Source organism: Mauremys mutica, chromosome 17, assembly GCF_020497125.1.
Source record: "Mauremys mutica isolate MM-2020 ecotype Southern chromosome 17, ASM2049712v1, whole genome shotgun sequence".
Lineage (NCBI taxonomy): Eukaryota > Metazoa > Chordata > Testudines > Geoemydidae > Mauremys > Mauremys mutica.
In genome coordinates, this window is record NC_059088.1 from 10,531,175 (window position 1) to 10,670,751 (window position 139,577).

The following is a 139,577-nucleotide window of genomic DNA, read 5'->3' on the forward strand; positions in this document are numbered from 1 at the left end:
TGGGTGACCTTGGCCAAGTCACTTTCCCACTCTGTGCCTCAATTTCCCCATTTGTATAAAAATGGAAGACCGCTACTGACCCCCTTGGTAAAGATCTTTGAGATCTACTGATGACAAATACAAGAGAAGAGGTAGATATCGCTATTACAATACACACACTCTTTTGTAATATGCTACACCGAATGGATTTTAAACCATTTGGCAATCTAGAACCATGATGAAAGTTATAGCAAACAAACAATCTGGAACCTGTTGGATTCTTTGTAGTTTGAAAACACTCTAGAACCCAGTGATGCCCTAGATACAGTCAGGGACCTAGACTCAATAGACGTTGAGTTTGAACACTTTGAAAGACTTACAATAAATGAGATTCCAGAGCCAGATAGAGATGTAGAATCCAAGAGAGTGAACTAGATAAGAACACATTGAGAGACCAAAAACCAACAAGATTCTGGAGCTGGCTATCATTCTGGTGCCACTGATGACCCATTGAGTTTCAAAAAATTGAGAGACCTAGAATGTGCAGGATTCTGGAGACAGCAGGGAATCTAGAATCCAGGAACACTGAGGGGTTAATAAACATTGAGATACCTGGAACCCATTAGGCTTCAGAACCAGCAGGAATCTAAGAACAAAGGGATGCCAAGTTTTCAACTCTCCCTAAGTTTGGGCACCTTCAGACCATCTCCTGTTTTGTGTTCTCGACTTCTAACCTATGTCTTCCACTAGAAGCAGGGGCACTGCTGCTGAGATCGTCAACAAAAGCCACTTTGACCAAAGTGAGAAGAGACGTCCTGAAAACCTGCCAGAACTTCTCCCCCACAAAGAGGTAGAGAATGGGGGTGAAGGAGGCATTGAAGCAGGACGTGAAGGTGTAAATGACCAAGAGGGCTCCCATCACTGACTCTGGCATCTCCTCCTTGTAGAAGTTCAAGCCGTGGTAGAGGTGGTAGGGCAGCCAGCCGAGGAAGAAGGAAATCACCGCAGCCACCATGACTTTGAAGGGCTTTCCAGCCCACGCTAGCTTCTTCTCCTTTAACTTCAGCCCCACGCGGACATAGCATCCCATGATGGTGCAGAAGGGTATCAGGAAACCCAGCAGGAGCCGGACCACAAAGATGGCCAGGTGCACCCTTCTGCCCAGGTCCTCTGTCTTGGCTTCATTCCAGTCTCCTGAGATGTTGTAATTATTGATGCAGACAATCCTGCCCCCGTCCACCACCCGGGTCTCCCGGAAAGCCAGGTAGGGAGTGCTGAGACCGAAGGAGGCCAGCCACACACCCACAATCAGCTTCCAAGCCTGTGGCACGGTGCGGTGATTCCGGGACCAAATGGGATGGTGAGTGAGTGTGTAGCGGTCCAGGCTGATGAGTGTGAGAAGAAAGATGGAGGAGAACATGCCCATGGAAATGAAGGCATTGAGAAGCTTGCAGGCAGCCATACCAAAGACCCAATGGAAATCCAGGAGGATGTAGATGGCGAAGAAGGGGATCAGCAGGGTGAAGAGGAGGTAGCAGGAAACCAGGTGGAGGAACCAGAGTGTGGTCACCGTCCTCCTCATCTTCAGCCCCAGCACCCACAGGTACAGCCCATTCCCCGCCACACCCACTAGGAAGGTGATGAAGAGCAACACAGCAGAGGCCAGGTGAGGGATCTTCATGGTCTCTGGGGTCTTGCTGAAATTTGCCACTGTGGTTGGTGGGAGTGTCATCATATCTTGTTCCATGGTACCCTGGGAAGAGACAGGAGAGGGGTTGGAAGGGACAACAGTGGAGGTGAAAAGGGAGAGTGGAAAAGGAGAGGGGAGAAGTACCAGAGGGCGTTAGGAAGGTAACTTTTGAGAGGAACTTGCTGGATAACGCTATTATAATACACAGACTCTTCTATAATATACTACACCTAATGGATTCTGGTCCTCCAGAATATTGAGGCTGGATATTCTCAGAAACTGGGCTATAGCCGTTGGAACTCACTGCTACAGAATAGAGCTGTGAGCATTAGGGGAGGACAAGGGGGTAGCAGACGTGGGAGGAGTGGGAAGGGGACACTCTAGTAGATCAAATATACAGCTATGCAGAGAATACCATGTAGATGTGATCTGGACGTCTGGCTGGCTCAGGGGAGCAGAGAATGGGCCATGGGGCCTTTCCCTTCCAGGGTGGCCAGCTCCAATCTGGCCCCAGGGAAGGAGATCAGGCTACTCAGTTAGGTGAGGATCAGTGCTGTTGACCCGTAGCATACTGGTGCCAGTGGAACTCGCTGCTACAAGGAAGACAAAACCTCCCCTCCCTCACCCCATCTCTTGTGCTCATCTGCCAGTCACAGGAATTGCTGCTACCCCCTGAATTGTGAGAGCGTGCAGGGTCCTTCTCACCTACATTGTAACACAGGAAGCCTCAATCCACCAAGCTGCTTCTCCGACGAAAGCAGTGCTGCCAGCAGGGACCCCTGTCTCTGTCCGGGATTTCCCCCCTCACAGCCTTATTAGCTCCGTAGAAAGGCCTAATGGTTAGGGAATTGTGGAGGGGCTGGGAGGCAAGACTCTTGGGCACTGGGAGGGATGTGGGATCCTGTTTCTTAGACTCTTCAAGTGGGGAACCCCTCACCTGATTACCCTGAAACAAGAGCGAAAAATTCACCCACATTACAGATCTCACCTTCTGCCTCTGTGTATTAAGTGCCCCCAGTGCTACCCAGTGGCAGGGAGTTTCACAGGGTAACACCACTGATACCCAGTGGCAAGAAGTCCCACTGGTTTGCCTTTACAATAGCAAATTTCTGTGGTTTCTAGGTGCCCTTACAAGGAAATTCCCCTTCAGATCCAACGAGGGGGCCTCTGCCTATCACCTTGACTCACCTGGTCAGCCAGTGGTGGAAACATACCCAGTGCAGAGACTCTGATGATGTGCGTTTGCGCAGCAAAGTGTCTGTTTGTCTGTCCCTGCCTCGGTGCTCTCCTGTGTGTTGAGTTCACTCCCCTTAACTCTGTGTCTGCTACATTCTCCACCCCCACTTGCTCTCTAAATAGAAAAGCTGCAAACCATAAATGGAAATGAGCATTCAGATACTATCTTAGCAGAGCCACAACCTAAGAAACAGAACCCAGTAGTCATGTCCCTAAACCTCAGTGTGCTGTGTGCTGTATAAAGAGAGAGCTTACTGACTAAGGAGTCAGGGTCGATAGAGACCTGGACAAGGTCTCAGGAGGCCTTGACACTATTCCTGGCTCTGCCACTGGCAGACTGAGTGCCCTGGGCCAAGTCACTTCCGCACTCTGTGCCTCAGTTTCCCCATTTGTAAAATCCAGGAGACTGCTACTGACCTTCTTGGCAAAGTTCTTTGAGATCTACTGAGATAACTGGCTCTGTGGACATGGGGAAAGCTGTGGACGTGATATTTCTTGACTTTAGCAAAGATTTTGATACGGTCTCCCACAGTATTCTTGCCAGCAAGTTAAAGAAGTATGGGCTGGGTGAATGGACTATAAGGTGGATAGAAAGCTGGCTAGGATGTTGGGCTCAAGGGAGTGATCAACAGCTCCATGTCTAGTTGGCAGCCGGTACCAAGTGGCCCAAGGGTCGGTCCTGGGGCTGGTTTTGTTCAATATCTTCATTAATGATCTGGATGGTGGGATGAATTGCATTCTCAGCAAGCTCGCAGATGACGCTAAGCTGGCGGGAGAGGTAGATACGCTGGAGGGTAGGGAGAGGGTCCAGAGGGACCTAGACAAATTGGAGGATTGGGCCAAAAGAAACCTGATGAGGTTCATCAAGGACAAGTGCAGAGTCCAGTCCCTGGGCCAGCAGCAGCAGCAGCAGTTTGGGTGTGGGAGGGGGCTCAGGGCTGGGGCAGGTGGTTGGGGTGTGGGGTGGTGCTTACATTGGGGGGGGTGAGATCCCCGGCTCCCACCGGCATGTCCCTGCAGCTGCTAGGCTGAGGGGCCGGGAGGCTCAGTGTGCTGCCCACGCCTGCAGGCACTGCCCCTGCAGCTCCCATTGGCTGTGGTTCCCAGCCAATGGGAGGTGCGGCATCAGCGCTTGTGGTGGGAGCAGCGTGCGGAGCCCCCCTGGCCACCCCTCTCACTAGGAGCTGCACACACATGCTGGTCGGAGCGGGGACCTTGCCAACCCCACCCCCCAACACTCATGGCAGTCCTGGGCTGTGTACCGCCGCCCCAACCTTCCCAACACCAGTGGTGGTACTGGGCCACTCCCTGAGCACCCGTGGCACCCCCAGACCGCCCCCCAGAGCACTCCATCCCCAGGTTTTAGGTATATAGTAAAAATCATGGACAGGTCACAGGCCCAGAATTTTTGTTTACTGACCGTAACCTGTCCATAACATTTACTAAAAATACCTGTGACTAAAATGTAGCCTCGCCTATGAGTAATGAGGACAAGTGGAGCCTTTCTAGCCAGGAGTTAAAACTCAGCGCAAGATCCTTGGAAAGAGGTTAGACCCACGTGTTTAGAGCAGGAACAGGGACCCCTAGGCATAAGGGGCTAGCAGTGAATTTCCCCCACAGGGAGATGATTCCATTCTCATCCACTAGAGGGTGTCTTGTGCCTTCCTTGGAAGCAGCTGGGCTTTGCTAGAGACAGGACGCCGGGGTAGATGGGCTTGTTGAGCAGTTTTTCTGTCCTTGGGCATTTAAGCTTTAGCCACTAGAACCCATCCCCTGAGGCAGGAATAGAACCCAGCTACCCTGATTCCCAGCCCCCACCGCTCTAACCACTAGACCCCCTCCCCAAGGCAGGAATAGAACCCAGGTGTCCTGAGTCCCAGCCCTTAAAAAGGCCCAAGGCTGCCAGGTGGAAAGCCCCATCCAGGCACAGAAGCTTGGCACTTTCTCCTGCTGGGTTAGGCGTGTGCATTTGAGAAACCACTTCAGCTTTTGAGGTTTTCCTGCATCAGCCAGATGGCAGTTCCCCTTCCCGTTGCCTGCCCCCAGCCTGCTGAGCCTCACATGTGCCGGTGACGCTCAGGTCTGTGCCGGGGATCTGGCTGGCCAGATGTCAAACGCATTTATCCCCAGCGAGAAGGGAACCCAGTGGAGAGGACTCTGATGTGAGGGCAAAGTTGCTCTGAATTCTCAGACTCCTGCTGCTGCTAATTCATAAATCTGTCCGTCTGGAACCCAGACGGGCCCCTAAATCGTTCCAGTCTTGTCTCTGGCACAGCCCAGGCGAGGGGCTCTCAATTAATCCCCCCGTACTGAGCCCAATCCCTTGTGTTTGCCAAGAGCATCTTCCGGAAAAGCCACCAGGTGTTTGTCCGGCTGTTCTTAAATCCCTCCAGTGATGGGGATCCCAAAACCACCCCTGGAAGCCAATTCCAGAGCGTCTCCCCCTTGAGAGTTAGAAAGTGTTTCCTAACCTCTGACTTAAAATGTACAAACTTTTAAATTTGGGGGTAAAAGTGTTGAGTTTGCAGTTTAAAAAAAATCAGTTTTTAATAAACTTTGAACTTTTTTTTTTAACCAAAAAACCAGCCTGACAACTGGATTATTTAAAACTGAAAAATGAGTGTTTTTCCCCAAAAAAACAGTTTTCAAAAATCAAAGCTTAGGCTAAATGCTGTTTTCTGAAAACTCAAGACTTTTACGAAGCCTCCGAATGGTTTTCATCAAAACTGACGGTTTTGAATCAAACCCCAAAGACAGTTACTGAAACCTGATTGGGTTTTTTTCCCTTACCAAAAATCCGTTTTCAAAACCTGAGCATTTGGGCTTGAAACAGTTTATAAAAACTGAACATTTGACTCAAACCCCATGTTGTTTCTTACCAAACCTGCCATTTTTTACCCATCCCCCAAAACATTTATTGAAACTTCCAGATCTTTTACTCCAGTCAGTTTCCAAAACCTGAAACAAATCCAGTTTCCACTTCTTTCATTAACAAAAAATTGCATTAAAGTTTTGAAAAGGAACCAGACCTGGTTTGAAATTCCTGGTGATAAATCGCTGACGTATCCATCTGGTTCCATCCATTTCCCTATTACTGCAGAATCCTTGCTCTCACTTAAGAAGGAAAGGATCATACAAGGGTTCTGATGCAAACCCTCCAAAAATCCTGGGCACAGAATGCTCAGATCAAGAGGTGACCCGTAGCTCTGTCTTGTAGCAGTGAGTTCCACTGGCCATATCCCAGTTGATCTGAGAATACCTAGCCTGGATAGTCTGGAGGACGAGAGGGTGCCCAGAGAGGTCCTCTCCAATGGTGCATTCCTGACCCTCTGGTATTTCTCCCTTCCTTGTTTCCATTCTCTGTTTTCCCCTCCTCTGTGGTCATTTTTAACCCCTCTTTTGTCTCTCCCCAGGGCACCATGGACCAAGGCAACACGACCATCCAAACAACCACTGGGGAGAATTCCAGTCAGACCTCAGCTGCTGTGAGCACCACTCACCTCGCCGCAGCTCTGTTGCTCTTCTCCACCTTCCTGGTGCGTGTGGTGGGGAACGCGCTGTACCTCTGTGTGTTGGGGCTGAAGATGAAGCAGACGGTGACCATGCTGTGGTTCCTCTACCTGGTCACCTGCTACCTCATCTTCACCCTGCTGATCCCCTTCTTCACCATCTACATTCTCCTGGGTTTCCACTGGGTCTTCAGCATGGCCATGTGCAAACTCCTCTGTGCATGCCTCTCTCTGAACATGTTCATCTCCATCTTAGTTCTCGCGCTCATCAGCCTGGACTTTGACACCCTTATTCACATTCCCATCTGATTTCGGAATCACCACTCCCTGCCCTGGACTGGAAAGCTGGCCGTGCGTGCTTGGCTGGCCTCCTTTGCTCTCAATGATCCCTACCTGGCTTTCCAGGAGACCCACATGGTGGAAGGGGGCAGGATCACGTGCATCAATAATTGCAACATCTCTGGAGGCTGGAACGGAGCCAAGACACAGGACCTGGGCAGACAGGTCCACCTGGCTGTCTTCATGGTCTGGTTACTGCTGGCTTCCTGCTGCCTTTCTGCACCATCACGGGATGCCACAGCCGCATGGGGCTGAAGATGAAGGAGAAGAAACGGGCATGCACTGGGAAGCCCCTGAAAGTAATGGTGGCCCTGGTGGTTTCCTTCTTCCTTGGCTGGCTCCCCTGCCACCACTACCATGGCTTGAAGCTCAACAAGAAGGAGGTGCCAGAGTCAGTGACAGGCTCCCTTTTGGTCATTTATACCTTCACATCATGCGTCAATTCCTCCTTCTCCCCCATCCTCTAGCTCTTCATGGGGGAGAAGTTCTGGCAAGTGTTCAGGATGTTTCTTCTCACTGTGGTCAAAGAAGCTTTTGTTGACGATCTTGGCAGCAGTGCCCTGAGTCTAACGCAGTGGTCCCCAACCTTTTTGGCTGGCGGGCGCCAGCCGAAGACCACTACGGCGGTGGAGCACCCGCCGAAATGCCGCCAAATTTCGGCAGCATTTCGGCGGCAACGCCTCTCGCTGATGCCGCTTGCCGTCGACAAGTGATGTCATCAAGAGGTGTCCCCACCGAAATTTGGGAGCGACGCCTCTCGATGACGTCACTTGTCGATGGCAAGCAGTGTCAGCGAGAGGTGTCGCCGCCGAAATTCAGGAGTGATGCCTCTCGATGATGTTACTTGTCGACGGCAAGCGGCGTCAGCGAGAGGCATCCCCGCCGAAATGCCGCTGAAATTCGGCGACATTTTGGCAGGTGCTCTCCCAGGGGCCAGGATGCAGGCACATTAAGATGCCCCCGCGGGCGCATTGGGGACCATTGGTCTAACGGAAGACAGGGGTCAGAAGTTGAGAACACAAAACAGGAAATGGCCTGAAGGTGCCCAAACTTAGGGAGAGTTGAAAACTTGACATCCCCTTTGTTCCTAGATCCCATATGGTTCTAAATCCTGATGGGTTCCACATATATCAATGTTTATAAACCGTGCAGTGTCCCTGGATTCTAGATTCCCTACTCTCTCCAGAATCCCATGTGTTCTAGGTATCTCATTTTTTTCAATCTCAGTGGGTCATCAATAGAACCAGATTAGTAGTCAGCTCCAGAATCTTGTTTGTTTTAGATCACACAATGTGTTTTCACCTCATTGAATCTCTTGGATTCTGCATCACTAGATGGCTCTGGAATCTCATTTCTTGTAAGTCTCTCAATGTGTTCAAATTCAGAGTCAATGGGTTCTAGATTCCCGACTAGATCCAGGACATCACAGGATTCTAGAGTCTTTCCAAACCACATAGAATCCAGCAGGTTCCAGATCGTTTGCTAAAACTTTCATTGTGGTTCTAGATTTCCAGGTGGTTTTTAATCCCTTAGGTGTAGTATATCATAGAAGACTCTGAGTATTATAGGAGAGCTATCTAGCTCTTCTCTAGTGCTAGTCATCAGTAGATCTCAAAGAACTTTAGGAAGGAGGTCAGTAGCAGTCTTCCAGTTTTTACAAATGGGGAAACTGAGGCACAGTTGGGGGGAAGTGATTTGGCCAAGGTCACCCAGTAGAACCTTCAGTCCGTTCTGTGGCAGAACCGGGAACAAACTCAGGTCTCCTGCATCCCTGCCCAGGTCTCGATCCATTGCATCCCCTTAGATTTTGAGATCTCTGGGACACGGACTCTCTCTTTCCTCTGTTTGTACAGCATCTAGCACAGCGAGGTCCTGGGCCAGGACTGGGGCTCCCAGAACTACTTCAAATAATAAATAATAATAATTCCTGGGTGTTACTTGAACTACTTAGATTCCATAAAGTTTGTGGGATGGCTCTGAAATACTTTACAATGACCACATGACCCGGTCACTGGGATATTTAGTTTTCAAACCCCTTGTATGTTTCAAAAGCCAATAAGATCCTATGAGTTCTAGATATTTGGCTGGTTCTTGAACCTTTGGGTTCTAGGTCAGTCATGATTTTAAAACTCAATAGGTGCTATGTGGTCCAGAACATCCTAGTTTCCAACCTCATATATGATGTCCTAGCTGACATAGGACAAGTTTGGGTTTTAAAAAACTTGTCAGACTTAGATCTCAAGAGGTTCCAGAGCTACTCAAATATCTAGAACTGATGGGGCACTATTGGGTTTATATGTGTATATATCTATATCAAGCTATATCTATCTATACAAAGAAAGAGAGAGAGCAGTATAATGAGTTCTTGATATTTGGCTAGTTCTGAAACCTCTTGAGTTCTAGGTGTGATGGGGAGGGGAATAGAGTGTGGCACAGCCAGGGGGAAGTGTCACTGAAGGAGGATGTTGTGGTCCTGGGAGTGATGTGGGCCCAAGAACAGAGGTGACAGCAGGCAAGACACCACCAGAAGAGGGCACAGTGCTAATTCCCTGGACTGCCAGCAGGAGGCACCGCAGTGGTGAGTCATGCCCCGTCACAGTGTTCATCTGCGAAACCCCCCCAAAATAGAAGCATAACAAATAATCACCAATTATTTTGGAATATTAAGCCCGTAAGGCAGTAGGGCATGGAGTGAACTGGGCAGATCCTCAGCCAGTGTAAATCAGTGGAGCTCTGTTGACTTCGCTTCAGAGTTCTCAGGTTCTTCTGCCTCTGGGAGGGGAGTGGAGTCTAGGAGCAAGGAATCCTTGGTTCAATCCCCAGCTCTGGGAGGGCAGTGGTCTCTAGCAGTTGGAGCAAATTTAGTAACACCAAAACATATAGTGAATTAGTATCAAATTTGCCAAATTGTTTCAGGCAATCACCAAAAATCTGACATTTTCAAATGAAACATTTTGATTTTCTTTTTCGAAAGGGCTTTGTCTTGAAGTGTACTTCAGTTTTATTTAAAATGTGTAAAATCTAAGCTCACAACAAAAAAAAAACATTTTGTACAGACTGACCCCCCACTTTTCATTTGCTAAAAATTTTGCTAAAAAAAATTCACAACCTCCCAATTTTTTGGAAGAATCAGAGACATGAAGAATAGGTTAAAGGCAGAGGACTTACATGCCACCAGTGGTCCCAATTCAATGCCGTTGTAGCTGAAGACACCAAGTCAAAGGTGATAATAGGCACGAGAACACAAACATCTCCTTTTCTAGATCAAAAGAGCTGTGTCTCTAGGCCCCCTTGTGTCAGCTCAGCGTGGCTGTTACTCACCCTCAGTTTCTGGTGGAAGCCGAACCTCGCAGAGGTGTGAACTGCTATTAAACGCAAGTGTGAACAGCTTGAGGAGCAGACTCACTTTTACAGTACAGCCCTCGTTCCCATTCCATAGCTGAGCTCCGGGGCCGTCCGGGCTCGATGTTTACTGAAATTCAGCCTCTTTGCTTTTTCGCCTCACTCTGCACCGAGAGTATTATAACCATCTGAAAATTTTCAATCAGCACATGCAAGCGGTGGGAGGGGGAGTCTGTATCACAGGAAACAAATGACCCTAAATTTGCATTACAACCCCCTCCACCCCCGCCTCCGTTGCAGAGTGACTTTTTCAAGGCAGTTGCACCATCCACGGGGGCGTCAGTGCAATTTGTGAATATTAACAGCAGCTCATCATCAGGGGGTTGCATCTTGTGGAGTCCCCAATCAAATGACCACCCTTTGCTCCAGCAGAGCCCCTGCGGCTTGGTGCCACTTTCCAGGCACTGGGATCTGGATGACGGACTGGCTGAGAAGGGTGGGGAATGGGCCATGAGGCCTTTCCTCCCAGCAGATGCCAGCTCCAATCTGTCTCCAGGGCAGGGATTGTCTAGCTCAGGGACATGGGGATTGGTGCTATATGCGGGACCTGCGGCTAGTGGAAGTCACTGCTAGAAGGTGGAAAAAGCCACCCCACCCCTACCCCATCTCTTGTACTCATCTGCCTGTCACAGGAACTGCTGCTACACCCTGACTCGAGAGCTTGCAGGGTCCTTATCACCTCATTGTAACACAGGAAGCCTCAATGCACCGAGCTGCTTCTCTCCCCCATGGTAATGCTGCCAGCTCTGCACCAGGGACCTCTCAGCTACTGTCTCTCTCAGGGACTGTGCCTGCCCCCAACCAGCACCCCCACGTCCTTGTCAGCAAGGTGTCCTCTGTGCTCTGCAGACTGGTCTAATGGTCACAGCAGGGGAGACTGGGAGCCAGGACTCCTGGGTTCTATTTCTTCCTCTGGCAAGTGAATCACATCTAGTGGGTTAGAGCTGCAGGGGTTGGGCTGTGGGAGGAACGTGGGGTCCTGTGGTTTAGAGCTTCATAAATGGGGAACACCTCATCTGATTAACATGAACCAAGAGAGGAAAAATTCACCCATGTCACAAACCCCACCTACTACCTCTGTCTATTGATTCCCCATGTTAACCCCACTAATACCCAGTGGCAGGGAATCCCACAGGCTAATCCCACTAATACCCAGTGGCAGAGAGTCCCAGTGGTTTGCTTTGTTAATAGCAAATGTCTGTGCCTCCTACGTAGGATTAATGAGGAAATTCCCCCTCAGACCCAACGAGGGGCCTCGGCCCATCATCTTGACTCACCTGGGCAGCGCAGGACCCAGCGCAGAAAGAGACTCATATGGTCTGTGTTTCCCCAGCAAAGCGTCCATGAGTCTGTGCTGCCCTGTGTGATGAGGTCTCTCCCCTTAACTCTGTGTCTTCTACACGCTCCGCCTCCACCTGCTCTGTGAGCTGGAGAAGCTGCAAACCATAAATGGAAACGATCATTCGGACGCTGTCTTAGCAAAGAGACCACCTAAGACACAGCCATTGCTTTAAAACTAGCCCCACTCCCCTGCCAGAGCTGGGGCTAGAACCCAGATGTCCTGGGTCATCCCTCCCCTCCTCTAACCACTGAGGCCTTGGCAGGGAGAAAAATCCCTCCAATCCCAGGGCTGCAATTGTTTAATCCTTGGGGGGCAGCCGGTTTAGGCAGAAATCACTTGAGGCCAGACAGCAGACAGTTAACAAAACCACCATTTTATTTACAGACACAGAGCTCACCCAACCGGCCGAAACCGGCTGGGCTATCCCCTAATAATCTAACTCAGTTGCCATAGGAACAAAAACCATGACAACCAAATACACAACATATTCCTCCCCCCCCAATAAGAACATCCCCTAAATAAAACACACACTAGACTAGAGAAGGAGGGTAGACTGCCTCCATTCCCGGCTAAACCCTGGGGATTATTTTGCCCCATAACCATGGGTTTGCCCTAGCTAAAGATCCAGCCGATGAGGAGGCCTTCTGTCTCTAGGTGGATTACGGCGAACTTCTGGTGGTGTTGGACCTGAAAGTACCATGGGCTCTGGGTCCGCAGCATGAACAGGTGAGGAGGTGGTATCAGCTCGTGCTGGGCAAAGGGGTATCTCAGCCGCCGGCAGTAATGGAGGAGAACAGTCAGAAACAGGTGATTTGTGATTCGGTGTCTCACCAGAAGTGGTGAAGTCAGACCCCTCAACTGCAGATGTGTCCTGAGGACTGGCATGACCTGGCAACAGCTGATCTACATGTCGCCGCCAGGTAAGATTCTCTGCAGTCCGGATTGTGTAGGAAACAGGTCCTGTTTGAGTGATGATAGTGGCAGGGACCCATTTAGCTCTGGAAGTATAATTCTGAGCCAAAACTGGCTGTCCCGGGCTAAAGGTTCGCTCTTTTGCTCTGGGTGCTTGTCTGATAACTTGATTTTGCTGCTGATGTTGCACAATTTGTCGGGATTCAGAAGGTTTCAGCAGATCAAAGCAAGTGCGCAGCTGTCGTCCCATCATTAGAAAGGCCGGAGATGCGTGGGTCGTAGCATGAGGTGTGTTTCTGTGGGAAAGTAAGAAGGTATCCAGACGCTTTTGAATGGAGTGTTGTCCCCTTGCTGATTTCAAAGCGTGTTTCATTGTCTGCACAAATCTTTCAGCTAATCCGTTGGTGGATGGATGATATGGTGCTGACGTGATGTGGTGTATCCCATTTGCCTTCATAAAATTTTGAAACTCCTGAGAGATGAACTGCAGTCCGTTGTCGCTCACAAGTTGTTCTGGCAGACCAAAATGACTAAAGAGTCCTCGTTGTTTTTGGATAGTACTCTCTGCAGTAGTGGACTGCATTATAGAGACTTCTGGCCATTTAGAATGGGCATCTACTGCCACCAAGAACATGCTTCCTTCAAGGGGGCCAGCGAAGTCAACGTGAATACGCTGCCACGGGTTTTCAGGCCAGTCCCATGGGTGTAGGGGTGCCCACTGGGGTGCATTGCTCACACCATGACATGACATACAAGCTTTTGCCTTCTCTTCAATAGCACTGTCCAATCCAGGCCACCAAAAATAACTTCGTGCAATTTCCTTCATGCGCACTATTCCACAGTGACCGGAATGTAGCTGTTCTAACATCTGTGATCTCAGTGGTGGTGGAATAATGACACATCTCCCCCACAACAAACAACCAGATTGGACCGATAACTCCGTCCTCCTGGACATGTATGTAACAAGGTCGGGTGAGGCCGGAGAGGTTTGTCGAGATTTTCCATGCATCACCAGGTCCATAACTTGGGACAATACTGGGTCAACGCAAGTTGCCTTCTTTATCTGAGTAGCAGTGATGGGTGTATTCTCTACCTGTTCAAAGTAGAAGATTTCCTTTTGGGCACTACCTTGATGTTTGACCAGCAAAGGCAACCTTGAGAGGCCATCTGCATTGCTGTGCAGAGTGGATTTCCGATATTTGATTTCATATGTGTGTGCTGAAAGTAACAATGCCCAACGTTGCATACGACTAGCAGCTAATGGGGGAATGCCTGTGTAGGGTCCAAAAATTGATGTCAGAGGTCGATGGTCTGTGAGAAGAGTAAACTTTCGCCCAAACAGGTACTGATGAAACTTCCGAATTCCAAAAACAATTCCTAATGCCTCACGTTCGATTTGGGCATAGTTCGTTTCTGCTTTGCTTAGAGTGCGTGAAGCAAAAGTAATAGGTCTCTCTTCTCCCGAAGGCATAATGTGTGACACGACTGCTCCCACTCCATAAGGGGAGGCATCGCAGGCCAATTGTAGGGGTAAGGATGGATCAAAGTGCGTTAGAACTTCAGAATTTAGCAATGCATCCTTAGCTTTGTTAAATGCAACATCACAGGCTTCAGTCCACTTCCAGGCCTTGTTCTGCCCAAGGAGCTCATGAAGTGGTTTTAACAGTGTGGCTAACTGTGAGATGAACTTTCCATAATAGTTCAGTAGTCCTAGAAATGAGCACAGCTGGCTTACATTTCGAGGTGGGGGAGCCTCCACAATAGCTTGAACTTTTGCAGGGGCCTTATGAAGACCTGCAGAATCAATGATGTGTCCCAAATATTCAACAGAGGGTTTGAAGAATTCACACTTGTCTTTGCAAACTCGTAGGCCATACTCTTCCAGTCTTTGTAGGGTAGCCTCTAAATTCTTTAAGTGATCCTCTTTATTTCTTCCAGTGACCAGGATATCATCCAGATAGCACTGAACTCCTGACAAGGCACACAAGATCTGGTCCATAGCCCTCTGGAACAGGGCGGGAGCAGATGTTATTCCGAAGGGTAGGCGACAGTATCGATAAAGCCCCTTATGAGTCACAATAGTCAACTTTTCATCGACATGCATCTGTAAATATGCTTGACTCAGATCAATCTTACTAAACTTTTGTCCCCCAGCCAGGCCTACGAACAGGTCATCGATGTGGGGAAGCGGTTATTGCTCTGCACACAACACTGGGTTGACAGTGACTTTAAAATCACCGCAAATCCGGAGAGAGCCATCTTTCTTCACTATTGGAACGATAGGAGTGGCCCATGAGCTATGGGTAACTGGTATTAGGACTCCATTGGTGACCAGGCGCTCCAGGTCCGCTTCGACTTTCGGCCTGATGGCATATGGCACAGTTTGGGCTTTCAGATATTTTGGTGGACTGTCAGGTTTAATGTTCAATGTCACAGTGATTCCCTTCATACTTCCCAAATCATCTCCAAAAACAGCAGCATATTTCCTTAGTATAGGGGTTAGACTGGTTTCTTCTTTAGTCATCCGGTGCACTTCTGCCCAGTTCAGTTGAATCTTCCCAAGCCAAGACCTACCCATTAAGGCTGGGTAGTTACCTCTCACCACAAACAGTGGCAATTTAGCAGCCTGTCCATTGAGCTCCACCTTAACATCAATAGTGCCCAACATGGGCACAGCTTCTCCCGTATACGTCTTCAGAACAGTTTTTGTTGCCTTAAGCGGAAGATGCTGTAGCTTTTCTTTATACACAGTCTCGGAGACCAGCGAGACGGCTGCACCGGTGTCCAGTTCCATGCGTATAGGTTTGCCATCCAACAACGGGGTTACCCAGTATTCATGTGAGCCCATTGCCAAAGACAAAACATGCAGTGGCACTTCCTCTTGTGATGAGGTGTCACTTTGATCATCCTGGGTCTGCTCTAGGGTATGCAGGGTTCCTCTTTTTGTCGGCCAGACCACAGGCCTCTTTTTCTTTTGTTTACAGGCACACTCAATGTGTCCCTTTTTGCCACAGTGTCGACACACCAGGTCCTTACACCAGCATTCTGATGCCTGGTGACCCGACTTACCACAGCGGTAACATTCTTGACTCTGCACAGTTTTGTGGGTCGGTTCTTGTGACCTGGCTGGGATGATTTAGTTGGGTTTGGTCCTGCTTTGAGCAGGGGGTTGGACTAGATGACCTCCTGAGGTCCCTTCCATCCCTGAGATTCTATGATTCTATGATTCTATGACACTTTTTGCACCCTAGGGGATGCACCGATGTATTGCGCCTCCCTTGTAGCCAGTTCCATGGAGACAGCAATATCAACAGCCTTCTGTAAGGTAAGCTGAGCCTCTGTCAGTAGGCGCTTCCGTATAGCTTCACTGTAGAGGCCACACACTAACCTGTCACGCAGGGCATCATTTAACATCTCTTTAAATTCACAGTGTTCTGCTAGCTTTTTTTAAATGGCTACAAATTGTACAACTGTTTCATCTTCCTTTTGGTCTCTTTTGTGGAACCTATATCTTTCAGCAATTACCAGTGGTTTTGGGGAAAAATGGGACCCCAAGATTTCCACAATGTCACTGTAAGATTTAGTTGCTGGCTTAACAGGGTGTAGTAAGCTGCGTAGCAGGTTTTAGCCCCTACAACACTTAAGAATATTGGCACCTTCTTCACTTCTGTAATGTCATTTGCAATACCAAAGAGCTCAAAACGCTCAGTATACACATGCCACTGCTCTATATTCTCATCAAAAGGTTCCAGTGGCCTGGTCAGAGTAGCCATGATTTTAGTTTCACTTTCACAGTCAGTGCAAACAAGCAGCTTTTTTGTTTGTTTGTTCTTTACCTTGACTTCTACTTCCTTCTGTTACTGGAGCAGCACCAGAATCTCACCCTCGTCGCCACTTGTTATATCCTTGGGGGGCAGCCGGTTTAGGCAGAAATCACTTGAGGCCAGACAGCAGACAGCTAACAAAACTACCATTTTATTTACAGACACAGAGCTCACCCAACCGGCTGAAACCGGCTGGGCTATCCCCTAATAATCAACTCAGTTGCCATAGGAACAAAAACCATGACAACCAAATACACAACAGCAATGGGGGTCCGGGACCTGGGGCTTCCCCTAACCTGTCCAGCGCTTCTGCTGGGGAGTGGTGTTGGGGCGCATGGGTTTCCCACACCTTCCCCACCCAGTGCTTCTGCCAGGGCTCTGGGAATTCCTCCTGGATGGGGCATCCATTTTTCCAGGGACCCCAATTGACCAAAGCCCCAAGGCACAGGCCCCGACGGACCATTGGATAATCTGCTATTGCCCAGACAGGCTCCTTGAACTGGTAAGGCACGGTGGGCCAGGGATGCACAGAAATGGGGGTCCAGCTGCACCCCCTGGGCAAATATCAGTGCCACCCGTCGCCCCTCAGAGGAAGCTGCGTGTCCAAAGGGATTAGAGCTTCGACGGGGCTTTCAAAGAGGCACGTGCCGCAGAGATGCAGCTGTGGTGCCTGGCATGAGTGTGGCTGGGCTGATGTCCCGGGGTTGGACGTGAGTGTACAGAGAGGAAAGGGCCGTTGGATTCAGGGGACCGCTTGCAACCAGGTGCTGCAGACGCTGAGCTCAGAACCGCCCAAGGCCTGGGAGACCGAGTCCTCTCACAGCAGGTCTGCTAAGGGCGCCCCTGCAGCCGGGCCTGCGGAGAAACCTCTTCCTTTCGGAACCGATGAGTCAAAGTTCTCTGAAATCCACACACCCACTCGGCTTGGCTTGAAATTGGCCATCTCTGAGCAAGGCCGGGGGCAGAATGAGTGAGGCAGGTTCAGAGGCTTGTGATCCGGGGCCCTCAGTTAAATAAAGCCACATGAAAAGGAGCTGCTCTTAATATTTTCACACCGCTCTGAACACCCGTTGCAGACTCTCATGGACTTGGAAAGTGGCACCAAGCCACAGGGGCTCTACTGGAGTCTGCGAGAGGAAAGGGCGGTTGTTTGATCGGGGATCTGAGGAGATGCAGCCCCCTGAAGATGAGCTGTTCTTAATAGTCACACCTTGCACTGATGCCCCCGTGCCTGAGCAATAGAGGTGGGGATGGGGTTTGTGATGCAAAGTTGGGGACATTTGGTCCGGAGGTTCCCCTGATACAGACCCCTCCCCCACACGCACTGATTGAACATTTTCTAAGGGTTATAATGTTCTCCGGGCAGAGTGAGGGGAAATAGCAAAGAGGCCGAGAGATGGGTCGGATCACAGAAGCCCCTCTGGGAGCTGCCACCTGATGTGCCAAGACTACTTCTGCCCCTGCTTTCCTGCCCTGTCAGCTTAGGATTTCAGTGCCCTGCCTGGTGTGAGCCAGACTCGCTACCCTGCTGCAAACCCAGACCCAGGTCTGAACCACGTCCCCTAACAGCCGTAGGCGTAACTGAAAGCAGCTCACAGAAGTGTTCTTCCCTCAGATGCCCAACACCCAATGGGGTCTAAACCCAAATAAATCCATGTTACCCTGTATAAAGCTTATGCAGGGTAAACTCATGAATTGTTCGCCCTCAATAACACTGATAGAGAGAGATGCATGGCTGTTTGCCCACCCAGGTATTAACACATACTCTGAGTTAATTAATAAGTAAAAAGTGATTTTATTAAATACAGAAAGTAGGATTTACCTGTTTCCAAGTAGTGACAGACAGAACAAAGTAAGTCACCAAGCAAAATAAAATAAAACGCGCAAATCTATGTCTAATCAAACTGAATACAGATAATCTCACCCTCCGAGATGCTTCAATAAGTTTCTTTTCTCAGACCGGACACCTTCCAGGTCTGGGCACAATCCTTTCCCCCAGTACAGCTCTTGTTCCAGCTCAGGTGCTAGCTAAGGGATTCCTCATATTGGCTCCTCGCCTCTTTGTTCTGTTCCACCCACTTACATATCTTTTGCATAAGACAGGAATCCTTTGTCCCTCTCTGAGTTCCCACCCCCTCCTTCTCAATGCAAAGACACCAGGTTAAAGATGGATTCCAGTTCAGGTGACATGATCACATGTCACTACAAGACTTCATTGCCCACTTGCCAGCACACACGTATAAAGAGAGACTTACTGGTAAAACACACCCATCTGCAGTCAATTGTCCTGGTTACTGGGAGTCATCAAGATTCCAAACCACCATTAATTGCCCACACTTTGCATAATTACAATAGGCCCTCAGAGTTATATTTCATATTTCTAGTTTCAAATTCAAGAGTGGTACATTTATATAAATAGGACGACCACACTCAGTAGATTATAAGCTTTGTAATGATACCTTACAAGAGACCTTTTCCATGAAGCATATTCCAGTTACATTATATTCACTTATTACTATATGTAGAGGGGCCGGACTCACCCCTGCGGCGCCTCCTGCTGGTGACTGCAGGAATTAACTCATTCCAGCCCTGGAGTGCCCTCTGCAGGCCAGTGACCTGCCTGTCTGCTACTGGCCCCCCTGTCCCTCCCAGGACCCCGGTGCCCCTTTAACTGGGTCTCCCCCTCCCCGGGGAACCCCCACTCCACTATCCCCACTTTGCCTCAGTATTGGCTACTACCCAGTCTCCATGTCGCCCCGTTCACTGAGGCAGACTGCAGTATCCACCACTCATCATCGGCAAAGGGGTTTAGACTTGCTGCCTTTGCCTACCCCTGGGTTGCCCCCTGCAACCCCCAGTACCTGTTAGCCTTGTGCTAGGCTGCAGCCTGGGGCTTTCCAGACTGGAGCTCCCCAGCCTTTCCCCAGCCCTGCTGCACTCAGGTACCCGGTCTAGCTCCCCGCAGCCAGGCCCTTCTCCCTCTATAGATGGAGAGAGACTGACTGGGCTTCTGGCTTCCCTGGCCATCTTATAAGGCCCTGGTGCTCAGTTTGAGGTGTGGCCCCAGCTGCAGCCACTTCCCCAATCAGCCCAGCCTAAAGCCCCTTCCCAGGGCTGTTTTAAAGCCCCAAAGGGCAGGAGCGGGTAACCACCCCACTACACTATATTTTTATAAAACCATATAGACTGCAACGTCACAGGCTGAACTTTGGGAAACGTCGAGCCTGGATGGCCCCTGAGCTCAGCTACACAATGGGACCGAGGGCCGGTGCAGCTGTACTGCAAAAGTGAGTCCGCTCCTCAAGCTGTTCGCACCTCTGCTAAATAGCAATTCACACCTCTGTGGGTACGGCTTCCACCGGAAATTGAGGGTGAGTAACACTCACGTTGAACTGACATGTGGGGGCTTGGAGACACAGCCACTGCTCTTTTGAATGAAGCATGGAGATGTTTGAGTTCTCGTCCCTGTTATCACCTTTGACCTGGTGTCTTCAGCCACAAGGGGGCTGAATTGGTACCACAGACGGCATGTAAGTCCTGTGCCAATAACCGATTCTCTTGGTCTCTGGTTGTTCTGAACAAATGAGGTGGCAGGGGAAGGGGGAGACAACAACTCATTTGATATGACCCCAAATTATTATTATTAGCTAACGAAAAGGTGGGGGAGGGATTGTTTTAGTCCAAACAACATGGTTTTTTTCCCCCTGAGCTTGGTTTTTACACATTTGAAATGAATAATAATAATAAAAAAACAATTAAAGAATTTCAAGCAAAGCTGTTTTGAATAAGAAAATCAAAATGTTTTATATTGAAAATGTCAGCTTTTTGGTGGTTCAGGGAAACAATTTGGTAAATTTGACACTAATTCATTAAATGTTTTGGTGTCACTCAGTCTACTGTAACTGCTAAACACCATTTCCTCACAGAGCTGAGGTTTAAACCCAGGAGTCCTGGCTCCTTGCCACACCACAGTAACCTGCTAGACCCTACTCATCTCCCAGTGGCAGGAACTCTGAAGTGAGGTCAACAGATCTACACTGATTTACACTGGCTGAGGATCTGACCTGTTTGCTCCATGCCCTACTGCCTTACAGGCTTAATATTCCAAACAATTGGTGATTATTTGTTATGCTTCTACTTTGGGGTGTTTCCCAAATGGACACAATTAAAGAGGCCCAGTTTTCCAGAAGAAGGAGGTGAACCCTTTGTGAACATCAGGCCTGTTGGAAAGTGTTTCAAGTCAGTACGTGATTCCATGTGCTTGGAACCCTTCAGGTACTAGACCATGTCAGATCTCATTGGGTTTCAAGACATTGTCATACCTAGAACTCAAGAGGTTTAAGAACTAGGCTAATATCCAGAATTAATGTGGTACTATTGTTTGTAAATATATATATATATATATATATATATATATATATATATATATATATATATATATATATATATATATATATATATTTACGTATATGAGTATATGTATACACACACATACACACATTTAAAAACACAATAGTACCCCAGGAGTTCTAGACATTTGAGTGACTATTGCAACATTTGGGTTCTTGCTCTGACAAAAAAACAATTAAAACCCAAACTGATCCTATGTGGTCTAGGATATCGTATATGAGGTTGGAAACTAAGATGCTCAAGAGCACATAGGATATTTTTGGATTTTAAAATCTTGGCAGATCTAGAACCCAAGAGGTTCAAAAACCAAGCAAATATCTAGAATGTACAGGATCCTATTGGCTTTGGAAACTTAAAATGGCTTGGAAAACATGATGTCTAAATCTAGCCTACCTCAGATCGGATCGCAGTCAAAACACTGACAGACCTGGAACCAAAGAGGTTAAGAACAGGCCAGGATTCCTGGAATCCATGAGATCCTATTGAATTCTGAATCAGCGAGAGGTGGTATTTGTCATGTTTGGCAGTCTTGTTTCATCTGAACAGTAGCAATGGAAAAAGATTTTTTAAAACAGAGGAGCTATGTGCATGTCTAACTTACCTACAGCCCTCCACCAGGGGGTGGTGGCCCACACAGGCCTGGCTTCCTCAGATACCCCAGTGGGTCCAGCTGATAACTGGTACAGCACCCCAACAACATCTGCCTGACCTCTGGATGGAACCAGAGATTCCAAGGCCAGAAGCAGCATGGTGGTCCTCTAGTCTGACCCACTGCAGAACATCTCTGAATTAATCCTTAGTTGAACTAGAGCAGACCTGGTAGAAATACCATCCAGTCCTGCTTTTAAAATTGCAGTGATAGAGAATCGACCGGGGTGATCTTTTTAACACTTTATCATCTTTTGGATGTGCTGGACCCCAGGCTTGGACAAGGTTTTGTAACTTAGCTGGAGCTGGCAAGTGAGATCTTCACAGTTTCTGTAACCTGGGACCAGAGGTGCACAGGGCAGCCCATGTTGAAAAAGCCTAGATCAGGGTGGGCTGCAAAAAGGAGAGCAGATTGTCCCAAAGCTGGTGATTAACACTGTAGTTAGATTCACCCACCAGGAACAAGCTGTGCTCCAGATCTGCCACACTGCTCATCAAGAAGCAAGAAAGAAAGAAATCCCATAGCCCCTTTTATTGCATTCCAATCTTAGGCTCCCAATCAGCAAATAGGTCCAGTACAGTGAGAAGTTACTTAAAATTCCATTCACTGTACAAAATGTTCTTCTGATCCCCAAAGGGGGTTCGGATCTTACCCAAAATACAACACTGCCAGCCAGTTCTTGATGATCCATCCAACGGGCTGGATAGTGCTGATGTAATCTGTCTGGGGGTGTCACAGCACAGGTTTGAGATATCAATATAACACATATATTTACAACTCATGATACAAAGTGTATGCATACACATAAACAAGATTATCTTATTTATCAAATGATAACTTTTCCACTGATACCTTATATGGCATATCTGGTATATTTCATTGTAATTTCGTTTCCATAATATTATGAATGATCACCCACATTCCATACAACATCATTATTATTAGCTTGGACCTTACCTCTTCACCACCCTGAAGTGTTCATGGGCAGGTGGTTTCTCTGGAGTAGCTCTTTATTCTGCCAGCTTGTTTTCCTTATCAGCCACTCTGAAATTAAGCCAGAGCCTCCCCACACTAAATATCCCAGTGATTGGGTCACACTGTGTTTGTAAATTATGTCAAAGCTGCCACACAATTTTTACAGAAACTATGCAGTTCAAGAAAAACCTGGGAATCATTATTCTTAATTTTTATTTCGTTAGTGCTGGGAGCCCCAGTCCTGGCCCAGGACCCCGCTGTCCTACACACTCGACAAACACATAGCAAAAAAATAGATCCAGTCCCAGAGAGCTAAGTGTGTAAAGATATGAAATGGAAAAAAACCTCAGCTGGGATGTAGGAGACCTGCATTTGTTCCAGTTCTGCGATTGGCCTGCTGGGTGAAGTTGGCCAAGTCACTGCCCCACTCTATGCCTCAGTTTCCCCATTTGTAAAAACTGGAAGACTGTTACAGACCTCCTTGGTAAAGTTCTTTGAGATCTACTGATGACAAGCACTGGAGAAGAGCTAGATATCACTATAGTAATACACAGACTCTTCTATAATATATCACACCTAATGGATTAAAAATCATTTGGAAATCTAGAACCAAGATGGATGCTTTAGCAGACAATCTGGAACCTGCTGGATTCTATGTGGTTTGAAAACAATCTAGAATCCAGTGATGTCTTAGATCCAGTCAGGGACCTAAACTCAACAGACTTTGAGTTTGAACCTATTGAATGGCTGACAATACATGAGATTCCGGAACCAGCTAGAGATGCACAATCCAAGAGTCAGTTAGGTTAGAACACATTGAGAGACTTAAAACAAGCAGGGTTCTGGAGCTGGCTAGCAATCTGGTGCCACTGATGACCCACTGAGTTTGAAAAAATTGAGAGAGGGACAGCAGGGAATCTAGAACCCAGGGACACTGAGGGGTTTATAAACATTGAGATACATCGAACCCATCAGGTTTAGGAAACAGCAGAAATTTAGGAACAACGGGGATGCCAAGTTTTCAACTCTCCCTAAGTCTGGGCACCTTTAGACCATCTCTTTTCTTATGTTCTCAACTTCTGACCCGTGTCTTCCACTAGACTCGGAGCCACTGCTTCCGAGATCATCGACAAAAGCTGCTTTGACCAGAGTGAGAAGAGACGTCCTGAAGACCTGCCAGAACTTCTCCCCTACGAAGAGGTAAAGGATGGGGGAGAAGGAGGCATTGAAGCAGGATGTCAAGGTGTGAATGACCAAGAGGACACCTGTCACCGACTCTGGCACCTCCTTCTTGTAGAGCTTCAAGCCATGGTAGAGGTGGTAGGGGAGCCAGCCAAGGAAGAAGGAAACCACCGCGGCCACCATGACCTTGAAGGGCTTCCCAGCCCATGCCAGCTTCTTATCCTTCATCTTCAGGCCCACACGGATATAGCATCCCACGATGGTGCAGAAAGGCAGCAGGAAGCCCAGCAGGAACCGGACCATGAAGACGGCCAGGTGGACCTGTCTGCCCAGGTCCTGCGGCTCGGCTCCGTTCCAGTCTGTGGAGAGGGCGTAATTGTTGATGCAGATGATTCTGCCCCCGTCAAACACATGGGTCTCCCGGAAAGCCAGGTAGGGAGCACTGAGACCGAAGGAGGCCAGCCACACACCCACAATCAGCTTCCAAGCCCGGGGCACGGTGCGGTGATTCCGGGACCAAATGGGATGGTGAATGAGGGTGTAGCGGTCCAGACTGATGAGTGTGAGAAGGAAAACAGAGGAGAACATGCCCATGGAAATGCAGGCATTGAGAAGCTTGCACATGGCCATGCCAAAGACCCAGTTGAAATCCAGGAGGACATAGATGGCGAAGAAGGGGATCAGCAGGGTGAAGAGAAGGTAGCAGGAGACCAGGTGAAGGAACCAGAGTGTGGTCACCGTCCTCCTCATCTTCATCCCCAGCACCCACACGTACAGCCCATTCCCCGCCACACCCACCAGGAAGGTGATGAAGAGCAACAGAGCAGAGGCCAGGTGAGAGGTCTTCATGATCTCTGCGGTCTTGTTGAAATTTGCCGCTGTGGTTGGTGGGAGTGCCATGATATCTTGTTCTACTGTGCCCTGGGAAGAGACAGAAGAAGGGTTGGAAGGGATGACAGTGAAGGCAACAAGGGAGAGTGGAAGAGGAAAAGGGAGAAATACCAGAGTGGGTTAGGAAGGTAACATGGGAGAGGAACTCGCTGGGCACCCTCTGGTCCTCCAGGATATCCAGGCTGGATATTCCCAGAAACTGGGCTATAGCTGGTGGAACTCACTGCTACAGAATAGAGCTGTGAGCATTAGGGAAGAACCAGCGAGTAGCAGACGTAGGAGGAGTGGGGAAGGGGACACTCTAGTAGATCAAATATGCAGCTATGCAGAGAATACCACGTAGCTGTGATCTGGACGTCTGGCTGGATCAGGGGAGCAGGGAATGGGCCCTGGGGCCTTTCCCCCCTAGGGTGGCCAGCTCTAATCTGCCCCAGGGCAGGGCATCAGGCCTACTCAGTTAGGTGAGGATCGGTGCTGTTGACTCTTATCTGGAGCGAGTGCAACTTACTGCTACAGGAAGAAAAACCACCCCTCCCCCACCCCATCTCTTGCGCTCATCTTCCAGTCACAGGAACTGCTGCTTCACTCTGACTCGTGAGAGCGTGCAGGGTCCTTCTCACCTCATTGTAACACAGGAAGCCTCGATCCACCGACCTGCTTCTCTGTCCCACAGCCCTGCTGCCAGCCCTGCAGCAGGGTCCTCTGGGCTATTGCCGCTGTCAGGGACTGCGCCCCTCACGGGCTTGTTAGCATGGAGTCCTCTGTGCTCTGCAGACTGGCCTAATGGTTAGAGAAGGGCTGCCTGGGAGCCAGGACTCCTGGTTTCTAACCCCAGCTCTGGGAGTGGGGTGGAGGTCAGAACTTCTGGGCTGTGGGAGGAGAAAGTGAGGTCTTGTGGCTTAGAGCAGAGGTTCTCAGTCAGGGGTGTGTGTATCCTGGGGGTACACAGAGGTCTGTCAGGGGGTACATCAACCCATCTAGATATGTGCCTAGTTTTACAGGCTACATGAAAAGCACGAGTGTAGTCAGTACAAACTACAATTTCATGTAATTATTTATACTGCTCTATACACTATACACTGAAATGTAAGTACAACATTTATATTCCAATTCATTTGTAATTATATGGAAAAAATGAGAAAGTAGCAATTGCTCAGTAATAGTGTGGCTGTGACACTGTTATATTGTTACGTCTGATTTTGTGAGCAAGTCATTTTTAAGTGAGGGAAAACTTAGGAGTACGCAGGCGAAGGGGTACAGGAGTCTGGTTGAAAGCTTCGTAAATGGGGAGCGGCTCATCGGACTAACATGAAATAAGGAGGGAAAATTTACCCACGTCACAGACCTCACCTACTACCTCTGTCTATTGAGTGCCCCATGGGAACCCCACGGTACCCAGTGGCAGGGAGTCCCCCAGGCTAACTCCACTGATACCCAGTGGCAGGGAGTCTCAGAGGCTAACCCCACTGATACCCAGTGGCAGGGAGTCCCCCATGCTAACCCCACTGATACCCAGTGGTAGGGAGTCTCAGAGGCTAACCCCACTGATACCCAGTTGCAGGGAGTCTCCCAGGCTAACCCCACTCTTACTCAGTGGCAGGGAGTTTCATAATCTATCCCCATGGATACCCAGGGGCAGAGAGTCCCACTGGTATGCCTTTACAATAGCAAATTTCTGTGCCTTCTAGGGGGCCTTAGCAAGGAAAATCCCCTTTAGACCCAACACAGGTCCCTCTGCTCATTGTCTCGACTCACCTGAGTGACGGGTGGTGGAAACACAGCCCCAGCGCAGAGAGAGCCTCAGATGGCGTGTGTTTGGCTAGCAAAGCATCCGTGTGTCTGTCCTCTGCACCCCAGAGCCCTCCCCTGTGTGTTGAGTTCACTCCTCTTAACACTGTGTCTTCTACATGCTCCACCCCCACCTGCTCTCTGAGATCCACAAGCTGCAAACTATGAACGGAAATGATCATTGGACACTGCCTTAGCTGAGAAACCACCTAAGCAACAACCATTGCTTTGAAACTAGCCCCACTCCCCTCCCAGAGCCTGGCATAGAACCCAGGAGTCCTGGTTCCCAGCCCCTCCTCTCTAATGCACTAGATGCTTGGCCAGCAGCTCAACTATTGAGGCGTGCCCCCATGAAGAGGAAGGGCCTCTGTTTTGCACAACTCCTTGGGTGCTGGGCTGCCATGACCCAAAAATAACCCAGCTCTGTTAGCTCACAACAAAGTCTGAGTCACAAATGATGCAATTCCCAGGCAAGGATTGGGAGAGTCTAGTGGTTTGGAGTGTGGGGGGTGGGGACACTGACAGTAAGGACCCCTGGGTTCTGTCCCCAGCTCTGGGAGATGAATGGAGTCTAGTGGACTAGTGCAGGGGGCGGCTGGGAGTAAGGACCCTGGGTTCTGTCCCCAGCTCTGGGAGGGGGGGTGGGGTCTAGGGGTTAGAGCAGGTCAATAGCCATGGGGGGTCCTGTGTGATGTACATGTGGGTCCATCCCTGGGTGAGATAACTCATGTGACATCCTGCCCTTTCCTGTCCTAGATAGAATCTCAGTCACACCAGCCCTCCCCAGAGTGCTTGTTACACAGACCCCATCCTCAGAACCGAGACCCTGAGACCCCATAGGGAACCCAGTGCTACTGGGAAAACAGCCCTCAATGTCATGGTACATGAGACCAAGGTTGAATTCTGAGGGGAGTGATGTCTAGTGGCTACGGGAGGGAAGGGGCTGGGAGCCAGGATTCCCGGGTCCTATCGCTGGTTAGGAGAGGGCAGTGGGGTCCAGTGGTTAGAGCAGCTCTGTGTGGGGCATCATAAACCAGTGGTTCTGTTCCCAGCTCTGGGAGGAGAATGTGGTCCAAAGGGTTAGATTGGCGGGGCTGGGAGTCAGGACTCCTGGGTTCTGGCCGTGGCTCTGGGAGGGGAGTGGTGTGTACTGAGTTAGATTGGTGGGTACAGGTGCTGGGACCCAGTATTCTGGTTCTACCCTGTGTGTGGCTGCAGCCTAATGAGTTTGTGCAGAGAGGAGAATGAAATGCCGTGTTTCTCACTGCTAGGGCACGGGCTGCACACGTCTGTCTCTCTCTCACCCTTCCCCTCTTCTGTCTCCTCCAAATCCCTTTGTGTTCTTCCTGCTCCTCCTTAGGGTCTCACGGCCCCTCCGCCTTCCTGACTGGCCTGACCCCTCATGGCACCTCACCCTTCCCATCCAACCTGGCGCCTCTGCCTTATCAGCTGCCCGGCAGCCAATGGGAGCAACCCCCAGCTGGTCGGGAAGGGAAATCAAGTGACAGCTGCATGTGGCCACCCCTTTTGGGGGTGGGTGGCTGTGGACTCTGCCTGTGGGTTTTGGGGCTGAATATGAGGATGATGGTGACCTCCCTCTTGTCTTTCCATCTGATCCTCACCTACCTGCTCATGTCTTGCTTTATAACTCTGTTCATATCTACATCTGCCTGGGTTTCCTCTGGGTCTTTGGCACGGCCATGTGTGAGTTCCTCAATGCCTTCTTCTCCCTGGGCCTGTTCTCTGCCATTTTCCTCCTCACCCTCACCAGCCTGGACAAGTGCACTCTCCCCTGCCGCCCCGTCTGGATCTGGCCTCACCGCACCATGGCTCGGGCTAGGAAGCTGGTCACGGTCGTATAGCTGATCTCTTTCACCCTCAGTGCTCCCTAACAGGGTTTCCAGGAACTCCTGGAGATGGAGGGGGCATGGTCACTTGCACAAATAGTTACACCTTCTCTGGAGAGGTGGACAGAGCCGAGACGCAGGCCTGGAGGAGACGTCTCCATCTTCTGCTGTTCAGGGTGCAGTTCCTGCTGGGCTTCCTGCTGCCCCCTCTGCACCAGCGTGAGATGCCAGGGTCGGACAGGGCTGGAGATGAAGAAGAAGGGGTTGGTGAGGAGTGAGAAGCCTTTCAAAGTCACGGTGACTGCGATGGTGCCATTCTTTGTCTGCTGGCTGCCTGATCACCTCTGCCATAGCCTGCTGCTCTCCAAGAATGCAGTGCTGGTGTTGATCATGAGCTCCTGAAAGTGCCTGGAGATAGAGAGCGTTGGATAGAATAGCTGTGTATTTCACCTACTAGACTGTCCCTGTCCCCACTCCTCCCGCATCTACAATCCCTCTTTCCCTCTGCCCATAGTTGTACCTTGTAGCAGTGAGTTCCATCGGCTATAGCCCAGTTGCTTAGAATATCTAGCCTAGATATTCTGGAGGAGCAAAGGGTGCCCAGAGAGATCCTCTCCAATGGTGCCTTCCTAACTCCCCATTATTTCTCCCTTCCTCCTCTTCCCTTCCCTCTTTTACTCTCCTCTGTCATCCCTTCCAACCCCTCTTTTATCTCTTCCCCATGGCACCATGGACCAAGATGCCTCTCCCACCAACCACGGGGGCGAATACCAGACAGACCCCAGCAGCTGTGAGTGCCACTCACCTGGCCATGGCGGTGTTGTTCTTCCCCAACTTCCTTGTGGGTGTGATGGGGAACGGGCTGTACCAGTGGGTGTTGGGGCTGAAGATGAGGAGAACGGTGACCACGCTTTGGTTCCTTCACCTGCTTTCCTGCTACCTTCTCTTCACCCTGCTGATCCCCTTCTTCACCATCTACGTCCTCCTAGGTTTCCACTGGGTCTTCGGCATGGCCACGTGCAAGCTTCTCAACACCTGCATCTCCATGGACATGTTCACCTCTGTCTTCCTTCTCATCCTCATCAACATGGACTGCTACACCCTCACTCACCGACCCATCTGGCCTTGGAATGACCACACCGTGCCCCAGACTCGGAAGCTGTCTGTAGGTGTGGGGTGGCCTACTTCGGTCTCAGTGCTCCCTCCTGGTTATCCAGGAGACCTGGGTAGTGGACAGGAGCAGAATCATCTGCATCAACAATTACGCCCTCTCTGGAGACTGGAATGGAGCTGAGCCGCAGGAGCTGGGAAGACAGGTCCACCTGGCCGTCTTCATGGTCCGGTTCCTGCTGGGATTCCTGCTGCCTTTCTGCACCATTGCGGGATGCTATGTCTGTGTGGGGCTGAAGATGAAGGAGAAGAATATGGCGTGGGCTGGGAATCCCTTCAAAGTCATGGAGGCCATGTTAGTTTCCTTCTTTCTCAGCTGGCTGCCCTACCACTTCTAACAGAGCCTGAACCTCTATAAAAAGGAGGTGCCAGAATAGGTGGTGGGCACTTTCTTGGTCATTTACCCCTTCTCATCCTGCTTCAATGCCTGCTTCACCCCCATTCTCTACCTCCTCATGGGGGAGCAGTTCTGGCAGGTCTTCAGGATGTCTCTTCTCACTCTGGTCAAAGCAGCTTTTGTTGAAGAACTTGGCAGCAGTGCCTCTGAGTCTAGTGGAAGACACAGGTCTGAAGCTGAGAACACAGAACAGGGGATGGTCTGATTTTGCCCAGCCTTAGGAAGAGTTGAAAACTTTCCATCCCAGCTGTTCCTAGATCCCTGATGGCTCTAAAACCCAAAGTGTCCCACATACCTCACTGTTTATAAACCCTCCAGTGTTCCTGAATTCTAGATCCCTGCTCTCTCCAGAATCCCATGTGTCCTAGGTCTCTCAATTTTTTCATACTCAATGGCCATTAATGGCATCAATCAGTAGCCAACTCCAGAATCTTGTTTGTTTTAGTACTCTTAATGTTTTCTAACCTAATTGACTCTTTTGGATTCTGCATCTCTAGCTAGGTCTGGAATTTCCTTTATTCTCAGCCTCTCAGTGTGTCCATACTCAAAGTCTATGGGTTCTAGATTCCTGACTGGACCAAAGACATCACTGGATTCAAGAGTCATTTCAAATAGAATCCAACAGATTTCAGATTGTTTTCTGAAATTTTCATTGCGGTTCTTGATTTCCAAATGGTTTTTAATCCATTAGGTGTAGTATATACTAGAAGAATCTGTGTATTAGTATAGTGGTATCTAGCTCTTATCTAGGGCTTGTCATCAGTAGATCTCATAGAACTTTAGCAAGGAGGTCAGTAGCAGTTGTCCTGTTTTTACAAATGGGGAAACTGAGGCACAGAGTGGGGACAAGACTTGGCCAAGGTCACTCAGTAGAACCTTCAGTCTGGCCAGTGGCAGAACTGAAAACAAACCCAGGTCTCCTGCATCCCAGCCCAGTTCTCTATCCATTGCATCCCCTTAGATTGTGGGCTGTCTGGGACCTGGGCTGTTTTTTTACTCTGTTTGTACAGCACCTAGCACAGCGGAGTGCTGGGTCAGGTCTGGGGCTCCCAAAACTACCTGAAATAAATTATAATTAGTAATAATCATTCCCAGGCGTTCCTTGAATGGCATAGATTCTGTAAAGTTTGTCTGATGGCTCTGAAATACTTTACTGCCACCACTTGACCTGGTCACTGGGATACTTAGTGTGTGGAGGCTCTGGCTTAGCTTAAGAGTGGCCAATAAGGAAAAGAAGCTGGCAGGACAAAGAACGGCTCCAGATAAACCACCCTCCCTTCAGGGTGGTGAAGAAGTAACATCCAAGTAACCAAGAAGATTCCACCACTCAGCTCCAGCCAATTAATAAACCTTTGGCCAAGGCTGCGGGCCAGCAGATCCAATGGACAGTAAAGACCTGAAAAGACCTGCCTGCTGGATTCTCCATCACTGGCAATTTTAAAGACAGGACTGGGAGTTTTTCTAAGAGATCTGCTCTAGTTTCAACCAGAGGACTAATTCAGGGAAGTTCTGAATGAAGTCAGAGTAGGGGAGCACCATGCTCCTTCTGGCATTGGAATCTCTGAATCTATCCAGAGACCAGGCAGATGTTGTCAGGGTGGTGCACCAGTTGTTCCCTAGGGTTCATTGGGGTGTCTGAGGAAGCCAGGCCTGCATAGGCCACCAGCTCACGGTGGAGGCTGTAGGTAAGTTAGACATGTGTGTTTTACTGTTCAAACAAAGCAAGACTGACAACTGTGACAGTTACCACCTCTTGCTGATTCAAAATGAAATAGGATCTCATAGATTCTAGGAATCCTGGCTGATTGTTAATCTCTTGGGTCCCAGCTCTGTCAGTGTTTTGAATGTAATCTGATCTGATGTGGCCTAGTTTTAGACATAATGTTTTCAATCCCCATGTATGTTTTAAAAGCCAGTAGGATCCTATGAGTTCTTGATGTTTGGCTGGTTCTTGAACCTCTGGGTTCTAGGTCTGCCAAGATTTTAAAACCCAATAGATCCAATGTGGTCCAGAACATCTTAGTTTCCAACCTCATGTATGATGTCCTAGCTGACATAGGACCAGTTTGGGTTTTAAAAAACTTGTAAGACGTAGATCTCAAGAGGTTCAAGAACAACTGAAATATCTAGAACTGATGGGGTACTATTGGGTTTATATCTATCTTATCTATATCTATTTCAGGGTTCCCTCCCCACTCTGAACTCTGGGATACAGATGTGGGGACTAGCATGAAAGACGCCTTAAGCTTATTTCTATCAGCTTAGGTTAAAACTTCCCCAAGGCACAAATCTTGTCCTTGTCCTTGGATGGTATTGCTGCCACCACCAAGTGATTTAGACCAAAATCCATGAAAAAGGGCCAATTCGAGTCCCTGTTTCCTCAAAATATTCCCCCAAGCCCCTTCACCCCTTTCCTGGGGAGGTTTGAGAATAAGATACTAACCAGTTGGTTACAAAGTGATCACAGACCAAACCCCTGGGATTTTAGGACACTGAAAATAAATCAGGTTCTTTGAAGAAGAATTTTATTTACAAAAAATAGTCAAAGAATCACACCTGCAAAATCAGGATGGAAGGTAACTTTACAGGGTAAATAAAAAGATTTAAAACACAGAGGATTCCTCCTCTAGGCTCAGCTTCAAAGTTGCAAAAAGACAGGAATAAAATTCCCTCTTAACATAGGGAAAATTTACAAGTTAAAACAAAAGATAATCCAACACATTTCCTTGCCTTTACTTACAATTTCTGTAGTTTTAGATGTATCATTTCAGGTATGTTTTCAGGAGATGTTTTACCTGCTTGCTCCCTCTCTCTCTCTGTCCAGAAAGGGAACAAACAAAGAGAGCACAAAAAACAAACAAACAAACAAACAAAAACCCTCTCTCCCCCCAGCCCTGATTTGAAAGTATCTTCTTTCCTTATTGATCCTTTTGGTCAGGGCCAACCAGGTTATTTGAGCTTTTTAACCCCTTACAGGTAAAGTGATTCTGTACCTCTGGCCAGGAGGGATTAATGTTACTGCATACATAAAGGTTGTTACCCTTCCCTTTATATTTAGGACAATCTACCTATATGCGCACACACACACACACACACACACACACACACACAAGTTCTAGATATTTGGCTAGTTCTGAAACCTCTTGAATTCTAGGTGCGACAATGTTTTGAAACCCAATCAGATCTGGCATGGTCTAGGACTTCAAGGTCTCCAAACACCTGTATATTTGAAAAAAACAGTAGGATCCTGTGAATTCTAGATTTGTGCCTAGTTCTAGAAACTCCTGGGTTACAAGCCACTCCATTAAAAAAAAAAAAACTATGGAAGCTGGAGCCTATTACAAGCCAGAGCCCTTGGGGCAGAATATCTGGAATAGAGAACATTCTCCACTTTGAGTCCAAACTACCTGGAATCACGTGTACATGGAGAGCTGCAGAACAGAGCAGTGGGAATCACTCCCTGGAGCCAGAGAAGGGAGGAGGACTCGCTGCTTTGCAGGAGGAGGGCAGCAAGCCCCCTAGGCAGAACAGTGTTGCAGGCAGAGACCTAGGGAGCTAAAGGCAGCTCCTGGCAGGCTGCAGAGATCTGCAGACTGAGGCCTTGACACAAGGGCACAGAGGGTGCTGGAGCCCTGAAGGAAGTGGCTAGACCGTGGACTGCAGTTTGCCACTGAAGGGAGTGGCCGGACAGTAGACTACAGGTCCCTCTGGAAGGTGGTGGGGGACATAGAGTGTGGCACAGCCAGGGGGCAGTGTCACTGAAGGAGGAGGCCGTGGTCCTGGGAGTGACGTGGGTCCAGGAACAGAGGTGACAGCAGGCAAGACACCACCAGAAGAGGGCACAGCGCTAATTCCCTGGACTGCCAGCAGGAGGCACCACAGTGGTGAGTCATGCCCCGTCACAGTGTTCATCTCGGAAATGCCCCCAAAAGAGAAGCATAACAAATAATCACCAATCATTTTGGAATATTAAGCCCGTAAGGCAGTAGGGCATGGAGTGAACTGGGCAGATCCTCAGCCAGTGTAAATCAGTGTAGCTCTGTTGACTTCGCTTCAGAGTTCTCAGGTTCTTCTGCCTCTGGGAGGTGAGTGGAGTCTAGCAGGGTAGCTTGGGGCGGGGCGGGTCTAGGAGCAAGGACTCCTCGGTTCAATCCCCAGCTCTGGGAGGGCAGTGGTCTCTAGCACTTAGAGCGAATTTAGTAACGTCAAAACATTTCACGAATTAGTATAAAATTTGCCAGATTGTTTTGCTCAATCACCAAAAATCTGACATTTTCAAATGAATTTTTTTTTCTTTTTCAAAATGGCTTTGTCTTGAAATGTGCTTCAATTTTATTTAAAATATGTAAAATCAAAGCTCACCAAAAAAACCCAACCATTTTGTTTGTACTGAAACTATCCCCCCTCCCACTTTTCATTGGCCAAAAATATTAATTTGAGGTCATCTCCAAATAAGTGCCCCCCTCACAATTTTTTGGAATAAACAGAGACCTGAAGAATCAGTTATTGGCACAGGACTTACATGCCAGCAGTGGTCTCAATTCAGCCCCGTTGTGGCTGAAGACACCAGGTCAAAGGTGATAACAGAAACGAGAACACAAACATCTCCCTTTCTAGATCAAAAGAGCAGTGGCTGTGTCTCTAGGCCCCCTTGTGTCAGCTCAACGTGGGTATTACTCACCCTCAGTTTCTGGTGGAAGCCGAACCTTGCAGAGGTGTGAACTCCTATTAAACACAGGTGTGAACAGCTTGAGGAGCGGACTCACTTTTGCAATATGGCTGCACTGGCCCCTTGGTCCTGTTGCGTAGCTGTTCTTAAGGGCCGTCCGGGCTTGTTGTTTCCTGAAATTCGGCCTCTTTGCTATTTCCCCTCTGTGTACACTGAGAACATTATAACCATCAGCACATGCAGCGGGGAGGGGAAGCCTGTATCATGGAAACCAAATAACCTCAAATTTGCAATACAAATACCACCGCTGCTCCCATTGCAGAGTGCTGTTTTTCAAGGCAGTTGCCCCATGCACGGGGGTTTCAGTGCAATTTATGAATATTAACAGCAGCTCATCTTCAGGGGGCTACATCTCATGAAGTCCTCAATTAAACCACCACCCTTTGCTCCAGCAGACTCCAGCAGAGCCCCTGCGGCTTGGTGCCACTTTCGAAGTGTAAGCAAAGTCTGGATGAGCTCTCCCCTGACATCAAGTGGTGATCTGTGGAAGCTGATCTCGTTTGCATGGACACCCCCACCCAGCACGATGGGATTCATTGTCCAAATGATCACATGTGGCTGGTGTTGGATCCCCTGTCTCCTTGTTATCGGGGAAGGAGTAATAAACATTGGTATCCTTGCTGTGTGAACCGAAGGCATCAGAACTGTACCTGGCATATCCCAATGGAGGGACTCACCCTCAACTGAACAGCACTCGCTAGGCAGAGGACATGGATTCCGAAGCTCAATGTGTAGACAGAGGGTGTGAATAAATATCTGGTGGGTCCTTTGTCTTTATTCTAGACAGTATTTGACTCTCTCTCTCTTGGTGGTAAAATAAAAGAGCTAATTTAAAGTCAATTGAGAGTCTTGTTACATGCTGCAAAGCTGACATCAAAGATATCTAGGTCTAAGTATTAGACCTACTTTGGGACAGTGTTTCTATTGCATGAGGCTATCCAGGTGCACCAGCAGTGAGGCTCCCTTGCTAAAAGCTGAAATCACTGAGAACTGTGCTAAATGTATGTGGGGGGACTTGAAAACATCTTGGCGAGTGGCCATCAAGGTGTATGGTGGAGAGGCATAGTAAGCAGCCAGCAGAGAAGAACATAAGAATGGCCTTACTGGGTCAGACCAAAAGTCCATCTAGCCCAGTATCCTATCTTCTGACAGTGGCCAATGCCAGGTGCCCCAGAGGGAATGAACAGAACAGGGAATCATCAAGTGACCCATCCCCTGTTGCCCATTCCCAGCTTCTGGCAAACAGAGGCTAGGGAAACCATTCCCTAGCCATTCCCAAGAGAAGCTGGCCGAGAGGGCCAGAGCAGAGCCCTGCAGAAGTGTGGCGATCAGCGATTGCTCGGGCAGTGCCTGAGCAGTCCAGCATGTAAGGTGCCTCCTTACCCCCACCCCCCAGCCTTCCACACAGGGTGAGCGGCGAACTCTGCGGATGAACCTCTTGAACTCTGGGGCTGCACTGGCCACCAACTGCAATTGTGAGTGGGGTACAGAGAAGGGACAGGCATGTTAAACGGACTTTGGGGGTTGCAGGACTTAAGACCCTGAGGGGAAAAGGACACTGCCCAGCCTACTTAGGGGTGGGTCTTTTGCTCATGGTTTGCATTTATGAACCCTAGTTGCGGTGTTTTCCCAAATTAATGCTGATTTACTTCCCTCCTTTTAATAAAAGTTTTTGCTAAACTCAGGCTCTGTGCTGGTGATAGGGGAAGTTTGGCCTCCTAGAGGCACCCAGAGGGTGGTATATTATTGTCCCAGGTCACTGGGTGGGGCTTGAGCAGGTTTGTGTTGTATTGTTCAAAAGGAACCCCCAGAAACTGAACCAGGCCTTTGTTGCTGCTGGCTTCACCTGGCAGAAGGGTTTCACAAGTCAATGTGAGTTTGCAACTGGTTTCCAGAGCAGTGTGAAAAAATTAAGAGCGACACCTTTTCATGCGGCTGTAACTAAGGGCCCCGGATCCCAAGGCCCCAAACCTGCCCCATTCAGCCATCTTGCTTGGAGACAGCCAGATTCAAGCAAAGCCGAGCCGGCGCATGGATTTCAGAGCACTTTGACTCATCGGTTCTGACAGGAAAAGTTTTTTCCGCGGGTGCAGATGCAGGAGCATCCTTAGCAGATCTGCACTGGGACTCCCAGACCTTGGGCAGTTTTGAACTCAGTGTCAGCAACACCTGGTTGCAAGTGGCCCCTCTCCTTGTAAGTCATGAGCCCCAGCCCCTTATTCATTTTCGTTGCTCTCCGCTGGACTCTCTCCAGTTTGTCCACATCCCTTCTATAATGGGGGTCCCAAAACTGGACACAATACTCCAGATGTTGCCTCACCAGTGACGACTAGAGGGGAATAATCACTTCTCTCAATCTGCTGACAATGCCCCTACTAATGTAGCCCAATATGCCATTACCCTTTATATCAACAAGTGCACATTGTTGACTCATATCCAGCTTCTTGTCCACTGTAACCCCCAGGTCCTTTTCTGCAGAACTGCCGCCTAGCCATTCGGTCCCTAGTCTGTAACAGTGCATGGGATTCTGCCATCCTAAGTGCAGGACTCTGCACTTGTCCTTGCTGAACCCTCTTGGCCGAATCCTCCAATTTTTCTAGGTCACTTTAGACCCTATCCCTACTCTCTGGCACATCTACCTCTCCCCCTAGCTTAGTGTCATCTGTGAACTTGCTGAAGGTGGAATCCATCCCATCAGCCAGATCATTAATGAAAATTAAAAAACCAGCCCCAGAACTGACCCCTGGGGCACTTTGCTTGATACCGGCTGCCAACTAGACATCAAGACGTTGATCACTACCCATTGAGACAGACAATCTAGCCAGCCTTATATCCACCTTATAGTCCATTCATCCCATCCATACTTTTTTAACTTGCTAGCAAGAATACTGCAGGAGACCGTATCAAAATATTTTCTAAACTCAAGATATATCATGTTCACCACTTTTCCCATATCTACAGAGCCCATTATCTCATCATTGAAGGCAATCAGCTTGGTCAGGCATGACTTGCCCTTGTTGAATCCATGTTGACTGTTCCTGATCACCTTCCTCTCCCTTTATTGCATTCCAGTCACAGGCTCCCAGTCAGCAAGTAACTCCAGTAAAGTGAGAAGTTACTTAAAACTCTGTTCATTATACAAAATGTTGTGGTCCCCAAAGGGCCAATCACATTACCAGATCAATATTAATTTGGATCTTAACCAAAATGCCATGCTGCCAGCCAATCCTTTTGTATCTAACAACTAAAGGTTTTATTATAAACTAAAAGAAAAAGAGAGAAGAGAGTTGTTAAATGGTCAAAGCAATCAGATGCATATATATGATCTCTTGAGTCCATATTTCAGGTTCCTAGCAACACTGGTGAGGTTGCTGGCATGTAAAGTTCTTCTGGAACATACCCAAAGCTTGGATGGATCTGTCAGATCTTCATTCAGAGCTTTAGTTTGTAGAGACGTTGCTCCAGAGGTAAGAAGCAGGATTGAAGACAAAATGGAGAAGATGCAGCTGCCTTTTTATATGTTTGCCACATGGCGTGTACATCCTCTGTCCCAAACAAAAGCTCCCACCGTATGGGCATGGAAAATCACTTGGAATCCACTGTCCACAGGCATCTCCCTACATGTCCTGATGACTCATAGGTGTGGCCCCTGGCTTCTCCCAATGGGCTCATTGTACCGCTGAGTTCCCTGGATGGGCCATCCAACAGGCTGGATAGTGCAGATGCCAATGTGTCTGGGGTGTCACCCAGATACACAGCACAAGTTGGAGATATGAATATACCACACACATGTATAACTCACGATACACAGATGACACATACATATAAATCAGCTTATCATATTTAGCAAGTCATAACTCTAAGGTGGTTGTGGCTGTTCCTCCTCCATCTGGGAGGGAGGCCATGCCTCCTCGCTGCAACACTGGTGGAAGGGCACAGTTCAGGGGGATTTGGCACCGGGGTCTCCGTCACTCGGTGGCATAGAGCAGTAATTAGTTAGGGGCTCAGGCCCTCTGACAGGGCAGGGCACCAAAGAACTGGAAGGCTCTGGCCTGCAATCAAGGTAAAGCATCAGTGTCTATAAGCTCAGGCCCTCAGGCATGGCAGCAAACTGGGGGATCTGGCATGGAGTCAGGACAGAGCAGTAATGAGTCTATAACCCCAGGCCCTCAGGAAGGGCAGGGCACCAGACAGTCAGGAGACCACCAACAAATGCAGGCCTTTTGGCCTAGAGTGGGGAGCCTGCTATCCCTGGTGAGGTGGCAGAGGGCAGGGGGATCCAGGCTCACCCGACTCCATCAGGTCCCAGCCCAGGGCCCTATCAGTGGTGGAGTGGTACACCAATAGGTCAGCGGGGAAATCCAGCCACAACACACTGGCCAGCTGTCAGTCAGCAACACAGCCAAATTCTGTTCAGCTCCCCAGGCAACTTCCTACACTCCCGTTCTGGGGGAGGGGTGGAAGTACCTGGGTCCCAGGATCGTTGTTTGTCTTGCCAGGACAAAACAGCTAACGGCAGCCTCAGCAACTCCTCAGTGTCTCCAGTGACTGACAGCTCTGGCAGTCCCTCCAGGTCTGAACCGCTAGAGCGGACACTGTTGGGTCTAAGCTCCAGCACCGTGTGGGAGACATCCTTCCCCTCCAGCAGCTCCTCTACAACTGAGCTGGAGGGCCTGCCTTTTATACTTCTGCTTCCTGTCCCGCCCCTCTGCTTCCAGTGGGATGGGCACAGATGTCCTGGTTCTGCCAACCAGGGCGCAATTGTGACTGTCCCTCCGGCCATCTGAGAAGGAGGCCACACTCCATTGCTACAATAACTTTTCCACTGAAACCTTTCATGGCATATCTCGTATGATTCACTGCAATTTCATAATACTAGTATCCATAATATTATGAATGGTCACCCACATTCCATACAGCATCACAGTTACTAGCTTGGATGTTACCTCTTCACCACCCTGAAGTTCTCACAGGCAGCGGGGTTCCCTGGAGTCACTCTTTGTCCTGCCAGCTTGTTTTCCTTACCAGCTGCTCTTAAATTAAGCCAGAGCCTCCCCCACACTAAATCTCCCAGTGGTCGGGTCACATGGTGTTGGCAATTATTTCAGAGCCGCCAAAAAACTTATGGAAACCACGTAGTTCAGGCAACACCTGGGAATTATTATTAATTCCTATTATTTATTTCAGCAGAGCCTGAAGCCCCAGTCCTGGCCCAGGACCCCGATGTGCTAGGCACTGTAGAAACACAAAGCAAAAAGACCATGTTCCAGAGAGCCCCAAATGGACAGAGACCTGGGCTGGGACACAGGAGAGCTGGGTTTGTTCCCGGCTCTGCCCCTGGAGAGACCGAAGGTTCTACTGGGTGACGTTGGCCAAGGATGAGCCATCTCCACAGGTCCTGCGTCTTGGCTCCATTCCAATCTCTGGTCACATCATAATTATTGATGCAGGCAATCCTGCCCCCATCCACTACGTGAGTCTCCCAGAAAGCCAGGTAGGGAGCACTGAGACCAAGTGAGGCCAGCCCCACACCCACGACCAGCTTCCCAGCCCGGGGCATGGTGCGGCGATTCCGGGACCCAATGTGATGGTGAGTGAGGGTGTAGCAGTCCAGACTGATCAGGGTGAGAAGGAAGATGAAGGAGAACATGCCCATGGAGATGCAGGCATTGAGAAGCTTGCATGTCGTCGTGCCGAAGACCCAGTGGAAATCCAGGAGGAGGTAGATGGCAAAGAAGGGGATCAGCCGGGTGAAGAGGAGGTAGCAGGAGACCAGGTGGAGGAACCAGAAGGCGGTCACCGTCCTTCTCATCTTCAACCCCAACACCCACAGGTACAGCCAGTTCCCCAGCACACCCACCAGGAAGGTGATAAACAACAACATAGCGGAGGCCAGGTGAGGGGTCTTCATGGCCTCTGGGGTTTTGCAGTAATTTTCCACTGTGGTTGGTGGGAGTGCCGTGATATCATGTTCCATGGTACCCTGGGAAGAGACAGAAGAGGCGTTGGAAGGGATGACAGTGGAGGCAACAAGGGAGAGTGGAAGAGGAGAAGGGAGAAATATCAGAGTGGGTTAGGAAGGTAACATTGCAGGGAACCTCGCTGTGCACCCTCTGGTCCTCCAGAATATCCATTCCCAGAAAGTGGGCTATAGCCGGTGGAACTCACTGCTACAGGATAGAGCTGTGAGCATTAGGGGAGGACAAGGGGGTAGCAGACGTGGGAGGAGTGGGGAAGGGGACACTCTAGTAGATCAAATATACAGCTGTGCAGAGAATACCACGTAGCTGTGATCTGGACGTCTGGCTGGCTCAGGGGAGCAGGGAACGGGCCCTGGGGCCTTTCCCCTCTAGGGTGGCCAGCTCCAATCTGCCCCAAGGCAGGGGATCAGGCCTACTCAGTTAGGTGAGAACTGGTGCTTTTGACTCCTAGCATGTAGGAGCCGGTGCCAGTGCAGCTCACTATTACAAGGAAGAAAAAGCCACCCCTCCCCCACCCCATCTCTTGTGCTCATCTTCCAGTCACAGGAACTGCTGCTACACCCTTACTCATGAGAACGTGCAGGGTCCTTCTCACCTACATTGTAACACAGGAAGCCTCAATCCATCGAGCTGCTTCTCTGCCCCCCAGCCGTGCTGCCTCCTTCATAGCCGTATTAGCATGGAGTCCTGTTTGCTCTGTAGAATGGCCTAATAGTCAGAGTATGGGGGAGCGGCTGGGAGCCAAAACTCCTGGGCTCTAGGAGGGATGTGGGATCCTGTTGTTTAGACTCTGCAAATGGGGAACACCTCATCTGATTAAAATGAAACAAAACAGGAAAATTCACTCATATCACAGACCTCACCTACTTCCTTTGTCTATTGAGTGCCCCGTGTTAACCCCAGGACTACCGGTGACAGGGACTTTCACAGGCTAAACCTACTGATACTGAGCAGCAGGGAGTCCCACTGGTTTGCCTTTACAATAGCAAATTTCTGTGGCTCCTAGGTGATCTTAGCAGGGAAATTCCCCTTTAGACCCAATGCTGGGCCCTCTGCCCATTGTTTTGACTCACCTGGGCAGCGGGTGGTGGAAACACAGACACAGCCGAGAGATTCAGATGACATGTGTTTGCCCAGCAAAGCATCCGTGTACCTGTCCCCTGCACCCCAGAGCCCTCCCCTGCGTGTCGAGGTCACTCCCCTTAACTCTGTTTTCTTCACGCTCCGCCCCAACCTGCTCTCTCAGGTCAAAAAGCTGCAAACCATAAATGGAAATGATCATTCGGACTCTGTCTTAGCAGAGCAACCACCCAAGAAACAGCCATTGCTTTAAAACTAGCCCCCACTCCTCTCCCAGAGCCAGGGCGAGAACCCAGTGGGAGGTGCAGTCATGGCCCCAAACCCTGCTGTGCTAGGCTCTGTATAAAGACAAAGGACAGCTTACTGTCTAAGGAGACAGTGTTTGATAGAGACCAGGTCCAGGTCTCAGGAGCCCTTGGTACTATTCCTGACTCTGCCACTGGCGGACTGAGTCACCTTAGCCAAGTTCTTTCCATACTCCCTGCCTCAGTTTCCCCATTTGCAAAAACTGGGAGACTGCTGCTGATCTCCTTGGCAAAGTTCTTTGAGATCTACTGAGGACAAGCACTAGAGAAGAGCTAGTTATTGCTATTATAATACACAGACTCTTCTATAATACACCACACCAAATGGATTTTAAAGCATTTGGAAATCTAGAACCCGCATGTGATTTTAGATCAAGCAAAGAATATGGAACCTGTTGAAGTCTATATGGTTTAAAACACTCTAGAATCCACTGAGGTCCTAGCACCAGTCAGGAATCCAGAACCCACTAGACCCTATTGAGTGTGAATACTTTGAGAGACTTAAAACAACGATTCCAGGGCCAGTCAGTGATGCAGAACCCATGAGAATCAGTTAGGTTAGAATACAATGAGAGACTAAAACAAACAATATTCTGGAGCCACCTAGTGATCTGGAACCCTTAACAGCCATTGACTTTGAAAAGATTGAGAGACCTAGAACACATGGGATTCTGCAGAAAACAAGGAATCTGGAATCCCAAGGACACTGCTCGGTTTATAAACATCGAGCTATCTGGAACCCATCAGGTTTCAGAACCATCAGGGATGAAGAAACAAGTGGGATGACTAGTTTCCAATGCTCTCTATCTCCAGGCACGTTCAGGCACTTGTGACTGACACCGGCACCACATTCTTTTAGAGCAGCAAGCTCTGCCTACAATCCCGCAACCAGCTTCCTGACCCGGGTCACAGTGCGGTGAGGCCAGCACCAGACGGGGGGCAGGGGAGAGTGCGCTGGTCCAGACTGGTGAGAGTGAGGAGGAATATGGCAGTAACATGCCCAGGGAGAGACAGGTATTGAGAAGCTCGCACATGGCCGTGCCAAAGACCCAGTGGAAACCCAGGCAGATGTAGACACAAACAGAGTCATTAAGCAGGACGTGAGCAGGTAGGCGAGGACAACATGGAAGGACAAGAGGGAGGCCACCATCATCCTCATATTCAGCCCCAGAACCCACAGGCAGAGCCCACAGCCAGCCACACGCAGCTGCAGCTTGACTTCCCTTTCCAAAAGGCTGCAGGTTGCTCTTGGCTGCTGGGATGCCTGATGAGGCAAAGGGGTGGCGAGAGGCCACGCAAGCAGGGAGGGTGGAGGTGACGTGAGGGTTGGGCTGCCTGTGAAGGTGGAGGGGCCATGAGGGGTCGGGCTGGTCAGAAAGGCGGAGGGGGCTTGACGGGCTAGGCTGGCTGGGAAGGCAGAGGGACCTTAAGGTGCTGGGAAGGCGGAGAAAGCAGAGGGGCCATGACGGGCTGGGCTTTCTGGGAAGGCAAAGGGGCGGTGAGGGGCCCAGCTGGTGGGTCGGGAAGAGGGGCTGTGAGGGGTCAGGCCTGTCACGAAGGCAGAGGGGCCGTGAGACCCTAAGGAGGAGCAGGAAGAACACAAAGGGGATTGGAGGAGACAGAAGAGGGGAAGGGAGAGAGAGAGACAGACATGTGCAGCCCGTGCCCTAGCAGTGAGAAACACGGCATTTCATTCTCCTCCCTGCAAAACCGATTAGGCTCCAGAAACACACAGGACCCACTATCATAGAATCATAGAATCTCAGGGTTGGAAGGGACCTCAGGAGGTCATCTAGTCCAACCCCCTGCTCAAAGCCCCACAGCCCCACTAGACCCCACTCCCCTCAGAATTCAACCTTGGTCTCATGTACTGTGCTGTCGGGGGCTGTTTTCCCATGAGCATTGGGTTCCTGTTGGGGGATCTCAGGGTCCCAGCTCCGAGGATGGGCCTGTGTAATGAGCACTCTGGGGAGGGCTGGGTGTGACTGAGATTTTATCTAGGACAGGAAGGGGCAGGATCTCACATGCGTTGTCTCACCCAGGGATGGACCCACAACATGTACATCACACAGGACCCCTCACGGCTATTGACCTGCTCTAACCACTAGACCCCACCCCTGTCCCAGAGCTGAGGACAGAACCCAGGGTCCTCATTCCCGGCTGCCCCCTGCACTAGCCCATTAGTCCCCACTCATCTCCCAGAGGTGGGGACAGAACCCAGGAGTCCTGGCTCCCAGCCTCCCCTGATCTAACCTACAAGACCCCCCACTCCTTGGCTGGGAGTTGCATCATTTGTGACTCAGCCTTTGTTGTGAGCTAACAGGGCTGGATTATCTCTCGGTCATGGTGCAGCCCCCTGTCAGGAAAGGAATTGTGAGAATTACAGGCCCTTCCTCTTCATGAGGGTACAGCTCAATAGATGAGCTGCTGGCCAAACATCTAATGCATTAGAGCTGGGCGGCTGTGAGCCAGGGCTCCTGGGTTCTTTGCCAGGCTCTGGGAGGGAGTGGGGCTAGTTTCAAAGCAATGGTTGTTGTTTAGGTGGTTTCTTTGCTAAGGCAGTGTCCAATGATCATTTCCGTTCATGGTTTGCAGCTTGTGGATCTCTGAGCAGGTGGGGGTGGAGCATGTAGAAGACACACAGTAAAGGGGAGTGAACTCAACACTCAAGGGAGAGCTCCGGGGTGCAAGGCACAGACACACGGACAGTTTGCTGGCCAAACACACACCATCTGAGGCTCTCTCTGTACCTGGTCTGAGTTTCCACCACTGCGGCCCAGGTGAGTCGAGACAATGAGCAGAGGGACCTGTGTTGGGTCGAAAGGGGAATTTCCTTGCTAAGGCCCCCTAGAAGCCACAGAAATTTGCTATTGAAAAGACAAACCAGTGGGATTCCCTGCCCCTGGGTATCAGTGGGGATTGATTATGAAACTCCCTGCCACTGAGTAAGAGTGGAGTTAGCCTGGAAGACTCCCTGCCACTGGGTACAGTGGGGTTAGGCTGGGAGACTCCCTGCCCCTGGGTATCAGTGGGGATCGATTATGAAATGCCCTGCCACTGAGTAAGAGTGGAGTTAGCCTGGAAGACTCCCTGCCACTGGGTATCACTGGGGTTAGCCTGGGAGACTCCCTGCCACTGGGTACAGTGGGGTTAGCCTGGGAGACTCCCTGCCACTGGGTACAGTGGGGTTAGGCTGGGAGACTCCCTGCCCCTGGGTATCAGTGGGGATCGATTATGAAATGCCCTGCCACTGAGTAAGAGTGGAGTTAGCCTGGAAGACTCCCTGCCACTGGGTATCACTGGGGTTAGCCTGGGAGACTCCCTGCCACTGGGTACAGTGGGGTTAGCCTGGAAGACTCCCTGCTACTGGGTATCAATGGTGTTAGCCTGGGAGACTCCCTGCCACTGGGTACAGTGGTGTTAGCCTGGGAGACTCCCTGCCACTGGGTACAGTGGGGTTAGGCTGGGAGACTCCCTGCCATTGGGTATCAGTGGGGTTCCCATGGGGCACCCAATAGACAGAGGTAGTAGGTGAGCTCTGTGACATGGGTGAATTTTCTCCCTTATTTCATGTTAGATGAGCTGCTCCCCATTTACAAAGCTTTAAGCCAGAGTTTCTCAACGTTTCCAGACTCCTGTACCCCTTGCAGGAGTCTGATTTCTCTTCCTACCCCCAAGTTTTACCTCACTTAAAAACTACTTGCTTACAAAATCAGACATAAAAATACAACAGTGTCACAGCTACACTATTACTGAGCAATTGCTACTTTCTCATTTTTCCCATGTAATTATAAATGAATTGGAATATAAATGTTGTACTTACATTTCAGTGTATAGTGTATAGAGCAGGATAAGCAAGTCATTGCATGAAATTGTAGTTTGTACTGACTACACTCGTGCTTTTTATGTGGCCTGCTGTAAAACGAGGCAAATATCTAGATGAGTTGATGTGCCCCCAACAGACCTCTGTGTACACCCACCCCTGGCTGAGAACTTCTGCTCTAAGCCACAAGATCCCCCTGTCCTCCCACAGCCCAGGAGTTCTGACCTCCATCCCACACCCAGAGCTGTGGTTAGAAACCAGGAGTCCTGGCTCCCAGCTGGCCCTTCTCTAACCATTAGGCCAGTCTGCAGAGCACAGAGGACTCCATGTTGACAAAGCCGTGAGGGGTGCAGTCCCTGACAGCGGCAATAGCCCAGAGGACCCTGCTGCAGGGCTGGCAGCAGGGCTGTGGGACAGAGAAGCAGCTCAGTGGCTTGAGGCTTCCTGTGTTACAATGAGAGTACGAAGGACCCTGCATGCTCTCATTAGTCAGGGTGTAGCAGCAATTCCTGTGACAAGCAGATGAGTACAGGAGACGGTGTGGGGGAAGGGTGGCTTTTTCCACCTTGTAGCAGTGAGTTCCATCGGCACCAGCTCAACAGAACCAATCCCCACCCTGCAGCCAGATCGGAACCAGCGCCTCCTGGTGGGGAAGGCCCCATATCCCATTCCCCACCCCTCTGAGCCAGCCCATCCTCCTGATCACAGCAATGTGGTATTATCAGCATAGCTGTGTATCTGACCTACTAAATTGTCTCTGTCCCCATTCCTCCACATCTACTATCCCTTTTTCCCTCTGCCCATAGTTCTACCTTATAGCAAGGAGTGTCACCGGTGATAGCCCAGTTGCTGATAATACCCAGCGTGGGTATTCTGGAGGACCACAGGGTGCCCAGAGAGATCCTCTCCAATGGTGCCTTCCTAGCCCACTTTATTCTCCCTTCCTCCTCTTCCCCTCCCCCTTTCCCTCTCCTCTGTTGTACCTTCCAACCACTCTTCCGTCTTTCTCCAGGGCATCATGGACCAGGGCAACACGACTCTCCCACCAACCACTGGGGCAAATTCCAGCCAGACCCCAGCAGCTGTGAGCACCGCTCACCTGGCTGCAGCCGCGTTGCTCTTCCCCACCTTCCTGGTGGGTGTGACGGGGAATGGGCTGTACCTGTGGGTGCTGGCACTGAAGATGAGGAGGACGGTGACCACCCTCTGGTTCCTTCACCTGGTCTCTTGTTCTCTCCTCTTCACCCTACTGATCCCTTTCTTCATTGTCTCCCTCCTCATGGGTTTCCACTGGGTCTTCGGCATGGCGATGTGCAAGCTCCTTAATTCCTGCATCTCCATGGGCATGTTCTCCTCCGTCTTCCTTCTCACCCTCATCAGTCTGGACCGCTACACCCTCACTCACCATCCCATCTGGTCTCGGAATCACCGCACCATGCCCCGGGCTCGGAAGCTGGTTGTGGGCGTGTGGTTGGCCTCCTTCGGTCTCAGTGCTCCCTACCTGGCTTTCCGGGAGACCCAGGTGGTGGATGGGGGCAGAATCATCTGCATCAACAATTACGCCCCCTCTGCAGACTGGAATGGAGCCGAGATGCAGGACCTGGGCAGACGGGTCCACCTGGCTGTCTTCATGGTCCGGTTACTGCTGGGATTCCTGCTGCCTTTCTGCACCATTGCGGGATGCTATGGCAGGGTGGGGCTGAAGATGAAGGAGAAGAAGCTGGCATGGGCTGGGAAGCCCTTCAAAGTCATGGTGACCGCGGTAATTTCCTTCTTTATCGGCTGGCTGCCCTACCACCTCTACCATGGTTTGAAGCTCTACAATAAGGATGTGCCACAATCGGTGACAGGTGCCTTCTTGGTCATTTACACCTTCACGTCCTGCTTCAATGCCTGCTTCACCCCCATTCTCTACCTCTTTGTGGGGGAAAAGTTCTGGCAGGTCTTCAGGATGTCTCTTCTCATTCTGGTCAAAGCAGCTTTTGTTGATGATCTCGGCAGCAGTGCCCATGAGTATAGTGGAAGACACGGGTCAGAAGTTGAGAACACAAAACAGGAGATGGCCTGAAGTTGCCCAGACTTAGGGAGAGTTGAAAATGTGCCATCCCAGTTGTTCCTAGATCCCTGATGGCTCTAAAACCTGATGGGTTCCAGGTATCTCACTTATAAACCCCACATTGTCTCTGGATTTTCCAGAATCCCATGTGTTCTAGGTCTCTCAATTTTTTCAAACTCAATGGCTATCAATGTTTCCAGATCCAAAGCTAGCTCCAGAATCTTGTTTGTTTTAGGTATCTCAATGTGTTCTAACCTAATTGACACTCTTGGATTCAGCATCTCTAGATGGCTCTGGAATCTCATTGATTCTAGGCCCATCAATATGTTTGTACTCAAAGTCCATGGGTTCTAGATCCCCGACTGGACCTAGGACATCACTGGAGTCTGGAGTGTTTTCTAACCACGCAGAACCCAACAGGTTCCAGATTGTGGATTGAGGAAACCAGGCCTGCATAGGCCACCAGCTCAGGGTGGAGGCTGTAGATAAGTTAGACATGTATGTTTTACTGTTCAGACAAAACAAGACTGACAACCATGACAGATACCACCTCTTGCTGATTCAATGGATTCTAGGAGTCCTGGCAGATTGTTACCATCTTGGGTCTCAGCTCTGTCAGTGTTTTGAATTTGATCTGATGTGATGTGGGCAAGATTTTGACATCATGTTTTCCAAGCCCCTGTATGTTTCAAAACCCAATAGGATCCTATGAGTTCTAGATATTTGGCTGGTTTTTGAACCTTTGGGTTCTAGGTTTGCCAAGATTTTAAAACCCAAATAGCTTCTATTTAGTCTAGAACATCCTAGTTTCCAAGCTCATATATGACATTCTAGACTACATAGGAGCAGTTTGGGTTTTAAAAAAACTTGTCAGATCTAGATATCTAGAGGTTGAAGAACCACTCAAATGTCTAGCACTCATGGGGTACTTTTGGGTTTTACACACACACAAACAATAGTATCACGAGTTCTAGATATTTGGCTATTTCTTAAACTTCTTCAGTTCTAGGTGTGACAATGTCTTAAAAGCCAATCAGATCTGACATGATCTAGTACTTCAAAGACTCCAAGAACCTATATGTTTGAAAAAAACAATAGGATCCTGTGAATTCTATATATGTGGCTAGTTCTAGAAACTCCTGGGTTCCTAATCATTCTGTTTATAAAAAAAACCTATGGAACCTAGAACCTTTTACAAACAAGACCCCTCAAGGTGGCATCTCTGAAGCTGAGAACATTCTCTGCTTTGCGGGCAAAGTATATGGCTGCACGTACGGACTTGAGACACCTTCCAACAGGCCTGATGTTCACAAAGGGTTCAGCTTCTTCTTCTGGCAATCAGGCCTCTTCAGGGGTCTTCATCTGGGAAACCCCCCAAAAATAGAAGCATGACAAATAATCAACAAGTATTTTGGAAAATTAAGCCTGAAGGCCTGTTGAGCATGGAGCAAGCAGGCCAGACCCTCAGCCAGTGTGAATCAGTGTAGCTCTGTTGACTTCACTTCAGAGTTCTTGGGTTCCTCATCCACCTCTGGGTGAAGATTGGGGTCTAGGAGGATAGAGTGGGGGGAACTGGGTGCCAGAACTCCTGGGTTCAATCCCCAGCTCTGGGACGGGAGTGGTCTCTAACAGTTAGAGAAAATTTAGTGACAACAAAACATTTAGTGAATTGGTATCAAATTTACCAAATTGTTTCACTCAACCACCAAAAATCTGACATTTTCAATATAAAAAAAATCATTTTTTTTCCGAAGTGGCTTTGTATTGAAATGCACTACAATTTTATTTAATTTGTATTTAAAATGTGTAAAATCCAAGCTCACGAAACAAACAATTTTGTTCCAACTGAAACAATCCCCTCTCCCCTTTTCATTTGCCAAAAAAAAATAATTTGGGGTCATCCCCAAATAAGTCACCTCCTCCCAATTTTTCAGAACAACCAGAGACCTGAAGAATTGGTTATTGGCACAGGACTTACATGCCATCTGTTGTCCCATTTCTTCCCCATTGTGGCTGAAGACACCAGGTCAAAGATGATAATAGGGCCAAGAACTCAAACGTCTCCATGTTTAGATCAAAAGAGCAGTGGCTATGTCTCTAGGTCCCCACGTGTCAGCTCAACATGGGCGTTACTCATCCTCAATTTCCGGTGGAAGCCGTACCCACAGAGTGTGAACTGCTATTAAACATAGGTGTGAACAGCTTGAGAAACGGACTCACTTTTGCAGTACGGTTGCACCAGCCCTCAGTCCTGTTGCGTAGCTGAGCTCAGGGGCTGTTCGGACTTGATGTTTCCTGAAATTTGGCCTCTTTGCTTTTTCCCCCTCGCATCTGAAAATGTTCAATCATTACCAGCGGGGGAGTGGAAGGAAGGGGAGCCTGTACCACCGGGCACCAAATGACCCCAAATTTGCATCACAAACCCCACCCCCGCCTCCGTTACTCAGTGCCACTTTTCAAGGCAGTTGACCCAGGCACGGGGCGTCAGTGCAGTTTGTGAATATTAACAGCAGCTCATCTTCAGGGGGCTGCATCTCCTGATGTCCCCAATCAAATGACCACCCTTTGCTCCAGCAGAGCCCTGCAGCTTGGTGCTACTTTCTAAGTCAATGCAAGTCTGCAACTGGTTTTCAGAGCAGTGTGAAAAAAATTAAGAGCAGCTCCTTTTCATGCAGCTTAAATGAGGGCCCTGGATCACAACCCTCTGAACCTGCCCCACTCACCCTGCCCCCAGCCTTGCTCAGAGTCTGCCAATTTCAAGCCAAGCCAAGTGGGCATGTGGATTTCAGAGCACTTTGATCATCAGTTCTGACAGGAAAAGGTTTTGCCACAGGCCTGGCTGCATGAGCGCCCTTACTAGATCTGCTGTGGGAGTCCCAGTTCTGAGCTTAGCATTGGCAGCACCTGGTTGCAAGTGGCCCCCTGAATCTGACAGCTCTTTCCTCTCTGCACGCTCTCATCCAACCCAGGGGCATCTGCCTGGACACGTGTCTGTGTTTATATATGTGTGATAAATATAAATGGAAGGGTAACAACCTTTATGTATGCAGTAACATAACATCCCTCCTGGCCAGAGGTACAGAATCACTTTACCTGTAAGGGGTTAAGAAGCTCAGATAACCTGGTTGACACCTGACCAAAAGGAAGAATAAGGAAAGAAGATACTTTAAAATCGGGGGGGGGGGGGAAAGAGGTTTTCTTTGTTCTCTCTTTGTTGGGTTCCCTTTCGGACAGAGAGAGACCAAGCAATTAAACCATCATCTGAAAAAATACCTGAAATGATACATCTAAAATTACAAATAAAGGCAAGGAAATGTGTTAGATTATCTTTTGTTTTAGCTTGTGAATTTTCCTTGTGCTAAGAGGGAGTTTTGTTCCAGTTTTGTTGTAACATTGAAGCTGAGCCTGGAGGGGAATCCTCTGTATTTTAAATCTTTTTATTTACCCTGTAAAGTTACCTTCCATCCTGATTTTTGCAGGTGTGATTCTTTGACTTTTTTTTAATAAAATTCTTCTTTTAATAAACTGATTGATTTTCAGTGTCCTAAAAACCCAGGGGTTTTGACTGTGCTCATTTTGTAACCAATTGGTTAGTATATTATTCTCAAGCCTCACAAGAAAAGAGGGTGAAGAGGTTTGGGGGAATATTTTGGGGAAACAGGGACTCCAAGTTTCCTGGATTTTTGTCTAAATAACTTGGTGGTGGCGGCAATACCGTCCAAGGACAAGGAAGGATTTGTGCTTTGGGGAAGTTTTAACCTAAGCTGGTAGAAATAAGCTTAGGAGGTCTTTCATGCGGGTCCCCATGTTTGTGCCCCAGAGTTCAGAGTGGGGAGGGAACCTTGATGATATATATACCCACAGACATACACAAACACATATTTAAAAACCCAATAGTACCCTATATGTTCTAGACATTTGAGAGGTTCTTGAACCTCTTGGGTCCTAGGTCAGACAACTTTGTTTTAAAACCCAAACTGGTCCTCTGTGTTCTAGGATGTTGTAGATAAATCTCTGCACTAAGCATCTTCGTATAACTGTGTATCATTTTCATATAACTTTGCATTATGCCTCTTCATATAACCTTGTATTAAGTCTTTCCATATGTAACACCTATTTTCTTACAACTTTGTATCAAGTCCTTTGATATAGGATCTTTGATTCAAATCTTTATATAGAAACTTTTTATTGAGCCTTGGTATAATGTTATAGCCCCTAGGGATAGTTAAGGTAGAAGAAAAAAATCTTTTTGCTAGGAGTAGAATAAGATCTCCCCCCTTTTAATCAATTGCCCTGTTGAATGAATGAGGTGTGAATGAGGAAGGCATGGAAGGCAGCATCTCCAGACAGCTGTAAGAGTTGGAGAAGGGATGGACGCCAGACCCAAGAACAATAAAACTTGTCAAGTGAGCTCATTCAAAAAGATCAGACATATTGACGGCCTTGGGCGTTAGAAACCAGCACCTTCTTTTGAAAACACCCTCTTTGAAAAGAAATGTGGCAGCATTAAGACAACACCCAGAAGGAAGCGCCACAGATGACCAACTGACACAGACACAGATTTTGCATCTGGTATAGATTTGTGTGAGAGGGAAGCTGCTATAAATGTGAGGTGTCTTGCAGAGGATCCTGGGTCTCATCTTGTCAACATCAGAGCATCGAGCCGAATTGACAGAAGCTCAGATCCACCCCTCCCACATCTAACTCAGTGAAGTTAAGGGGAGCAACTAGTTGGCAACAACAACAAGAGGGAGTGTGCTTGTGTGTGTGTGAGTGTGTGTGTGTAATATATATCATATGCATATGATACAGTGTTGATTGCTACATGTATTACCAATAAAAGTGGTGCTTTGCCTTATCCGGCCTGAAAATATCCTGTGCAGCACTTTAAGTAAAACAATGTAATATAGGAGGTCGGAAACTAGACTACATAGGACCTGTTTGGATTTTAAAAGTTTGACAGACCTAGAACCCAAGAGGTTCAAGAACCAGCCAAATATCTAGAATGCATAGGAACCTACTGGCTTTTGAAACCTACAGGGGCTTGGAAAACATGATCATGGAAGATTAGGGTTGAAAGAGACTTCAGGCCCAAAACTGGATGCAATACTCAAGATGTGGCCTCACCAGTGCCGAATAGAGGGGAATAATCACTTCCTCTATCTGCTGGCAATGCTCCTACTAATGCAGCCCAATATCCTGTTAGCCTTCTGGGCAACAAGGGCACACTGCTGACTCATATCCAGTGTCTGGCCCACTGTAATACCCAGGTTCCTTTCTGCAGAACTGCCGCTTAGCCAGTTAGTCCCCAGTCTGGAGCGGTGCATGGGATTCTTCCTCTCAAAGTACAGGACTCTGCACTTGTCCTTGCTGAACCTCATCAGATTTCTTTTATCCCAATCCTCCAATTTGTCTAGGTCATTTTGGACCCTATCCCTACTCTCTGGCATATCTACCTTTCCGCCCAGTTTAGTGGCATCCGCAAACTTGCTGAGGGTGCAATCCATCCCATCAGACAGATCATTAATGAAGATTGAGGAAAGCGATTATTCCCCTCTATTTGGCACTGGTGAGGCCACATCTGAAGTATTACATCCAGTTTTGAGCCTGAAGTCTCTTCCAATCCTAATCGTCTATGATCATGTTTTCCAGGCTCCTATATGTTTCCACAAAAATGATTAGGGGTCTGGGGCACATGACTTACAAGGAGAGGCTGAGGGAACTGGGCTTGTTTAGTCTGCAGAAGAGAAGAGTGAGGGGGCATTTGATAGCTGCTTTCAACTACCTGAAGGGGGGTTTCAAAGAGGATGCAGCTTGGCTGTTCTCAGTGGTGGCAGGTGACAGAACAAGGAGCAATGGTCTCAAGTTGCAGTGGGAGAGGTCTAGGTTGGATATTAGGAAACACTATTTCCCTAGGAGGGTGGTGAAGCACTGGAATGGGTTCCCTAGGGAGGTGGTGGAATCTCCATCCTTAGAGGTTTTTAAGGCCTGGCTTGAAAAAGCTGTAAATGACTGAAAGAATGTCCTTCAGTAACTCTGGCACCTCCTTGTTGTAGAGCCTTAAGCCGTGGTATAGGTAGTAGGGCAGCCAGCCGAGGAAGAAGGAAACCACCGTGGCCATCAATGACTTTGAAGGCTTCCCAATCCACGCCAGATTGTTCTCCTTCATATTCATCCCCACACAGACATAGCATCCCACGATGGTGCAGAAAGACAGCAGGAAGCCCAGCAGGAACCGGACTGTGAAGACGGCCCGGTGGACCTGTCTCCATAGGTCCTGCTTCTCAGCGCCATTCTAATTTCCGGTTATGTTGTAATTATTGATGCAGACAATACTGTCCCCATCCACCACATGAGTCTCCCAGAAAACCAGATAGGGAGCGCTGAGACCGAAGGAGGCCAGCCACACACCCACAACCAGCTTCCCAGCCCGGGACCAGATTCCGGGACCAGATGGGATGGTGAGTGAGGGTGTAGCGATCCAGACTGATGAGGGTGAGAAGGAAGACAGAGGAGAACATGCCCATGGAACCGAAGGCATTGAGAAGCTTGCAAGTGGCCATGCCGAAGACCCAGTGGAAATCCAGGAGGACATAGACAGCGAAGAAGGGGATCAGCCAGGTGAAGAGGAGGTAGCAGGAAACCAGGTGGAGGAACCATAGGGTGGTCACCGTCCTCCTCATCTTCAGCCCCAGCACCCACAGGTACAGCCTGTTCTCTACCACACCCACCAGGAAGGTGATAAAGAGCAACACAGCAGAGGCCAGGTGAGGGGTCTTCATGGCCTCTGGGGTCCTGCTGGAATTTTCCACTGTGGTTGGTGGGAGTGCCATGATATCTTGTTCCATGGTACCCTGGGAAGAGACATTAGAGGGGTTGGAAGGGACAACATTGGAGGCAACAAGGGAGAGTAAGAGGAAAAGGGAGAAATACCAGAGTGGGTTAGGAAGGTAACATTGGAGAGGACCTCGCTGGGCACCCTCTGGTCCTGCAGAATATCCAGGCTGGATATTCCCAGAAACTGGGCTAGAGCTGGTGGAACTCACTGCTACAGAATAGAGCTGTGAGCAGTAGGGGAGAACAAGGGGGGTAGCAGATGTGGGAGGAGTGGGGAAGGAGACACTCTAGTAGATCAAATACACAGCTATGCAGAGATGACCAAGTAGCTGTGATTTGGACGTCTGGCTGGCTCAGGGGAGCAGGGAACGGGCCCTGGGGCCTTTCCCCTCTAGGGTGGCCAGCTCCAATCTGGCTCAGGGCAGGGGATCAGGCCTACTCAGTTAGGTGAGGATCGGTGCTGTTGACTCTTAGCTGGTGCGAGTGCAACTTACTGCTACAGGAAGAAAAAGCCAGCCCTCCCCCACCCCATCTCTTGTGCTCATCTGCCTGTCACAGGAACTGCTGCTACACCCTGACTCGTGAGAGTGTGCAGGGTCCTTCTCACCCTCACTGTAACACAGGAAGTCTGAATCCACCGAGCTGCTTCTCAGCCCCCCAGCCATGCTGCCTCCTTATTAGCATGGACTCCTGTCTGCTCTGTAGAATGGCCTAATAGTTAGAGAATGGGGGAGCGGCTGGAAGCCAAGACTCCTGGGCTGTGGGAGGGACGTGGGATCCTGTTGTTTAGACTCTGCAAATGGGGAACACCTCATCTGATTAACATGAAACAAAACAGAAAAATTCACCCACGTCACAGACCTCATCTCCTACCTCTGTCTATTGAGTGCCCCGTGTTAACCCCAGGGCTACCGGTGGCAGGGACGTTCACAGGCTAACCCTACTGATACCCAGTGGCAGGGAGTTTCACAGGATAACCCCACTGATACCCAGGGGCAGGGAGTCCCACTGGTTTGCCTTTACAATAGCAAATTCCTGTGGCTCCTAAGTGGTCTTAGCAGGGAAATTCCCCTTTAGACCCAATGTTGGGCCCTCTGCCCATTGTCTCGACTCACCTGGGCAGCGGGTGGTGGAAACACAGACCCAGTCGAGAGATTCAGATGACATGTGTTTGCTCAGCAATGCTTCCATGTGTCTGTCCCCTGCACCCCAGAGCCCTCCCCTGCATGTCGAGGTCACTCCCCTTAACTCTGTGTTTTCTACATGCTCCGCCCCAACCTCCTCTCTCAGGTCAAAAAGCTGCAAACCATAAATGGAAATTATCATTCGGACACTGTCTTAGCAGAGCAACCACCTAAAAAACAGCCATTGCTTTAAAACTAGCCCCCACTCCCCTCCCAGAGCCGCGGCTAGACCCCAGTGGGAGGTGTAGTCATGGCCCCAAACCCCGCTGTGCTAGGCACTGTATAAAGACAAGAGAGAGCTTACTATCTAAGGAGATAGTGTTTGATAGAGACCGGGAGGCGGACTGAATGACCTTAGCCAAGCCACTTCCATACTCCCAGCCTCAGTTTCCCCATTTGCAAAAAGTGGGTGACTGCTGCTGACCCGCTTGGCAAAGTTCTTTGAGATCTACTGAGGACAAGCACTAGAGAAGAGCTAGCTATTGCTATTATAATACACAGACTCTTCTATAATACAACACACCAAATGGATTTTAAAGCATTTGGAAATCTAGAACCCCCATAAGATTTTTAGATGAACAATGACTTTGGAAGTTGTTGGAGTCTATATGGTTTAAAAACACTCTGGAATCCACTGGAGTCCTAGCACCAGTCAGGAATCTAGAACCCACTAGACCCTATTGAGTGTGAACACTTTGAGAGACTTAAAACGAAGATTCCAGGGCCAGCCAGTGCTGCAGAACCCATGAGAATCAGTTAGGTTAGAATACATTGAGAGACTAAAACAAACACGATTCTGGAGCCAGCTAGTGATCTGGAACCCTTAACAGCCATTGACTTTGAAAAAATGGAAAGACCTAGAACACCTGGGATTCTGCAGATAACAAGAAATCTGGAATCCCAAGGACACCGCTCGGTTTATAAACATTGAGATACCTGGAACCCATAGGGTTTCAGAACCATCAGGGATGAAAGAACAAGTGGGATGACAAGTTTCCAATGCTCTCTAACTTCAGGCAGTTTCAGGCGCTCATGTCCGACGCCGGCACCACATTCTTGTAGAGCAGCAAGCCCTGGCACACATGGTAGGGCAGCCAGCAGATGAAGAATGGCACCATCACAGTCACCATGACTTTTGAAGGCTTCCCACTCCTCGCCAACCCCTTCTTCTTCATCTCAAGCCCCATCCGGCCCTGGCAGCCCATGCTGGTGCAGAGGGGCATCAGGACGCCCAGCAGGAACTGCACCCTGAACAGCAGCAGATGGAGACGTCTCCTCCAGGCCTGTATCTCGGCTCCGTCCACCTCTGCAGAGAAGGTGTAACTATTCATGGGGGTAACCCTGCCCCCTCCATCTCTAGGAGCTCCTGGAAACCCAGTTAGGGAGCGCTGAGGGTGAAGGAGACCAGCTACACGCCCACGACCAGCTTCTTGGCCTGGGTCACAGTGCAGTGACACCAGCACCAGACCGGGTGGCAGGTGACAGTGGTCCAGGTCCAGGCTAGTGAGGATGAGGAGGAAAATGGCAGAGAACAGGGCCAGGGAGAGGCAGGCATTGAGGAGCTCACACATGCCCATACCGAGGACCCAGAGGGAACCCAGGCAGATATACGTGCAAACAGAGTTATAAAGCAGGATGGAAGCAGGTAGGTGAGTAACAGATGGATGTCACCATCAGCCTCAAAACCCACTTGACTTCCCTTCCTGAAAAGCTGCAGGTTGCTGAGTGGCCAGGCAAGCAGGGAAGGTAGAGATGAGGGTTTGAGTGGCTGGGAAGTCAGAGGTGTTGTGAAAGGCCGGGCTGCCTGGGAAGGTGGAAGGGCTACGAGTGGCCAGATGGGTCATAGAATATCAGGGTTAGAAGGGACCTCAGAAAGTCATTTAATCAACCCTCCTGCTCAAAGCAGGACCAATCCCCAACTATTTTTTTCTGCCCCACATCCCTAAATGCCCCCTTCAAGGATTGAACCCACAACACTGGGTTTAGCACGCTAATGCTGAAATCACTGAGCTATCCCTCCCCATATCAGGAAGGTGGAGGGGCCGGGCCGGTCAGGAAGGCAGAGATGCCATGTGGGGCTCGGCTGGCTAGGAAGGCAGAGGGGCAGTGAGAGGTCAGGCCTGTCAGGAAGGTGGAGGGGCTGTGAGACCCTAAAGAGAAGCAGGAAGAACACAAAGGGGATTGGAGGAGACAGAAGAGGGGAAGGGTGAGAGAGAGACAGACGTGTGCAGCCCGTGCCCTAGCAGTGAGAAACACGGCATTTCATTCTCCTCCCTGCACAAACCCATTAGGCTCCAGCCACCCTCAGAACCCCCTAGATCCCACTCCCCTCAGAATTCAACCTTGGTCTTGTGTACTGTGCTGTCGGGGGCTCTTTTCCCAGGAACGTTGGGTTCCCTTCAGGGTCCCAGCTCTGAGGATGGGGCCTGTGTAACGAACACTCTGGGGAGGGCTGGTGTGACTGAGATTTTATCTAGAACAGGAAGGGGCAGGATGTCACATGAGTTGTCTCACCCAGGGATGGACCCACAACATGTACATCACACAGGACCCCTCATGGCTAGTGACCTGCTCTAACCACTAGACCCCACCCCGCTCCCAGAGCTGGGGACAGAACCCAGGGTCCTCATTCCCAGCTGCCCCCTGCACTAGCCCATTAGACCCATCTCATCTCCCAGAGGAGGGGACAGAACCCAGGAGTCCTGGCTCCCAGCCCCCCGCTCTAACCCACAAGAACCCCCACTCCTTGGCTGGGAATTTCATCATTTGTCACTCAGCCTTTGTTTTGAGCTAACAGAGCTGGGTTATTTTTGGGTCGTGGCAGCTCAGCACCCAAGGAGTTGTGCAAAATACAGGCCCTTCCTCTTCATGAGGGCACGCCTCAATTGTTGAGCTGCTGGTCAAGCATCTAGTGCATTAGAGAGGAGGGGCTGGGAACCAGGACTCCTGGGTTCTATGCCAGGCTCTGGGAGGGGAGTGGGGCTAGTTTCAAAGCAATGGTTGTTGCTTAGGTGGTTTCTCTGCTAAGGCAGTGTCCAATGATCATTTCCGTTCATAGTTTGCAGCTTGTGGATCTCAGAGAGCAGGTGGGGGTGGAGCATGTAGAAGACACAGAGTTAAGAGGAGTGAACTCAACACACAGGGGAAGGCTCTGGGGTGCAGGGGACAGACACACGGATGCTTTGCTGGCCAAACACACGCCATCTGAGGCTCTCTCTGCGCTGGATCTGTGTTTCCACCACCCGTCGCCCAGGTGAGTCGAGACAATGAGCAGAGGGACCTGTGTTGGGTCTAAAGGGGAATTTCCTTGCTAAGGCCCCCTAGAAGGCACAGAAATTTGCTATTGAAAAGACAAACCAGTGGGACTCCCTGCCACTGAGTAAGAGTGGGGTTAGCCTGGGAGACTCCCTGCCACTGGGTACAGTGGGGTTTCCATGGGGCACCCAATAGACAGAGGTAGTAGGTGAGCTCTGTGACATGGGTGAATTTTCTCCCTTATTTCATGTTAGATGAGCTGCTCCCCGTTTACAAAGCTCTGAGCCAGAGGTTCTCAACCTTACCAGACTCCTGTACCCCTTGCAGGAGTCTGATTTCTCTTCCTACCCCCAAGTTTTCCCTCACTTAAAAACTATTTGCTTACAAAATCAGATGTAAAAATACAACGTCACAGCAGCAAAGAATCCTGTGGCACCTTATAGACTAACAGACGTTTCAGAGCATGAGCTTTCGTGGGTGAATCCCCACTTGTCTTGCATCTGACGAAGTGGGTATTCACCCACGAAAGCTCATGCTCTAAAACGTCTGTTAGTCTATAAGGTGCCACAGGACTCTTTGCTGCTTTTACAGATCCAGACTAACACGGCTCCCCCTCTGATACTTGAAACAATGTCACAGCTACACTGTTACTGAGCAATTGCTACTTTCTCATTTTTCCCATGTAATTATAAATGAATTGAAATATAAATGTTGTTCTTAAATTTCAGTGCATAGTGTATAGAGCAGGATAAGCAAGTCATTGCATGAAATTGTAGTTTGCACTGACTACACTCGTGCTTTTTATGTGGCCTGCTGTACAACTAGACAAATATCTAGATGAGTTGATGTGCCCCCAACAGACCTCTGTGTACACCCACCCCTGGCTGAGAACCTCTGCTCGAAGCCATAAGACCCCCCTTTCCTCCCACAGCCCAGGAGTGCTGACCTCCATCCCACTCCCAGAGCTGGGGATAGAAACCAGGAGTCCTGGCTCCCAGCCGGCCCTTCTCTAACCATTCGGCCAGTCTGCAGAGCACAGAGGACTCCATGCTAACAAGGCTGTGAGGGGCGCAGTCACTGACAGCGGCAATAGCCCAGAGGACCCTGCTGCAGGGCTGGCAGCAGGACTATGGGACAGAGAAGCAGCTCAGTGGCTTGAGGCTTCCTGTGTTACAATGAGAGTAAGAAGGACCCTGCACGCTCGCACGAGTCAGGGTGTAGCAGCAATTCCTGTGACAGGCAGATGAATACAAGAGATGGCGTGGGGGCAGGGTGGCTTTTTCCACCTTGTAGCAGTGAGTTCCACTGGCACCAGCTCAACAGAACCAATCCCCACCCTGCAGCCAGATCAGAACCAGCACCTCCTGGTGGGGAAGGCCCCATATCCCATTCCCCACCCCTCTGAGCCAGCCCATCCTCCTGATCACAACAACGTGGTATTATCAGCATAGCTGTGTATCTGACCTACTAAACTGTCTCTGTCCCCACTCCTCCACATCTACTATCCCTTTTTCCCTCTGCCCATAGTTCTACCTTATAGCAAGGAGTTTCACCGGCGATAGCCCAGTTGCTCAGAATATCTAGCCTGGATATTCTAGAGGACCAGAGGGCACCAGGGAGATCCTCTCCAATGGTGCCTTCCTAACCCCCTCATTTCTCCTCTTCCCCTCCCCCTTTTCCTCTTGTCTGTCATTCCTTCTAACCCCTCTTCTGTCTCTCCCCAGGGCACCATGGACCAAGGCAACACGACTCTCCCACCAACCACTGGGGCAAATTCCAGCCAGACCCCAGCAGCTGTGAGCACCACTCACTTGGCCTCTGCTCTGTTGCTCTTCACCACCTTCCTGGTGGGTGTGGTGGGGAACGGGCTGTACCTGTGGGTGCTGGGGATGAAGATGAGGAAGACGGTGACCACCCTCTGGTTCCTTCACTTGGTCTTCTGCTACCTCCTCTTCACCTTGCTGATCCCCTTCTTCATCGTCTATGTCCTCCTGGGTTTCCACTGGGTCTTCGGCTTGGCCCTGTGCAAGTTCCTCAACACCTGCATCTCTGTGGGCATGTTCACCTCTGTCTTCCTTCTCACCCTCATCAGCCTTGACCGCTACATCCTCACTCACCGTCCCATCTGGTCCCGGCATCACCGCACCGTGCCCCGGGCTCAGAAGCTGGCTGTGGGTGTGTGGCTGGCCTCGTTCGGTCTCAGTGCTCCCTACCTGGCTTTCCGGGAGACACACGTGGTGGACGGGGGCAGAATTATCTGCATCAACAATTATGCCCTCTCCAGAGACTGGAACGGAGCCGAGCCGCAGGACCTGGGAAGACGGGTCCACCTGGCTGTCTTCATTGTCCGGTTCCTGCTGGGCTTCCTGCTGCCCTTCTGCACCATCGCGGGATGCTATGGCCGGGTGGGGCTGAAGATGAAGGAGAAGAAGCTAGCGTGGGCTGGGAAGCCCTTCAAAGTCATGGTGGCTGCAGTGGTTTCCTTTTTCCTGGGCTGGCTCCCCTACCACCTCTACCAGACCTTGAACTTCTACAAGAAGGAGGTACCAGAGTCAGTGACGGGTGCCCTCTTGGTCATTTACACCTTCTCTTCCTGCTTCAACGCCTGCTTCACCCCCATCCTCTACCTCTTTGTGGGGGAGAAGTTCTGGCAGGTCTTCAGGACGTCTCTTCTCACTCTGGTCAAAGCAGCTTTTGTTGATGATCTCGGCAGCAGTGCCCCCGAGTATAGTGGAAAACATGGGTCTGAAGTTGAGAACACAAAACTGGAGATGGTCTGAGGTTGTCCAGACTTAGGAAGAGTTGAAAACTTTCCATCCCAGTTGTTCCTAGATCCCTGATGCCTCTAAAACCTGATGGGTTCCAGGTACCTCACTGTTTATAAACGCTGCAGTGTCCCTTGATTCTAGATTTCCTGCTCTCTCCAGAATCCCATGCGTTCTAGGTCTCCCAATTATTTCATACTCAATGGGCCATCAATGGCACCAATGGCACTGAAGGAAGCGGCTAGACTGTGGACTGCAGTTTGCCACTGAAGGGAGTGGCCGGATAGTAGATTAGAGGTCCCTCTGGAAGGTGGTGGGGGACATAGAGTTTGGCACAGCCAGGGGGCAGTGTCACTGAAGGAGGATGCCGTGGTCCTGGGAGTGACATGGGTCCAGGAACAGAGGTGACAGCAGGCAAGACACCACCAGAAAAGGGCACAGCGCTAATTCCCTGGACTGCCAGCAGGAGGCACCGCAGTGGGGAGTCGTGCCCCATCACTCTGTTCATCTGGGAAACCCTCCAAAAATAGAAGCATAACAAATAATCACCAATTATTTTGGAATATTAAGCCCATAAGGCAGTAGGGCATGGAGCGAACTGGGCAGATCCCCAGCCAGTGTAAATCAGTGTAGCTCTGTTGACTTCGCTTCAGAGTTCTCTGGTTCTTCTCCTGCCTCTGGAAGACCCCTGGGGTCTAGCAGGGTAGAGTGGAGGGCTAGGAACAAGGACTCCTCAGTTCATTCCCCAGCTCTGGGAGGCGAGTGGTCTCTAGCCGTTAAAACAAACTTAGTAACACCAAAACATTTAGTGAATTAGTATCAAGTTTGCCAAATTGTTTCCCTCAGTTACCAAAAATCTGACATTTTCAAATGAAACATTTTGATTTTCCTTTTTGAAATGGGTTTGTCTTGAAATGTGCTTTAATTTCATTTAAAATGTGTAAAATCTAAGCTCACCAAAAAAACATTTTGTTCGAACTGAAACACTTTTCCTTTGCCAAAAAAATTCATTTGGGGTCATCTCCAAATAAGTGCCCCTCTTCCAAGTTTTTGAAATAAACAGAGACCCGAAGAATCCATCATTGGCACAGGATTTACATGCCACCAGTGGTCCCAATTGAGCCCTGTTGTGGCTGAAGACGCCAAGTCAAACATGATAATAGAGACGAGAACACAAACATCTCCCTTTCTAGATCAAAAGAGCAGTGGCTGTGTCTCTAAGCCCCCTTGTGTCAGTTCAGCGTGGGTGTTACTACCCCTCAATTTCCGGTGGAAGACGTACCTTGCAGAGGTGTGAACTGCTATTAAACACAGGTGTGAAGAGCTTGAGGAGCGGACTCACTTTTGCAGCACGGCCATACTGGGCCTTGGTCCTGTTGCGTAGCTGATCTCACGGGCTGTCCGGGTTTGATGTTTCCTGAAATTCTGCCTCTTTGCTACTTCCCCTCGCTCTGCACCGAGAACATTATAACCACCTGGAAATGTGCAATCAGCACATGCGGGGGTGGAGGGGAAGCCTGCATCATGGGAACCAAATGATCCCAAATTTGCATTAAAAACCCCACCCCTGCCTCCATTGCAGAGTGCTGTTTTTCAAGGCAGTTGCCCCATGCGTGGGGGTTTCAGTGCAATTTGTGAATATTAACAGCAGCCCATCATCAGGGGCTGCATCTCATGGAGTCCCCAGCTAAACAACCAGCCTTTGCTCCAGCAGACTCCAGCAGAGCCCCTGCAGCTTGGTGCCACTTTCCAAGTGGAAGCAGAGTATAGATGAGCTCTCCCCTGACATCTAGTGGTGAGCTGTGGAAAAAGTCTTCAGAGGCTGATCTCGTTTGCATGGACACACCCACCCTGCCTGGGGGCTCAGCATGATGGGATTGCTTGCCCAAATGATCACTTGTGGCTGGTTTTGGATCCCCAGTCTCCTTGTTATTGGGGCAGGAGTAATAAAGGGTTATTATCCTTGTTATGTGGACCAAGAGCAACAGAACTGTATTTGGCACACCTTCCAACGGCATACCCCAATGGTGCGTGTACTTGACACACCCTCAACTAAACAGCAATTGCTAGGCAGGGGACATGGGTTCCAAAGCCCAGTGAATGGAGAGAGGGTACTTGTATTGGGGTGTTGTGTTAGGGTTATAGACACTAGTTGACTTTTTGTGGTATAATATAAAAGCGAATTTAGACTTAATTGAGAGTATTCTTACATGCTGCAGAGCTGAACTCACTGATACCTAGGTCAAATGTTTTAGGATGGTGTTTCTATTGCAAGAGATGGGCCAGTATGCACTAGCAGTGAAGTTCCCCCACTAACACCTGAAATTACTGGGAGCTCTGTTAAGGGGGGGCTGAAGACATCTTGGTGAGTGGCCAGCTGGCAGAGAGGGGTGGCAAGCAGCAAGTTGAGAAGCTGGTGCAGAAAAGTGGCTGGGGCTCCACTGGCCAAAGACAGCAATTGTGAGTGGGGTACAGAGAAGGGACGGGCACATTAAAGGGACATTGGGGGTTACTGGACTTAAGACCCTGAGGGGAAAAGGACACTGCCCAACCTACTTGGGGGTGGGTCTTTTACTCATGGTTTGTGTTTATGAACCCTAGTTGTGGTGTTTTCCCAAATTAATGTTGAGTTACTTCCCTCCTTTTACTAAAGCAGAGGGTTACACAAGTCAACGCAAATCTGCAGCTGGTTTTCAGGGTGGTGTGAAAAAATTAAGAGTGGCTCCTTTTCATACGGCTTTAACTCAGGGCTCCAGATCTGAAGCCCCCAAAACTGCCCTATTCCCTGCATCACCATCTTGCTGAGACAGCCAGAATCCAGCCAAGCCGAGCGGGCGCATGGATTTCAGAGAACTTTGGCTCATCGGTTCTGACAGGAAAAGTTTTCTCCGCAGGTGCAGATGCAGGAGCGCCCATAGCAAATCGGCTCTGGGAGTCCCAGACCTTGGGCAGTTTTGAGCTCAGCGTCGGCAGCACCCGGTTGTAAGCGGCCCCCTGAATCTGACAGCCCTTTCCTCTCTGCACACTCACGTCCAACCCTTGGGCATGAGACAGGCCAGATGTGTATGTATGTATAAATATATATACTCATATACATACACATGGAGACATGCACAAAACCAGGTATTTAAAAACCAGTAGTACCCTGTGAGTTCTAGACATTGTAGTGGTTCTTGAACCTCTTCAGTCCTAGGTATGACAACATTTTTTAAAACCCAAACTGGTCCTCTCTGGTCTAGGATGTCATATAGGAGGTTGGAAACGAGACTACATAGGACCTGTTCAGGTTTTAAAATTTGGACAGACCTAGAACCCAAGAGGTTCAAGAACCAGCCAAATATCTAGAATGCATACGATACTATTGGCTTTTATAAAAGCAGCAAAGAGTCCTGTGGCACCTTATAGACTAACAGACGTATTGGAGCATGAGCTTTTGGGGGTGAATACCCACTTCTTCGGATGCATTGGCTTTAGAAATATACAGGGGCTTGGAAAACATGATCATAGAATGAGAGTAGATTAGGGTTGGAAGTGACCTCAGGAGGTATCTAGTCTGACCCTCTGCTCAAAGCAGGACCAACCCCAACTAAATCATCCCAGCCAGGGCTTTGTCAAGTTGGACCTTAAAAACCTCTAAGAATGGAGGTTCCACCACCTCCCTAGGGAACCCATTCCAGTGCTTCACCACCCTCCTAGTGAAATAGTTTTTCCTAATATACAATATAAACCTCCCCCACTGCAACTTGAGACCATTGCTCCTTGTTCTGTCATCTGCCACCACTGAGAACAGCCGAGCTCCATCCTCTTTGGAACCCCCTCTAGAGGTAGTTGAAGGCTGCTATCAAATCCCCCCTCACTCTTCTCTTCTGCAGACTGAACAATCCCAGTTCCCTCAGCCTCTCCTCATAAGTCATGTGCTCCAGCCCCCTAATCATTTTTGTTGCCCTCCGCTGGACTCTTTCCAATTTTTCCACATCCTTCTTGTAGTGTGAGGCCCAAAACTGGACACAGTACTCCAGATGAGGCCTCACCAATGCCGAATAGAGGAAAATGATCACGTCTCTCGATCTGCTGGCAATGCTCCTACATATACAGCCCAAAATGCCATTAGCCTTCTGTGCAACAAGGGCACACAGTTGACTCATATCCAGCTTCTCGTCCACTGTAACCCCTAGGTCCTTTTCTGCAGAATTGCTGCCTAGCCATTCGGTCCCTAGTCTGTAACAGTGCATGGGATTCTTCCGTCCTAAGTGCAGGACTCTGCACTTGTCCTTGTTGAACCTCATCAGGTTTCTTTTGGCCCAATCCTCTAATTTGTCTAGGTCCCTCTGTATCCTATCCCTACCTTCCAGAGTATCAACCACTCCTCCCAGTTTACTGTCATCTGCAAACTTGCTGAGGGTGCAGTCCACGCCATCCTCCAGATCATTAATGAAGATATTGAACAAAACCAGGCCCAGGATCGACCCTTGGGGCACTCCGCTTGAAAATGGCTGCCAACTAGACATGGAGCCGTTGATCACTACCCGTTGAGCCCGACGATCTAGCCAGCTTTCTATCCACCTTATAGTCCAATCGTCCAGCCCATACTTTAACTTGCTGGCAAGAATACTGTGGGAGACCATAACAAAAGCTTTGCTAAAGTCAAGGAATAACACATCCACTGCTTTCCCCTCATCCACAGACCCAGTTATCTCCTCATAGAAGGCAATTAGGTTAGTCAGGCATGACTTGCCCTTGGTGAATCCATGCTGACTGTTACTGATCACCTTCCTCTCCTCTAAGTGCTTCAGAATTGATTCCTTGAGGACCTGCTCCATGACTTTTCCAGGGACTGAGGTGAGGCTGACTGGCCTGTAGTTCCCCGGATCCTCCTCCTTCCCTTTTTTAAAGATGGGCACTACATTAGCCTTTTCCCAGTCATCCGGGACCTCCCCCAATTGCCACGAGTTTTCAAAGATAATGGCCAATGGCTCTGCAATCACATCCGCCAACTCCTTTAGCACCCTCGGATGCAGTGCATCTGGCCCCATGGACTTGTGCTCATCCAGCTTTTCTAAATAGTCCCAAACCACTTCTTTCTCCCCAGAGGGCTGGTCACCTTCTCCCCATACTGTGCTGCCCAGTTCAGTAGTCTGGGAGCTGACCTTGTCTGTGAAGAAAGAGACAAAAAAGCATTGAGTACATGAGCTTTTTCCACATCCTCTGTCACTAGGTTGCCTCCCCCATTCAGTAAGGGACCCACACTTTCCTTGACTTTCTTCTTGTTGCTAACGTACCTGAAGAAACCCTTCTTGTTACTCCTAACATTCCTTGCTAGCTGCAACTCCAGTTGTGATTTGGCCTTCCTGATTTTACTCCTGCGTGCCTGAGCAATATTTTTATACTCCTCCCTGGTCATTTGTCCAAGGTTCCACTTCTTGTAAGCTTCTTTTTTGTGTTGAAGGTCAGCAAGGATTTCACTATTAAGCCAAGCCAGTAACCTGCCATATTTACTACACGTCGGGACCGTTTGTTCCTGCAAATCTTCAGCCTCAACACCCACAGGTACAGCCTGATGAAGAGAAACACAGCAGTGGCCAGGTGAGGGGTCTGCATGGTCTCTGGGGTCCTGCTGGAATTTGCACTGTGGTTGCTGGGAGTGCCGTGATATCTTGTTCTATGGTACCCTGGGTAGAGACAGAAGAGGGGATGGTAGGGAGAATAGAATAGAATATATGGAGATATACCTATCTCCTAGAACTGGAAGGGACCCTAAGGGTCATCAAGTCCCGCCCCCTGCCTTCACTAGCAGGACCAAGTACCGAGTTTGCCCCAGATCCCTAAGTGGCCCCCTCAAGGCTTGAACTCACAACCCTGGGTTTAGCAGGCCAATGCTAAGGGAGAGTGGAAGAGAAGAGAGAAATACCAGAGTGGGTTAGGAAGGTAACATTGGAGGGGACCTCGCTGGGCACCCTCTGGTCCTCCAGAATATCCAGGCTGGACATTGAGAAACTGGGCTATAGCCGGTGGAACTCACTGCTACGGGATAGAGCTGTGAGCATTAGGGGAAGACAAGGGGGATAGCAGACGTGGGAGGAGTGGGGAAGGGGACACTCTAGTAGATAAAATATACAGCTGTGCAGAGAATACCACGTAGCTGTGATCTGGATCTCTGGCTGGCTGAGGGGAGCAGGGAATGGGCCCTGGGGCCTTTCCCCTCTAGAGTGGCCAGCTCCAATCTGGCCCAGGGCAGGGGATCAGGCCTACTCAGTTAGGCGAGGATCGGTGCTGTTGACTCCTAGCATGTAGGAGCTGGTGCCGGTGCAGTTCACTGTTACAAGGAAGAAAAAGCCACCCCTCCCCCACGCCATCTCTTGTGCTCATCTGCCAGTCACAGGAACTGCTGCTTCACTCTGACTCGTGAGAGCGTGCAGGGTCCTTCTCACCTACATTGTAACACAGGAAGCCTCGATCCACCGAGCTGCTTCTCTGTCCTCTAGCCGTGCTGCCTTCTCTGCACCAGGGACCTCGGGGAATTTGTCTCTGTCTGGGATTTTCTCCCTCACAGCCTTATTGGCATGGAGTCCTGTCTGCTCTGGAGAATGGCCTAGTGGTTAGAGAATGGGAGAGAGGCTGGGAGCCAAGACTCCTGGCCTGGGGGAGGGATGTGAGGTCCTGTTGTTTAGACTCTGCAAATGGGAAACACCTCATCTGATTAACGTGAAACGAAACAGAAAAAAATCACCCACATCACAGATCTCACCTACTGCCTCTGTCTACCACTGGTTTGCCTTTACAATAACAAATTTCTGTGGCTCCTAGGTGGTCTTAGTAAGGAAATTCCCCTAGACCCAGTGCTGGGCTCTCTGACCATTGTTTTGACTCACCTGGGCAGTGGGTGGTGGAAACAGACCCAGCAGAGAGACTCAGATGACATGTGTTTGCCCAGCAAAGCGTCTGTGTGTCTGTCCCCGCTTCAGCTTTTCCCTGTGTGCTGAGTTCACTCCCCTTAACTCTGTGTCTTCTACATGCTCCGCCTCAACCTGCTCTCTCAGGTCGAAAAGCTGCAAACCATAAATGGAAATGATCATTCGGACACTGTCTTAGCAGAGCAACCACCTAAAAACACCCATTGCTTTAAAACTAGCCTCCGCTCCCAGAGCCGGGGCTAGAACCCAGTGGGAGGTGCAGTCATGGCCCCAAACTCCATTGTGCCTCAGTTTCCCCATTTGCAAAAACTGGGAGACTGCTACTGACCTCCTTGGCAAAGTTCTTTGAGATCTACTGAGGACAAGCACTAGAGGAGAGCTAGTTATCGCTATTATAATACACAGACCCTTCTATAAGACACTGCACCAAATGGATTTTAAACCATTCGGAAATCTAGAACCCCCATGAGATTTTTAGATCAAGCAAAGAAGCTGGAACCTGTTGGATTCTATATGGTTTTAAAACACTGTAGAATCCACTGGGGTCCTAGCACCAGTCAGGAATCTAGAACTCATGGACCCTATTGAGTGGGAACACTTTGAGAGACTTAAAAGGAAGATTCCAGAGCCAGCCAATGACACAGAACCCATGAGAATCAGTTAAAGTTAGAATACATTGATTCTGGAGCCAGCTAGTGATCTGGAACCCTTTGAAAAAATGCAGAGACCTAGAACACATGGGATTCTGCAGATAACAAGGAATCTGAAATCCCATGGACACTGCTCGGTTTATAAACATTGCTATATCTGGAACCCATCAGGGATGAAGGAACAAGTGGGATGACAAGTTTCCAATGCTCTCTAACTCCAGGCACTTTTGGGTGCTCGTGACCAACACCAGCACTGCATTCTTGTAGAGCAGCAGGCCATGGTAGAGATGGTAGGTGTCATAACTATAAAGGGAAGGGTAACAGCCCTCTTGTGTACAATACTATAAAATCCCTCCTGGCCAGAGACACCAAAATCCTTTTACCTGTAAAGGGTTAAGAAGCTCAGGTCACCTGGCTGACACCTGACGCAAAGGAGCAATAAAGGGACAAGATACTTTCAAATCTTGGTGGGGGGAAGGCTTTTGTGTGTGTGCTCTTTGTTTTGGGGGTGGTTCGCTCTTGGGACTAAGAGGGACCAGACATCCATCCAGGCTCTCCAAATCTTTCTGAACAAGTCTCTCATATTTCAAACTTGTAAGTAACAGCCAGGCCAGGCGTGTTAGGTTTATCTTTGTTTTCTCAACTTGTAAATGTTCCTTTTCCTAGAGTGTTTACCTCTGTTTGCTGTAACTTTGAACCTAAGGCTAGAGGGGGTTCCTCTGGGCTCTTTAAATCTGATTACCCTGTAAAGTCATTTTCCATCTTGATTTTACAAAGATTATTTTTATCTTTCTTTCTTTAATTAAAAGCCTTCTTTTTAAGAACCTGATTGATTTTTCCTTGTTTTAAGATCCAAGGGGGTTGGATCTGGACTAACCAGGAATTGGTGGGGGAAAGGAGGGGCAATGGTTAATTTCTCCTTGTTTTAAGAACCAAGGGTTTGAATCGGTGTTCACCAGGAAATTGGTGGAGGGGTCTCTCAAGGCTACCCAGGGAAGGGTTATAGTACTTGGGAGGAAGATATTTGGGGGGGGGGTAGACAGAGTTTCCCAAATGACTCAAATAATTTGGGTGGTGGCAGCAAAACCAGATCTAAGCTGGTAGTTAAGCTTAGAGGTCCCCACATCTGTACCCTAGAGTTCAGAGTGGGGAAGGAACCTTGACAGTAGGGAAGCTAGCAGACAAAGAACTAAACCACCGCAGTCACCCTGACTTTGAAAGGCTTCCCGCTCCTCGCCAACCACTTCTTCTTCATTTCCAGCCCTGTCCGACCCTGGCATCCCACCCTGGCGCCGAGGGGCAGCAGGAAGCCCAGCAGGAACTGCACCCTGAACAGGACTGGATGGAGACGTGTCCTCCAAGCCTGCATCTCGGCTTCGTCCTCCTCTCCAGAGAAGGTGTAACTATTTGTGCAAGTGACCATGCCCACTCCATCTCCAGGAGTTCCTGGAAACCCTGTTAGGGAGCACTGAGGGCGAAAGAGATCAGCTATACGACCGTGACCAGCTTCCTAGCCCGAGCCATGGTGCGGTGAGGCCAGAACCAGACAGGGTGGCAGGGGAGAGTGCACTGGTCCATGCTGGTGAGGGTGAGGACGGAAATGGCAGAGAACAGGCCCAGGGAGAAGGAGGCATTGAGGAGCTCACACATGGCCATGCCAAAGACCCAGAGGAAACCCAGGCAGATGTAGATGTGAACAGAGTTATAAAGCAGGAGGTGAGCAGGTAGATGAGCACCAGATGGAAGGACAAGAGGGAGGTCACCATCATCCTCATCCTCAGCAGAGCCCACAGCCAGCCACCCCCAGCAGGGGGTGCTACACGCGGCTGCCATTTGACTTGACTTCCCTTCCCGGCCAGCTGGGGGGTTGCTCCCATTGGCTGCTGGGCTGGCTGATAAGGCAGAGGCGCGATGAGCGTCGGGCCAGCCAGGAAGGTGGAGGGGCCGTGAGGGGCTGGGATGCCTGGGAAGGCGGAGGGGCCATGAGGGGCCGTGTGACGGATTGGATCACAGAAACCCCCTTGGGAACTGCCAACTGATGTACTGATACTACCCCTGAGCCTGTTTCCCCGGGCAGCTTGGGACTTCAGTGCCCTGCCTGGTTAGAGCCAGACACGCTGGCCTGCTACAAACCCAGACCCAGGTCTGAACCACGTCCCCCCAAACTTCAGGCTTAACTGAAAACAGCTTAAGAAGGGTTCCTGTCTCCAACACCCAGATGCCCACTCTCCCAATGGGATCCAAACCCCAAATAAATCCGTTTTACCCTGTATAAAGCTGATACAAGGTAAACTCAGAATTTGTTTGCCCTCTATAACTCTGCTAGAGAGAGATGCACTGCTGTTTGCCCCCGCCCAGGTATTAATACATACTCTGGGTTAATTAATAAGTAAAAAGTGATTTTATTAAATATAGAAAGTAGGATTTAAGTGGTTCCAAGTAAAACCAGAGAGAACAAGGTGAATTACCCAGCAAAATAAAATAAAACACACAAGTTTAAGTCTAGTACAGTAAGAAAACTGAATACACATAAAATCTCACCCTCAGATGTTTCAATAAGCTTCTATCACAGACTGGACACTTTCCTAGTCTGGGCACAATCCTTTCCCCTGGTACAGCCCTTGTTCCAGCTCAGGGGGTAGCTAGGGGATTCCTCATGATTGCGGATTCCTTTGTTAAGAACATAAGAACGGCCGTACCGGGTCAGACCAAAGGTCCATCTAGCCCAATATCCTGTCTTCTTACAGTGGCCAGTGCCAGATGCCCCAGAGGGAGTGAACCTAACAGGCTATGATCAAGTGATCTCTCTCCTGCCGTCCACCTACACCCTGTGACAGACAGCGGCTACGGACACCATTCCTTACCCAGCCTGCCTAATAGCTATTAATGGACTTAATATACCATGAATTATCCAGTTTTTTTTTAAATGCTGTTCTGTTCCACCCCCTTATATATCTTTTGCACAAGGCAGGAATCCCTTGTCCCTCTCTGGGTTCCCACCCCTCCTTAGAAATGGAAAAGCACCAGGTTAAAGATGGATTCCAGTTCAGGTGACAGGATCACATGTCACTGTAAGACCCCAAGCCTTCATTCCTCCCAGCCTGACTCACAGGGAGGCCTGCCTGCAAACAGAGCCATGTACCATCAATTGTCCTGGCTAATGGGAGCCATCAAGATTGCAAACCACCATTAATGGCCCACACTTTGCATAACTACAATAGGGCCTTCGAGTTATATTTGATATTTCTAGCTTCAGATGCAAGAGTGATACATTTATACAAATAGGAGGACCACACTCAGTGGATTATAAGCTTTGTAATGATACAAGAGACCTTTCACATGAAGCGTATTCCAGTTACATTATATTCACAGGCATTAGCATATTTTCATGAAATCATATACAGTACAATGTCACAGGCCTGGAAGGTGGAGGAGCCATGAGGAGCCAGGAATGTGGAGGAGCCATGAGAGGCTGGGCCAGTCAGGAAGGCGGAGGGGGCTTGACGGGCTAGGCTGGCTGGGAAGGCAGAGGGACCTTGAAGTGCTGAGAAGGCGGAGAAAGCAGAGGGGCCATGAGGGGCTGGGCTTTCTGGGAAGGCAGAGGGGCGGTGAGGGGCCCAGGTGGTGGGTCGGGAAGAGGGGCTGTGAGGGGTCAGGCCTGTCACGAAGGCGGAGGGGCCGTGAGACCCTAAGGAGGAGCGGGAAGAACACAAAGGGGATTGGAGGAGACAGAAGAGGGGAAGGGTGAGAGAGAGAGAGACGTGTGCAGCCCCTGCCCTAGCGGTGAGAAACACGGCATTTCATTCTCCTCCTTGCAGAAACCGATGAGGCTGCAGCCACACACAGGGTAGAACCAGAATCCTGGGTCCCAGCACCTGTACCCCGCCAATCTAACTCAGTACACACCACTCCCCTCCCAGAGCCACAGCCAGAACCCAGGAGTCCTGACTCCCAGCCCCGCCAAGCTAACCCTTTGGACCACATTCCCCTCCCAGAGCTGGGAATAGAGCCACTGGTTTATGATGCCCCACACAGACCTGCTCTAACCACTGGACCCCACTGCCCTCCCCTAACCAGGGATAGTACCTGGGAATCCTGGCTCCCAGCCCCTTCCCTCCCACCACTCTAACCACTAGACATCACTCCCCTCAGAATTCAACCTTGGTCTCATGTACCATGCCACTGGGGGCTGTTTTCCCAGTAGTGTTGGGTTCCCGTCAGGGGTCTCAGGGTCCCGGTTCTGAGGATGGGCCTGTGTAACAAGCACTCTGGGGAGGGCTGGTGTGACTGAGGTTTTATCTAGAACAGGAAAGGGCAGGATGTCATATGAGTTGTCTCACCCAGGGATGGACCCACAACATGTAGATAACACAGGACCCCGCCATGGCTATTGACCTGCTCTAACCCCTAGACCCCACCCCCCTCCCAGAGCTGGGGACAGAACCCAGGGTCCTTACTGCCATTGCCCCCTGTCAGGAAAGGAATTGTGAGAATTACAGGCCCTTCCTCTTCATGGGGGCACTGCTCAATAGATGAGCTCCTGGCCAAGCATCTAGTGCACTGGGGGTTGTGTGTGTGAGGGGGGCTGGGTTCTGTGCCAGGCTCTGGGAGAGGAGTGGGGCTAGTTTCAAAGCAATGGTTGTTGCTTAGGTGGTTTCTTTGCTAAGACAGTGTCCAATGATCATTTCCGTTCATAGTTTGCAGCTTGTGGATCTCAGAGAGCAGGTGGGGGTGGAGCATGTAGAAGACACAGAGTTAAGGGGAGTGAACTCAACACGCAGGGGAGGGCTCTGGGGTGCAAGGCACAGACACACGGATGCTTTGCTGGCCAAACACACGCCATCTGAGGCTCTCTCTGCGCTGGATCTGTGTTTCCACCACCCATCGCCCAGGTGAGTCGAGACAATGAGCAGAGGGACCTGTGTTGGGTCTAAAGGGGAATTTCCTTGCTAAGACCCCCTAGAAGCCACAGAAATTTGCTATTGTAAAGGCAAACCAGTGGGACTCCCTGCCACTGGATATCAGTGGTGTTAGCCTGGGAGACTCCCTGCCACTGGATATCAGTGGTGTTAGCCTGGGAGACTCCCTGCCACTGGGTATCAGTGGGGTTCCCCTGGGGCACTCACTAGACAGAGGTACTAGGTGAGGTCTGTGGCGTGGGTGAATGTTTCCCCCTTATTTCATGTCAGTCAGACGAGCTGCTCCCCATTTACAAAGCTCTGAGCCAGAGGTTCTCAACCTTTCCAGACTCCTGTACCCCTTGCAGGAGTCTGATTTGTCTTGAGTATCCCCAAGTTTTACCTTCCTTCAAAGCTACTTAAATCAGACCTAAAAATACAGATGGGTCACAGCTGCACTATGCCCGAAAAATTGCTGATTTTCTCATTTTTCCCATATACTTAGAAATGAATTGGAATATAAATGTTGTATATGGAGCAGTATAAGCAAGTAATTGTATGAAATATTAGTTTGTACTGACTAAGCTCATGCTTTTTATGTGGCCTGTTGTAAAACTAAGCAAATATCTAGATGAGTTGATGTGCCCCACAGACCTCTGTGTACACCCACGCCTGGCTGAGAACCTCTGCTCTAAGCCACAAGACCCCCCTTTCCTCCCACAAGCCAGGAGTGCTGACCTCCACCCCACTTCCAGAGCTGGGGATAGAAACCAGGAGTCCTGGCTCCCAGCCAGCCCTTCTCTAACCATTAGGCCAGTCTGCAGAGCACAGAGGACTCCATACTGACAAGGCCGTGAAGGGCGCAGTCCCTGACAGCAGCAATAGCCCAGAGGACCCTGCTGCAGGGCTGGCAGCACGGTTGTGGGATAGAGAAGCAGCTCAGTGGCTTGAGGCTTCCTGTGCTACAATGAGAGTAAGAAGGACCCTGCACGCTCGCACGAGTCAGGGTTTAGCAGCAATTCCTGTGGCAGACAGATGAGTACAAGAGAGAGAGTGGGGGAAGGGTGGCCTTTTCCACCTTGTAGCAGTGATTGCCACCGGCACCAGCTCAACAAAACCAATCCCCACCTACCTGAGCCAGCCAGTCCCCACCCTGGAGCCAGATTGGAACCAGCGCCTCCTGGTGGGGAAGGCCCCATATCCCATTCCCCACCCCTGTGAGCCAGCCTGTCCTCCTGATCATAGTCACGTGGAATTATCAGCATAGCTGTGTACTTGACCTACTAGACTGTCCCCATCACCACTCCTCCACATCTACTATCGCACTTTCCCTCCTCTACTTCCCATAGCTCTACCTTGTGGCAGTGAGTTCCACCTGCTATAGCCCAGTTGCTCAGACTATCTAGCCTGGATATTCTAGAGGACCAGAGGGTGCCTGGAGAGATATTCTCCAATGGTGCCTTCGTAACACCCTCTTATTTCTCCCTTTCTCCTCTTCCCCTCCTCTGTCATCCCTTCCAACCCCTCTTCTCTCTCTCCCCAGGGCACCATGGACCAAGCCTACACGACTCTCCCACCAACCACTGGGGCAAATTCCAGCCAGACCCCAGCAGCTGTGAGCGCCGCTCATGTGGCTGCGGCCGCGTTGCTCTGCCCCACCTTCCTGTTGGGTGTGATGGGGAACGGGCTGTACCTGTGGGTGCTGGGACTGAAGATGAGGAGGACGGTGACCACCCTCTGGTTCCTTCACCTGGTCTCCTGCTACTTTCTCTTCACCCTGCTGATCCCCTTCTTCATCGTCTACGTCCTCCTGGGTTTCCACTGGGTCTTCGGCACGGCCTTGTGCAAGCTTCTCAACACCTGCATCTCTGTGGGCATGTTCACCTCCGTCTTCCTTCTCACCCTCATCAGCTTGGACCGTTACACCCTCACTCACCATCCCATCTGGTCTCGGAATCACCGCACTGTGCCCCGAGCTCAGAAGCTGGTTGTGGGCGTGTGGCTGGCCTCGTTCGGTCTCAGTACTCCCTACCTGGCTTTCCGGGAGACCCAGGTGGTGGATGGGGGCAGAATCATCTGCATCAACAATTACGCCCTCTCCAGAGACTGGAATGAAGCTGAGCCGCAGGACCTGGGAAGACGGGTCCACCTGGCTGTCTTCATTGTCCGGTTCCTGCTGGGCTTCCTGCTGCCCTTCTGCACCATCGCGGGATGCTATGGCTGCATGGGGCTGAAGATGAAGGAGAAAAAGCTGGCATGGGCTGGGAAGCCCTTCAAAGTCATGGTGGCTGCTGTGGTTTCCTTCTTTCTCAGCTGGCTGCCCTACCACCTCTACCAGAGCTTGAATCTCTACAAAAAGGAGATGCCAGAGTCAGTGACGGGTGCTCTCTTGGTCATTTACACCTTCTCATCCTGCTTCAACGCCTGCTTCACCCCCATCCTCTACCTCTTTGTGGGGGAGAAGTTCTGGCAGGTCTTCAGGACGTCTCTTCTCACTCTGGTCAAAGCAGCGTTTGTCGATGATCTCGGCAGCAGTGCCCTCGAGTATAGTGGAAGACACGGGTCAGAAGTTGAGAACACAAGAAAAGAGATGGTCTGAAGTTGTCCAGACTGAGGGAGAGTTGAAAACTTGCCGTCCTAGTTGTTCCTAGATCCCTGATGGCTCTAAAATCTGATGGGTTCTAGGTGTCTCATTGTTTATATACCCTGCAGTGTCCCTGAATTCTAGATTCCCTGCTCTCTCCAGAATCCCATGCATTCTAGGTCTCTCAATATTTTCATACTCAATGGGTCATCAATGGAACCAGATCAGTCACCAGTTCCAGAATCGTGTGTGTTTTAGATCACTCAGTGTGTTCTCACCTAATTGACTCTCTTGGATTCTGCATCACTAGCTGGCTCTGGAATCTCATTTATTGGAAGCCTCTCAGTGGGTTCATACTCAAAGTCCATGGGTTCTAGATTCCTGGCTGGGTCTGGGATATCACTGGATTCTAGAGTGTTTTCAAACCACATAGAATCCAACAGGTTCTAGATTGTTTTCTAAAATTTTCGTTGTGGTTCTAAATTTCCAAATGGTTTTTAATCCGTAAGGTGTAGTATATTATAGAAGAGTCTGTGTATTACTATGGCGATAGCTAGCTCTCCTCTAGTGCTTGTCCTCAGTAGATCTCAAAGAACTTTACCAAGGAGGTCAGTAGCAGTCTTCCAGTTTTTACAAATGGGGAAACTGAGGCACAGAGTGGGGAAGTGACTTGGCCAAGGTCACCCAGTAGAACCTTTGGTCCGTCCAGTCGCAGAACTGGGAACAAACCCAGGTCTCCCACATCTCTGCCCAGGTCTCAATCCATTGCATCTCCTTAGACTGTGGGCCCTCTGGGACACCACCTGTCTTTTTGTTCTTTGTTTGTACAGCACCTAGCACAGCAGAGCCTTGGTCCAGGACTGGGGCTCTGAGAACTACCTGAAATAAAATATAATAAGTAATAATCACTCCCGGGTGTTACTTAAACTACATAGATTCTGTAAGATTTGTGTGGCACCTCTGAAACACTTTACAACCACCACGTGACCCGGTCACTGGGATATTTAGTTTGTTCAAGCTCTGGCTTAGTTTCAGAGCGGCCAATAAGGAAAATAAGCCGGCAGGACAAAGAGCGACTCCAGAGAAGCCACCTGCCCGTGAACACTTCAGGGTGGTGAAGGGCTAATGTCCAAGTAACCAAGGAGATCCCACCTGCCAGCTCTACCCATCTCCGGCAATTTTTAAGGCAGGTTTGGGTGTTTATCAAAGAGGTCTGCTCTAGTTCAATCAGGGACTAATTCATGGATGTTCTGCAGGAGGTCAGAGTAGGGGACCCCCATGCTCCATCTGGCCATGGAAACTCTGATTCTATCCAGAGGTGAAGCTGATGTTGTTGGGGTGCTGTACCAGTTGTCACCTAGGGCCCACTGGGTTGTCTGAGGAAGCCAGGCTTGCATAGGCCATCAGCCCAGGGTGGAGGCTGTAAGTAAGTTAGACATGTGCATTTTACTATTCAGACAAAACAAGTCTGATAACCACGACAGATACCACCTCTCGCTGATTCAACATTCAATAGGATCTCATGGATTCTAGGAGTCCTGGCCAATTGTTAACCTCTTGGGTCCCAGCTATGTCAGTATTTTTAATCTGATCTCATCAGATGTGGGCTAGATTTATACATCATGTTTCCCAAGCTCCTGTATGTTTCAAAATCAATAGGATCCTATGTTTTCTAGATATTTGGCTGGTTCATGAACCTTTGGGTTCCAGGTCTGTCAAGATTTTAAAACCCAAATAGCTCCTATGTAGTCTAGAACATCCTAGGTTCCAAGCTCATATATGACATCCTAGACCACGTAGGAGCAGTTTGGGTTTTAAACAACTTCTCAGATCTAGATCTCAAGAGGTTTAAGAACCACGCAAATGTCTAGAACTCCTGAGATGATATTGTGTGTGTGTGTGTATATATATATATATATATATATACACACATACATACTATTGTATGTATGTATGTATGTGTATGTATGTATCTCAGGAGTTCTCTCTCTCTCTATATATATATATATGCGTGCATGTGTGTGTAAAAAATAAATACACACTCAGTAGTATCACATGAGTTCTAGATAGTTAGCGAGTTCTTAAACTTCTTCAGTTCTAGGTGTGACAATGTCTTGAAACCTAACCAGATCTGACATGATCTAGTACTGCAAGGGCTCCAAGCACCGTTATGTTTGAAAAAACAATAGGACCCTGTGATTTCTAGATATGTGGCTAGTTCTAGAAACTCTTGGGTTCCAAGTCACTACATTTAAAAAAAAAAAAAAAAAAAAAAAAAAACGTACAGAACCTAGAGCCTTTTACAAACAAGACCCCTCAGGGCAGCAACTCTGGAATTGAGAACATTCTCCACATTGTGGGTGAAGCACATGAAAGCATGTACTGACTTGAGACACTTTCCAAGAGGCCTGATGTTCACAAAAGGTTCAGCTCCTTCTTCTGGAAAATCTGGCCTCTTTAAGGGTGTTCCTCTGGGAAACCCTTCAAAAATAGAAGCTTAACAAATAATCACCAAATTATTTTTGAAAATTAAGCCTGAAAACCTGTAAAGCATGGAGCAAGCAGGCCAGACCCTCAGCCAGTGTAAATCAGGGTAGCTCTGTTCACTTCACTTTAGAGTTCTCGGGTTCTTCACCTGCCTCTGGCAGGGGAGTGGGGTCTAGGAGGGTAGAGTGGGAGGAGCTGGGTGCCAGGACTCCTGGGTTCAATCCTCAGCTCTGGGAGGGGAGTGAGGTCTAGCAGTTAGAGCAAACAGTCACGAAAACATTTAATGAATTAATATCAAATTTGACAAATTGTTTCGCTCAACCACAAAAAATCTGACATTTTCAATATGAACCATTTTGATTTTCTTTCTCAAAATGGCTTTGTCTTGAAATGTGCTTCAATTTTATTTTATTTTTTATTTAAAATGTGTAAAATCCAAGCTCACAAAAAAACAACCACCAACATTTTGTTCCGACTGAAACAAACTCCCCCTCCCCCGCTCCCCGCCTTTTCATTTGCCAAAAAAATAATAATAATAATTTAGGGTTGTCTCCAAATACACGACCCCCCTCCCCCCGCAAAAAAAAAAATTCGGAATAACCAGAGACCCGAAGAATTGGTTATTGGCACAGGACTTACATGCCATCAGTGGTCCCAATTCAGCCCCATTGCGGCTGAAGACACCAGGTCAAAGATGATAATAGGGACAAGAACTCAAACATCTCCATGTTTAGATCGAAAGAGCAGTGGCTGTGTCTCTAAGCCCCCACGTGTCAGCTCAACGTGGCTGTTACTCACCCTCAATTTCCAGTGGAAGACGAACCTTGCAGAGGTGTGAACTGCTATTAAACACAGGTGTGAACAGCTTGAGGAGCGGACTCACTTTTGCAGTACGGCTGCACCAGCCCTCGGTCCCATTGCGTAGCTGAGCTCAGGGGCCATCTGAGCTCGATGTTCCCTGAAATTTGGCCTCTTTGCTTTTTCCCCTCGCTCTGCACCAAGAACATTATAACCATCTGAAAATGTTCCATCAGTACCTGCGGGGGAAGTGTGGGGGGACCCTGTATCACGGGAACCCCTGGACCAAATGACCCCAAATTTGCATCACAAACCCCACCCCCGCCTCCATTGCTAAGTGCTGATTTTCACAGCAGTTTCCCCCAGTATGGGGGTGTCAGTGCAATATGTGAATATTAACAGCAGCTCATCTTCAGGGAGCTGCATCTCCTGAAGTCCCCGATCAAACGACCACCCTTTGCTCCAATAGATTTCAGCAGAGCCCCTGCGGCTTCGTGCCACTTTCCAGGTCGATGCGAGTCTGCAACGGGTTTTCAGAGCAGTGTGAAAAAATTAAGAGCGGCTCCTTTTCATGTGGCTTTAACTGAGGGCCCCGGATCCCAAGGACCCAAACCTGCCCCCATTCGCTCTGCCCCCGGCCTTGCTCAGACACGGCCAATTTCAAGCCAAGCCGAGTGGGCGCATGTTTTTCAGAGCACTTTGGCTCGTCAGTTCCAACAGGAAGAGGTTTCTCCGCAGGCCCGGCTGCAGGGGCGCCCTTAGCAGATCTGCTGCGGGAGGACTCAGGCTCCCAGTTCTGAGCTCAGCGTCTGCAGCACCTGGTTGCAAGCAGCCCCCTGAATCCAAGAGCCTTTTCCTCCCTGCACACCCACGTCCAACCCCGGGACATCAGTCTGGCCGCACTCATGCCAGACACCACAGTCACCGTGTCTCTGGGGCACGTGCCTCTTTGGGAGCCCTGTCGAAGCTCCAGCCTCTTTGGACACGCGGGTCCCTCTGAGGGGCGGTGAGTGGAGTTGATATTTGCCCAGGGGATACCACTGGACCCTCATTTCTGTGCATCCCTGGCCCTCGGTCGGGCCGTGCTGCCGCCCCTGGCCAGCCAGTCTCACAGGGCTCTTCCTGCAAAGGCAGACGCTGAGTTGTTGTTTCCATTCGTGGTTTGTTTTGTCTGGGTCAGACAGAGCAGCCTGGGGTCAGATTCAGAGCTAAAGGAAGTGAGGTGAACACACGGACGTGGGAGGGGAACAGATACACAGATCATTTACTGAGCAAATACTCACATTCCTCTCCGCCGCGTCTCTCGCTGCGCTGGCTCCGCGTTCACATTGGCCCCGCTACCCAGAGGAGGCGAGACAATGGGCAGAGACCCCTCGGTGGGGCTGAAAAGCCACTTCCATTCTAAGCCCTGCTGGAAATCACAGACATTTTTATCATCAGGGAAAACCTGTGGGACTCCCTGCTGCTGGGTACTGGTGGGTTAACCTGTGGGACTCCCTGCTGCTGGGTACTGGTGGGTTAACCTGTGGGACTCCCTGCCACTGGCATTATTGGGTTCAAACTGCAGGCCTCCCTACCACAGAGTATTAGTGGAGTTAACCTATGGGACTCAGTGCAAAGAGATATAATTATGCAAAGTCTGTGATAGATAGTGAATTTCTCTGTCTTGTTTCAAGTCAATTGGATGTTAAATTCCCACCTTATGATGCTTGAAATCCCTCCCTCCCAGAGCAAGACCTAGAACCCAGGAGTCCCGATTTCCTATTTTCCTGCTCTAATCCACCAGACCCCTCCCAGAGCTGGGGATAGAACCCAGGAGTCCTGGCTCCCAGCTACCCTCTGCTCTAACCATGAGGCCATTCTGCAGAGCACAGAGGACTCCGTGCTAAGAAGTCATGGGAGATGCAGTCCCAGACAGAGCCAATACCCCGAGGACCCTGGTGCAGGGCTGGCAGCACGGCCCTGGGGCAGAGAAGTGGCTCCGCGGTTTGAAGCTTCCTGTGTTACAGTGAGGTGAGAGGGACCCTGCACATACTCCCCAGCTCAGGATGCAGCAGCAGTTCCTGTCACAGGCAGCTGAGCACCTCAGGCTGTGTGAGGAGGGTGAGTTACTTTGTCTTGTAGCAGAGAGTTCCACCGGCACCAGCTTTTCTGTGCACCTGGAGTCAATACAGCACTGTTCCAAGCCCCCTCCCCCCGGCCAGTCAGTCCCCTGCCATAGGGCCAGATCATAGCCGGCGCCCCCTAGAGGGGAAAGGACCCATGTCCTAGTCCCTGCTCCAGAATCTTGTGCATTCTGAGTGGAGGGCCAGGACGCCGGGGTCTATTTTGGATTCTGGGAGGGGAGTGGAGGCCAGGGGGTTAGAGTAGGTGGGGGAGGGCAGAACTCCTGGATTATGTCCCCTCTCTATGACTCAGTTTCCTCATCTAACCATGATATTTGGGGGGGGGGGGAAGAGTGTGTCTCCCTGCTGCCCCCTGCTGGAGGGAACGAGCCCTGCTCTGTGTGAGTATGTGTTTGTTTGTTTCCTTGCTGGAGGGGATGAGCCCTGCTCTGTGCGTGTGTCCCTACTGCCCCCTGCTGGAGGGGACGAGCCCTGCTCTGGTGTGTGCGTGTGTATGTGTGTGTGTGTGTATGTGTGTCCCTGCTGCCATCCTGGAAGGGACGAGCCCTGCTCTGGGGGGTGTGTGTGTGTGTGTCCCTGCTGGAGGGGACGAGCCCTGCTCTGTGTGTGTGTGTCCCTGCTGAGCGTTGCTGTGTGATACCTGTGTGTGCTTTTGCACACTGATTGGGAGTGCCCACGGGGAGAGGCCTGGCAGCAGAAATGACCCCTCCCTACCCCTGCACACTGCCTGGGGGGGGGGGCGAGGGGGGTGAAAAGCTGAAAAGTACCACAAACTGGAGTTGGACAGGCTGGGGGAGAGAGGCTCTGACACACACACAACAGGGCCCGTCCCCTCCAGCAGGGGGACGGACGGACACACACACACAGCAGGGCTGATCCCCTCCAGCACGGACAGCACACACACACACACACACACAGTCTCTCCCCGCCCCCCTCACTCCTCCCTCCAGACACACACGCCCGGCCCGGCTCCCTGCGCAGCGGACCCGGACCCGCCCCCGCCCGGCGGCCCCCCCCCCGGACCTGGCGGCAGCCGCAGCCAGGTGAGTCGCGCCCCTCTCCCTGTCCGGGGGCCGGGCAGCCTGGCCCCCATCCCCGCGGCCTCTGGGCTCCTACCAGACAGGGTTAAACACCCCCCCCCCGCCGGCTGCTGGAACAGTTTGTATGGGAGGGGGCTCTGAGAGCCCTTGACCCAAACTGCAAACCCCGTATGTATAATAGAAACCACGTCAAGCACGGCTGATTCCAGCGCCTAGTCCCCCACCCCCCGGGAAACCAGCGCTACCCGCCTCAGGCAGCTGGGGAAACTGAGGCACGGGACAGGCAAGAGTCCTGGCTCCCAGCCCGTCCTTTGTTCTCCCCTCCAGACCCCACTCCCCTCTAAGGGCCAGGAGTAGAACCCAGGCGTCCTGGCTCCAGCCCCTCCCACTTCAACCCGCTAGACCCCACTCCGCTCTAAGGGCCAGGGATAGAACCCAGGCGTCCTGGCTCCCAGCCCCCCCCCGCCAACTCTAATCCCTGGAGAATTGATCCTCCTCAGGTGAGTGGTTTCGATTTTGCTGTGAGGAATTGGTGGGGGGAGGGGCAAGCTGGGATTTAATGGGTTAGAGCAGGGGGGCTGGGAGCCAGGACTCCTGGGTTCCTTCCACCCCCAGCTCTGAGATGAGGACTGGTATCTAGTGGTTAGATGGGGGCTGGGAGCCAGGACTCCTGGGTTCCTTCCACCCCCAGCTCTCGGAGGGGGACTGGTATCTAGTGGTTAGATGGGGGATGGGGGAGGCAGGACTCCTGGGAGACAAGTGGGGTCTAGCGGGTGGGGGAGGGGAGTAGTCTGGACTCCTGGGTTCTATTCACAGCCAGGGCTGGGCTCCCCCCCATTCCCCGCCTTCTCTGGAGCGGAGACCTTGAGGATGGATGCCGTTGCTCTGGCTACAGCTGTACAGTGTGTCTGGGAACATTGCAAGGGAGGGGGGGACAGGTGAACGGGTCCCGCCAGGGGGTGGTGGGAACTGGCAGGGGAGGGAAGGTACGTTCTGTTCCTGGCGGGAGGGGAGGGGGCTTGGAGGCAGGACACCTGGGTTCCAGCTGTGGGAGGAGAGTGGGGTCTAGTGGGGGGAGGGGCAGGAGCCAGGACTCCTGGATTCTCTCTCCAGCTCTGGGCACGGAGTTGGGTCTAGTGGTTAGAGCGGGGGGAGATAGTATTTATACAGAGGCGTGAACGCCAGAGAAGAGGAAGGAGCGACAGACGCTCCCCCAGCGGATCAGTCGCAGAGGCAGGAAGAGGACCCAGGAGTCCTGGCTCCCAGCGCCCCCCTGCTCTGACCCACACGCAGGGCTACCAACCAGCGCTTAGGACGAGGCTTTTCATCTCCCCGCAAGAAGCTCAGGACTCGCTGAGTTCTGCAAAAAGCAGCAAGAAACCCCCCTGGCGAATGTCGGTGAGTCGTGCTCAGGGTTGTTGTTAATAATAATGAGAATGAGAATAGCGATATCGGGGGGTGGGGCGGGGGGTTAAGAAAACGCCCCCTTATTTTTGAAATATGATGTTGGCAACCTTAAACCCACCCAGAGCCAGGGATAGAATCTAGGAATCCTGGCTTCCACCCCCCCGCCCCCCGTTCTGACCACTAGACCCCACTCCCCTCCCAGACCCAGGGAAAGAATCCTGGAGTCCTAGTCCTGGCTCCCAACCTCCCCGCCCCCCACCCTGCTCTAACCACTAGACACCACTCTTTCCAGAGCTCAAGCTAAAACCCAGGAGTCCTACCTCCCAACCCCTCCCCCACCCTCTAACCACTAGACCCCACTCCTGTCCCAGAGCTGGGGATAGAACCCAGGAGTCCCAGCTCCCACTCTCCCCCCCTACCCCCTGGCTGTAACCACTAGACCCCATTCCCCTCCCAGACATGGGGATAATAACCAGGAGTCCTGCCTCCCAGCCCCCCCCCAAACCACTAGACCCCACTCCCCTCCCAGAGCTGGGAATAGAACCCAGGAGTCCCAGATCCCAGTCTCCCCCCCACACACTGTAACCACTAGACCCCACTCCCCTCCCAGAGCTGGGGATAGAACCCACGAGTCCTGACTCCAATTCTCCCACCCCACTTCCTTCCCACCCCACTTCCTTCCCCACCCCCCTCGCTCCCTCCAGCTGGCACAGGGGCCTGGGCTCCAGCCGCCGGCTGCTGGAGCGATGATCGTGCAGCAGCCATGCTCAAGCCCTAACCACCCCCCACAGGGGCAGGGGGCCTGGCTCCTCGCCTAGTGCCGAGCGCTGCCGGCCCCCCTGCTAGCACAGCACCCAGCTGAGCTCTCACCCCCATGGGGCTGGGAAATTGCCGCATTAGGATGGAAGCATTGGGCCCAGCTGGTTGTTTGGGAACAAAGCAGGGAGGGGGGCCTGCGGTCAATGCAACTGCTCCCATTAGCGTCACTAAATGAGCGGGGCTCAGAGAGAGGGACGGGTCGGGGGAGCCATAACACACACATGCACATGCATGTGCACACACACACTCATTCCTTCCAGCGGGGTCTCTCTCTCTCTCTCACACACACACACACACACACACGGGTAGTGGTGGGAGTGGAGGTTTGGATCATCCAGCATTCAGTTGAGACTGGGACCCCAATGGTGGCCCAGTTAATGAGTCCTGGCTCCCAGACCCTGCCTGCTCTAACCTACCAGACTCCACTCCACTCCCTCCCAGAGCCAGGGATAGAACCCAGGTGTCCGGGCTCCCAGCCCCTGCCTGCTCTAACCTACCAGATCCCACTCCCCTCCCAGAGCCAGAGATAGAACCCAGGTGTCCGGGCTCCCAGCCCCCACCTGCTCTAACCTACCAGACCCCACTCCCCTCCCAGAGTCATGGATAGAACCCAGGAGTCTTGGCTCCCAGCCCCCCATCTGACCCCCAGGGAGAGAACCCAAGCGTAGGACCTTTCACAACCTACCCTGTCTCTTCAGCAAGGCGATGCTGCCCATCAACGCCACATCCGGGGAGGCCTCGCTGCGACAGGCCATGAAGGTCACCACGGCCGTGGCCTTTGGCTTCATCTTCTTGGCAGGGGCAGCCGGGAACGGGGCGGTGCTGTGGGTCACGGGCTGGAAGCTGCGCTGGACCCCCAACACCGTGTGGTTCTTCAACCTGGCCGTGGCCGACGTGGCCTCCACCTCTCTGATCCTGGTCACCGTCCTGTACCTGGCCCTGGATCTGGACTGGCCCTTCGGCTCCGTGGCCTGCAAGCTGGCCAACTGCCTCTTCGGCTTGAGCCTCTGCAGCGGCGTCCTGCTGCTCAGCGCCATCAGTGTGGACCGGTGCGTGGTGGTGGTGGCCCCGGTCTGGTGCCGCAATCACCGCACGCCGCGGCTCAGCTGGGTGGCCTGCGCCGCTATCTGGGCCCTATCGCTGGCCACCTTCGTACCCAGCTCCTTCCTCTTCTCCGAGCTCTCCTTGGAGAGGAACCGGAGCTCCTGCAGCAACCTGGACGTCTTCCAAGACTGGAGGCGCCAAGAGGCCGAGATCTTGACCGTGTTCATCTTCCTCTCCCAGTTCCTCCTGCCCTTGATGGTCATCTCCGTGTCCTACTCCATCCTGGTGGTGGCCATGAGGCGGAAGAGGCTGGCCAAGTCCAGCAAGCCCCTCTTGGTGGTCACCAGAGTCATCTTCTGCTTCTTCCTCTGCTGGTCGCCCTACCATGCCTTGGCCTTGGCCAGGATCTCCACGGCCCACATGCCCAGCGCCGTGCGCCTGGTGGCCATCCCTCTCTCCAAGTGCCTGGCCATGTTCAACAGCTGCATCAACCCCCTGCTCTACGTCTTTGCCGGGAGGGAGTTCCAGGACGCCGTGCGGAGGCCGCTGGTGCAGGCCTTCAAGGCAGCCTTCGAGGAGGCGCCACCAACCCATGTGTGACGGGGGAGACGCCGTACTGCAGGGAGCCGGCGGGGGGAGCTCTCCCCTGGCAGTCAGGGCTAGCCCTGATGCCCCAGCATGGCATTAGGGGGCGCTGTGCTGCAGGGGGTGAGGTGGGGGCTCTCCTCTGGCAGGCAGGGCCAGCCCAATGCCACTAGGGGGTGCTGTGCCACAGGGAGCCAGCTAGGGTTGCTCTCCCCTGGCAGTCAAGGCTGGCCCCCATGCCCCTGGGTGGCACTAGGGGGCGCTGTGCTGCAAGGGGTGAGGTGGGGGCTCCCCTGGCAGTCAGGGATGGCCCCAATGCCCCAGGTGGCACTAGGGGGTGCTGTGCTGCAGGGGGTGGGCTAGGGGGGTTCTGCCCATTATGAACCAGAGGCCCTGCCTGGGACATGGACATTTTCCTATGTCACCTGCCCCTGGGTCCTTTCCTCTTAGGCCGGGGGCAAAGCTGTGGCTAGCACCAAGATCTCAAGCCCCATGTCCCACCTCCTCTCTCCTGGCCTCGGGTGGGAGCTGGCCAGGAAGCACACGTGCGGTTTGGAAGGAAACTCCTCCCACCTTGGTTCCAAAATGGAAACAAAAGAGACCTAATATAAAGATACTGGATTGTGAAACGCGCCAAAAACCCAAACCCAAGATTGGTTTGGGTGCATTGAAAGAGTTTGATGCCACCAGGACTTGTTAAATACAATTGATCAAATACCAATTAATTATCATATAAAACTAACTATTGACCAAAACATGACACTCAACTCCCCCCCGCCCCGGAAACAGGGACTTGTTTGCCTCTGACGTGTTCCAAAAACCCAACCAAACCCATTCTGGCCTTTCCCTTTGCTCCATTGCACAACGCACCCAGGTCAGTCGCTGCTTTGGTTCCTGTCTTAGAAACACCAAAATCATCAAATTCATCGGGAAACCCCCAAAAAGGGTAATTTTGAAATGAAACAACTCAGCTCGGCCCATTCCCTTCGAATGGCGGCTTTGAACCCGCCTCCCTCGCCATTGCCTCTGAACAGACGCGTTCCCCAGCTTGTGTCGATTTCAACCCAGCGGCGTTTTCCGACAGATTCTGCCCTTTGGACAACCTCAGCCAGCTCTCCTGGAGGGGGTGGCCTCCGCTGGGGGTACGAAGAGCCCCCCCGAGGGGTAACAGACTCATCTCTGCCCCCAACAGTCATGGTACTTATAGGGAGAGAAGGACTGGATCGAGAGGCTGATCTCCGGGTGATTGGGGAGGGGCCCTTCCCCTCAAAGGGGCCCAGCTCCAGGCTGGGGAACCAGCTGGCTCAGTGGGACAGGGAACATGCAGACCCAGCTCCAGGCTGGCTTGGGGGACAGGGAACAGGACATAGGCACTTTCCTCTATAGGGGGCAGAGCACCACGGTGGGGGAGTGGCTGGCTCAGGGGGCAGGGATGGTCCTAGGGTCCCCGGCTACTGCAGCACTAGTCTGGGAGGAGACTGAAATTCCAGGGAAAGGGTCACAAACTCCCTCAGTGCTTGGCCTGAGGCCCTCGACTTGCCAGCCCCAGCTCAAATCCCTTCCACCGCCCACAAGTCCCCACGGGGGTTTCATGGGGGGACAGGATTTTCTATTACGGCCTGTCTCGGCCGCTGCAGCTGCCTTGCTCTGGAATTGGATAAACAGCTACCCCACCCCAGAGCTGGCTGCATCTCAGCACCATGTGAGGGGTTCCTGTAGAATCAGCCCCAGTGCCCCACCCCAGAGGTGGCTGCATCTCAGCAGCAGGTGAGGGAGCCCTGTATAAACAGCCCCTGCACCCCACTGCCCCCTAACGTTGCTCCAGCCCTCTAAGATCCTCCTGTTCCACCCTCCACCCCGCCCTGAGGACCACGTGGCTCTGTCCACACCACAACCACGCGGCTCTGTCCACACCACAACCACGCAAGAACGATCGAGCGTTTTATTAATCATGGAGAAGAAAAAAAATAATAAAACAAGTTTTCACAAAAAATCCCATTAGCTTGAAAGTGACGTTTCACTAACAGTGAGGGGGATGGGGGGGGACTTGTGTTAATGGGTGCGGGGGGGTTAGGGATCACCCTGTATTTGCTCAGTGCATGACCACCAGGGCAGCAGCGAAGGGAAGGGTCACGCTGGGGCACAGGCGTTTGCGTGGTAAGGGCGGGAGGGGGAGTGGTCCAAGACGCACCCCATTCCCCACCAGACAGCTGTGATGCCCCGCCCCTTCCAGGCGAGGGGCACAACCCCCGAGAACTTAAAGCAGAGGCACGGCGCAGGATTGACGGCCATGGGGCTAGAACCCAGGGGAAATCCTGCTCCAATTCCTGCCCACTCAGCAGCCCCTGAAGGGTGGGGGCTTTTCCCTACCCCAGCTGAGAGGCCAAGGGGTGAACTCAGAGCAGATTTTACACCCCCCCCCCCACCTTGCCTGTAAAATTCCAGCTCAATTCTCCCAACCCAGCTCCCCATGGGGGCTGGAGAAAGGGGCTCAGACCCTTGTGAGGGTTGATTTGAGGATGGCAGTTGACCTGCTGCCCCACAGGGGGCCCCCCCGGTTCTAATCAGCATCTCACACCCTGGAGAGGGCGCCCTGGGGGGTTTCAGGCCCTTTGCCCCATGGCTGAGAAGCGTCTGCAGCCTCCTTGAGGCTGGCATCGGGCGGGCGCCTGCCAGCACGAACCTGCCCAGAGCCCAAAGGTGAAACTGACAAAGGAGACCCCCCCCCGCCAGGGTGAAACTGACCAGCCCTGAAACGGACATTGAAGAAACCTGTTTCCAGGGGGAGGTTTGGTCTTTGCTCTGCTTAAAACTTGCCCCAGGGGGGGTGGTTCAGGCATTAGGATGGGTTTTGATTTTGGGGGGCGAGCGCTATTTACTACCCCCCCCTCAGAGCTATGGGGGGGCTCTCTGGGAGGGCCGGGGGCCTAGGATGGCGATGCTGAGTCTGGAGGGTGTTTAATGCTGCCCGGGAAGAGGAGGCGGCGGATTTCAGTGGAGGGGAGTGAGAACAGACGGACGAAGGAGGAGAGCAGGGACAACAGGGGGTGGCTGTGGAACAGTGCATAAAACCAGCTGAAAGCAGCCCCGCCCCCGCTTCCCGTCCCCCCCATCTCCTCCTGCGCCCCTCACGCGCTGGGCAGGGACGGGAGGGGCGAAGCTGCCGAGAAGGGACACGACGAGCCATCCAGAGAGGGAGGCAGCGCAGGGATGGGGGACTCCGGGAGCAACGAGCCGCCCCCCAAACTGCAGTGTTTGAGTGTGGGGGGAGATACTGGGGGGCTGAGTGCTGCGCCCCGGGTGAGTGACCAGACGGGAGATGAACCCTCGGAGGGGGAAGGGCAGCGATCCCCTGGCGAGCAGGGGGCTGATCGGAATAGGGGGGAGGGGGTCTGTATTGGGCTGTCGGGCACCTCCACCCAACAGGGGCTCATACACATGCACAGAGGCTTGGGGAGGGGCCGGGGAGCGAGGGGCCGACGGCGGCTGGACGTCGGGGAGTCGACAGGGCACATCCTCGGGGTTAGGCCAGCGCCAGCACTGTGGGGAGGAGAGAGAGAGGGGGTCAGATCACAGGGCCACGGCTCTCAGCCCCAGATACCCTCCCCTGCCACCTTTCCGGATTGGGGGGGGTTCTCCCTGCAGGCCCATCCCCCCCAACTGGAGAATCGCAGAAGCCAGATGGGGTATCACCAAAGCAACCCCCACACACACTTGGGTCAGAGAGGGGGAAACCCAGAAGCCCCCACCCCAACACAGCCCTAATCATACAATGCTGCCCCATATCTGATGTGGGGGAGGGATTCAAGGCAGAGCCTGATCAGAGGGGAGCAGGGAACCCACTCAGACATTGGGGGGGCAGCTGCTGATTGCCCTGGGGGGAGAAGAGGCCATCTGGAACCTCCCCTTTGAACCCCAACACCACTTGGATGTCTCCCCGCTCCATAAAGGAGCCTCCTACTATGGTCACCCCACCACACACAGCAGAGGAGGGTCTTTGACCAAGACACCCCCAAACCCCAGGCTCCCAGCAGGTCTGAGTCCCCCCACAGCTGGGGAGGATTGGTGACGGGAGGTAATGACCACAGACCTCGCCTAGCACCCCCCACTCCCACAGGACCCCACGAGGCTGGATCAGTCGGGCAGGGCCCAGCGACACCCGGCTCCCTCCAGCCCCAAGGCTGCAACCCGGGCCCAGCCCCCTCCCCGTACCGGTCAGGGCCTCCTGTGCGAAGTATTTGACGTCAACGTCCTGGTCCTGTGTGAGCTTCTCCAGCACTGGCTTCACCTCGTTCTGCAGGGTGCTGCGGGGTGAAGTGGGGCAGTTAGGGGGACCCACAGAGCAAGAGATATGGGGGGGAGAGCAGACTGGAACCTTGGCCTGGGGAATCCCCCACCCCCATCGCAACTACTCGGAGGAGGTGAACAGCAGCTGTGAGTCCTGCCTCCCTCTGCCCCTCCCCTTGATGCCCCCCAGCCCTGCCTCAGTACCCCCAGCATCCCCACTCCTCTAGAAGATCCCAACCACCCCTTCCCAGCCCCGCCCCACCCCACGGCTGTACCTGTTGTCCAGGATTGGTCCTATTTTCTGCAGGGACTTGGCCACGTTGAAGCGGACGTTGGCCACGGCATCACCCGCCATGCGCAGCACAGTGGGCAGCATGTGTTTGGTGGTGATCTCCTGCCCGCACACCTCCGAGAGCACCTGGGGGGCGGGAGGAGAGCGTTACGCCAGCGCTGAATCTGTGCCGATCGCCCAAAACAGGAAGAGAACCCAGGAGTCCTGGCTCCCAGCACTAACCCCTACACCCCACTTCCCTCCCAGAGCTGGGGAGAGAACCCAGGAGTCCTGGCTCCCAGCACTAACCCCTAGAGCCCACTTCCCTCCCAGAGCTGGGGAGAGAACCCAGGAGTCCTGGCTCCCAGTCCCCCGCTCTAACCCCTAGGCCCCCCCCAGCCCAGGCGTCTGGGCTCCCCCTGCCCCCAGAGGGGCACTCACATTGATGCAGAAGAGTGTAGTCATGCGGTGCAGGTAATTGGGGTCGTTCGACATGGCCAGCACTTTGGGGATGATGGTGGCGTGGGCCCAGTCTTTGCCGAATTTCTCCACCAGCTTCTTCAGGTTGCTGGTGGCTGCCTCCCGGATAGCGTAGACTGGAAAGGGAGGAGAAAACGCGTCAACGGGGGGTGGCCGGGGCTCTGCGCCAATCCTGGCTGCTGGCTACCAACGGTGGCATGTTAACCCCGATCCCTCCACCCGGAGATCTGGGCTAGGAAGCATCACCCTCTGGATTCTGAGCGTTCAGGGTTACAATTCACCCTGCCCCGGCAGCCCACATTCACCAGGTGCCCTGTTTATTCCCCATTTTCGGCAGCTGCCCCGCAAAACACTGGGAGGAAAACAGTATTTGTCGAGGTTTTTCCCTCTCCGTTTCTGGGAATTCTCATGTAAAACACAGGCACCTGCTGCTTCAGCTTTCCCTGCTGCGCAGGAGTGGCTGATTGTCCTTAATAATCCCCCATCGGATGCCATTAGAAATCCCCACCAGCCCCGGGGCTTCTCATGGCCAAGGCGGCGAAGAATTGGCTGTTCCTTTTAAACAAGAGCTGGGATTTTTGCATGATCCGAGTCCAGAAGCGCCGCACTAGATCCGGCGTCCTCGCCGCATAGCGCAGGCCATTCCATTTCCTCCAGCTCCCCCCGGGGGGAGTCCTACAGCTTGTGCGTGGCTAAGAGCATCTTCCAGAGATACCTCCAGTCTGGATCTGGGCCTTATTCTCACATGAATTGATCTGGTGGGGACAAGGTGGCTCCCCTCTGGGAAGAGCTGAGGAAGCCAGGCTGAGCCACCCCCCCAGGAAGCAGAGCAGGCTCTGGGGGCAGTGGGGGGGTGGAGTCCTGAGACAGGGCCCGCCAGGATAAGGAAGAGATGAACTGCAGGAGTGGCTGGCGAAGGGAAGCAGCGGGTGAAGCTGCTGGGGAAGACGCAAGGCGAGAGGCGCTGGGTCAGGCAGCAGACGGTTTCGGTGGAGTCTGAGAGGGGCTGAACTATTAATTCGGGCACCTGTGTTGGGCTCTAAGCGGGACCTTTTGCTGTTGCGGAAGGGGAGTGAAGTGACAGGCGGAGACCCGAGCCACCGACTCCCCAGAGATGGAGTTGGGAGAAGACCCCAGCTGGGACTGGAAACAGCCACCGGAGGGGGACAGGTAGGGTACAAGAGGCAAAGCCCTATGCAATGCCATGTCCAGCCACAAGGGGCACCCTAGAGGTGAGGATGCCTCACCATTTCCACCCCAAGCCGAATCACACACGCAGGCCTAGGATGCTGCATCTCTAGCCCTCTGTCCCACCCTCTGCCCTGCAGCTGAGGGGAATTCTCACCTCCCCCTGCCCCCCACATAACCCCTTTCAGGAGTGGATTTACCCACACACACACACACACACTCCCTTCCAGAGCAGTGGGGGAGTGAAAGGGACTGGGTCTTGCTCACCCCATAGCATTGAGCTGAGCCACACAGCTGAAGAGCCAAGCTGTCCTGAAACCGACCAGACTCCTGTTAATTGCATTTCCCTGGGGGAAGTGACCTAGATCTTGTCAGTGTCACCGGCTGTGACAGCTCGGACCAAGTGGATGGGGCTCTGGGAGCCCTTATAAGTCAACAGACCAAAGGGCAATTAACCAGCGAAGGGTAATTTCTTTGCATTCGAGCAGGACGCAGAGCCTCTGCAGCGCCTGTGTCTGAGCGGCGCCTGGCAGATGGCTCTGGCCTGAAGAGCGCAGTCGAAACCAAGGAAGGAAGGAGAGAGACCCCCGATTTCTAAGCGCACCCACACCCTGCTGGTGGTTACAGCTGGAACAGAACCCAGGAGTCCCACCGCCCAGCCCTCTGCAGGAGCCTCGAGCAGCCTTTGCCTCCTGTGACGTTAGAGCCCATCTCCCACGATGCACCACTGCTCGGTCAGAGTCGCGGGGCTCCACCCTGCAGCGGTGAAGTCCCCACTCAAACCAAGGGCCCAGGAGCCAGCACTGGCCATGGGGGGGAAGCCCTGAGGGGGTGTCCCCGGAGCGACACTCACCGTGATCCACCAGCCAAGCCATGCACAGGGAATTCAGCTTCTCGTCAAAGAACTCCACCCCCTGGGAAGGAAGAGACCGTTAGCCCTGGAACTCCGTGCCTGACCCGGGACATGGGGGGAGAGACGGGGCCCCTGGAAAACAGGCACCGTGCTGATTTCACAGATGAGGGGCTCCTGGCGGAGAGAACCCGGGAGTCCTGGCTCCCAGCAACCCCAGGCCTGATGAATTGAGCTCCCTGCAGCACAGCGCCCCCTAGGGCATCAGGGGTAGCCCTGACGGCCAAGGGAGAGCCACCCGCAGCACAGTGTCCCCTAGTGCTACACTGGGGTACCGGGGCCAGCCCTGACCAAGTGAGAAGCCTGGAGCCTCTCATTCAAATCCTGACCAGGCATTTCCCCTGCATAGCAAGGGACAGGACACCACCAACCAGGCCTGACCCTCCAGGCCTTGGATCCCAAAGCCCCCACGCTCCCCGTGGCCTCCTTACCAGCTGCCCGGCCAGCAGGGGCATGTACTCGATGATGGCCAGCCTGACACGCCACTTGGCATCCTCGGCCAGCTCCACGATGGCCGGCAGCAGCGACTGCGAGAGCTGCCGGATGCCGATCACCTCGTTGACGCAGTCCAGGTTCGAGATGATGTTGAGCCGAACCTCAGGGCACTGGGGGGAGGGGCAGAGCTCAGAGCAAAGGCTTTCCACACAAGATGGAACCCAGGAGTCCTGGCTCCCAGCTCCCCAATGTTGTAACCACTGGACCCTGCTCCCCTCCCAGAGCCAAAACCCAGGAGTCCTGTGCTCCCACCTCCCCACAATTAGGCCCCACTCCCCTCCCAGAGCCAGGAATTGAACCCAGGAGTCCTGGCTCCCAGCTCCCCTTGCTCTAATCACTAAACCCCACTGAGCTCTTCCCAAAGGAAAAAATGGCTACCAGCAAGACAGGAGCACAGCACAGTGGCCCCGAAATGCAGCCACCTCTGGGGCGGGGCGCTCACCTCGTCCTTGAGCTGGGCCAGGAAGAGCGGCAGCAGGTGCTCGATGGTGTTGTCCTTGCCCAGGATGGGTGACAGCCCCATGATGACGGAGGCCAGCGCCGACTTGACGTGCTGATTGGCGTCCGACACCAGCTCCTGCTCGGGGAGGAAAGGGGGGGTGTTAACGCAGACGGGCCGACGCCGGCCTCATGGCACTGTGAGCTGCAGGGGCTGCTCCCACAACCCCCGTCCTCTCCTTAAGCCCCCCATGCCTCCTCCACACACCCCCCACCCGCCCCACTACCCCTTCACACTCCTGTCCTTGGTGGCACCTCGACCCCAACCCTCACCATCCCCTTACGCCCCTGCCCCCCCGGGCCCTCTACATCCCTCTCCCCATGCTTCCCTGCCCTTCCACCACATCCTGTGCCCCCTATTCTCACACCCTCCTCCCCCTCACACCATGCTTCCCCCTACCCCATTGTACTCCTGTGCTCCCCTGCCGCCCACCCATCCTTCCCCTGCGGGGGGGATGCCAGCAGCAAGGGGATCAGGCCAAGCCCCCCCCCGTACCTTGATGCAGGGCAGTATCTGGGTCATGATGACGTTCTCACGGCAGTCGGCTGACAGGTTCTCGCAGAACTCTGGGGAGGGCAGATGGTGAACAGGGCGAGGGGTTAACGAGAGGGAAGCAGCTCCCATGGGGGGCTGGGGCCAGCTGCTTCAGGAGGCTGGCGCAGGGCACAGGGGACCCGAGTTCAGACATGCAGCAAGCGACCTTCCCCCACCCCCTTTCCCTCCCCAAGTCTATTTGCTCCCTCCCAAATCTCCCCACAACAGCGGAAAGGGCCAGGATCATACCCACCCTCCATTCCCCTCCCCCTAAGGGGCCAGGATCATACCCACCCTCCATTCCCCTCCCCCTAAGGCCCCCGCAAGGGGCCAGGATCATACCCACCCTCCATTCCCCTCCCCCAACCCCCCCACAAGGGGCCAGGATCAGCTGAGATCAATACCCCGCACCCGGCAGGGTAGGACCACCCCCTCCTGTCTATCCAGTCCACGAGACCGGCATCACCATCCCAGCTCCAGCCAATTACCCAGGGCTCCGGCCATGGGGTTCCCAGCCAGCCCCTGGGGGAGACTATATCCCCCACACATCCTCACCCACATCCCCCATCCACTCTCCCCCCAATAACCCCCTCCGGCTGGTCCTTCCAGCGGGCAATCCCGACCTCCCACATAGACAGAGGGGGCACCAAGGCTGACCTTTGACCTTGTGGGAGGCAGCAGCCCGCACCTCGGCCTCGCAGTCCTTCATGAGGTTCTGGAAAGCCGGCACCAGGTCGGTCTTGGTGATTTCAGGCCCGACGGCTTTCTGGAGCTGTGGGGGGAAGGACAGCGGGTCAGCAGGGGACTCACAGGTCAGAGCCTTCCAGGGATCCGGGCCCCAGACAGATGGGGAGTCACCAGATCAACAGCCCGTCAATTTCAGCACAGGGGAAATTGACAGGCATCAACACTGAGCACGGATCTCAATCCCCACCGGCAGCCCCCTGCGATGCCAGCCCTGGGCTCCCCCCCTCCTCCAAAGCTCTGCCAGTGCCCCTCCCTCCCAACCCACAGCCCCCTGCAATCCCAGCCCTGGGCTTCCCGCTCCCCCAAAGCTCTGCCAGTGCCCCTCACTCCCGACCCACAGCCTCCTGCCAGCCCACGCAACATTAGGTCACCACAGATCACTGGAGCGAGGAGGGAAGCGGCACTCACCTCTGTGAACTTATCAGCCACCATGTACCGGACCCGCCATGATTTGTCCTCAGCCGCTTGCCGTAGCGTGGGCATCACCAAGGACTCCAGGTCCTCCTGGGGCAGGAGCTGAGCAATATTGACGCAAGCCTCCACGGCCAGCAAGCGCACAGAGTCCTGCGGGGGAGAGGCAGGGATGGGTTAACGCCAGACCCCACTCCCCTCCCAGAGCCAGGACGAGGACCCAGGAGTCCTGGGCCCCAGTCCCCCCCCCCGGCGCGGCTCTCACCTGCTCGTCGGAGGCCAGGTTGGAGAACATGGGGATAATCTCGCCCTTCACATGCTCCAGCTCCAGGACCTTTGCGAACTCGCCCAGCTTGGAGGCTGCCGCCCGCCTCACCATGGGGGTGTCGTCGGAGCACAGGTTCCGGAAGTACCTGCCGGGGACGGGGAAGCGAGACGCCTGTCACAGCTCCTCCCTGTCACCCCGGTTCAGCCCCAGGGGCCCATGCAGCCCAGTTCCACCCCCTCCCTGCCACTCCAGATGGGACCCCATGGGCTCAGCTAGCCTGGTATCCCGCCCCAGATCAGACCAGTCAAAGGAGGGTGAACCTCATCAAAACTGCCTCCAATCAGAGATATTTTGTGGTGTGTGTGTGGGAGACTGATCCCATTTCTGAAGGGGATTATGAGGTAACAGAGACTTGTCCCATGGACGCAGGGCCCCTTCCAGCCCCGTGGGGGTGGGGTGTCCCACTGACCCAGGGGCTCTCACCCAGCCCTGCGAGGGTCTCCCCCAGTCGCGCAATCGGCCCCACAGAGGCTCCACTCACTGCCGGAGCTCTGCCTTGACCGAGCTGGACACGCGAGGGTAGCAGACGCTGAAGAGGCCACAGGCCGAGGTGCGGGAGGTGAACCAGTCGCCCCCCGCCAGGCGCTTCACCAGGGGCACGAAGTGTCCCTCCAGGTCTGAGGGCGAGTGCTCGTGGGAGATGGCGCGCAGTGACTCCACCGCCTTGTCTCGCACCACCGTCTCCTCCACCGTCGCCAGGCTCTCCAGGGGGGGCTGCGGGGGGCAGTGAGATCAGGGCTGGACTGATTCCACCCCTGCTTGGAGTGGGGAGAGAACCCAGGAGTCCAGCCCCCTCCCCCCTCAAACCCACAACGCCCCTCCCAGAGCTGAGGATAAAACCCAGGTGTCCTGACTCCCAGCCCACCCCCACCAACCCACTGGATCCCACTCCCCAGCTCAGAGCTGGGGAGAGAACCCAGGCATCCTGCCTCAAAGCTCCCCACACTCCCTCTCTAACCCACTAGGCCCCACTGCCCTCCCAGAGCTGGGGATAGAACCCAGGTGCCCTGACCCCCCCAGTGCCTGCATGATGAGGCTCCATGCCCTAGGTGGCAGGGATCTGACCTACCAGTAAGCAGTGCACATATTCGGGTCCCCCAACCAGAGCGGTGAAGGTGCCCAGCTGTTCAGCCAGAGCCAGCAGCACCTCGTCCTCATCGTAAATCGTGTCTGCAAGAGAAGTGGCGGGTGAGCAGGGAGAGGACGAGGCGGGGGACGCCTTGGAAAGGCCAGACACGTGGGTTCAGCGGGGAATCGAGACCTGCTAGTTGACTCAACACAGGGCACTGTCTCTCCGACTCTCCTGGACACAGGGTTTCAGCAGTAGCGTTCCAGAGCCCGCTCCTGCCCTGAAGCGGGGGTGGAAAGCCTACAGCCCCCACTCCAGCCCTGCAAAGCCCCTGCCCCCGCACACACCAACAGCCGTGCTCTCCGCCACCAGTGCTGGCTGTTGCTATCCACCATTTAAAAAGCACAGCGATCGGCGGTAGTTTACCCAAGGTCAAAGTGGGGGTAGAACCCAGGAGTCCTGACTCCCAGAGCCCCCTGCTCTAAGCCACTAGCCCGACTGCCCTCCCAGACCCGGGGAGAGAACCCAGGAGTCCTGGAGGCCAGCGTGGAGCCCTCTGGTTACCTGTGAGGAAAGGCAGGAGCTCGCTGCGGGTCCTCTCCACGCCGAGGGCCAAGGCGATGGTGGAGAGTTTCTTGATGCTGTTGAGCCGTAGCTGTGTGGAGAGGAGAGCGGGTGAGAACCAGGTGACCGGTGCAGACCGGGGAGGGGGACGCTGAGCTAAAAGCTAGGTCAGACCCCGGGGATCTGAATCACCACTGAAATCGGCTTCCCACCTGGCGATTTAAAGCAGGCAATTTGCAATGGCGGCTTTCCGCAAGGGGATTGCAATTGCCTCGCTTCAAATCGCCAAGTTTAATTAACTTCTCCATTTGGACTGCAGTGATGGTCTAACGAAAGGCGCATTCTTCCTGGCTGATGGGACCATTAAAACACACCAATTACAGCTAAATGGAGCTGTCAGCCTAGACTTCATTCATCTTTTGGCTGCTTAAGAGGGGACGCTAACGATATACATTGATTTAAGCAATTCTAGAGCACAGTATTTTCAGATGCTTATTAATGACATCTGTAATCTGTTAGAAAAAAAAGTGACTGATCGGTGGCTCGTTCACTAGCTAATTCGCTTCTTCCTCGTGATTTATGTGGAGCTGCATTCGGACGGCGACTGGAATTTAATTACACACACAAAACAGCATGTACAATTTATTTGTATTAAATAATCTCTCACACAGAAGTGCAAGTCCTCGGTCCCTCACAGGAGCAAGTCCTTAATACAGTAGATGACCTACTGAGGCAGATTTACATAGCTTAACCGTAAAAGTTAGAATCAGGGGAGAACATCTTTCTTTACATAGAAAAGCAGCCTTTCAGTCTAAGTTTGCGACAGACTCACAGGTTCAGCATTTGTTTTTTATTTAGAAGTTTTAAGAGACTCCTAAGTTCAGGCCTGAACATATTAAACGTATAAAACTCAGATTTCATTTTAAGCAAGTTTATTTGAAAAAAAATATTCTAATTTAAACAAAATAAAAACTTGATTTAAATAAAAACACATCACTCTTTATCAACCCTGTAGCCACACGAGCATTGCTGCTGGAATAGGAATTCATTTCAGCTCTTGACCGCTGACTGCAGCTACCTCAGACCTCCCTCCTGAGGCCAAATTTTGATATTGGCCCCTGCCCTGCTGGGAACAGCATTGAGAACCCAACAACTCATGACATGCAAGAGACTGTCAAAGGGCAGTGATTACACTTCTGGACACACATGTCTTCTTGTGTCCCTTTGCTTCCCTTATCAATTTTCTACAGTTCCCCTTTCTTCCGCTGATATATATATATATATTCATTTTTTATAGCTTCCTTCACTTTCCTTCTAAATCACATCAGGTTTTTTTTTTTTTTTTTAAAACCAATATGGCTTTCTTCCTTGATTGGGGCTTTTCAGGTATCAAGAGGGATTCATAAACAGTGCTCCATTATCAGTCACATTTCCTAATTCAATTCTTCCTCCCACAGTTGATTTAGCTCAATTGTTTTTGGCTTTGTGAAACTGGCCCTTTTAAAGCACCAAATAAAAATCTCTAACTGGTCTGGACTTCATTCTGGTTGTACATTATAAATATGATCAAGTCATGATCACTCACACCTAAGTTACCATTAGTTTTTAGGTCTGTAATTAGTTCCCCTTTACTGAGAAGACGAGGGCTAATATAGAATTCCCCCACATTGGATGCAACCCTTTTTGAGTTAGGAAATTGTCCTCTAACACTTACAAATTCCAAGGATGTTTTAATACTGGCAGCCTGAGAGCTCCAGCATAGGTCAATCAGAGTGAAGCCCCTCAGGATCTCACACTTCTTCCTCCTGCACATTATAGAGCTGTCGTCCTCTTCCCCAGTGTGGACTATAGTAAACCCCAACTAATATCGCATCTTGTGCTTCCTCTGTTAGGACATTTATCCATAAGCATTCAAGGTCATTTTCTTCCGAGTTATCAGTGACTCAGAAACAGGTGATGCCATTTTGACAGTGCCCCTCCTCTGCTGCCCACTTGATCCTTCCTAAATAGTTTATAACAGGGGTTTTCAACCTTTTTCCATTTGTGGACCCCTAAAAATTTTCAAATGACAGTACAGACTCCTTTGGAAATCTCAGACATAGTCTCCAGGCCCCCAGGGAACCATGGACCACAGGTTGAAAACCACCCTTCTACAGTAACCACCTTTCGCTGACCCCTTAAACACAGTCTGCGGACCCCAGGCTGAAAACCACTGGTTTATGACCATTGATATTAACATTCCGGTTGTGAAAATCATCCCGCCAGGTTTCAGTAATACCACCTCGACTGAGCTTTTGCTCATAAATGAGTAATTCCAATTCCTTTGGTTTGTAACCCAGGCACTTAGCACGGGAGTAGAAGCAAGTCAAGAATTTCTTCTCTTCATGCCCTTCCGCTCCTTGATTAATTTTGTTCTCAACATCTCAATTCTGTGCTCAGGGCTAGTATCTTCCCTCTTTTTATCCTCACCTTTCGTTCCTAGTTTAACACCCTCCTGACTAATCCAGGCAATCCCTGAGAAGGTCGGTCCCCCTTCCAAGCTACACAGCCGCCACTCCCCAGAGAAGCTGGGCCAATGTTCATATTCAGAAGGGAACAGAACCCAGGAGTCCAGTGCTCTAATGCACTAGACCCCACTCCCCTCCCAGAGCAGGGGAGAGAACCCAGAAATCCTGGCTCTCAGGCCTCCCTCTGCTCTAACCTCTAAATTACACTTCCTCCCATGTGCAGCCCAGAGCCCCTCCCCCTCACAAAAAAATACTCCCACACCCCTTCCACTTGTGTCACCACTGGGGCATCCTGTCTGGCCAGTCTACTCTGCCTGATATACCCACCCTGGGAGCCACACCCTGGAGATAGCCAGAAAGAACAGGCCCTGTCATAGAACACACTCCCCACCCCCTAGCACGTCCCCACAGGTATGCGATTAGAGCAGGGGTTGGCAAACTACGGTCTGGGAGCAGCATCCAGCCCTCCAGACGTTTTAATTTGTTCCTCAAGCTCCTACCAGGGAGCGGGGTCCGGGGCTTGCCCTGCTCCACAGGGCACCCGGAAGCAGCAGCATGTCCCCCTTCCGGCTCCTAAATGTAGCGGCAGTCAAGGGGTTCCACATGCTGCCCCTGCCCCAAGCCTGTCCCTGCAGCTCCCATTGGCCAGGAACCATGGCCAATGGGAGCTGAAAGGGCAGTGCCAATGAACAGGACAGTGTGCAGAGCTGCCTGGCCGTGCTTCCGCCTAAGAGATTCTGGGAGCTGCTTGAGATAAGCGCCACCAGGAGCCTGCACCCCCGATCCTCTCCCATGTCCCAACCCCTTGCCCCAGCCCTGATCCCCCTCCTACCCACCGAATGCCTCAGGCCCAGCCCAGAGCACTCTCCTGCACCCCCAACCCCTCATCCCCAGCCAGAGTCCTCACCTCCCACACCCTGGCACCCCAACCCCCTGCCCCAGCCCAGAGCCCCCTCCCATACCCTGAACTCCTCATTTCTGGTCCCACCCCAGAGCCAACACCCCCAGCCAGGGCCCTCATCCCCCTAACCCCCAATTTCGTGAGCATTACATAAGAACAGCCGTACTGGGTCAGACCAAAGGTCCATCTAGCCCAGTATCCTATCTACCGACAGTGGCCAATGCCAAGTGTCCCAGAGGGAGTGAACCTAACCGGCAATGATCAAGTGATCTCTCTCCTGCCATCCATCTCCACCCTTTGACAAACAGAGGCTAGGGACACCATTCTTTACCCATCCTGGCTGATAGCCATTAATGGACTTAACCTCCATGAATTTATCCAGTTCTCTTTTAAATGCTTTTATAGTCCTAGCCTTCACAACCTCCTCAGGCAAGGAGTTCCACGAGTTGACTGTGCTCTGCGTGAAGAAGAACTTCCTTTTATTTGTTTTAAACCTGCTGCCTATTAATTTCATTTGGTGACCCTAGTTCTTGTATTATGGGAATAAGTAAATAACTTTTCCTTATCTACTTTCTCCACATCACTCATGATTTTATATACACCTCTATCATATCCCACCTTAGTCTTCTCTTTTCCAAGCTGAAAAGTCCTAGCCTCTTTAATCTCTTCATATGGGACCCTCTCCAAACTCCTAATCATTTTAGTTGACTTTTTCTGAACCTTTTCTAGTGCCAGTAGATCTTTTTTGAGATGAGGAGATCAGATCTGTACACAGTATTCAAGACATGTGCATACCAGTGATTTATATAAGGGCAACAATGGCTCCAAGATCTTTTTCCTGATTCGTTGTAGCTAAATTAGCCCCCACCATATTATATGTATAGTTGGGGTTATTTTTTCCAATGTGCATTACTTTACATTTATCCACATTATATTTCATTTGCCATTTTGTTGCCCAATCACTTAGTATTGTGAGATCTTTTTGAAGTTCTTCACAGTCTGCTTTGGTCTTAACTATCTTGAGCAGTTTAGTATCATCTGCAAACTTTGCCACCTCACTTTTTACCCCTTTCTCCAGATCATTTATGAATAAGTTGACTAGGATTGGTCCTAGGACCGACCCTTGGGGAACACCACTAGTTACCCCTCTCCATTCTGAGAATTTACCATTAATTTCTACCCTTTGTTCCCTGTCTTTTAACCAGTTCTCAATCCATGAAAGGACCTTCCCTTTTATCCCATGAGTTTAGTTTACGTAAGTGCCTTTGGTGATAGACCTTGTCAAAGGCTTTCTGGAAATCTAAGTACACTATGTCCACTGGATCCCCCTTGTCCACATGTTTGTTGACCCCTTCAAAGAACTCTAATAGATTAGTAAGACACGATTTCCCTTTACAGAAACCATGTTGACTTTTGCCCAACAATTTATGTTCTTCTACGTGTCTGACAATTTCGACTAATTTGCCCGGTACCGATGTTAGACTTACCGGTCTGTAACTGCCGGGATCACCTGTACAGTCCTTTTTAAATATTAGTGTTACATTAGCTACCTTCCAGTCGTTGGGTACAGAGGCCCATTTAAAGGACAGGTTACAAACCATAGTTAATAGTTCCACATCTTCACATTTGAGTTCTTTCAGAACTCTTGGGTGAATGCCATCTGGTCCCGGTGACTTGTTAATGTTGAGTTCATCAATTAATTCCAAAACCTTCTCTAGTGACACTTCAATCTGTGACAGTTCCTCAGATTTGTCACCTACAAAAGCCAGCTCAGGTTTGGGAATCTCCCTAACATCCTCAGCCATGAAGACTGAAGCAAAGAATCCATTTAGTTTCTCCGCAATGACTTTATCGTCTTTAAGCGCTCCTTTTGGATCTCGATCGTCAAGGGGCCCCACTGGTTGTTTAGCAGGCTTCCTGCTTCTGATGTACTTAAAAAACATTTTGTTATTACCTTTGGAGTTTTTGGCTAGCCGTTCTTCAAACTCCTCTTTGGCTTTTCTTATTATAGTCTTCCACTTAATTTGGCAGTGTTTATGCTCCTTTCTATTTACCTCGCTAGGATTTGACTTCCACTTTTTAAAAGATACCTTTTTATCTCTCACTGCTTCTTGTACATGGTTGTTAAGCCACGGTGGCTCTTTTTTAGTTATTTTACTGTGTTTCTTAATTTGGGGTATACATTTAAATTGGGCCTCTATTATGGTGTCTTTAAAAAGCGCCCATGCAGCTTGCAGGGATTTCACTCTAGTCACTGTACCTTTTAATTTCTGTTTAACTAACCCCCTCATTTTTGCATAGTTCCTCTTTTTGAAATTAAATGCCACAGTGTTGGGCTGTTGAGATGTTCTTCCCACCACAGGGATGTTCAATGTTGTTATATTATGGTCACTATTTCCAAGCGGTCCTGTTATAGTCACCTCTTGGACCAGCTCCTGCGCTCCAATCAGGATTAAATCTAGAGTTGCCTCTCCCCTTGTGAGTTCCCGTACCAGCTGCTCCAAGAAGCAGTCATTTAAAGTACCGAGAAATTTTGTCTCTGCATTTCATCCTGAGGTGACATGTTCCCAGTCAATATGGGGATAATTGAAATCCCCCACTATTATTGAGTTTTTAATTTTGATAGCCTCTCTAATCTCCCTTAGCATTTCATCATCATTAGACTTCTAGCATTTGTGTACAAGCACTTTAAAAACTTGCCACTGTTTATTTTGTCTGCTCTTTTCTGATGTGTCCGATTCTTTATGTGAATGTTTCTCATCTGATCTGGCCCTTACATTATCCTCTTCCATCCTCTGCTCATGACTATAACCCAGAGAATCTCTATCAACAGAATCAGAGGGGTAGCCGTGTTAGTCTGGTTCTGTAGAAGCAGCAAAGAATCCTGTGGCACCTTATAGACTAACAGACGTTTTGCAGCATGAGCTTTCGTGGGTGAATACCCACTTCTTCGGATGCAAGACTCTCCTCTAAGAGAAGTCTCTGTCCGATCCACATGCTCTTCTGCAGCAGTCGGCTTCCTCCCCTCCACCAATATCTCCTAGTTTAAAAACTGCTCTGCAATCTTTTTAATGTTAAGTGCCAGCAGTCTGGTTCCAATTTGGTTTAGGTGCAGCCCATCCTTCCTGTATAGGCTCCCCCATCCCAAAAGTTTCCCCAATTCCTAATCAATCGAAATCCCTCCTCTCTACACCATCATCCACGCATTGAGACTCTGAAACTCTGCCTGCCTACCTGGCCCTGCACGTGCAACTGGGAGCATTTCTGAGAATGCCACCATAGAGGTCCTGGATTTCAGTCTCTTCCCTAGCAGCCTAAATTTGGCCTCCAGGACGTCTCTCCTACCCTTCCCCATGTCATTGGTACCTACGTGTACCATGACTACCGGCTCTACACAAGTCTATTTAGATGTGAGAGATCCGCAACCTTCACACTAGGCAGGCAAGTCACCATAGCATTCATGGCCCACCATACAATTTCCATACTAAGATGTGGCCCTCGGACCAAAAAGTTTGCCCACCCCTGGCTTAGAGCCCCATGGCCATCCTAAGATGCCATATGTTGATCTCATTACACCCCCAGTCTCCCTCATCCCACAGACAACCCCCTCACCTCTGCTCCCATATGCTCCATCCCCCACCACCCTCATCCTTAGCCTGAGCTTATAAACTACCTGAGCACCCTCTGAATCAACCCCAGCCCTGTCTCCCCCCAAAAGGAAGAGATCAGAAGATTGTGCCCTCTCTCCTTATACACCACAGTTATATGGCAGGAACTTTTCCAGCCAACCACGCAGCTGCTTCCTAGGCTAATCCCAGTAATGGGGGGGGAGGGGGCATGCCCCCACCACACCACAGCCGTTCCCAGCCAATTGCATGCAGCAGCTTATTGAGGGGAGCCCTGAAATTGGTTTTTACAAGCTTTGGGCAGCATTAGTCATGGAGGAGTGTAGTAAGGACCAATCACAAGGTACTCAGGACAAGGAAGCCCTAGGATTGGCTGTGGTAAACCACACTCTCCTGGGATGTGCCCCAACCAGCCACATTCACCATCTCCTCTGGGACGCCCGGGATTGGCTGCCACAGGTCACTGCCAGATATACCACAGGCCAGTGGCAGGGACTGGCCCCCACAGACCACGCTCCCCAAGACAGAAACTTCCCCCAGCCAACCACAGAGAGAGGTTAAGGATTGGCTCTCACAGGCCTCAGTCCCATTCTATATAACACAGGGGAGCCCCCTTTGGCCAATCCCACATGGAGCCCCCACTCAGTGGTATATCAGGGTATATCCTGCAAGATACTCTTTTAAGAGCCACTCTGATTGGCTCCCTGACTCCCCAGTATACCATGCCCCCCCAAATCTGGCCAATCAGCAACCTCCTCTCATCCACCCCACCCTTGGGGGGCGAGGCATGGGCTGTGATTGGCTACGGGGGATATACCTGGGAAGGAGCCAGTCCCCCCTCGCGCCACACCCCAGGTCACGTGAGCCAAACCCCACGATCGGCTCTATAGGCATCCCACAGCCAATCAGGGGTCAGGGCTCATTGAACCCAGGGAGAATGAGACAAGCCTCTAGCCAGGACAAGAGAGACCCCGCTGGAATGAATGGGGGAGACGTTCAGCCAATCAGCGGCCGCTTCTCATCTGACCCACGGGGTGGGGGGAATCAGACACACTGGCCCCCAGACTCCCATTCAGCCCGATCTGACACTCGCATCCAATCAGCCAGCTCCTCTCCCGCTCGCAGCGCCGCTCTGGGGATGAGAGGCGGCCTGTGATTGGACGCCGGACCCCGGGCTCCGGTCGCCGTGCGGCTCCCCGCAGCCCATCATCCTCCCCCCGCCGGCCGCGGCCCGGCCTCCCCAGCCCCGGCCGGTACCTGAACGTCCTCGTTGCGCAGCTCGTCGATCAGCACCGCGATAGGATAGAGCGAGTCATCTCCGTCGGCGGCCGCCATTTTAGCTCCCAGCTCCGGCACTAAGGAAAACGCGGGGTGGCCTCGGCCGCTTTGCAGGGGCGGCTCCACGGTCATTGGCTGACGGTGGATGTAGTTCCGCCTACTGTTGCAGTTCATTGGCTGATTCGGCAGTAGCCTCGCCCTTCCTGTCACGCTATTGGCTGGCACTCGAATCTGGACTGGAATATCATTGGCTGAGAAGTTAACCAATCATCTGAATTATTATTGGCTCATGCCACACCTTCCTCCCACCCATTTTCTATACCCATTGGTTCTCGGTGCACTTCCCCGTCTCCTCCATAACGCCATTGGCTAATTCTCCGACATAATCCCACCTTCCTTAATATCCAATTAGATGTATAATACCCGGGCTTCTTTCTGTCCAATCCCATTGGATACTGTCACATTGTCAATCCAGCGTTCTCCTTAATTCTATTGGATAAAAACTCTTAAACCCGCCTCCTCCCTCAGACTATTGGATTCGACCTCCATTCTTCTCGCCAATCTCCCAGCCTATTTGTTGCTTTCTTCGAGTGACAGGCATCAAATCCCACCCATAAAGAAGCCCTCCCTTTGAAGGGGGTGTAGGGCAACTAAACTTGGTGGTGAGGGCGGGGCCTTGAGGGCGGAGTGCAGACGCGTTGCCCCGAGCAACAGTGGTGTCGGCCATCTTGGATCCGTCCCCATGACAACGGCACTCACAGTCCTTTGCAGTGATAAGGTCACTGACCTGTGGCGTCATAAGACCCGATCCACAATGATGTCACATAGCTGCTGCTGATGTCATAACACACCGTGATGTCACAGCACAACAGCCTCTAATATGATGCCTCATGCCCATGACGATGTCACACAAACTATGAGGTCATGGTGCTAGTGAGGATGTCATAACACACATTGTGATGTCACCACAGCAGTAATGATGTCATAACGCCCACCTTGGAGAGCTGGGGCCAGACATACCGGTCCCTGCCTGAGCCCCGGGAGCCACCTGGCGTAAGCGCTGCCCAGACAGAGCCCGCACCCCAAACTCCCACCCCAGGTCATAACCCCCTCCCCCACTCTAACTCCCTCCCAGACATCACCCCCCCCACCTGCACCCCAAACTCCCTGCCCTAGGTCATAACCCCCTTCCCCCCAACTCCCTCCCAGACATCACACCCACCCACCCGCACCCCGAACCCCCTCCCCTGGGTCATAACCCCCTCCCCCACCCTAACTCCCTCCCAGACATCACCCCCCCACCCCGAAACGTCTGCCCCAGGTCATAACCTCCTCCCCCCACTCTAACTCCCTCCCAGACCCCCACGCGCTTCCCACCTGCACCCCAAACCTCCTGCCCTAGGTTATAATCCCCTCCCCCCCAACTCCCTCCCAGACATCACACCCACCCACCCGCACCCCGAACCCCCTCCCCTGGGTCATAACCCCCTCCCCCACCCTAACTCCCTCTCAGACATCACACACCCCCACCCCGAAACATCTGCCCCAGGTCATAACCTCCTCCCCCCACTCTAACTCCCTCCCAGACCCCCACGCGCTTCCCACCTGCACCCCAAACCTCCTGCCCTAGGTTATAATCCCCTCCCCCACCCTAACTCCCTCCCAGATCCCGCACCCCCCACACCTGCACCCCAACCCCCTGCCCCAGGTCAGAACCGCCTCCCACACCCTAAATCCTTCCTTTAAGCATTAGGCTTACCATTAACCAGACCTTAACCATTTACCCTGGCAGCCAGCTGGCCACACTGGGCTGGCTGGCGCCGTGTCAGGTTGGCGGTGTTAGGGACTTGAACCCCGACAATTTGCACTGGGACTTTACCCGCCGGAGAGTCAGACAAAGTCCCGGCGGAGTTGCCAAAGATGTTAGGGACTCGAACCCCGACAACAAAGTTTGTTGTTTGACCGCAGAGAGACAGGCAACACCAGCAAGGTTTGATTAAAAGCTTTTTATTGACAAGTGCACGCGTCAATAGAGAGCAGCTTGTTTTTAGAGAGAACCAGCCCCCCCTTTACAGCTTAGTATTAGCCTATATAGACAGTTTTATTACGTTATAGATTATTTACTTGAGCAACCCACCCCCCTTTGTTTAACAACTGGAAATTAGACACCTTTTAATATATACGCATGCCTAGTTTTTACAGTATTAAATTGTTAATATTTTAACAAGCGCCAAAAGTTAGGAATGTAAGGGAGTTAAAAACACACCGAAAACTAAACCGGGGAGTTAGAGTTAGAACTGTGGGATAGTGTTTTTTATTAGTTTTTTAAACACTGTTTTTAACATAACACAGCTGGTACCAACCCCTTACTTATTTTACTTTTTTTTAGGGCTTTGTGAGACAATGCTGCTTTTTAGTATTTCCACTCTGGGATTACCCAGAAACCTCTGTTAGCCTTGTTGCCGGCTCAAAGAGCCAGAGGCGGAGCAACAGCAGGGTTCGTTGCCCCGTGTGCGTCGCACTAATTATCACACCAGGGTGGAGAAGCAAAACCAGGTTTATTTGGGCCCAAAGAAAGGTGCCAGGGAGAAAAGCCTTCTCAAATCCTGCACACCCGCGCGCAGGCGGGGTCCCAGCATTTATACCCCACTTGTTTGTGTAAGCCTTTTGTTCGGTTTTCCCCCTCACCCCTCCCTTCCCAGCAGCAGCTACATTAGGCATTACATTTCAGTGTGTTAGAAAAGGTTCTCATGCACAAGCTTATCTGTGGCCTTGACAGAACAAACACATACAGATTTTCCTTCCCCCTCTCCCCCTCCTCCCCGCCGCTTCTGCTGTTCCAAACTCCTACATTTGCAAGCGGAGATTGCTGACAGCTACACATTTTGCTTGCAGTCTGTTAGCATCTTAGGCTGGTTAAAGTTCACAGCATGTAAGAACTTTGGTTCACTTCAGGCCCAAAGTCACAACTTTGGTTTACTCAGGCCTAGTGGCACCAACAGCCTGACTTTAGTTAGGTTGGCATAACTGGTTTTGTGCTACATTTTTATTTAGGCCTTACAGCGGGCCAGAGGGACCTCATCTTTGGCCGGGCCGGCGGGACCCCAGTCCCAGCAGGTGGGCTGGAGCAGCCCCAGCCACCCAGGCAGGCTGGAGTGGGCCAGTCAGGAGCGACCCAGCTCCAGACATGCCATGATGCCAGCCATGGCCATACTGGAGCAGCCCCAGCCATGGCTGTGCCGGGCAGGGAGGACGCCACCCCTGCTGCCCCCCGCCAGCCCACCTGACGGACCTTGGGTAATGGTTAACTGATATAATTTTAACAGCTGGAGCCCTCAGCCCCTCCTGCAGCCCAACTGCCTGGAGCCCCCTCCTGCACCCATAAACCACTCAGCTCCAGCTCAGAGCCTCGCCCCCTCCCACACCGCAACCTCCTGCCCCAGTCCAGTGGAAGTGAGTGAGGGTGGGGGAGAGCAAGTGACGGGGGAGGGGGAATGGAGTGAGTGGGGAGCAGGGCCTCAAAGAAGGGACAGGGCATCGGTGTTTGGTTTGGTGCTATTAGAAAGTTGTCACAGCAGGACGCAGGATTCCGGGCTAGATGGGCCCATAGGGCTAATCTGGAGCAGCAGGGAGCGGGTGGGGTACCGGGCTAGATTGTCCCATGTGGCTGCTCTGGGGCGGCAGTTAGGGGGCGGGATACCAGGCTAGATGGGCCCTGTCACAGCCCAGGGCTGGCTGCACCCTTGCTCGCTTCAGCAGCTCTATCCAAATGCTTCCTTCCAGGCTTTAATTCTCCAGCCTGCACCTGCTGGGGCTGGAATCGCCCCATTCCCCTCCTCTCAGAGCAGGTGCCAGCCTGTGGACCCCAGCCGTGATTTCTCAGCCAGGTCCCACACGGGCTTCAGGACCTACCCGCATTCCCCTGGGGAGACAACACCACGGTGTGGACCCGGGAACGGGAAGCAGTAGCCTTTTCCAAACAAAGTCTCGTTTAATCTGAACAGCAGGAGCCAGCAAAACAAGGAAAGAGATGCAGCTCTTGCTATCAGAGCTACAGCTTAGCTAGGCCCATTTTATCCCAGATTCCCCCCCATCCCAATAGAACTGGGGGCTGTGTCTGTACCCCAGAAGACTCCGTCTGTCTCTCTGACTATCCCATTTATGAATCAACCACATCTTTCATCATCCTCTCTTCCCTTTCAGCCTGGTCTGACTGCTTTGGCCAGCTCTGCAGAGGGTCAGGATATAGCTGGGAGAATAGCAGAAATTTTAGTTCAGCGGGCATCCCAAAAAAATCAGAGGGAAATAATTCATTTTAGGTTAAACCAAAACCAAAAACTTTCTAAATTTTCAGCAAACCAAATTAAAAAAAATTTAATTTTGATCTGAAAGAAAAAGGGTGGTTTTTTTCAAAATGTTCCAGAAATCATAATGTCAAAACAAAAAATTGGTTCAATTGAAATCAAAACTAAATGTTGTTGAATTTTTCAGCGTACTGAAAATCTGAGGGGAAAAATCATTTTGGGTAGAACCAAAACCAATGGTTTTCTTACTTTTCAGCACACTTTTCATTTCAGACTGAGCCAAAAAACTTTGTTTTGAAATTTTTGGGCCACAATGAGGTGGGGGAAAAAATTTCAATTTGTGATGAACCGAAAAGAAAACAATGTTGAAATTTTCAGAGCCCCAAAAAAGTTGGGGGGGGGGATTATTTTGGCTTGAAAGAAATATTTCATTTCAATTTTGAGGACGTTGTAAAACATTTTTTTCATACTCTCAAAAAAATTAAACTACATTTCTAAACAAAAACACAAAAACATCTCAACTTTTCTTTTGGCAAATGTCAAAATGGAACATTTTGATTCTTTTCAGAATTTGGGGAGATTCCCCCTACTCCCCCCAACACGAAAAATTCAACAAAATCAACACAAATTCCCAAAATTTTGGTGTGACTGAATCTGCATTTTTCACCAGAACAAAATTTCACGTGGTTCTAGTTGGGAACAATCTTCACAGTTGTTGATTTCTGCATTCTCTTGTGAGGATCGGTAAATATGGATATTCTATTCTCCCCTGTTCTATTCTCTCTATGTCCTTTTACCATGTTCATCACGGAGTATCTGAGCTCCTATCAGTCATCATAGACATAGGGCAAACATCATAATAACCATCAGGAAAACAGACAACATATAATAGTCGTAAAAATATTACAGGCAGCTTCTATGTGCTTCCAGACTTATGGGACAGATCTGGGGCAGCAGGGAGGGGGCTGGATACTGGGCTAGATGGGTCTGAGGCAGGGCAGCTGTCCCCCAGATGAAGTCTCATTTCCTCTTTCCAGTGAGGTTCTATTTTTAGCTCGGCTTTTCCGGTAGCTGAGGAACGGCCCCAAATACATGCCTGAGTCGGTAACCACGGATTTCCTGGCACAAGGTCTGTCCTTCCTTCTGCTTCCACAACAGCAGCTGGGTATCCTGAGAGAGAGAGAGAGAGAGATAGAGTGGGTGGATGGATGGATGGATGGATGGATGGATGAAAGGCTGGCCAGCTGGCTAGACAGATAGGTAGGTAGGTAGTTTAAGTAGATCGGTTGATAAGTAGAAAAGTAGCTAAATAGGTAGATAGGCTGGTGGGTATGTGGTGGGTGGATGAGTAGGTTGGTGGGTAGGTAGCTAGGTGGGTTGGTAGGGCGGTACATAGGTAGGTGGATGGGTGAGTAGGATGTTAAGTAGACAGCTAAGTGGGTTGGTAGGTGGGTAGGTCAGTAGGTGGATCGGTAGCTGAGTTACCGTCCGTAATAGAGCAGGGTGAGGTAATAGGCCAGGAAGAATCCAGTCGCCACGAAGCCGAGTTTGCAGCTGATTTCGATAAATGCCCGAGTGAGGCCACCTGTGGGAGCAGGAACACTCTGAGAATGTGGGATAGATCCCTGCAACCCTGCCCTGAGCTAGCCAGCCCCTGCCATGGGGCTGGGATGGAGCTGCACCCCCTAGAGGGGAAAGGCCCGGTCATAGGTTTCACCCCCACTCTGGACTTTAGAGTACAGATATGAGGACCTGCATGTGAACCCCTAAGCTGAATTACCAGCTTAGATCTGGTTTTGCTGCCACCACTCCCAAGTACTAACTCCCTTCCCTGGGTAGTCTTGAGACTTCTTCACCAATTTCCTGGTGAACACCTATCCAACCCCTTGGATTTTAACACAAGGAGAATTTAACCATCCCCCGTCCTTTCCCCCCACCAATTTCTGATGAGTCCAGATCCAATCCCCTTGGATCTTAACACAAGGAAAAAAATCAATCAGGATTTTAAAAGACTTTTAATTAAAGAAAAGAAAGGTAAAAGAAAAAAACCTCTGGGAGAGATTAGCATACCAGCTACTCTCACAGACAACCGATTCCAAACACAGAGGATGTTCCCCTGGGCAAAAACTTAGTACACAAAAGAATTCCCAATTTGATTATTCCTCTATTTGCACAAAGACAAAGTCACAAAAGAAAATAAACATAAACCTATTTATCCTTTTCTAAAACTTACTACTCGGATAAGAGGCTGGTTCCTTGATCTTTTCCACTCCGGCCAAAAACTGAAACTGACCAAGACAAAGGGAACTTCCCTCCTTCCTTTTGAAACACCCTGTCCCCCCATTGGTTCCTCTGGTCAGGTGTCAGCTAGGCTAGGTGAACTTCTTAACCCTTTGCAGGTAAAAGAGGCATTAACCCTTAACTATCTGTGTATGACAGGCCCCATGCCCCATTCCCCACCCCCTGGGTCAGCCAGTCCCTGCCCTTGGGCTGGGTCAGAGCCGGTGCCCCTAGAGGGGAGGGGCTCTCACATGTTTCTGGTGGGCTCAGCAGTACAGAGCACATCCTATGGGGCTTGGAGCTGCCACAGAAGATCCTGGGGCCCCATCCCCTCAGCTCAGGGTGCTGACGACCTCATCCCCCTGGGCCCAGGAGCTGACCTGCAAGGCCCCCCGTGAGCCGTTCCCAGCCAGGGGCTCCCCGTCCACCTGCCACTGGAGCAAGGGTGGGGGCTGAGAGTGCAGGGAGCAGCTGCAGGTGACGTTGGGCCCCTGGCGCTGGCAGGACGAGTTCAGCCTGGTCCCCAGCGGGGGGCTCTCTGGGCAGAGCAGGAGACACAGCGACAGGAGTCAGAGAGAGAAACCCAGGGGCAGGGAGTCCCATAGGTTAACCTGCCAATATGAAGTGGCAGGGAGTCCCTGCTAGCTCTGGAACGGTGATTTGCAGAGTCCTCACTAGGGACTGACATACCCACGGCAATAGCATTAAATTGGAGAGCGCCTCCCATGGGCCCCCATGCTGGTAAGATCTGGATCTCTGGCTCCTCTGTCAGCCCTGAGACATGGGGAGAAAATCATCATGTGACACGGGGCCTTTCCTCTCTAACCTGATTGGCCCCAGGGCGGGAACTGGCTGGCTCAGCGGGGCGGGGAGGGGTCACTGGCCCCATTCTAGCCCCATTCTAGCAGGGCAGGGATTGGCTGGCTCGGGGTGGGGGGTTAAGGAACAGGTCATGGGGCCTTTCCCCTCTTTGGGGCACTGGCTCTGACCATGGAGGGAAACTGAGTCACAGCGGCCCATTCTGTGAAAGATGGAGCCAGCTGCTGCCAAGGGGACAGTTTCTCCGTGGGCCTTTGCACAGCTGGGAATGGGTCTGAGCCCCAGCTAAGTCATTGCATGTCAGGGGTCAGGCCGTGGAACACGAGTCTGACATCCCAGCTCCCTCGGGTCCCACCAGGCCAATGCTGGAGGAAAGAGCTGCTGGGAATTTCCCCTCATCAGCTGAAGCATCGGGGTTACTGGGTTTCCACTGGGCTTTTCCTGTAGGGAGACAGAGCAACTCAGACAGGGATGGAAACGAACACAAGCCACTTGCTGCAGAGATCAACCCCAAGCTATGCAAAAACACAAGCTGTTTACACAGGGATCCCTCACCCAGCGCTGAGATGCAGCCACCTCTGGGGTGCAGCAGCTAGCTAACAGCCACACACAATTGGGACAGGGTCTGAAGGAGAATCCTGTAGCTGGGGGGGAGGGGTCGATGGATGCAGAACAGAGATACCCAGCTGGGGATATCACCAGAACACCAGGGTTCACGCGCCAGCTCGGGGGGGAACTTGCCCAGGGATCTCTGTGGGGTGTAGCTAATGGTCTGTGCGGCGCAGCCAGGTGGGGACTTACCCATGGGTGCTCACCCACAGGAACACCAGGAGGAATCCGGCTGCCATAATGCCCCCTTGCAGACCCACGTGATGACGGGTGGAAGCTGCAGTGCCTGGGCCGGGAGCCTGGCTGCAATGAGGGGGGAGCCGGTTAGCAGCTCGGGGCTTGGAAGTGAGTCTCCCTTCATTTGCTGTTTCCCGTTTGTTTCTGGACCTGGGTGTTATTCTGCAGATGCTAAAGCGTTTCCTTTCCTATGCTCTCACCATTAGACCCCACTCACCTCCCAGAGCCAAGGCTAGAACCCAGGAATCCTGGCTCCCACCCCCGTCTAATCACTAGACCACATTCCCCTCCTGGAGCTGGATGGGGGTTACTCACAGCCAGCCTGGAGCCAGAGGGCTCTACGGGTGGAGACCCTGACTGTGGGGCATGTGATGCTGCAGACAAGCTCTTTGCCGTGGTCCCCCGGGGCCGGCGTGAAGCTGAGCACGGAGCTGTAGGAAATGCTGCTGTTCACCAGGGAGACTGAGAGGTCCCTGGCTCTGGAGTCGAACCCTCCCATCCAGGTGATTTGGGGATGGGTCCCGGAGCAGGTCCCTGGAGCCTGGCTGCTCATGTTCATCAGCTGCTGGGCAGCAGCACCGCAGGGACCTCCAGCACCAGCTGCTCCGTCAGCTCCGTGAGACCAAGGAGAGGATGGGGCTTAGCTTGGGATATGAGACCTTTGGTTTTCACCCCTAGGGGGCGCCAGCTCCAATTCACCCTCAGGGTAGGGGTTTGACTGGCTCAGGAGTGGCAATGGGACAGTGGCCTTTCCCCTCTAGGGGTGACCAGCTCCAATCTGCCCCAGGGCAGGGGACTGGTTGGCTCAGGTGGCAGCGGTGGGATACCGGTGACAGTGAGCGTGGGCTGTGTTTGGTAGCTGCGCCAGAATGAATTCCCCCTGGCAATGTGCAAGATAACAGCAGCCTCGGTCCCCGTCTCTCCCATCTTCGATGCCCAGCGAGCAGCCCACCTTCTCCAGGTCCCTCAGCAGTGGCCTCGTGCCCCCTCCAACAACTCCCTGTAGAGGATGTCGACAGTGATGGTTTTCCCCCAGATGACGTTCACTTGCCCCATGAAACAAGACAGATCACCTCTCTGATCCAGGGTTGGTTAACGGCCTGAATGTGCAGGAATCCTGCATGGGAGAGATGGGGCAGGAGGAACAGGCTGTTCTGGAGGGATCCACCAGATGGTGCAATTACATAAAGTCATACAAGGCTTTGTGTGTGAGCAAGTGTTCAGTCTTCGAAGAAATGTAGAATCAATTATGTTCATTATTTTATGTAGCTATATAGATCTATATATGTGTATATATATTATACTATAATATTACTATATATCTACCCATATATATATACACATACACAAACACAGTATATAGAAAGCATCTAATTATTCTTACCTTTCTGTTAATATGTAAAGAGAGGGAGACTGTGTGTGTATACATATACAAATGTATGTTGACTATTATGTTATGATATATTTTATATAATAATGTTAATTATGTTTTGTTTGTTGTACTAAAATTACTGCACAAAATCTTGGCTGGTTTTTAAAATAAATATTTTTTTGTGGAAATGTTCTGTTTCTTAAAAAATAATCACAAGATTTTTGGTTTTTCAAAATGTTTCACAGAGATGTCGACCAGTTAAAACAAATGGTCACTGGAAAAAAAATAATTGGGTAGGAATTTTTCACACAACAAAATCCCAAATTTTTCAATTACCGAACCCACCTCCCATGATTTAAAATATCCTCAAGATACAGAAAAAAATGGACATTTGAATTATTAACATAGATAGATAGATAGATAGATAGATAGATAGATAGAGGGGGTGTTTGGGGATAGATAGATAGATAGATTAGAAAGACAGCTAATGACTGGCAATTAACACTTACCCTCCCAGGGCAGAGCAGTAAGAGACAGACCCCAGTCACCATGATCCTCATGTTACCAGCCATGATCTCAGATTTGGGGCTCCAAGATTTCTGAGCGAATCTCATTTTTTCTGGAGTCTGAACCTGGTAATTCCTAAGACTGGCTTATCAAGCAGGTGCTTGGGGTGGCAACTTCGGAGCGGGGCGGCACTTTCAGGTATTCGGCGGCAATTCGGCGCAGGGTCCCTCACTCCCGCTCGGAGCGAAGGACCTCCCGCTGAATTGCCGCAGATCGCAATCACAACTTTTCTTTTTTTCTTTTCTTTTTTTTTTTTTTGGCTGCTTGGGGTGGCAAAACCCCTGGAGCCGGCCCTGCCTAAGACCCAAGAAAACAGTGGCTGGGGATCCAAGCGGCTGCACCCCAGTGTTCAATGGGACCAGTTGTCACAGACTCACAGGACTCGTGCGCTCTCTCGGCTCTGTACGGTCCCTGGGGGGAATCCCCTTCAGAGCGACAGCCCTTCTCTGGGGTCCGCTCTCTCCGGGGGTTCAGCTCCTCCGCCTCCTCGAGCCGCACCTCTCTGAGCCTTCAGCACACCTGTCTCTCGCCCCCTCAAGGAGTCCACTCGATCTGGACCCCCGGGGCCTCCACTCCCAGAGGGAATAATGTCCCCCTGCTCTCTAGCCCGCAGCGACTCTCAGCCAGCATAAAACAGGAGGTTTATTGAACGTCTGAACCCAGCATAGGAAACTCTCAGGGCCACAGGCCTGGCATCCCTTAGCACAGCACATGTAGGTCTCTCCAAGCTCCAGGTGGGCTCTGGCTGCTCTCTCTTCCTAGCCCAGAGACCCCTCCTTCCAGCTGGGCATCCAATGTCACCGTCACCCACGCCCCACCTCTGTCCTTTGCCTTCTGTCCCAGGTAGACAGGTTGCCTGGGTCTCCTGTCCTCCCAGCCTCTCCTCTCATCCGTCCTTTGTTCCCTTGTGGCTGGAACCATCTGGTGAGGTCACCGGGGGCCTCTCCCCGCAGCCCATTGTCATCCCACTGGCCAGAACCTGCTGTGACTCCCGAGCTGGGCCTCCCAGTCACCAGGTCACCAGTCGCTTGACTGTCCATTCTCCAGGCCGTTCGCTGGCCCTCTGTAACAACAAACTCCCTCTCCCACCACCTCATTAAATCAGTAACAGCCAGGGAAACGGAGTGCCACCCCCTCTGCATGCCAACCATTACAAAAACAGAACAAACAACCCCGCTTCGTGACGCCTGCTCACCTGCTCTCAGCGGCTCTTGCTGTGCCCTGAACTGGGGCCGACCTGCTAGAGGTGGAACAAACTCACTGACTGGAAACTTCCTCTTGTGCAAGATCTGCTCAGCAACCAGCCTCCCAGCACAGCCGCCGGGGCCCACACGCAGGGGGGCAGAGCTGATGTGCCACTGGCCTGGGGCAGAGCGGGCCAGGGTCTGGCTGGCGTGGGAGACTCGGGAGGACCCAGCCATCGGGGCTGGTCCCAAGCCCCTAAGGGGAGCTGTGTTTCTTTTAGTTCTAGGTTTCTCCCAAACCCTTGTGTATTTCAACACTGGGCAACGACTCCTTGTATAAACAGCCCCCGCGCCCCACCCCAGAGGCAGCCACATCTCAGCACTGGGGAGAGGTCCCTGTGTAAACAGCACCCAGGACAGATTCAGCTGTGTCTCAGCTCTTAAGTCGAAGACGGCGTCTATGGCAGGTGGTGGAATCCAGCTGCCTCTCCGGATACCGCCAATGACGTGGGTCCCATCACAAGGGAATCCCCAGACTCAGTGACCCGGGACCTGGGAGGCGTTTGAGGAACCGAGAGACAGAAAACAAACATCTGCGCTCAATGGACCAGCTCCGATCTGCTGGCGTCTCCCCTGCAGAGAGACCCTAGAGGGGAAGGACCCCGGGTCCCATTCCCACCCACCAGAGCCAGCCAGTGCCCCACCCTGCTGAGAGACCCTAGAGGGGAAGGACCCCATGCCCCATTCCCCTTATTCTCAGCCAGTCCCCTGCAGTGGGGCTGGAAGCCGACTGTCCGTGGGAGCTGCCTATATCTGGGACAATCTCCGTCTTGCATCGATGGCACCGAGATCTCCAGCTACTGGAACGGGGCTTCTGCAAGACGGTCTAGGGCCAGATTCACATGCTGACTTCCCCTTCCTGTCTTGAAATCTCACTTCTCGCCCCAGCCCTCGCCCTGACACTCGCACTCGCTCCCTGCCAGGCAGGTCTCCTCACGCACCCGGCTCTTCCCATTGGAGTCGGGATTCGCTAGCCGTCCTAACCGGGCATCTGCTGTTCCATTGCACTGTTCCCAGCCGCCCCGCCCCAGAGACAGACGCATCTCAGCTCCGGGTGAGCAACCCCTGGGCAGTGTCGCTGTGTGGCTGTTCCCAGCCCCCCCACCCCAGAGACGGTGGCATCTCAGCTCGGGGTGAGTGATTAGCGTCTGCAGCATGTACAATACAGTACGAGGTGTCAGCTGCTAACGTTAAAATATTATTGTGTGACTGGAAAAAGCAGTAATAAAGGGATGGACCTGGGACAGGAGGCTGGGAGCCCGGACTCCACGGCTCTGGGAGGAGAGTGGTATCTAGTGGTCAGAGGAGGGGGGCGAGGGTCTCGGAGCCAGGACTCCTGGATTCTGTCCCTGGCTCTGGGAGAGGAGTGGTATCTAGTGGTCAGAGGAGGGGGCGAGGGTCTGGGAGCCAGGACTCCTGGGTTCTGTCACTGGCTCTGGGAGCAGAGTGAGGTGTAGAGGGGCTCAGAGCCCAGACTCCTGGGTTCTATTTCCAGCCCCACAAGCAATATGCAGCCTGCCCCTGTTGCAGGGAAGCCGCAGGCAGCCCCAGCCAGAGGGAGGGGAAGTCGGCAGGGTGCTGGTGCTGGGGTTTCTGAGAGAACATCTCCCCCCAATCTCCCTGCTGTCCTCACTCATTTCTGCTTTCATGTTCCTGTGTTTGCCACTTTCTCAGGCTCCGAGTCACAAACCCTGGGGAACCCGGGCTGCAGGGTCGGAGAACCAGGCACTGGGACCCGCTCTGCAGGTCTAGGGGTGAGTGGAACTAGGGTGGGGGAAGGAACTGGATGGTCTATGGAGATTGCGGTGCCCCTCAATCCCAACCGGCAGCCCCTTTGCTAACTCAGCTGTGGGATCCCCGCCCCCACAGCTCTGCCACTGCCCCTCAAGCCCAAGCAGGATCCTGCCCTGGGGCTCCCCCAGCATGGGGACCACACTGGAGGCATCGGCTCAGGGGGCCACGTACAGCAGGGGGTTCCCCAGATCTCATCTCTCAGCCTCCTTCCCGAGAGCACCTGAGGGCAGCAATGGGATGGTAGGAAATGGAACTGCCGGCGGTTTCCCCTTCTCCATGGGGGTGGTTTTGGGGGGCAGGGAGGGCAGGCATTGCACAGGGGGCAGTTATAGATACCCCAGGGGGAGCACATACGTGCAAACTTCTCCCCCATCCTCCAGCTGCGCTCACCCCATTGCCCCTCCCCCATGGAGCTGTGTGAGGCACAGACCCCCTGGGGCTCCCAGACACTGCACAGGGGCAGGGAAGCCCCCCAGGGATGGGGATGGATCTCTCAGAGCTGGCCCCTGCCCCTCCAGCCCAGGGCAGTGGGGTCCGTCCCGCCCTACTCTGGCAGGGGATGGTGCATGGGCCATGGGGGATCCAGGCTGAGACCCGCCCAGCTCACTGCACCAGTGACCGGCCCCAAGGCTGCAGAACTCCAGCCTTGCCCAGAGGAGGTTCCCCCGTCTGATAGGCTGCCCTGCCCACTTGCCCCACCTCCTGGAGAAGGGCAGCCAATCAGGGGTGCTGCAGGAGGGAGGCAGCTCCCCCCTCAGGAGCTGAGAGGAATTTTTAGGTAGGGGAGGGAGAGGGGGGAGCGGCCTGTACCATTTTCTTGGGGGTGCGAGGAGCCATTGCACAGAAAGGGAATGGGGTTGGAGGGGAGTGGCTCATACCATTTTAAAGGGAAAGGAGGGATGAGGAGTGAGTAGTCCACACCATTTTCATAGGGGAGGAAGGGAGAGGATAGAGTGGCCCATACCATATTAACAGTTGAGAAGGGGGAAAGGTGTGAGTGGCCAGTACCATTTTCACATGTGAGGAGTGGGGAGGAGGGAGTGGCCCTTACCATTCTCAGAAGAGTGGGGAGGAGGGAGTGGCCAGTACCATTTTCATGGTGGAATGGGGGCAGTGGAGATAGCTGGGGGCAGGGAGTGCAATATTAGTGGCCCGCCCTGGTGACAGAGGGGGGAGCCGTCAGCTCTCTGAACGCCTCCCCCCCCACCTCCCCGCTCGGGACGCTTTCCCCTCATCCGGGCCATCCGGCTCCACTGGGTCCCTGCAGAACGGGGCCACTCACCGCACAGGGGCCACACCAGCTCCCGTGGGTAGGTGAGGAGACAACGGGCCGCAAACAACAGGGTGTACAGAGACAACGCACAAATCTGTGGATTTTAAAAGCCAAGCTCCGGAGTCTGAGAGCAAATCTCACCATTTTTAGCCAATCTCAGGATTCTTAGAGCAAACCTCAGGATTTATTAGCGAATTTCAAAGGCGGGGGGGCAGGGACTTGTCATGTTCACATTAAATCTCAGGATTTTTAGCAAATCCTAGAATCACAGACCCACAGGGTGAGAAGGGACCACAGGGGTCACCTAGTCCAACCCCTGCCAAGATGCAGGATTGTTTGGGTCTAACCCATCCCAGACAGAAGCTGTCCAGCCTCCTCTCAAAACCCTCCAGTGAAGGAGCTTCCACCACCTCCCTGGGCATCTGGTCCATTGTCCGACTGCTCTCACAGCTGGGGAGTTTTCCCTGAGATTTAATCTCAATCGACTCTGCTGCAGTTTGAACCCGTTGCCCCTTGTCCTGCCCTCTAGGGTGAGAGAGAACAACTTTTCTCCAGCTTCTCTCTGGCAGCCTTTCAAGTATTTGAAAACCGCGATCATGTCCCGCTCCTTCCCCAATCTCTTTTCCAAACTACCCCTGCCCAGTTCCCTCAGGCTGTGCCCCTAGGGCTTCCATTCCATCTCTTTGATCATCTTTATCCCTCACCTCTGGATCCTTTCCAGTTTCTCTACATCCTTTCTATACCTTGGTGACCAAAACTGGACACAGTCCCCAGCTGAGGCCTAAGCAGCACCGAGTAGAGCAGTACTTCCACTGGACAACCCGCCGCTGAGGTGCGTGGCCTCCGGACAACCAGCCGCCGAAATGCCACCGAGAAGCGGCAATGCCAAGAAGCGCCGCCACTGAAATGCCGCTGCTTCTCAGCGGCATTTCGGCGATGGTTATCCGGTGCCCGCCACACTCTTCTGGGAACATGAATATGCTATTGCAACAGACAGGTTGGGGACCATTGCTATAACTGATCCCACAAGTCAGGGTCAGAAGGCTATACCTAGAGAGCGGAAGAGAGAGAGAGAGAGATGGGTTCTCACAACTCCGTGAAGCTTGAATCGATCGGGGTTCCAGGTGGTGGTGGAGTGCCAGAGACAGGCTGAGGGTCTGGAGTGCTGGAGACAGGAAGAGCCTCCAGCACAATCAGTCAGGAGAAGATGAAGTCCCAAATGGAACTGATGCAGAGTTTGGATCCAGGCATCAGAGCACACTTGAGCCTGGATAGGGGGTTTTGTAGGGAAACAACAATGGTTCGAGGGAGAACACTAGATTTGTTGATGTGAAAACAAGGGAGATACCAACGTTGTTTTGTTCAGGCTAGACATGGGAACTGATCATTCCTGGCTTTGGGTGATGTTCCTTGGAGGGAGCTCACAATGCAATTAGGCAACTTCACTATTGTGGATACCAGTCAAGGATTCATTACTAGAATTGGTCTGATAACTGCTGAGCTGAGTATGGGCAGGCGGGTTCATTACCATCTGGAGCAGAGATCCCCCATCATGCACTGCTTCCTGGCTTTTCTGGTCCCAGAGTTCCATGCAGTTCTTGCCTTGGAATCTCTGTTCTTCATTCTGTATGCTAATGGAGATGCTTCCTTGTCCCATCTCCGATGCAAATAACGTTAGGGGAGTTTCCTTAATCCTGTCACCCTTGTCCCAAGGGTTTAGGTGCGTCTCCCACGGCCTTTTCATTGGTTTTTGTCAGTCTTTCTTCTGATGCAGATTTGGTTCAAGCAGAGGTGTATGTGGGGGGCGTCTTTCGTGAGTCAGACAGGCTGGGTACTGCACCCTGGTTCCCCAAGAACACAGAACTGCTAGTAACAACCTATTGTCCAAGAATTTATCCAGTTCTTTTTTGAACCCTGTTATACTTTTGGCCTTCACAACATCCTCTGGCAAGGAGTTCCACAGGTTGACTGTGTGTTGTGTGGAGAAATACTTCCTTTTGTGTGTTTTAAACCTGCTGCCTATTAATTTCATTTGGGGACTCCCAGTTCTTGTGTTATAGGAAGGAGTAAATAACACTTCCTTACTTTCGCTGCACCATTCATGATCTCATAGACCTCTATCATATCCCCGCTTAGTCGTCTCTTTTCCAAGCTGAACAGTCCCAGTGTGATTAATCTTTCCTCATACAGAAGCTGTTCCACACCCCTAATCATTTTTGTTGCCCGTTTCAGAACCTTTTCCAGTTCCAGTTTGAGATAGGGCCACCAGAACTGCACGCAGTATTGAAGATGTGGGCGTACCATGGATTTATATAGAGGCAATGTGATATTTTTCTGTCTTATTATCTATCCCTTTCTTAATGATTCCCAACATTACATTCACCTTTTTGACGGCCGCTGCACATTGAGTGGGTGTTTTCAGAGAACTATCCACAGTGATTCCAAGATCTTTTTTTTGAGGGGTATCAGCTCATTTTATATGTCTAGGTGGGATTGTGTTTTCCAATGTGCATTACTTTGCATTTATTAACATTGAATTTCATCTGCCATTTTGTTGCCCAGTCACCTAGTTTTGTGAGATCCCTTTGTAGCTCTTTGCAGTCTGCTTTGAACTATCTTCAGTAGTTTCGTATCATCTGCAAATTTTGTCACCTCCCTGTTTACCCCTTTTTCCAGATTGTTTATGAATATGTCGAACAGCACTGGTCCCAGTACAGACCCCTGGGGGACACCACTATTCACCTCTCTCCACTGTGAAAATTAGCCATTTATTCCTGTCCTTTATCTCCTATCTTTTAACAGTTAGTGATCCAGGAGAGGCCCTTCCCACTTATCCCATGACAGCTCACTTTGCTTAAGAGCCTTTTGGAAGGGACCTTGTTAAAGGCTTTCTGAATATCTAAGTATATACACTGGGTCACCCTTGTCCACATGCTGTTGACGCCCTCAAAAAATTCTAGTAGATTGGTGAGGTATGATTTCCCTCTACAAAAATCATTTGACTCTTTCCCAACAAATTGTGTTCATCTCTCCACCTGATCATTCTGTTCTTAACTGTCGTTTCAAACAGTTTTCCCGACACTGAAGTTAGGCTAAGTGGCCTCTAATTGCTGGGAGCCTTTTCTAAAAATTGGTGTCACATTAGCGATCCTCCTGTCATCTGGTACAGAAGCTGATTTGAATGCTTCATTAAATACCACAGTTAGTTGTTCTGCAATTTCACATTTGAGTTCCTTCAGAAGTCTTCTCCAGCTTCCTTATGAGAATGTCATGTGGGACTGTGTCAAAAGCCTTGCTGAAGTCCAGGTATATTATGTCCACTGCTTTCCCCCAGCCACCAACCAGTTACCTTGTCAAAGAAGGAAACCAAGCTGGTTTGGCAGGATTTATTGTTGGTAAATCCATGCTGGTGATCACCCCTTCGGCCTCACAAATTGAAGGTTTTATACATTGCTTTAGTAGCTTTCCAGGTGTCGAGGTCAGGATCACTGCTTTATAGTTCCCCAGCTCCTCTGTTTTCCTCTTTTAAAGATGGCCACTCTGTTAACTCTTCTTCCGTCTTCTGGGACCTTTCCTGGCATTCATGAGTTTGCAAATATTATTGCCAGTGGCTCCAAGATTTCTTTGACTAATTCCTTCAGCCCCCTGGGTTGAACAGCGCCCCATCGCACTGATTTGAATTCATTCAAATTCGTTGGAACATCTCTGACGTGTTTTTTACTTAGCCCCATCTGCTGCCTTCCCCTTTGTTGTCCGTGGTAACTTCACTGGTTGCCCGCTCACATGTTTTTTGTGGGAAGTGAAGCAAAGCAGGCACTGAGCAGCGCTGCCTTCCAACCATCTTCTGTCACCAGCTCGGGATTTTCTGGCCGCTCTCATGATTCTTAGAGAAAAACTCAGGTTTTCTCTCCAATTTAAGGATTTTTTTAGCTCACAATCTGTTGGCACCGTCTGGTGATTTGGGGATTTGGGGAGGTCCCTGCACTTCCAGCAGCCCCAGATCAGCCCCCTGCAGAGCCCAGCAGCAGTGATGGTCCTCAAGGCAGATCTGTCCCTCCCTACAGCCTCCGCTCTCACACTTCCCATCCCCCGTCTGTCTCTAGGTCTATCCCAGCCTGACGCCCCAGCCATGGGCAGAGCCCTGCCGCCACAGCAGGACACCAGGGAACGGGAGCTCCTGGCTCAGGGCCCCCCCTGGAGAGCAGGGGGTCCTGCCACGCTGAGGGTCCTGATCCTCACCCTGCTCTGGAGGGGTAAGTAAGCAGCACCTGCAGCCCCAGGGCAGGGGGAAGGGCAGAACCTGCGCTAAGCGGGGCCAGGTCTGTCCCAGGACTTGGAAGGGAGACTGGCCAGATGGGGAGGGGAGCCCAATGCCCCAATGTGGTGCTAGGGGGCGCTGAGTGACAGGGAGTGGGGGCAGGGGGTTGATGTGGGGAGGGATGGAAATAAAGGGAGTGAGATTTGGTCAAAGACTCACGGTTGGTTTCGCAGGGGGCTGCAGGTCGGGAGTGAGGGGCACTGGCAGAGCTGTGGGGGGAGCTCAGGGTTGGTCATTTTTCTCTATGGGTCCCACTTTGATCCCTCCCCGTCCCCTGCAGGGTCCCTGTCCCAGAAGCCTGGATTTACCCTGAAGGTGCCACAGTCGGTGTCGGTGCAGGAGGGTCTCTGTGTTCTCATCCCCTGCACCTTCACGTACCCAGCCTCGTACGACACCGACAATTCCGGGGACGACAATCGCTGGGCCCGGCTCTACGGATACTGGTACAAGGATCGGGCCAATGAGAGCCAAGATCCGCCCGTGGCCAGCAGCGACCCCAGCCGGGGGGTGTCTCAGGAGACCCAGGGCCGGTTCCGGCTGGCGGGGGAACTGGTGCATGGCGACTGCTCCCTGCTAATCAGTGAAGCACAATGGAGGGACACAGGGAGATATTACTTCAGATTCAAGAAAGGGACATTGAGATACAGTTACCTCTCCAGTACCGATGGCACTGACCCTAAACTCACAATCTCCGTTCCACGTAAGGGCAGCCGCAGTCACTGCTCAGCAGCCCCCCTGAGCCAGCCAGTCCCCGCCCTGGGGCCGGATCGGGGCTGTGCCGTGAAGAAATCTCCCCATGTCTGACGGAGGAGCCAGAGATCCAGATCTCACCGGCGCGGGGGCTGCCAGGGACGCTGCTGGTCGGGGAGCCAGTAACTGCGACCTGCGCGGCCCCTGGGCGCTGTTCCGGGCCTCCTCCCCTTCCCTCCAGCCCCTCCCCCAACTCAGCCCTGTGCTGGGATCCCCACCCCCCACCAGACACCCTCAGCCAATTCTACTCCAGGCCCCTTCACCCCACACCGTGCAGCCTCTTCTCCCTTGGGATCTTCACCCCTTCCTGCCCCCCTTGGCTATGGCTCCGGCCCCTCGTTAGTGACTCTGCCAATTAGGCCACATTTTGACCCACCAGTTTTGATCCCTTTGGTTTCCATTTCCCACGGTTCTGGTTCCCCGGCGTGACCCTAACCCGGCCCCTGGGTTCTGTCGGGCGCCTCTTGGGTGGGGCTCAGTCGGGTCTGTCGCTTCCCTTCCCCACCCACGGGCCTTGTGTCACTTCAGGGACTTTCCCGTCCCCCAGCTGAGCTCACAGCGAGGGGCCATGTCTAGGCTCAGTGATCACTAGCAAACCCCCCCCCCCCGCCCGGTGCTGCGCAGCCCCCTGATCCCCCCTGTCTGGTTTGTGTTACAGACCCGCCCGGGCCCCCCAACATCACCGGGACCCTGACCAGGAACGGACGCCCCGGTGAGAGGCCGCGCTGCGAGCCCCGGGAATCAGCGAGCGCCTCCTAGTCACGCTCTGCCCGCGCTCAGGGCCAGGCCCCAGGCTCAGCCGGGCCAGGCTGGTCCGTGCCCGGAGGGGAGAGCCCGAGGAAGCCGCTGGGCTGTAGGGGGGCGAGCGGGTCCGGTTTCCTCTGTTACCAGATCCCGGGGCAGCACTAGGGGGCGCTGGGCAGCGGGGAGGAGATGGGAGCAGGGAGCGATCGCTGTGACGGAGACCTGCTGCCATGGCAAGGCACCGAGATTGTGCACCCACCCCAGAGGGGCCGTGTCTCCGCGCTGGGTGAGGGGTCCCTGTATAAACAGCCCCCATGTCCCACCCTAGTGGTGGCTGCATCTCAGCTCCTTAGTGGGGGATCTCTGGGGGCACCAAACCCACCTGCTCGTCTCTTCCAGTGCCAGATGCGTGGGGAGCTGAGGGCGACGTTGTGTCTCTGGAGACCCAGGAGGGCGACTCCCTGAGCCTGAGCTGTGAGGCTGGGAGCAGAGCCGAGGCCACCCTGAGCTGGGCCAAGGGGAACGAGTCCCTGAGCCCTGGCCAGGGAGGGGCCGGGCGCCTGGAACTGCCGAATCTCAGCAGGGGGGACGCTGGGGAGTATCGGTGCTGGGCGAAGAATTCCTACGGGTCGGCCAGTCGGGCCCTGCGTGTGCACGTGCAGAGTAAGGAGTTAGGGGGTGCCAGGCCACAGGGAGGGGCCTCAGTGGAGGGTGCTGGGCTGCAGTGGGAGGCGGAGGCCCTGTTGGGGGCAGTGGGCTGCAGGGAGCAAGGCAGGGGCCAGTAGGGGGCACTGGGCTGCAGGGGGAGGGCGGGGGATCTATGGGGGATGCTGGGCCATGGGGAGGGCAGGGGTTCATTGGGGGGTGCTGGGCTGCAGAGCAGGGAGTCAGTGGGTGGCTCTCTCCAATCTAATACGTTGCCGTGGGTATTTCAGCTCTAGAGAGGACGCTGCAAATCACCGTCTCCAGAGCTAACAGGAGCGACCCCCAGTTATTCCCAGGTATCGCTAGGGGGCGGGGAGTGGGGCACGGGGCCTTTCCCCTCTAGGGTGCACTGGCCCTGATCTGGCCCCGGGCAGGGACTGGCTGGCTCAGGGTGCGAGTGGCTCTGTTTTATTTCTATTCTCAGATCCCAGCACCCTGGTGGCGAACTGGTCACAGCTCTCGGCCCGGGAGGGCGACTCCCTGCGGTTCCTCTGCTCCATCGCCAGCAGCCCTCCCACTGCACTGGGCTGGGTGAGGGGGGGCCGAGCCATCGAGGGTATCGGCCGCACGGGGGAGAATCAGCTGCAGCTGGAGCTGCCCAGCGTGACGGCCGAGGACGGGGGGCTCTACGGGTGCTGGGCCCAGAACAAGGAGAGCTCTGCCCAGGGGACGTTCCAGCTGCTCATTGAGTGTGAGTGGGGTTAACCCCTGGGACGCTGACACTGGAGAGCAGCAGTGTTAATCCGTGGGACTCCTCGCCACTGAGTACTAGCAGGTGTCACAGGTGCCTGGCCCCTTTAAACAGAGACAGAGCCAATGCCCCAATGCCATAGTTAATTAGCTGCTTCAGGGGCAGCCCCAAGGGGGGCAGCTGAGGCTTGAACGGACTCCTGGGCTGTCTACAAAGGCCGTGAGCGCCCAGGCTGAGGGCGGAGAAGCAGGTGGGTTGGTGTGAAGCGCTGCTGGCCGAGGATGGGGCCAGATCAGTGCCCAGGGGCCAGCCAAAGAGACACCCCAGGGCAGAATAACCCGCGGCACTCCCTGCCACTAGATATTAGCACGTTAATCTATGGGACTCACTGCCCCTGGGTTTCTCTCTCTGACTATTAATTTGTTGCTGTGTCTCCTGCTCTCCCCAGACAGCCCCCGGCCGGGGACCGGGCTGAACTCGTCCTGCCAGCGCCAGGGGCCCAGCATCAGCTGCAGCTGCTCCCTGCGCTCCCAGCCCCCACCCCAGCTCCAGTGGCAGGTGGACGGGGAGCCCCTGGCTGGGAACAGCTCACGGGGGGCCCTGCAGGTCAGCTCCTGGGCCCAGGGGGACGAGGCCGTCAGCACCCTGAGCTGGACGGGGAGTGGGGACAGAGGCCCCCGGATCTTCTGCCTCGGCTCCAACCCCCACGGGAGCTACGCCGCCCTGTACTTTGACTTCAGCCCCCCGCAGAGAGGTGAGACACTCGGACTCCTGGGTTCTGTCCCCAGCTCAGGGAGGGAGCCAGGATTCCTGGGTTCTCTCCCCAGCCCTGGAAGAAGAGTGGGGTCTGGGTGTTGGAGGCGGGGGAGATGGGAGCCAGGACTCCTGGGTTGTCTCCCAGCCGTGCCCCGTGCTGTGTGTTTTCGCAGGTGCGGAGGAGCCTGGCAAGCTGCTGGGCCTCGGGGTGGCCTGTGGGCTGGGGGTCGCCGTCGGCTTCTTCCTTCTCGGGGTCTGTGTGATCAAGTGAGTCTGATGCCTCCCCCGCTGCCCCCCGCTGAGATCCGCTGCCATCTCCCCCCACAACCCTCCGCCCAGTGAGATCCCTCCCCCAACCCGTCTCTCTCTGGCCTATCCCAGTCCCCTGCGCTCTAGACTCTCATACTGGGCTGCCACCGTCCTCCACCCCGTGGGGCTATTCTAACCCCTCCCAGTCTCATGAGTCCATCCTGATCCGTCTCCCCACAGGCTGCGGGGCCGGGAGCCGGCGCCCCCCAGAGCTGAGCCCGGGGAGGCGGCTAACGGGAGCCAGGCCGAGCTTATGGTCGACGACGCCAGCCTGATCTACAGTAACATCCTCACCATCCCCATGGTATGTACCTGGGGGGAGGGAAGGACCAAGCCCACCTGCCCTTCCCACCCCACCCCGTCTCTGCCCCTCTCCATTTCTTCTCCTCCCCGCCCTGCTTTCCTACCCCCTTTATGAAAGCAGGACTATAAGCCAGGCTTTCAGCAGGGCACCCAACCCCCCATGTGTGCCCAGTGCAAGAAATGCACCTCTGCCACCAGCCCAGGCTCCCCGAACTGTGTGGGATCAGCTCCTGCAGGCAGAAAATGCACCTCATCCCATGGGTCTCGCTCAGAGGGGAGGACATGCAGCGAATGCATTCACGTGCATTCACAAAGTGCACGGAACTATATTGGGGCTGGAATGCTGCCAATCCCTGGGCATCTCCTGGATGCACCAACTGAGCAAGAAATGCATTTCTGCAGCTGCCTGCTATGGTATCAGGTGCTTCTGATCAGACAGTGTATGGAGGGTGCACCATGTCTGTTGTACACTTCAGAAAATGCAATGAACACATCAGTATGGGCTGTGCAACCATGAGATGCATGGGATCAAATTATGCATACACAGGGCATAAAAAGCACACAACCCCATGCATCTTGCTAATGCATGACAGGTGCAGGCAATGCATTAACTTAACCGATGCCTTCCCAAGATGCATGAGATCAGTGCATACATGCACAATGTGTAAAATGCACAGAACCCCATGTGTCTTGCTAATGCGTGGCTGGTGCAGGCAATGCATTAAACCCATTCACTTACCCGGTTCTGCCCCAAGCGGCATGGGAGCAGTTCATGCATGATCGCTGCATGAAATCCAGTCAATACATTCGGTGAACCTGTGCTGTGATGAGATACATGGGATGAAATCCTGTATGTGCGGTGCATGAAATGCACCCCCCCCCCATGCCTCTTGCTAATGCATGGCCTGTGCAGCTGAGGCAGTGAACACATTAATCGAGCTGGCGCTGACATGGGATCGGCTCATGCGTGCAGCGAGTATGACACACACCCAATCCCCCGTCTCTTGCTAGTGCACGCCCGATGCAGGAAACGCATTTGCATGGAGGGTGGGGGAAACGAGGCTGGGGCAGCCCATGCAATCAGCTCAGCAGGGTGGATGCAAGTCTCTGCCCGGTGTCTCTGCCTTGCTTCTCACTCAGGATCACAAGACTCCAGCCGCCCGCCGGACCAAAGGCATCCAGGACGGGCCTGCAGCAGCACAGGCCCTGCTAGGCCCCGGGGAGCCGGAAGAGCTGCACTACGCCGCCATCGACTTCTCCAAGCTGCAGCGCAAAGGGGGGGAGCCCCCAGAGGCCCCAGACATGGAATATTCCGAGGTCCGGCTGAAATAGCCCCCTCACACCATGGGCCCAGGCTGGGCATCTCCAGCCTGTCCAGTGTGGGGCCGGGGGGGTGTCACAGTGAGGGGGGAAGGGGAAAGAGGTCGGCCCGTGACGTGGGAAACCTGGGTGCAAATCCCTGCTCCGCCCCGGACTCAGGGCGGAGTCAACTAGGCCTTGGAGATGCTGCAGCGCTGCATTGAGGGGAGGTATCCCAGAGTCCCCTGCAGCCGGTGCCAAAGCTTCCCCGCTCCCAAACCCCACTGCCCCTGGGGGAAAGAGCCTCTCACCCCCCAGCCACAGAGTCTCTCTTCTACCCTGCCTGAGCCCTCACCCACTCGCTTCACAGATGGTCACGCACAAGTAGGAGCGGAGGGCTGGGTTTGTGGTTAAGATGTTGGCTTAGTGCTCGGGCTTTCTGGGTTCTTGTTCCTGCGCCACTGAAAATGCTGTAGGTGAAGTTGGGCCATTTGCTGCATCTCTCTCACCTCAGTTTCTTTACCCCAAAATTGGGATAATAATGGTTCTTTGGGCTACTTATGTTATAAACTCTTAGGGGCAGGGAGTGTCTCTCTCTGTGTCTGGGCAGCGCCTGGCACAACGGGGCCCTGGTCTCTGTCGAGGTCAATCAGTGCCACGTGATTGTAACTTCTTAGTAACAATGTTCTATTGAAGGTAACATGTTCACTCCCAAGCCAAAAGCATCCGACTGTAAAATTTCCTGTTTACAACTGTTACTTGAAATAGATTTTCATGTGTCATTTTTTGTCACGGCTGCTTTTTTAACAAAGGGCCACTAACAACTATGACTGATTTGTGTCCAGTAAAGAATCAGTTTTCACATCTGCCTTTCCCCTGGGAAGGCCCTGACTGCAGCTGGTTTCTGGGCAGGGCCAGGCATAGCACGGCCCCGATCCCAGCTGGGGCAGGGCCTGGCTCTCGCTGTGTCTGGGCAGCACCCGGCACGACAGGGCCCTGATCTCAGCTGGGGCAAGGCCTGTCTCTTGCTGTGTCTGGCATAGGAGCCGACTCCGGTGCTGCAGCGCCCACGGGGAAAAATTAGCGGGTACCCTGCACCCACCTGCAGCCAAGCTCCCCCTGCCCCCACCCCCTCCTCCTCAGAGCGCACCGCATCCCTGCTCCTCCCCTCCCAGCGCTTCCCGCCCGCTGCCTAACAGCTGTTCGGCAGCGCTTAGGACTTTTCGGGAGGGAGGGGGAGGAGTGAGGATGTGGCGCACTCGGGGGAGGAGGCGGTAATAGGGTGACCAGATGTCCCAATTTTATAGAGACAGTCCTGGGTTTTGGGTTTTTTTCTTATATAGGTTCCTGTTACATCCCATCCCCTGTCCCAATTTTTCACCCTTGCTGTCTGGTCCCCCGAGGCGGTAAAGAGGTGGGGCAGGGAATTAGGGGGAAGGGGTGGAATTGGGGCAGGGCGAGGGTGATGCAGGGGTGGGCAGGGGCAGGGCCAGAGGCGGGCAGGGGTGGGGCCAGGGGGTAGAGCACCCACGGGGCGGAGGGGAAGTCGGTGCCTGTGGCGTCTGAGCAGCGCCCAGCTGTCACGGACTCATTCTCACTCAGGTCTGTGCAGCCCCTGGGAGTGACCCTCCTTCGGCGTGACAGCCCCCCGGGATGGTTTCACTCTCTGTCCAGAGTTAGGCCTTCTGGCCCCACCGCCTCCTGGGACCGCACCTCTGAGCTGGCCTGTCTCTGCCGTGGGCCTCCTCTGGGAGTCCCTTCGTTCTGGACCCCCGGGGCCTTCACCCCCTGAGGGAGCAACACCCCCCGGTCTCCACCCTGCAGTGACTCTCCGCCAGCGTAACACAGGAGGTTTATTGAACGTCTGAACACAGCACAGGAGGCTTTCAGGGCCCTTGGGCCTAGCAACCCTCAGCACAGGACATCTGGGTCTCTCCCGCATCCAGGGGGTTCTGGCTGTTCTCTCCCCCGAGTCCAGAAGCCTCCTCCTTCCATCCGAGTCTCCTATATCACCGGCCCCCACAGCTCCTCCCTCTGTGTCCTTTGTCCTCCATCCCAGGTAAACACATCACTGGGGTCCTCTCTGCTCAGCCCATTGTCCTTCACGGCCCAGAACTGGCTGCCTTTCAAGCTGGAGGGGCCTCCTGGTCACCAGTTGCTATTGTCCTCCCTCTCCAGGCCGTTGTCCGTGGTCCCGGCTGCTAGGGGAGGTCACACCTGGCAGTCTGTAACAACAAACCCCCTCCCTCCACTTCATTACACACACAGCACACAGGGAAACTGAGACACACACAGAGCATTCATGTAAACCACTATGAAAATCCCCAACTTCCTCACACCAGCACGCCGGGGCCCTAATCTCATCTGGCGCAGGGCCTCTCTCTATCTGTATATATGCAGTGTCTGGCATGACGGAGCTCCGCCAGGGTTTCAAAAGCACTATTGCAATACAAATAATACGCACATATAGGGCCTTACTAGTCCTCCCTCCTGATTTTTACTAAAGGCAATGGTGGTGTTGTAATATCCATCGCTGTCCGTGAGGAGTTTCACTTGGCACCACATGACATTTTGATTCAAAAACTAGAAAGATATGAAATTACCATGACCCAGATTCAAAACTGGCTGACTGCTAGATCTCCAGAGGTAACTGTCACCAGGGAATCAGCAGCGAGTGTGTGTTTCCAGAGGGATCCTGCAGGGAACTGTCCTCAGCCCAATGCTCATTAACACCTTTTTTAACAACCTAGAAGAGAACATAAAATCGTCCTGATCATGTTTGCACAATACACACTTGGCGCTCCATAACGTTTAAGAGCTGCTCCGTGGCTTCATTCTAGCACGCCGCATTCTCCTTTCGTTCCCTCATCTCGCTGTCCCATCACTCCTTCAGTTCCTGTTTCTTGGCGGCGGAGTGCATCATAACCTCCCAGAGAAAGTCTTTCTTAGTTCTTAGCCGCTTTCTAATTCTGCGCAGCCATTCAGCTGGTAATAACAAAGAGGGAGGCTGGGCTGCCAAGGACATCTCTGTGAAGTGTAAATGCAACGTTTTAAAGAAGCAGGATTGTTTGCAACACAGACAACAGTGATTCAGTGCTTTAAAACACAGCCAGTACTCACACGCTTGTCACGCACCAGGCAAGCACACATGAGGCACAAGACCTCCAGAATGGTGAGTAGCCGCAGGGGCAGGGTACATCAGTCTTCCTGGACTCCACCATACACTGGGCACGTGGCTCTTGGAGAGAGCCAGCACTGTAGGGGTGGGGGGCTGATAATCATTGCTGTCCCCGCACTTTCCACAGGAGATGATCATTATGGAAGAGATCTCGCTGCTCAGGGTGAGCAGGGAATCAAGGGAGGGTCTTCTCCAAGGTTTCTACAGTTTACTGAGGTTCTTCTGAATTTCAGCTCCATCCTCCAAAGTGTTGGCAACCCCCACTAGCTTTGTGGAGGAGGTGAGCAGCCATCATTGGTGAAATAACAGGTTAGGACTATTTAGAAAAGCTCGACATGCACAAGTCCATGTGTCCAGATATAATAAATCCGAGGATGCTGAGGGAATTGGCTGATGTGATTGCAGAGCTATTGGCCATTATCTCTGAAAACTCATGGCAATTGGGGGAGGTCCTGGACGATTGGAAAAAGGCAAATATAGTGCCCATCTTTTAAAAAGGGAAGAAGGAGGATCCGGGGAACTACAGGCCAGTCAGCCTCGCCTCAGTTCATGGAAAAATCATGGAGCAGGTCCTCAAGGAATCCATATTGAAGCACTTGGAGGAGAGGAAGGTGATCAGGAACAGTCAACATGGATTGACCAAGGGCAAGTCATGCCTGACCAACCTGATTGCCTTCTATGATGAGATAACTGGGTCTGTGGATATGGGGAAAGTGGTGGACGTGATATATCTTGACTTTAGCAAAGCTTTTGATACCGTCTCCCACAGTATTCTTGCCAGCAAGTTTAAAAAGTATGGATTGGATGAATGGACTATAAGGTGGTGTGACAAAGTTCCTCCTCTGCCTTGGTGGGGCCTGCGCTTGTTGGCGGATTTGCTCGCCTCAGAGATTCATGGCAGCCCTCAGTTTGGCCACTTTCGTGGCTCAAATCTGCCGTTCACTCAGCTAACCTCATCCCTGGCCAGCATGGGGAAAGAGAGGAGAACAATCCCCACAGTCTCTGCTGATCCATCTAGTGGGTCAGGGAACAGACCAGAGACCTTCCCCTCTGGGGGAACCCACAGTCCGGGTCAACTCCTTCTATGTCTGATCAGGAGTTGGGAGGTTTGGGGGGAACCGGGGCCTGCCCTCTACTCCGGGTTCCAGCCAGGGCCCTGTGGACTACAGCTGTCTATAGTGCCTCCTGTAACAGCTGCGTGACAGCTACAACTCCCTGGGCTACTTCCCCGTTGCCTCCTCCAACCACCTTCTTTATCCTCACCACAGGACCTTCCTCCTGGTGTCTGATAACGCTTGTACTCCTCAGTCCTCCAGCAGTGCGTCTTCCCTCTCCTAGTGCCTCTTGCTCCCAGCTCCTTGCACACGCCTCACTGACTGAGGTGAGGTCCTTTTTAAACCCAGGTGCCCTGATTAGGCAGCCTGTCCTAATTGACTCTAGGAGCTTCTTAATTGGCTCCAGGTGACCTAATTAGCCTGCCTACCTTAATTGGTTCCAGCAAGTTCCTGCTTATTCTGGAACTGTCCCTGTTATCTTACCCAGGGAAAAGGGACCTGCTTAATCTGGGACTGATATCTCTGCCTTCTATCACTCTACATGATTTGACCATATCCTGCCAGACACCCTTTTTGAATAGTAGAAAGGAATGGCCTAATGTGCCATTGGTAAAGATGCATCAGCAAGAATTTCTTTGTTTCCGGACTGATTTCAAGGGCCTTTGAGGGTCACCACTTTCTTGCAGGTTTAGCATTTTAAAATAAGTAAAAGAATGCCATGAGTGTTTTTCTTTTGAATTGTAAGTTGATGTTCCTGCTCAAAATGTTCTGTGTAAAATAATTCTGTTTTGTGAGTGAATGAGGAATGTGTGTTAAAAGAGAAGTGTGAAGGCCATCGCTGAACCAGATGTTCTAGGGAGGAACTGAAGACAGATGCAAGGGCGCCAGGAGGTTCTAACATCACTCCTATATTGAAATGTCAGAAGAGGGCAGATTGACAACTCTAAAGATGACACAGGCACCTATCAATGGGGACAAGATAGCTGTGATAAAGAATGAGAAGGACAATTTAAGAAAACAAGCACTTGTCAAGCAACAATTGATTACAGCATGATGGTGCAAAACTCTTTCATCCCAGTTAAGGACAATCACTATATAAACAGGATGCCATGCCACGAAACTTTGGGTTCATCCTGCCAAGACTTCCGCAGAGCATTGTGACAAAACCCAGCTCCTACCTACCCGTGATCAACCTCACTGGACACTAGATCGATCCAGACTCTGGACTGGCAACTATAACATCGACTGGCGGGACAGTGTGTGCGTGCGTGTGATTGAATCCATATGCTAACTGTTGTATCTTCAATAAACGAAGCGTATTGCCTTTCCCCCTGAAAAAGATCCTGTGTGCTTCTTATAAGCATAACATGCTGGAGGGTAGGGATAGGGTCCAGAGTGACCTAGACAAATTGGAGGATTGGGCCAAAAGAAATCTGATGAGGTTCAACAAGGACAAGTGCAGAGTTCTGCACTTAGGACGGAAGAATCCCATGCAATGCTACAGGCTGGGGACCGACTGGCTAAGCAGCAGTTCTGCAGAAAAGGACCTGGGGATTACAGAGGATGAGAATCTGGATATGAGTCAGCAGGAGTTCCCATTGGAGGAGCCAGGTATTTGTGTTTGCGTCTGTCTTTGTGGTGCTTGTGTCTCTCTGTTGGGGCAGACTGCTGAGCCCTGATTAGGGGGCGGAGCTAGGCGGAGGAGGGGGCCTATAAAAGCGGCCGCCCAGCCAGGCAGCGGCACAGCTGATCACAGCGGCCCAGGAGCCGGCCATCAGGGCGGCTAACAGGGGAGTTTGAGTGGGAGTTTACAGGGGCAGGCGGAAGGGGGCGGCGCCGTGCTTCCTGTGTTCCCCAGGTAAGAACGCCGAGCGAGGCCGAGACAGCAGCAGCCATGAGCCAAGCAGCAGAGGATACACCGAGGATGAGAGCATGCAGCAGCTGCGGTATGTACATGGTCCTAGCAGGGGAGCCAGAACAGTACTATGTATGCATGAAGTGCCGCCTAATAGAGCTGCTGGAAGAAAAGATCCAGGGTCTAGAGTTGCAGGTAGAAACCCTGGTAGAGCATAGAAGGGGGTTTGAGCAGCTGATGGAGCAATGGCAAGCAGGGACTGAAGGGGAATGCCCAGAGGTACAGGGGGAAGCAGGGGCTAAGGCCAGTGAGGGGGCACTGCCAGACGAGGAATATGGGCGGTGGAAGCATGTGACCGTGAGAAGCAGGCAGGGGAAAAGGAGAGCCAGTGAGGGGGAAATAGAGCTAAGGAACAGGTTTGAAGGTTTGGAGAATGAGGAAGGGGCACAGCAGGTGGTAGCTGACGGTGGGAGGGCAAGGAAAAAGAGAAGAGCGGCTAGTCCGATAGAAAGAGGGGAGGAGTCCATGGAGGCAGCACCAAGTTTGGGCCCAGGGAGGATACAGGATGGCTTAAGGGGAACCACAAGGGATGATAGGAACGGAAGGAGCTTGCAACCAGGGGGGACGGAGGATAGGTTAGAGGACCGCACTGTCCCCAGGCAAAGGCAGGTCTATCTGATTGGGGATTCCATACTGAGAAGGTTGGACAGGCCTGTGACCAGGGCCGATCCAGAGAACAGAAGGGTGTGCTGTCTACCGGGCTCTAAAATACGGGATGTGGACCTGCAGTTGAAAAGGATCCTAAGAGGAGCAGGTAAGAACCCTTTGATCATCCTTCATGTAGGAACGAATGACACGGCTAGATTCTCGCTAGAGAGGATCAAGGGAGACTATGCCAGGTTGGGTAAGACGCTCAAGGAAATTGAGGCTCAGGTGATCTTCAGTGGGATTCTACCTGTCCCTAGGGAAGGGCGCCAAAGGGGTGACAAGATCGTGACGATAAATAGTTGGCTGAGGGAGTGGTGTTACAAGGAGGGCTTTGGGATGTATGGGCAATGGGAGGCTTTTGGGGACAGAGGACTGTTCTCACGGGATGGGCTCCACCTAAGTAGGGAAGGAAGTAGAATTCTAGGAGGGAGGCTGGCTCATCTGATTAAAAGAGCTTTAAACTAGACATTGGGGGGAGACGGTTGGGAGAGGTCCAGGTACTCTCCACGCCAAATTTATACGTTGAGAGTGAGAACAACAGTATAACAACAGATATATCCAGAGGGGGACGGTTAGGTGTAAGGAAGGGGGGGGGGGGCGGATACTAGACCGACAGGTCATACTGGTAGTACTGTGTCCCTACCAAGTTGGGTGAAAAGGGTGAGAGGAGCCAAACAGCAAAAATTAGGATGTTTGTTCACCAATGCGAGAAGCTTAGGTAACAAAATGGAGGAATTGGAGATCCTGGTCCGAGAATTGAAACCGGATATTGTAGGAATAACCGAAACATGGTGGAACGGTAGCCATGACTGGAGTACAGGTATGGAAGGGTATGTGCTGTTTAGGAAAGACCGATACAAAGGTAAAGGTGGGGGAGTAGCATTGTATGTCAATAATGAGGTGAAAAGTAACGAAATAACTAGCAATGCAATGGATAATACGGAGTCTGTTTGGGCAATGGTCACATTGGGCAAGAAAACTACTAGAGCCTCCCCTGGGATAGTGATTGGGGTGTGCTATAGACCGCCGGGATCTAGCCTGGATATGGATAGAGAGCTCTTTAATGTTTTTAAGGAGGTAAATACTAATAGGAACTGTGTGATCATAGGAGATTTTAACTTCCCGGATATAGATTGGGAAACAAATGCTAGTAATAATAATAGGGCTCAGCTTTTCCTAGACGTGATAGCTGATGAATTCCTTCATCAAGTAGTTGCTGAACCGACGAGGGGGGATGCCATTTTAGATCTGATTTTGGTAAGTAATGAGGACCTTGTTGAGGAAATAGTTGTAGGGGACAACCTTGGCTCGAGCGATCATGAGCTAATTCGTTTCAAAATAAATGGAAGGATAAACAAAATTGCATCTGAGACTAAGGTTTACGATTTCAAAAGGGCTAACTTTAC

General features: G+C 52.0%; 9 protein-coding genes and 5 pseudogenes across 11 annotated transcripts; 8 read left to right on the forward strand and 6 right to left on the reverse strand.

Annotated features, from left to right (window-relative positions):
* Positions 1 to 676: 676 nt before the first annotated feature.
* Positions 677 to 1,726, reverse strand: LOC123352121 (probable G-protein coupled receptor 33). Its single transcript, XM_044991875.1, has one exon. The coding sequence runs from the start codon at positions 1,724 to 1,726 to the stop codon at positions 677 to 679; it is 1,050 nt and encodes a 349-aa protein (XP_044847810.1).
* A 4,598-nt stretch (positions 1,727 to 6,324) lies between these two features.
* LOC123351965 lies at positions 6,325 to 7,792 on the forward strand (annotated as a pseudogene).
* A 15,251-nt stretch (positions 7,793 to 23,043) lies between these two features.
* LOC123352101 (probable G-protein coupled receptor 33) lies at positions 23,044 to 24,358 on the reverse strand. Its single transcript, XM_044991845.1, has one exon. The coding sequence runs from the start codon at positions 24,347 to 24,349 to the stop codon at positions 23,315 to 23,317; it is 1,035 nt and encodes a 344-aa protein (XP_044847780.1). The 5' UTR covers positions 24,350 to 24,358; the 3' UTR covers positions 23,044 to 23,314.
* A 3,282-nt stretch (positions 24,359 to 27,640) lies between these two features.
* On the forward strand, positions 27,641 to 28,377 carry LOC123351966 (annotated as a pseudogene).
* A 337-nt stretch (positions 28,378 to 28,714) lies between these two features.
* On the forward strand, positions 28,715 to 29,747 carry LOC123351967 (annotated as a pseudogene).
* Positions 29,748 to 38,275: 8,528 nt separating this feature from the next.
* On the reverse strand, positions 38,276 to 40,248 carry LOC123351968 (probable G-protein coupled receptor 33). The gene is made up of 2 exons (XM_044991653.1): positions 39,631 to 40,248; positions 38,276 to 38,323 (listed from the first exon to the last, which is right to left on the reverse strand). The coding sequence occupies exons 1-2, from the start codon at positions 40,246 to 40,248 to the stop codon at positions 38,276 to 38,278; spliced, it is 666 nt and encodes a 221-aa protein (XP_044847588.1).
* A 6,230-nt stretch (positions 40,249 to 46,478) lies between these two features.
* Positions 46,479 to 47,528, forward strand: LOC123351969 (probable G-protein coupled receptor 33). Its single transcript, XM_044991654.1, has one exon. The coding sequence runs from the start codon at positions 46,479 to 46,481 to the stop codon at positions 47,526 to 47,528; it is 1,050 nt and encodes a 349-aa protein (XP_044847589.1).
* A 5,613-nt stretch (positions 47,529 to 53,141) lies between these two features.
* On the reverse strand, positions 53,142 to 54,364 carry LOC123351970 (annotated as a pseudogene).
* A 2,195-nt stretch (positions 54,365 to 56,559) lies between these two features.
* On the reverse strand, positions 56,560 to 57,126 carry LOC123351971 (annotated as a pseudogene).
* Positions 57,127 to 58,726: 1,600 nt separating this feature from the next.
* Positions 58,727 to 61,780, forward strand: LOC123352086 (probable G-protein coupled receptor 33). The gene is made up of 2 exons (XM_044991817.1): positions 58,727 to 58,790; positions 60,517 to 61,780. The coding sequence occupies exon 2, from the start codon at positions 60,523 to 60,525 to the stop codon at positions 61,570 to 61,572; it is 1,050 nt and encodes a 349-aa protein (XP_044847752.1). The 5' UTR covers positions 58,727 to 58,790; positions 60,517 to 60,522; the 3' UTR covers positions 61,573 to 61,780.
* An 8,736-nt stretch (positions 61,781 to 70,516) lies between these two features.
* Positions 70,517 to 76,915, forward strand: LOC123352085 (probable G-protein coupled receptor 33). 2 transcript variants are annotated; one of them, XM_044991815.1, is made up of 2 exons: positions 70,517 to 70,834; positions 75,560 to 76,915. In XM_044991815.1, exon 2 carries the CDS (start codon positions 75,566 to 75,568, stop codon positions 76,613 to 76,615), a length of 1,050 nt encoding a protein of 349 aa, XP_044847750.1. In that variant the 5' UTR covers positions 70,517 to 70,834; positions 75,560 to 75,565; the 3' UTR covers positions 76,616 to 76,915. The 2 variants fall into 2 exon arrangements, with proteins under 2 accessions (XP_044847750.1, XP_044847749.1); XM_044991814.1 differs by lacking the exon at positions 70,517 to 70,834 and adding an exon at positions 73,893 to 74,010.
* Positions 76,916 to 83,504: 6,589 nt separating this feature from the next.
* Positions 83,505 to 87,190, forward strand: LOC123351860 (chemokine-like receptor 1). 2 transcript variants are annotated; one of them, XM_044991540.1, is made up of 3 exons: positions 83,505 to 83,551; positions 84,345 to 84,449; positions 85,976 to 87,190. In XM_044991540.1, exon 3 carries the CDS (start codon positions 85,983 to 85,985, stop codon positions 86,919 to 86,921), a length of 939 nt encoding a protein of 312 aa, XP_044847475.1. In that variant the 5' UTR covers positions 83,505 to 83,551; positions 84,345 to 84,449; positions 85,976 to 85,982; the 3' UTR covers positions 86,922 to 87,190. The 2 variants fall into 2 exon arrangements, with proteins under 2 accessions (XP_044847475.1, XP_044847474.1); XM_044991539.1 differs by lacking the exon at positions 83,505 to 83,551 and having other exon boundaries at positions 84,090 to 84,449.
* A 1,644-nt stretch (positions 87,191 to 88,834) lies between these two features.
* On the reverse strand, positions 88,835 to 107,176 carry PPP2R1A (protein phosphatase 2 scaffold subunit Aalpha). The gene is made up of 15 exons (XM_044991334.1): positions 106,981 to 107,176; positions 98,690 to 98,780; positions 98,126 to 98,226; positions 97,538 to 97,770; positions 96,994 to 97,141; positions 96,726 to 96,881; positions 96,228 to 96,342; positions 95,532 to 95,602; positions 94,980 to 95,114; positions 94,474 to 94,647; positions 93,986 to 94,046; positions 91,906 to 92,060; positions 91,469 to 91,611; positions 91,119 to 91,210; positions 88,835 to 90,446 (listed from the first exon to the last, which is right to left on the reverse strand). Exons 1-15 carry the CDS (start codon positions 107,173 to 107,175, stop codon positions 90,430 to 90,432), a joined length of 1,887 nt encoding a protein of 628 aa, XP_044847269.1. The 5' UTR covers position 107,176; the 3' UTR covers positions 88,835 to 90,429.
* Positions 107,177 to 122,436: 15,260 nt separating this feature from the next.
* LOC123351972 (myeloid cell surface antigen CD33-like) lies at positions 122,437 to 131,438 on the forward strand. Its single transcript, XM_044991655.1, has 8 exons — positions 122,437 to 122,497; positions 125,604 to 125,753; positions 126,099 to 126,518; positions 127,227 to 127,280; positions 129,157 to 129,462; positions 129,638 to 129,731; positions 129,954 to 130,077; positions 131,217 to 131,438. The coding sequence occupies exons 1-8, from the start codon at positions 122,437 to 122,439 to the stop codon at positions 131,406 to 131,408; spliced, it is 1,401 nt and encodes a 466-aa protein (XP_044847590.1). The 3' UTR covers positions 131,409 to 131,438.
* The last annotated feature ends 8,139 nt before the right edge of the window (positions 131,439 to 139,577 follow it).

Bases quoted from the DNA above. Each gene is read 5' to 3' on its own strand.
- LOC123351969 (XM_044991654.1), top strand. From the start codon at position 46,479: ATGGACCAGGGCAACACGACTCTCCCACCAACCACTGGGGCAAATTCC.
- PPP2R1A (XM_044991334.1), bottom strand. From the start codon at position 107,175: ATGAACTGCAACAGTAGGCGGAACTACATCCACCGTCAGCCAATGACC. The intron at 95,603-96,227 runs GTCAGCCTTGGT...TGCCCTCCCCAG, and splicing joins TGCCTCCCACAAGGTCAAAG to AGTTCTGCGAGAACCTGTCA. The intron at 95,115-95,531 runs GTACGGGGGGGG...CTCCCCGAGCAG, and splicing joins AGATACTGCCCTGCATCAAG to GAGCTGGTGTCGGACGCCAA.
- LOC123352121 (XM_044991875.1), bottom strand. From the start codon at position 1,726: ATGGAACAAGATATGATGACACTCCCACCAACCACAGTGGCAAATTTC.
- LOC123352101 (XM_044991845.1), bottom strand. From the start codon at position 24,349: ATGGCACTCCCACCAACCACAGCGGCAAATTTCAACAAGACCGCAGAG.
- LOC123352086 (XM_044991817.1), top strand. From the start codon at position 60,523: ATGGACCAAGGCAACACGACTCTCCCACCAACCACTGGGGCAAATTCC.
- LOC123351860 (XM_044991540.1), top strand. From the start codon at position 85,983: ATGCTGCCCATCAACGCCACATCCGGGGAGGCCTCGCTGCGACAGGCC.
- LOC123352085 (XM_044991815.1), top strand. From the start codon at position 75,566: ATGGACCAAGCCTACACGACTCTCCCACCAACCACTGGGGCAAATTCC.
- LOC123351972 (XM_044991655.1), top strand. From the start codon at position 122,437: ATGGTTATCCGGTGCCCGCCACACTCTTCTGGGAACATGAATATGCTA. The intron at 127,281-129,156 runs GTGAGAGGCCGC...TGCTCTCCCCAG, and splicing joins GACCAGGAACGGACGCCCCG to ACAGCCCCCGGCCGGGGACC. The intron at 129,732-129,953 runs GTGAGTCTGATG...GTCTCCCCACAG, and splicing joins CTCGGGGTCTGTGTGATCAA to GCTGCGGGGCCGGGAGCCGG.
- LOC123351968 (XM_044991653.1), bottom strand. From the start codon at position 40,248: ATGGAACATGATATCACGGCACTCCCACCAACCACAGTGGAAAATTAC. The intron at 38,324-39,630 runs GTAGAACCTTCG...CCTTGATTGCAG, and splicing joins TCCTTGGCCAACGTCACCCA to GCCAGAGCCTTCCAGTTCTT.